Here is a 144,179-nt window from a genome sequence, read left to right on the forward strand (position 1 = left end):
GCATACTATACTGTAAGAGAAAACCACTGTGATATGACTGGTGAATTCAGTTGCATGAAGCTTTGGCATGACAAAACGATAAAATGACTGCAATCAACGGGAAGGACAAGAAAGATGTTAGACACCGAAGTACTGTTCATAGTGCAGCAGCTGTCAGTGATCACGTCAGGGAAATTGTGGAAGTCAGTAAGCCTTCTGCTGAGTTAACCTACAATAACAGTAATGGCATGTCCATCATGCTGATTCAACACAGATATTCTACACCGTGAAAGCAACAAAAAAAAATTGCGGAAACATTTCTACTGTCCCAATTGTCATATCGGGCTGTACGTTGGGGACGGTTTCAAAAAGCAGTGGACACTAGAGATTCTTTTCCTGTTGTATTTATGTTAATGTTTGGAATTAACATGTTTATGTTACAAATAACTTTCTTGTTTAGGAAAAATTAAACATTTTTAGCTTGTTTTTATGTGGGTAACAGAATGCTAACAGAAGGCTACACAGACAGCATAGAACTGGTGTAACAGGATACCTAATTAGAACTAGTTATTTTAAATGTACCAATATTTGTATCTGCATTGCTGTTGAAAATTGCCTTAATATAGTTGCTTTATAGCGCCCAGCATGCACAGCTGCTTTAAGCTCAGCACAAACAAACCAAAACTTTTAAGCTACACCTGTCCCAATTACTAAAGGAGGTGACATTTGCCCACAGTAGGTGCTCTTCTTACTTATACCTTAAACATATTATCATGGAAACTCCTATGTTCATTATTTTGATTCACCTACAGTATAGTTACTGTTAACAATATTGTTTAGTAGTGTTAGGTATATACTTTATAGTGCCTCACATGTACAGCCTAAAGTGCAAGTGGACAGCTGCCTCAGATGAAGAGGCATACTAGCTCTACATAAGCAGACCAAATGGTTGTCTTCAGACCTGAGCTATGCCTGTGATAATCACTGAAGCAGGTGCCTGCTAATTGCGCTGCTTTCTTTTGAAGGCGTCTCTTGTCCGCTGCCAACACCTGTGGGAATGTGGCAATCATCCACACCAGAGGCCTCATGCATAAATGGTGCATACACCCATTTCTGCTCAATTTTGAAAATGGGTGGCACCCAGCATTAATGCAGTGCTATTGTTTCTATGTGGTTTCCCTTTCTTTTTCAGATTTGCATCCATGACACAGGCTTTATCAAAATACACCATAATTGCAGATCATTTACTAATTTAAAGCACTTGTTTGATTACAATCTATAGCAATATAACAATACACAATATAGCCAAACTATTCCAACTACCATGGCTGCTTTAGCATTGTTAAAAGATATTGCAAATGGAAGAATTAGAAGAAAGTATGTATTTAGAGATCATACCAATTGGTTCTTCCATGATGATGACTGGCTTCTAAGTCGATTTCAATAAGCTATCTCATTGGCGCTGTGTGCTGAACTGGGCCCAGCTTTACAAAGGCATACTTTGAGGAACTGCGCTCTACCTGTTCCTTTGCAACCTTTTGTCCCAAAATCACAATCGGGTATTTCTCAGTCATAACCGAGTCACACCATGCCAGCTTTATGGGATGGTATTATCAGCTTGTCATCCAGAAAAGATTTCCTTACACTGTGGTTGAACAGGCAAGCAAAGTTCAATTTACAGTAACATCTGGTTTTCTAAATGTAATCTGAGCAGTTGACTGTATGCACATTTCTATAAAGGTGCCTTCAGACAATGACTTTACTTGATTCATTCATTCTGAGAAATAGTAGTGTTGGGAACAAACTTGAACACGGTGGTGTGTATGATGGCTGAATTCTCGGTAAGATAAGACATTTAATATTACCCTTTAGGTCAAATTTTTAAGATATCTGTATGATATAACCATATAACATGATTACTTGGTTGAAGACGTAGCTTTCACCCGCTTGCCAACCCACTGACTGAATAAGAGCGACAATATGATGACCTCCATTCTTGGGCTTGGGTGGTGGTAGAACATAATATAGAGGGCAGCTTAAAAGCCATTGGCACTGCCTTGATAAGACTGGGGGGTGCTGCTCTATGGTCCAGAGAAAGTGCGTTGCATGGTGCAAGCATGTAGTGTGCTGCATAATGTGGCACAATTGTGGCTTGCCCATACCTGAAGAGATGTGGTATGATGAACCTGACCCACCAAATGATCAGCCAAATTGGAAAGTGTTCCAGCTTCATTTGAATGTAATCAGCAGGATGTTAACAGTTAATCAGATACTGCATTAATTTTTTTTAACTAATTCATTTAAATTTGTAGTCAATATCACATAGTACAGCATTAAATATTATTTTTCCCCCCCACAACTTTTACAGCACTATTGCATTTTGTGACTCCTAGAACAGTGTCCGTCAGCACACAGCCAGACAGTCGCCTGACAGTTTTTGAGCTTACTTAACAGCACCATCACTGCCTGGACTTGTATGCATGGCCTGCGATCATCTTTTGTATATATTGTCTGAAACAGAACAGTATGTAATATTGTGTCTGGTGCCTGCTTGGTTGCCTTATTAAACATGTAAATTTACACAAGTATGGATAATGGTAAGCAAACAAAAACAGTCCCTAAACTAGTAAAATGCTGGTTATAAGTGTCTTGCCAATAATTGCTGCAGCTTGCTGCTCAAATTCACCGTCATCCTGTCTAACTCCTGCTAGCCCTTTAACTGTTTGCTCTCTTCTCAACCTGATGCTTTCTTCTTCTCACTGTAACAACTAGCCTTCTAAGTACCCATCCTGCCTTTTTCTCCAAGTCCCTACAAAATGTGTTCCCCTAAGACTCCACCCCAATACTGCTTCCAATCCCTACAGCCCATGCAGTGGCAAGACATGTCACAATATCTTTACCAATCATGGAAATCGTGGTGGGGGGTGACGGAGAAGGAAAAAATATTTTAAATGAAACATTAATAAACACAGTAAAAACAATGGTAGAAAAAGGAAGAAATATTTGAAGTCTGACAAGGTTAAATGTAATTTAAAACATTCTTATTAAAACATTTAAACATAAAATAAAGATGAGTCTTTTCAAGTCTGTGTGCAGAGCTACTTCAGAATGTTGTTCAGTATGCATAAGTATTGCCAATTTTTGGGTTCTTTTTGTTCCCTTCTTGGCTCTCCTTGAAGCTCTGTTTTTCTGCAGCATGCAATCTTCATTTTACATTGAATTAACAATGATTACAAACATAATAAGTGTTTGTCTTTCTCAGGCTATTTGCCCATTCAGATCCTAATTACCTCAGGTGTAATAAATCTAAAAGTATTTGTAACAGTCTGTTTAAGATTCAAAAGGAATAACCTAAAAGATACAAGGTTCAGGTCAGTAAAGATAAAGAATTTAAAATCAATTTACAGCATTGTGTGTTTAAAATGGGATTTAGAGATTAAGGAGACTCCGTTTAAATAAAGTCAAAAGGTCCAGGTGTCCTTTGTTGCTGGCAGGTTATTAAGGTTAGTTTATGTTTAGACTTGTATTTGCAGTTCAAGTTCTTGATTTATATATAGGGTGGTCCAGATCTAATTATGCAATTTTCATTACGCTATAACAACGTGCAACGCAGGATGTTGGAGGAATTTGGACCGCCTGCAGTGCATAGGAACACGATCTCCCAAATCAATGAAATGTTTGACCAGACTGGTAGCGTCAATCACCCGAAATTGTATTGTTTTCCTGCATTGCATTAAGAGTTGCATAATTGCATCTGGACCCCCCTGTACTGTAGAATTCATAGTTAAGTATTCAGAGTTTTGACCAAATAATTTTCATATGGTGTATTTTTATACCAAAGCAATGTCAGGATTTACCTGTGATATATCTACTGCTCTGATGTAAAACTGGCTTTAGATTAAGTGATTTCTCTATACCAATACAGTAAATAAATATAGCAAGATACGATACTGATCATGTTGAAATGGAAATACTTTAAGTGCAGATGTAGAACAGTATTTCATTAAACTCTATTAAAACAATTGTACTCTGCTTTAAATCATTTTTTGAGAACATCAGTTAACTGGACTGAAGAGATAACATTTTGCAAGTATATCATCAATAAATGCTCAATTTATTCACTAGAACTTACACATAATATAAGACATTGGATTAAGCAGGCAGCTTCTGGATCGAAAAAGAAAGTTTTTCTTGACCAAACAAAGCCAAATCCACTTAGATCCCTCCAATAAAACAAACAAACAAAAAAAAAAACCTAGATACCACAGAGAAAACAAAGGAGAGAGGAGAGGTTGGGAGCTTGCAGGGAAATCCAGGCTTATTTTAAATTAAATCAATAGCTCTTTATCAGCATTGCTTTGATTTCATCCCTGGTATCAATTATTCAGCACTGTACAGGGTGGAGGAAAAAGCCTGGAATGAAAAGGACAATGACAGACATGGATAGAGAGGAAGGGGTCCATAGATACTGCTTATGTATAGGGCCCAAAGTTCTGTGCTACACCCCTGCCCCAATACTCAGAAGTACAATTGACACATAGAAATTTACATCTTTCCATGCTGTAATAATTTTTAAAACTATAATAGTACAAAAACACTGAAACTTCACCAAACACAATATGGAGAAATGACTAGCACAGGACCTCCATTTAAGTGAGAGAAGCACAAAAACAGCAGAAGTTCAGTACATGTTAGCTTTGGAATGCAGAGCCATTAGGGTACGATACACAACTATGTATATACCACTATGAAGGAAATGAGAAAGCTGAAGTCTGTGCAGAAGAAAAGTATGCAATGCTTTCTCAGAGTGATAGAGAACTGGTGACCCAGATCTTGGCAAAAATGCAAGGTGGAACCAGCAAAGGACGTTTTAGCCTACCATCCCTCTGTCAAATATATTTCCACTCCTGACAACTGAAGTGACTCTGGTGCTTGGGAGTCCTCGCAGCCAGAGCAGATTTTAAGCTTGGTGTTGGGAGGAGAGTTGGCAGTGAAGCTTCTCCTAGTGCTAGCAAGGAGAGAGATGGTGAGAGAGCATACAATGGAAAAATGACTGCTATGGTACTTTTGATGGAAAGGCAGTTGAGCCACCCTATTAAGTTGGTAGCACTTATTTGCTTCCTGTGTGCTGTCACAGGTGCAGATGACATGTGCCAGGGGCCACCTCATCACAGCACACGTTTTTAGCACAAGTATGTAATGAAATACAATAATTGTATTATGATTAAAATGGGATATTGATCATGCACAAGTGATGCCTTAATGCACACATCCACTTCATTCTAGATAAAAAAGTGATAGTTATTTTGAACTGAGAGTTTCAAAAATAATGCTTATGCTTCCCTTAGGAAAGAACATAGATAAACATTCATTTTCAACTTCATATGTTTATTATGAAATACAAGAAAACTAGTTAATTACAAACCTTGACAATTACATGCATATTCTTTTCCCTCCCCACCCCCCAATTATAAATTACCTTTAGAAATTGAGAAATATTTTGATTAAAAAAATTAAAATAAGTTTTGCTGAACTTAATTTGCATAGACTTGCGGCACAGAGAGTTCTGGGAATCAGAAAGGAGCACATGCAATTTGAAGCCACAAAAAAAGCCCACAGTGTATGAAACTGGCATTCAGTTTCCTCATTTTCAGATGTCATATTGTATGTGCTCGGATTTTGACATTTGTAATATTTTGTTGTGTGCTAGAAATCAACATCTTAAATAAAGAAACGTATCCTCTAACAGGACAAATCAGTAATGAAGCAGAAGAAAAGCTAGTCCATCTGTGTCATGTATTACTCTTCAGCTAATGCTTGAACAGGGAATATTCTTCTACAGCATGAATCCAAATAGTCAAATACTAAAGATGTAGTTCTACGTTATAAGCAACTGAATTTAAATAACTGTGTCAATCAATGGATACATTTACTCTGGTTGGTTCATTGGTTTACACCCAAATGATCTATATAAAATAAAAGCCGATTTTTACTTAATCTTCTGTCCTTTGGATTTAGCCACCACCCTTGAAATTTCTGTATATAATAAATAAATACATACAACTGTCCAATCTTGTTGAATACAGGACATCTGATCTCTTAGTCATCCTTCAGTACATTGTGTTAATTTGACCTGTCTGGTTTCTGGCATGTATTAACCCTTTAAGCTATTTCTTTAAGACAAATGCTATGTTACCCTAAAATTATTTTTCCACATTTGATTTCTACAATTTAATTAAAGGGTTAGTTACATGTATAATGCAAAGTTGTCCCTGCACGTGTTTAGTTAAAGAGAAGCCAACTTTTACCTTGCAGGACAAATCTGAAACTGCCATGGTGTTTAGAGAAGGAGCAAAACTCAGTTAAAATAGCTTATTATATCAAATAAGTGGTCGAGAATGTATACATCTTCATACTTTAAACAAAAAAATAAAAACAAAAAACCAATTTGTTATTTGTATATTGTTCTGAGGATGAACAGTGTTGAAATAAAAATTGCTGGAAAATCCAAAACGAACAGCAAGCAAATTTTCAGTGTTACTCTAGTAAAAAAACAATTTAAGAATTCAAAAAGACCTGGACCCCTTCAAAACTTCTACACTGAATTTCATTTTCCTGATGTTCAAGAGTGCAAAAGTGCTACACATGGGGAAAAAGGAACATCAATTATAAATACAAGATGGGAGACGGTCATACAGAAAGCAGCATCTGAAAAGGAGTTAGGGGTATATGTTGATGCAACATTTTCATTGACTAAGCAATGCACAGAAGCAATTAAAAAGGCAAACAAAATATTAGGTTATATCATAAAGTCAACAGCTGTTATGCTCAAACTATATAATGCACTAGCAAGACCGCATCTTGAAAATGTGTGCAGTTCTGTTCACTATAGTACAAGAAAGATATAGCAATACTTGAAGCTGTAATGAGTAGAACAACCAAATGCACCCAGGACATAAGGACATGTCCTTCTGACAGACTCAGAGAATTAAATGGGATTAGTCTCTAGCAGAGGAGACTGCGTTGGGTTCCTAATCCATGTATTTAAAATCCTCAAAGACACTGATAAAGTAGATCCATAAACATTCTTTGTGCTTAATAGTCAAATTAAGGGAAAGCATATTTAAAACTAAACCTAGGAAGCACTTCTTAACATGAAGAATATTTGGACTCTGGAACAAAACTACCAAGACATGTAGTTCAAGCAGAAACCCTGCCAACCTTTAAGAAGAACCTGGATGAGATATCTGGACAGCATAGCTATCAGATAAACAAACAGACTTGATGGACTCAAAAGTCTCCTCTTGTTTGTCTGATTTTTTGTGTATTGTGAAGCATGTATTGTAATATATATTGTATGTGGATTAAATGTATTGTCTCAAGCTTAGTAAGGTTTTCCATTTGGAGGTGTTCCTAAAAAGGTGCCTTGTCTCAGATAGCATTATTTAAAGCTCTGTCCCTGGGTCCATGTCTTGTGCTTAATGGTGCTGGGATTGGATGGTATTCCCATGGAGCCTTATTTGACCTTGTGAACTCAAAAAGGTGATAGGTGGAAATGAAACCCAGAAGGTATTTTATACTAATTCTATTCCTTGGGTCGAAGATGACCTAAAATCTAATTTATATCCAGTTTCAATATCTCACAATTCTAACTATTTAATACAGTGTTTGAAAAAGAACATTTTGTTTACAAATTAAAAATAAAAAAATAAAGCAAAAAACATTTTCTATTAGAAAATACTCAAAGACAAAGCAAAAAGCATACAACAGCAGTGTCAACGTTACTTATTTATTCAATGTAAAATTGGGGAGTAATGGCCCAGTTTACTTGCTTACTAGGCCAATGTCACTAGACAATATTATTCAATCATGAAAACTTTAAAAACTGCAGTCTGTGTCACAGGCAGCCAAATGTATATAACTGGTAAAGTGATCAAAACAATTAAGAAGAAAAACAAATCTAGTAAGAGATTAAGTAATCATTCAGCATAAATTAGAGAGAGTATCAGAGATTAAACGGAGTTTCAATAGTGTGCTAGAATGAATTAGGAGGCATCAAAACAATAGCAGACAATATTAATTACCCCAATTTAAAAACTTTGAGTTTCTAATGAAAGACTAGTGGTCACATTTCAAAATTGAGCATTTACACCACAAGGTGCAATTTTTGCTTAAGCACGGAAAAACATACAGAGATGAGGAACATTTTTGCAAGGGGGTTATTGTCAATGTAGAATTCTCAGGGATCTTTGTTACTACTCATTTAAATGTGCACAAAATTAACCAAGTAAAAAATTAAACTAGCAAGTTGGTTAGGGTTCAGATAACACCACATTAGGGGCTTGATAGATAGCTCTGAATGTGCAAAATTTTATGAAGACCTATTCAGAATTCATGAATTCTGTATTTATGTATTTGACGAAGTTCAAACAGAAACAAATATTACATCCGATTACACTTCAAAGCTCACAGCATGAGAAACACCTTGGGCTTGTATTAGGCTTGACACAGCCCACATACAGGCCAAGTACAGATGACATTATGAAGGCCTGCATATTACACTCTTTGAGGCAGAAGAGGATTAATGCAGTTTAAGTAGCTGTCTAATACTGTGCATTATTTAAAAAGAAAGACAAAAACTGCTTTTTTTTGTTAGAACCAGGCGTCCCATCCAGGATGGGAACCTGCTTTATGCTCCGTGCTCCTGCAACAGACACAGGACCGCCTTGACCATTATTTTTGGCCAGAAGGCGCAGATAATGGATAGATAAAATATTACACACTAATATGATATAATGTGCAACATTGAACTAGAAATTTATTATCGTAATTAGCCGTTAATCATTGTGCTGTTTTGTTCATCTGTATGGCGGATACGTAGGAACTGCATAGAGGCGAAGATGTCATTTAGCTTTACAAGGCGAACTTAAGGTATCTGTCAAAGAATGAACAGAGCGGTATAAGATGAGGTCGACCTCAAAAAGAGCGGTGCTTAAAAGAATGATGCCCGTGTCCATGGATTGCATAAATAAGTAAAGAGAAAGAAGGATATTGATTTTAAAAGAAATTACGTTCACCCGATATAACTCGAAACTCTGGAAAACAGCAGCATATAATAAGCGCATTCAGTAACAGATAGTTAATTGTAATGTTGATTCTTTTTATGTTGTTTTATTATGATCATCATCACCAGCACCACTGCCTCCTCTTTTTACATAATTCCTTCAGAGCAACCGCAAAGCGCTTCACAAACAAATCAGGTCAGGAGAAATTAATAAATAAATAACTTGATCTGCGCGTTGCGGCTACACGCAAGTGAACGCAACAGAGTAGAGAAAAAAAAAAGAAATAGAACTGAAAACTGATGCATGAAATAGAATAAGATTAACATCGTGACAGATAAATCAGTTGATACAAATTGTCGTTTGATGATCGGGGATTGGTGTATTATGCATACATCAGAGCTCTCGCACCACGTGAGACGAATGTGAAATGTCAGAACCGGCATAAGCAGAAGCTGCGTCGATCCTACTCGTGTTATTATGGAGAAAGCTGAGCAGCGTTATGTGGCCTTCATGAACAAGAAAATTCCTTTATAACAATTTTTTTTTCTTTTAATTCACTTATTTTTATGTGTTCTTTCGATATGGCCTGGCCATGCATCAGTCGGGTCTGCTGTCTAGCTCGGTTCTGGAACCAATTCGACAAATCTGATTTATCCGTACCTTTGACCATACAGAACTACTCCGAAATTACAGACCAAGACGTTCGGCTTACTAAACTCATACCAACAGAGGATCCTTCCGATTACCGCGGACCGCCTGCTGACCAGGACTCGGGGACGAGGCGGTTGTGGAAGGGGAGGAAAGACACTAGTTTGAAAGCACGGGAGGATCACCAGTCCTCGGGCGAATCTTTTCAGAGCCTAACTCAGTACAAGCAGGATTTCAAAGCCTGGCCCGTCACGAAGAGGGAACATTTCCCATGGATCAGCAATGGCGGCAAAAAAGACGGACTCTCCCTCCCTCAGTTACAAAGTCCCGGTAGTCGGTACTCGCAGCTCGGGTCGCAGAGAGCTGAGAAAGTGAAGCAGAAAGCTGGCGGGAGAGAAGAGCAGGAGGCTGGCAAGACGAGCTCGTACAGGTAAGCCGCGCACGCAGAACGCCTGCGCGCAGCTCTTCAGCACAACCGCTAGACGCGGCGTTCGGCACGGGATTTTGTCTTTTAAGAGGTTTGGACTCAGTAGTTTATGCATTTTGAGATTTATGCACGCGATTTTCTTTTTATTTGTACGGTTATAATACAATAAATGTCGGCGTCCCATTTCAGACAAACTGTCGCGTGTAGACGGCAGCAGAATAGTAGTTTATGTAACGCGCGACTGGAAAATGAAAATGAACTTAAAATATCCTCAGTTTATTTTTTATCAAACTATTTCTTTTCACCGCCTGTTTACATAAAGCGTACAAAATAAACTGCATTGTAGAGAGACCTTTCTCCGAAGGCCTGTTGAATAGTTAGTTACCTTGTTTGTAATTATTCAGTGAGGTTTGCCACTTACTTGAACCCTCAAGGCAGAAGACTTATTTTCATGTTAAGGAAAGTAGAGTTGTTATTCACACGGCAAGAAATGTTTCTAATAAGAGGACACATTTAAGCTGCACAGACAACTACAGTACTTCCAACTTCAGTGGCATCACATGGTGAAAGAAGCCTGTGGTCCATTCAGCTGTCTGTATATGACTAAGCAACACTGTTCACCATTAGCCATGCGTGGCTTTAATTTGCACAACTGTTTTTCTTCTCCATCAATTTATAACTATTTAGCCTTGTGTAGCACTGTACTTAGTGCTTCTTCCTTACAGGTTCATCAATAGGGGATTTGAATCCCATGCCTGCTTAATGTCAGTGTGGAAATTGTTCATTTTTTTCTCCCCAGTGTTCCTCTTATATCTCAGAGACATGCATCTTTGGTGAATTGGAAGTTCTAATTTGGCCTGGTGTATTTGAATGGACCAGGCACTGGATGATTGGTCACCACTTGGTGATTTGACACTGCTTTGTTGGGCTTTGACCGCATGCATGAACTGAATCAAGAGACTTTGAGAAGTTAAGTGCTGCCTGCCTGTTCTATAATGTGATGGACAAACTATCAAATGCAAAGCATTTTTTTTTTTATTTGGTATACTTTATTAATCCATCCATTATCCAACCCGCTGAATCCGAACACAGGGTCACAGGGGTCTGCTGAAGCCAATCCCAGCCAACACAGGGCACAAGGCAGGGTGCCAACCCACCGCAGGACACACACAAAACACCAGGGCCAATTTAGAATCACCAATCCACCTAACCTGCATGTCTTTGGACTGTGGGAGGAAACGCAGACACGAGGAGAACATGCAAATTCCACGCAGGGAGGTCCCGGGAAGCGAACCCGGATCTCCTAACTGCGAGGCAGCAGCGCTACCACTGCGCCACTGTGCCGCCCTTTATTAATCCCCAAAGGAACATTGATGTGTCATGTGACCTTTGGGGGGTCAGAACACGGGGTCAGCCATTGTACAGCACCCCCCGGATCAATTTTTAGTTTAAGGGTCTCGCTCAATGGCCCAGTGGAGTAGGATCCCTTCTGACAGTAGCAAGATTTGAACCAGCAACCTTCCAGATACCAGTGCTAATCTTTAGCCACAGAGTCACCACCTTTGAATGAAATGACATAATGAAAAAGGTAAGAAGCATAATAATTACAATATTCATGGTTCATAAGATTAGAAGGAAATTGAGGAGAGAAAAACAAAACAAAAAATCAGTAGGGAAGAAAACAAACCTAAAAGTTCCAAATCAGAGGGAAGACTAGCTCTTCCAAGGGTCATATTGCATAACTGTTGAAACAAGTTTCCAATGTAGGATGTTCCTGGAGAATTAGGCATGCTCCATAAGCATGCTGTTAGTTCAGTATAATCAATTTCAGATCATAGCGCTGTTGAATCTTATGCAGCTGTTTACCTTTGTAATGCTGGTGCCAGTGTTTCTGGTGATGGTGGGAAAGTACAGTTGTAGCTGACTGGTAACATGTGGTTGAATCCTAAAGGGGTGTAAAAGTGTTAAGAATGCCTTTCACTGCATTATGCACTGGCACACTTTTAAAAAATCTCATCCGGTCCCCTGAACTGGAACAAAAACTTTCATGAAAGCCTTTCAGTGATGATTGCTGCTGCAGTATCTGTTTTGTTACGCAGGATGTATCTTTCCACCTGCTCCATGGAGATTCCAGTTTGTGTCCTTGATTGAACTTGGCAGTTGTGGCTGCGCTGCCAATGGTTACATCATATAGAACATATTGTTAATAGCCTCTATACAGAAATGGTCACAGCACTGGAAAAAAGGATTTTCAAGCACTCAATGCAAAAACTGGGCATCTGATGGTCTGCATAACAGACTGGATGAGCTTTTTATCTAAGAAAGAAAAGTTGTACATCTGGCTACCTATGCCTGTGGTAGTGCACAGTGTCTCAATTAACATAGGGAGTGATGAAAGTGCCTCTTGCGACAGCATATTCCTACTCACTTTCTAGTACAGTATCAGTTTGCTTTAATAAACTGGCAGAGTGCAGCAACACTCTCCTTTCTCCATTGTAACAGCACTTTTATTACCTTTGTGCACTAATGTAGGTCCATGACAAAGTGATCTCTTCATCAGCTATAGCTTGAACAGTGTCTGAACTCGCCTTACGTGTAAAACTCAGCTATGTCAATTTCAGCCTCAATTTCTGTTTTTTTATTTTTTTTCATACTGTCAGAGTATGTAAAACACAGCACCTCAGACAGACAAGCTTCTTTTCAGTTTGTGAGGTCCAAAACACCCACATTCCTTATTCCTCATCACTGCATTCTATGCATTGTAATTGCGAATGTGCATTCATTGGTTGTCAGCTGCCATGCATATAGAGCCCTTCCTTACAACTAAAGACAAAGTCAATCCTGACAGATTTTTATTGGAGTGAGTTGCATGCTAGTTGGAGTGAGTTACTGGGCCTGTCTCAGTATGTGGCAGTTTTCACAGGAATGTGGCACCGACTGCCTCTGAATCGTTAAGATTATGTAAATTAAGGCTATGGCTGAAAATTGCTGAAAAAGTTGCATAATGTGACACAGTCTTAAGGAATGGCATTTCGATCTTTCTTTGGATTTCACAACTCCATCATGATCATTTTTGGAGCCATCATGCTCAAAATAATGTGCGAAGACATGTGAGCAGAACACATGACAAGTTTACTGATCTATAACATGTGAACACAACATTAGCTATGAGAATGACTTTGTATTCCCATCATCCAACCCAGTTCTGATCTGTGAAGATGAGTGGATCAGCAAAAGTTGCACATATATGAAGATCATCACAGTGTCTTCATAAGCTGTGAAAATTCATCTTCACTGTTGTTCATAGATGAAAAAAGAATGTTAAATTATTTTCTTTGTATATCTAATTTTTCATGAAGTGATTGTTTGTAATATAGGGGAAGCCTCTAATTGATTCAGGAATTATTTGCCCTTTATGGGGATGGTGTTGAGTTTTCTGTTTTTTGATACTATTTTTATTTGCCAAGAGACTACGTGTAATCCATGCTCATTCTCTTGTAATAGCAAGTTACTGAAATGAACTATTAGATCTGGTGACAGCAAGTAGAAAAGGTAATTTTACCTGCAGTATATCAAAATCACTATTTTTAAAATAATACTTATATTTTTAAATTACTTTGGTAGTTTTGCTTTAATTGAGGTGGACAGTGTGGTGTATTAATTGGAAGTAAAAAAAATGATGCCTGAGATTCATGTAGCCACCTTTAAAACATTTTGCACTGGTGAGTTGCAGCATTTATCATAATCTCTCACAAGACATCTTGCCACCACTACTTTCTGTCTAATCCCAAGACCCTGCACTAGGTTGAATGTTTAATTTATTTTCTTTTTGTATACTGTATTAATCCCAAAGGGGAACCAAGCCACAGGAGATGCACAAACCAGTGTGTTTCTTTGTGTCGGTCCCAAGCCTGGATAAATGGGGAGGGTTATGTCAGGAAGGGCATCCGGTGTAAAATTTTGCCAGATCAACATGCAGACAACATAACAGATTTCCATACTGGATCGGTCGAGCCCAGGGTTAACAATGACCACCACCAGTACTGTTAGCCAACAGAGTGCTGGCAGAAATTGGGATACTGTTGGGTAGGAACTTTGAATGTTGGCAGTATGACTGGTAAGGGAAGAGAGTTAGCCGATATGATGGAGGGAAGGAAGGTTGATATATTGTGTGTTCAAGAGACTAAATGGAAGAGGAGTAAGGCCAGGTTGATTCAAATTGTTCTATCATGATGTGGATGGGAGGAGAAATGGAGTTGGGTTATTCTGAAAGAACAGTATGTCAAAGTGTTTTGGAAGTGAAAAGATTGTCAGATAGAGTAATGATTATGAAGCTGGAAATTAGAGGTGTGATGATGAATGTTGTTAGTGCTTATGCCCAACAGGTTGGATGTGCAATGAATGAGAAAGAAGATTTCTGGATTGAGTTGGATGAAGTAATGGGCAGTGTACACAAGGGACAGAAAGTGGTGAAGTGGAAATTTTGGTGAAGGGAACAAAGGAGATGAGGAGGTGATGGGTCGCTCTGGTGTCAAGGAGAGGAATGAAGAATATCAGATGATAGTGGATTTTGCCAAAAGGATGGGTATGGCTGTGGTGAATACGTATTTTAAGAAGAGGGAGGAACATAGGGTGACGTACAAGAGTGGAGGAAGATGCACACAGGTAGATTACATCCTATGAAGAAGAGTCAATCTGAAGGAGAGTAAAGATTGCAAAGTGGTGGCAGGGGAAACTGTAGTTAGACAGCAAAGGATTGTGGTCTGTAGGATGATGCTGGAGATCAAGAAGAAGAGGAGGAGAGTGAGGGCAGAGCCAAGGATCAAATGGTGGAAGTTGAAAAAGGAAGACTGCAAGGTTAAGTTTAGGGAGGAGATAAGACAGGCAATGGGTGGCAATGAAGAGTTACCAGACAGCTGGGCAACTACAGCAGAAGTAGTAAGGGTAACAGCTGGAAGGGTGCATGGTGTGACATCTGGACAGAGGAAGAAGGAAAAGGAAACCTGGTGGTGGAATGGGGAAGTACAGAAGAGTATACAGAGGAAGTGGATGGTGAATAAGAAGTGGGATAGTCAGAAGATGAAGAAAGTGAACAAAAGTATAAGAATATAAGGCGTAAGGTAAATAGAGAGGTGACGGAAGCTAAAGAAAAGGCATATGACGAGTTGTATAAGATGTTGGACACTAAGGAAAGAGAAAAGGAACTGTACTGACTAGCTAGATAGAGGAACTGAGCTGGGAAAGATGTGCAGCAGATTAGGGTCATAAAGGATAAAGATGGAAATAGGGTGTGTTGAGAAGATGGAAGGAGTACTTCGAGAGGCTGATGAATGAAGAGAATAAGAGAGAAAGAAGGTTGGATAATAGTGAATCATGAAGTGCAACAGATTAGCTAGGAGGAAGTAAGGACTGCTATGTAGAGGATTATTTTTAATAAATTTGCAAAAATCTCAAGTAAACTTTTTTCACGTTGTCATTATGGGGTGTTATGTGGAATTCTGAAGAAAAAAATTAATTTAATCCATTTTGGAATAAGGCTGAAACATAACAAAATGTGGAAAAAGTGAATACTTTCTAGATGCACTGTACCTGTGGAAGCATGGAGGTGTTTAGGAGAGATGGCAGTGGAGTTTTTAACCAGATTGTTTAATGGAATCTTGGAAAAGGAGAGGATGCCTGAGGAGTGGAGAAGAAGTGTACTGGTTCTGATTTTTAAGAATAAGGGGGATGTGAAGAGCTGTAGTAACTACAGGGGGATAAAGATGAGCCACCGTATGAAGTTATGGAAAAGAGTGGTGGAAGCTATAGTAGGTTACGAAGGGAGGTGATGATTATTGAGCAGCAGTATGGTTTCATGCCAAGAAAGAGCACCACAGATGCAATGTTTGCTTTGAGGGTGTTGATGGAGAAGTATCGGGAAGGCCAGAAAGAGTTGCATTGTGTGTTTGTGGATCTAGAGAAATATGACAGGGTTCCTAGAGAGGAGTTGTGGTAGTGTATGAGGAATGTTGTATGTGGCAGAGAAGTATGTAAGAGTTGTACAGGATATGTACAAGGGAAGTATGACAGTGGTAAGGTCTGCAGTAGGAGTGATGAATGCATTCAAGGTGGGGATGGGATTACATCAGGGATCAGCTCTGTGCCTTTTCTTATTTGCAATGGTGGTGGACAGGTTGACAGACGAGATTAGACGGGAGTCCCTGTGGACTATGATGTTTGCTGATGTCATTGTGATCTGTAGCGATAGTAGGGAGCAGGTTGAGGAGACCCAAGAGAGGTGGAGATATACTCTAGAGAGGAGAGGAATGAAGGTCAGTAGGAACAAGAGAGAATACATGTGTGTAAATGAGAGGGAGGTCAGTGGAATGGTTAGGATGCAAGGAGTAGAGTTGGCGAAGGTGGATGAGTTTAAATACATGGGATCAACAGTACAGAGTAATGGGGATTGTGGAAGAGAGCTGAAAAAGAGAGCAGGCAGGGTGAAATGGATGGAGAAGAGTGTCGGGAGTGATTTGTGACAGACGAATATCAGCTAGAGTGAAAGGGAAGGTCTACAGGATTGGTAGTTAGACCAGCTATATTATATGGGTTGGAGACGGTGGCACTGACTAGAAAGCTGGAGACAGAGTTGGAGGTAGCAGAGTTAAAGATGCTAAGATTTGCACTGGGTGTCATGAGGATGGATAGGATTAGAAATGAGCACATTAGAGGGTCAGCTCAAGTTGGACAGTTGGGAGACAAAGTCAGAGAGGCAAGATTGCGTTGGTTTGGACATGTGCAGAGGAGAGATGCTGAGTATATTGGGAAAAGGATGTTAAGGGTAGAGCTGCCAGGTAAGAGGAAAAGAGGAAGGCCTAAGAGAAGGTTTATTGATGTGGTGAGAGAAGATACGCAGGCGATGGGTGTAACAGAACAAGATGTAGAGGACAGGAATATATGGAACAAGATGATCTGCTGTGGCAACCCCTAACGGGATTAGCCGAAAGAAGATGAATCCCAAAGAGTAAATTGTCTTTTTCCATGGTATTTGGAGGCCATTACAGTGTTCTTCTTCACAAATGATTGGTTACTGTTATGGCATTTGTCATCAGACGGTGATTAAATTATTTCTGCAGTCTGTGTCCTCATGAAAGGCAAATGTAAGGATGGTGTTTAAAATATGGAAGGTTGCGTAAAGAGGTCCAGGTATTATGGGTTAAGGTGCATTTATACACAATGTCTACCATTTAAAAACTATGTTCGATATTCATAAACTCAGTATTCTTAGAATGAGTGGGGTCTGGGTATTTTTGCTCCTGCTTGATCAATCAATTCTAGTTGAAGCCCAGATTATGCCACTGATATAGTTAAGTGGGGTCTGAGTGCTGTAATATTGGCTGTAGCATATCACATAATGGCTTAGCCTGGGTAATCTTACACTGCTCTAATGCCAATTTGACACAGTTTTGTCAGAATAATGCTTCTCTCCTTTGTTCTCTCCTGTAGTATTCACAATGTAGGCATACAGTATCCTGACTAGAAAACTGTGTTCTGAGCAGGTGCCCTCTTATCTGAAGTTGACTTCATCTCATTTTAAGTCTTTACAGAAAAGTCCACCATGGAAGTTGATGCCAGTTTAACAACATCAAAGAACATCTTTTCTTAGTTCTTTAATATTACAATGATATGCAGATTAGATAACTATCTTGGTGAAACAAACTTAATTTTATGGTTTTGCACAGCTGTTTAAAGTGTGAGAAGCGGCACTGTGTATTATTGTTGTGAAAGAATATTCCTCACCATGCATAATGCTGCTGCTGGCTGGGCATGCTTAAAATAATGTAAATGCACAAAAGGATTTTAGTGCCCTCCTGTCTGGTTGTTAGAAAGTGTACCACATACAGTATAGCACCTGATCCATTGATTACTACCAAGAGAGGGACTTGTAGCTTTGGGTGCACATATTTAATTGCATAAACACAAATATCCCAGCAACCCTTGATATCTCATCTAATTAATAGCACTTAATTCCAAATAGTCTAGGCTCATTACCAGCTTGTTAGCACTACAATACATTTTGGCACTAGTATCATTCTGAAGCTATTCATTTGTTACAGCCTGAGTGCAAAACAATAAAGTATTTTAATTATTTGGTTTTTCAGATGGATGGTTGGAATGCTTTTGTATTTCAGGCTGTGGGCCTTGGCTTTGTGAAGTAATACCTCATTGACAGGAACATCTTATTACAGTGTGGCCTATGTTTCAGGATGCAAAAACATTTTAAGTATCAATTGATTAATCTTTAATATGTGTATTATTTGTGTCTACTGTCTGTTGTACTGACTTTGATTTTATTACAACTGCAATGTAAGGCCTGTAACTAATGTACTGTAACTACAATGCAGTGACTTTAACTTTCCAGCATGACGTTGGTAATACTAACATAAACTGAATTCAATCACATTCATATAAAGTTATGCTTCACAGGTAATCAGGTACAGTACTCTTTAGGATTACTTATCATTCATGTATACAGTATAGTATTTTTCTAGATCAGTGTACTAGTGAATTCACGTTAACCTAACACGAAAGAAGGATCTTTTCTTACAGGTACACCACTTCTGATGTAGTGGAGGCTACAGTGGCATTTTAAGCAGTGTTATTGCTTTACTAGAAAGTGGGTAAACATGATCAATCCATTTATTAGCTATGCATTTAAATTACATTTACATTTATTTATTTATTTTACCAATGCCTTTATCCTAAGTGACTTACAACATTTGAGATGCAATTGGTTACATTTCTTTCTCCAAATGGAGCACAGACAAGTAATATGTAATTGTTTCCAGTTTTACTTGTAGATTTCAAAACTCATTCACATTTTGCTATCACTTATATAAAGGTAAAACATTCAAAACAAAAAGACGTTTGAACTGCACCATCATTCCTTGCTTTTAGATTTACTTCTATTCAACCAGTGATTCCTTATCAAACCCATTTAACTCTTGTAAGTGTTATGAGGATAATTGCTTATTATTGTAGGCAAGGCATAAGCCAGGCAATCAAGGTGCACACTCATATAACCATATTCACTCACCCAGTAACAATTAAGTTCACTTAGAGTATGTTTATGATGTAACTACACTGCTCACAAAAATTAAAGGAACACTTTAAAGAAACACATTAGATACATCAGATTTCAATATGAAGTTGGATATCTATACAAATAACAACAGGGCAATGTCTTAGGACCAAAAGGTCTTTTAATGGAAATTAAAGTTTTCTGCCTACAGAGGGCTCAATTGTGTAGACACCCTAAAATCAGAGTGGAATGAAGATGTGGCAGGCTAGTCCATTTTTTCAAAAACTTAATTTCTGCTACTTAAAATGCTTTTCAGTATCTTGTGGGGCCCCCACGAGCTTGTATGCATGCTTGACAACGTCGGGGCATGCTCCTAACGAGACGACGGATGGTGTCTTGTGGTATTTCCTCCCAGATCTGTATGAGGGCATCCCTGAGCTGTTGTACAGTCTGAGGAGCAACCTGGCGGCGCCTAATGGACCGAAACATAATGTCCCACAGATGTTCTATTGGGTTTAAGTCAGGGGATCGTGAAGGCCATTCAATTGTTTCAATTCCTTCATCCTCCATGAGGCCGATCATTGTCGTGCATTAGAAGGAAACCAGGACCTACTGCACCAGCGTAGGGTCTGACAATGGGTCCAAGGATTTCATCCTGATACCTAATGGCAGTCAAGATGCCGTTGTCTAGCCTGTAGAGGTCTGTGAGTCGCTCCATGGATATGCCTCCAAGATCATCACTGACCCACCACCAAACCAGTCATGCTAAACAATGTTACAGGCAGCATAATATTCTCCACGGCTTCTCCTGACCCTTTCCGTCTTTCACATATACTCAGGGTGAACCTGCTCTCATCTGTGAAAAGCACAGGACGCCAGTGGTGGACCTGCCAATTCTGGTATTCTATGGCAAATGCCAATTGAGCTCCCCGGTGCTGCAGTGAGCACAGGGCGCAGTAGACATTTGGGCCCTCAGGCAACCCTCATGAAGTCTGTTTCTGATTGTTTGGTCAGAGACATTCACACCAGTGGCCTACTGGAGGTCATTTTGTAGGGCTCTGGCAGTGCTCATCCTGTTTCTCCTTGCCCAAAGGAGCAGATACTGGTCCTGCTAATGGGTTATGGACCTTCTATGGCCCTCTCCAGCTCTCCTAGAGTAACTGCTTGTCTCCTAGAATCTCCTTCATGCCCTTGAGACTGTGCAGGGAGACACAGCAAACCTTCTGGCAATGACACGTATTGATGTGCCATCCTGAAGAAGTTGGACTACCTGTGCAACCTCTGTAGGGTCCAGGTATCACCTCGTGCTACCAGTAGTGACACTGACTGTAGCCAAATGCAAAACTAGTGAAGAAACAGTCAGAAAAGATGAGGAGGGAAAAATGTCAGTGGCCTCCACCTGTTAAACCATTCCTGTTTTGGGGGTCATCTCATTGTTGCCCCTCTAGTGCATCTGTTGTTAATTTCATTAACACCACAGCAGCTGAAACTGATTAACAACCCCCTCTGCTACTTAACTGACCAGATTAATATCCCATAAGTTTCATTGATTTTATGCTATACTCTGATTAAAAAGTGTTCCTTTAATTCTTTTGAGCAGTATATAATGTCTGATGAAACAGCTATACAGGCATTATCCAGTTTACACACAGACAGTGATCAAGACTGGATTCAAATGTAGGACTATAGAGTTGTAAGGTACCAGTACTAACCACTCTTCCACCATGCTCCCCTTCAGATTTATTCCTTTAAATAAAGTGATGCAATTAAAAAAAAAAAAAAAAAATTCTTTATTTATGTTGCATCAGCAGTTAGGAAGTTACATTGGCATAAACTACATTTAAAATTATAATGTGAGATAGTTTTAACTAATGAGAAATTTCTTTTTTTTACATAATGATAATAAACTGTGTATTTTTACTACAAAATGATTGCCTATTAACCTATGGTGTTTGGTTAAAACTGATAAGTATGTGCTGGGTTGGAGGAATGCGTAGTGTTTGCCAAGTAACTCTGTAAAGAGTTCTGTTTCCAGAACTGCCAGCTACTGGTCATGGTGAAATACAGATAAAGCCTTATTTACAGTGTTAGTGCTAGAAGATAGATGAAGACAGAATCAAGCCTCTAATTGGCATATGAATCTCTTAACAATGTAGCATCATAATTCAGAGTCTCATTAGAACAATATATCTTTGGAGATGGCAGTGTATATCGATTGATTAAATGAGTTTCGTTGGACATCCATTAAAACATTAGCATTTAAATTCAGTAGCTTTACAATGAAGGGTTTATGACAGTTCATTTCTATTATTAACTCTAACAAATACAGTAAAATTTGGTTTTACTCAGGATAAATATTGTAAGCTGGTGCAGAATCTCAGTGAATTGAAAACTTAAATTTTCTTCTGTAAATTTAACATTATAAAATGCCAGGAAATTAGATGTTTAGCTTTTCCCTTTTCCTTATTTTACAGGCATGATTTCCAGCCATGGACAGGTGTCAAACCATCCAAATCATTTAAAAAGAAGTCTGCGATTGTGGCACCTACTTCTGATGGTCCAAAAGAGACCAGTTATAGAATGGCTTTTGGTGGAGATGTGTTCAAACAAATGAAGTTGCTGAATGTGGATGACAGTAATGAACTGGGAAATAAATATGAGCGTTCAGTGTGTCGCAGCAAGGAAGAAACTACGGTAAGAGAACACATCTTGACACTTGTTAGACATAACAATGTTACACTTAAAAAAAAATCTATTGAAAAATTATTTAATCACTTAAGCATAGTTAAAACATTGGCAAAACTGGGGTAAAACAACACTCTTATCTTTAGTTGCTTCAAAATTAGATCAGTATTTTTTTAATCATTAAAGTAGTCCATATAGCATGAACAATACAATGTTTAGTGTAATCTTTTTTTGGTTTTCTCTGTAGAAAGTAATAATACTTAATTTTCAGAATAATTACAAATTTTGAGGGGAAAAATTATAATAATAAGGGTCACACACATATATCCTTTTACAACTGGAAATTAAACTTCTTTAAGGCTTCTTTATTTTATATGGTAAACCATGAATATCATAAAAATCTGTGTCAAATATCCATGATTACTTTACTTCGGATTACATAGGCCACAGGAATGTTTTAAGATATTGTTTATTTTTTTATATATTTCTGTCATGAACACTATCTAAAGATGCCTACATGTGTTTTACTGACAGAGTACAAGCAGTTTTAATACTGTGAGACAGAGGCAAGCTTTTAAATTATTTAAAAGCCATAAAAGTAGTTTGAAATGTGGTAACTTCATCCTAAATGTTTTCTGCACGTTTACCTAAAAAGGCCAGATTATTGAAGGAGCAGGAAAGTGAATTTTAATACAACAATCTGCTTCAGTCCTACGGCTACAATAAAAACAGTATACAGTATAATTTTCAAATTTAAAACCCTGTGGATTATTGGGAGGTTTCTTGATTGTCCTTCATGGTCCAGTCTAATTTTTGTGCCAATTCGATATTTGCCTCAGATGCATCTCCTGTAGTAATGGGGACTACTGGCAGTTTCCAACTTGACGTTTAAAGGGGCATTCAGTTTAACTCTCCACTCAGTAGTGGCAATTTATTGTGCCTTAAACTCTGTTGGGCTCTCTTCCTGTATACTGCAACTTTTATGCCTCTTCTGTTTCTGGAAACCCTATTCTAACTTTTCGTCCCATCAGAAAATAAAGGGATGAAATTTTGTTTGGTACAGGAAAGTAAAGTAAAACATTTGGTATAAAAGAAAAATGCACATTTCCATGTGGAGAAAGAATGAAAGAATAATTTGGTACAAAACCAAAGGAAAGGAAATTTAAAACAATACATTACCATATTCTCTAAGAATACTTTTAGTTTTCAGTTTTTAAATGACTTTTAGCCACTTTTCACATAAATAAAAAGCACCAATTAAACATGTTTCATTTGGGCAAAGCGGTGCAGTGGTTAACACTCTTGTCTCACTAATAGGGTGTCCTGGGTTTGAATCATGTTCATAGTTATTATCTATGTGGAGGCTGCAGATTATTTCAGTATCTGCATAGGGTTTTCTCAGGCTATTCCATTTTTTCACCAGAATCTCCAGAGATCTTCACATTAGATTAATTGGCAACTCTAAACTGACCCCTATTGAGTGTGTGCTAAAGTTGGCTCTAAGAGGGACTGGTGGCCACCTATAGTGAGTTTCTGCCTTGTGCAAAGTGCACTGCAGTAGGCTTCAGCAACCCTGAATTAGACTAAACTGATTTGAAAATATTATGCTATAAATAGAAATACATGCAGGAATATTAAACATTCTCCAATTTGTGAGGGGTTAGAAAGTATTTTTAGGCTTTTCCTTCTTCTGATCTGTAACACTAAATTAATGACTGGGCGCTGATGCATTAACTAACACATAGTCATCTAAGGCTGGAGGTGATATTGTACAGTATGTGAATGAGCTTTGCGTCTGACTAATGTGCCTCTCATCTTGAGAAGTGTGGAGTTTTTCTTATAGCACATACAAGTTATATAATAGAAAGACAAAAATCTGTTAGATCCCTGCCAAGCAGCAGTTTGCTAACTGGAACAAATATGAGTTTTACCCTTGTAACCTGTGTGGCACACAGCTGGGGGTGGTACCCAGCCGGGACGCCCAGGAGGACCAGAGGAGGGCTTGCGCCTCCTCCAGACCATGAGGGGGCAACCACCCTGGTTGCTTTGGGGACCATGGGTAGAGAGCATTGAAGCTCAGCCCTGTGGATGCCTGTGATCACTGCCAGGGGGTGCTCCGATGCCTATGGAGCCCTGAGGGAAGATTGGGACACCCGGAGTGCTGGGTATGCAGCCGGCACTTCCGCCTCCCTTCATTCAAGGCCAGAGTCAGGAGGAGGAGGACAAAGCTTGCTGAGGAGGAGGAGGAGTGGTGGTGGAAGAGATAGGGGATAGTGCTTGGGTGTTTATTAGTGCTTGGGACTGTGTTGTGGCTGGAGGGATTACGGGGAAGATGTGCCCTCCAGCTGAAGAAAAATAAAAGAGTGTTGGTTTTACACGTGTCTCCCGTGTTCAATCTATGTCGGGTCGGGCGGAATATAGCTCCTTTCTTACATCTGCTATAACAGACATTTTGTTGTGTGCCATAATCAATGAGTAAATAGTCTATTGAAACAGTATATACTGATTAATTAGAATGTTTTGGGCCCTTTACAAAATGCTTTGTCATCTATATTTTTAACTAAATTAAGTACTTAAAGGAGACAGTATCTTAAAATGGCAGTGTTTGGCATAGCAAAGGCAATGTTTAAGTTAAGTTAGCTAGACTTATTATCCCAGAGAGAAATTTGTTTGCAGCAAGAAAGTAAAAAACATAAGGCGTGTTATACAGGTACTAGAAAACAGGCCAAGACACAAAAACTGTCAATCAGTGTTGTTATAAGTACACATACTCAAGATTAGCACACCAGAGTGGTAACCTGGATGCTGCCATCATCGTTGCTAGTGATTTCAACAAGGCTAGTCTCAAAAAGGCAATTCTGAACTTTTCTCAGAACATTACAAGCTCTATTGTGTTTAGACATAGCTCTAATAATGACATCAGTGTGTTTATACAAGATGTGACCTGTTACATTGGATCTCTCTGAAGTGCACAGTCTATCACGCTCGTACAATAGTCTAATCCTGAATGTCAGCAAGACTAAAGAGCTGATTGTGGATTTTTGGAGAAAATAGCACAGGCAATACAACCCCTCCAGTATTAGGAGCCATCCATCATCGAAAGTTTCTTGCAGAGAGTGGTATGGTTAGCTGAGCACATCGCTGGGTGTGTACACTCAAACTTTCAGGACATCTACACTAAGCAATGCTGGACCAGGGCAAAGAAAATTATCCATGACACATATTGTACTGTATGTATAATTTGTATGTGACAGGTAAAATTTGATTTGAGGAGGTATAATTACCTTAACACTAGAATTACCAGAGCCTACGAAAAAACTCGTAAATCCGTCCCACCTTAAATCGCTTCTTAAAATCGTTCACAGCTCTCCACCAGCGTCTTTTGTCATCTAAATGTGCTGATAAAAATCAGGCTGCAAGTAGCCAGCTATTCCATCCCCCCACCGACTTAGAACGTGCACAAACTTCTCCCAGCTCATGCCTTGATTGAGTATCTGGGAGTGAAGTGGAGTTTTAGAGTGGAAATAATAGATTGTTATTTGGAACACACGCATTTATGTGAAAACAGCCGTGTCAGATGGGGTTGTATGGATTGATTCTGAACGCGACTGAGAGAATGAAAAGTGAATTAAAAAAAAATAAAAAACAAAGCTAACCTTTACAAGGATCATAAATTACACCGGCTGTTACAGACTAAAATCAAATGTATGCTTTTATTCTAAAATAGTAAGAATAAGAGCAGTTTACTTCTCAAAACGGAGTGGTGCAGGATTTAACTCATGACCTTTTGGTTCCCAGTCAGTAGCTGATTCTATTGCGCCACGGAGGCAGTCATAATAAAGGGGTGTCAATGTCGCCTGTTAAGGCGGCTTTTTTTTTCTGCAGCTATATTTTTGAATAAAAGCGCAATTGTTGTGTTATATTTGTACCTTTTGTGAAAGTGCTTCTTTGATATTTGGACTTCAGGCTTCATATATTATACAGTAATCCCTCCTCGATCGCGGGGGTTGCGTTCCAGACCCCCCCGCGATAGATGAAAATCCGCGAAGTACAAACCATATGTTTGTATGGTTATTTTTGTATATTTTAAGCCCTTATAAACTCTCCCACACTGTTAACATTATTAGAGCCCTCTAGACATGAAATAACACCCTTTAGTCAAACGTTTAAACTGTGCTTCATTACAAGACAGAGATGGCAGTTCTTTCTCACAATTAAAAGAATGCAAACATATCTTATCTTCAAAGGAGCACCGTGAAGAGCAGATAATGTCAGAGAGCGCTAAGAAAAGCAAACAATCAAAAAATCAATACCTGCTTTTAAGTATACAGAAGCACCGATAAAGCGGCATTTTGTAGAGGAGCGTCCTATCTTCTAGGCAAACAGCCACTGTGTAAACAGCCCCCTCTGCTCACACCCCCTCCGTCAGGCAGAGAGAATGAGAGACAGAGAGAAGCAAACAAAACAAGCGCCACGCGGGAAGCATATCTTATAGCATTGAGGAGTTTTAGTTAATATATAATACATGCTCTAATTGGGTAGCTTCTAAGCCATCCGCCAATAGCGTCCCTTGTATGAAATCAACTGGGCAATCAAACTGAGGAAGCATGTAACCTAAATTAAAAGACCCATTGTCCAGAAAGCGAATCAGCGAAAAATCCGTGATATATATTTAGATGTGCTTACATTTAAAATCCATGATAGAGTGAAACCGCGAAAGTCAAAGCGCGATATAGCAAGGGATTACTGTATAGTTTATGTCTACATTTTGTCATCTACTAGTAGAATATAAAAAACGTTTCTGTTTTAACAATGTGTTTACACAGATTACAATAGAAACGGAACAGCCATGAAATGCGTGTGTTCCAAATAAGGATCTATTATTTCCACTCTAAAACTCCACTTCACTCCCAGAAAATCAATCAAGGCATGAGCTGGGAGAAGTTTGTGCACGTTCTAAGTCGATGGGGGGATGGAATAGCTGTCTGCTTGCAGCCTGATTTTTATCAGCACATTTAGATGACAAAAGACACTAGTGGAGAGCTGTGAACGATTTTAAGAAGCGATTTAAGGTGGAACGGATTTACGAGTTTTTTCGTAGGCTCTGGTAATTCTAGTGTTAAACAGTCCAAAAAATAATTAAAAATTCAGCAGCATCCCTACAAGTAACAAACAGAGAACAAAGTTCTTACATCTGTTTTCTGTTTAACCTTGGGAACATAAATCTGCAGTCTGAAGGCAATAGCTGAGACTTAGGAAAAAGGAATTGGCTACTGTTTGACAGATTTGAGTTGACCGTCTTTCTAACCTGTTTGTAATACAGCTCAGAGATCTGTTGTAAACCAATAATTGTACCTCTGATTTTTACAATGTTCTTAGCATAGTATATATTCCTAATGTTGAGTTGCCAAACCAACATATACTATACAAGAAAATGTAACCACAGATTCAAAAAAAGACATAAAAAAGTGTCATTATGGTTTTGTCCACATTTTTTTTATTTTATTAATTTTATTGCAATCCATACAAATCAATCAAGTTTTTACAAAAAGAAAAATTGAGTTAAGGACAAATCGATCCCCACCCTTGAGAGAGAGAGCAAGCCAAACGGCGTGAACTTTAAGGCTTGTAAACATACCATCCATCCATCCATCCATTCTCTTCCGCTTATCCGAGGTCGGGTCGCGGGGACAGCAACAAGCAGAGGCCCAGACTTCCCTCTCCCAGGCCACTTCTTCCAGCTCTTCCGGGAGAATCCCAGGCGTTCCCAGGCCAGCCGGGAGACATAGTCCCTCCAGCGTGTCCTGGGTCTTCCCCGGGGCCTCCTCCCGGTTGGGCGTGCCCGAACACCTCACCAGGGAGGCGTCCAGGAGGCATCCTGATCAGATGCCCGAGCCACCTCATCTGACTCGTCTCGATGTGGAGGAGCAGCGGCTCTACTCTGAGCCCCTCCCGGATGACTGAGCTTCTCACCCTATCTTTAAGGGAAAGCCCAGACACCCTGCGAAGGAAACTCATTTCAGCCGCTTGTATTCGCGATCTCGTTCTTTCGGTCACTACCCATAGCTCATGACCGTAGGTGAGGGTAGGAAGGTAGATCGACTGGTAAATTGAGAGCTTTGCCTTATGGCTCAGCTCCTTTTTCACCACGACAGACCGATGCAGAGCCCGCATCACTGCGGATGCCGCACCGATCCGCCTGTCGATCTCATGCTCCATTCTTCCCTCACTCGTGAACAAGACCCCGAGATACTTGAATTCCTCCACTTGGGGCAGGATCTCTCCCCCAACCCTGAGAGGGCACTCCACCCTTTTCCGGCTGAGGACCATGCTCTCGGATTTGGAGGTGCTGATTCTCATCCCAGCTGCTTCACACTCAGCTGCGAACCGATCCAGAGAGAGCTGAAGATCACGGCCTGATGAAGCAAACAGGACAACATCATCTGCAAAAGCAGTGACCCAATCCTGAGTCCACCAAACCGGACCCCTTCAACACCCTGGCTGCGCCTAGAAATTCTGTCCATAAAAGTTATGAACAGAATCGGTGACAAAGGGCAGCCCTGGCGGAGTCCAACTCTCACTGGAAACGGGCTCGACTTACTGCCGGCAATGCGGACCAAGCTCTGACACCGGTTGTACAGAGACCGAACAGCTCTTATCAGGGGTCTGGTACCCCATACTCCCGAGCACCCCACAGGATTCCCGAGGGACACGGTGAATGCCTTTTCCAAGTCCACAAAACACATGTAGACCGGTCGGGCAAACTCCCATGCACCCTCCAGAACTCTGCTAAGGGTGAAGAGCTGGTCCACTGTTCCGCGACCAGGACGAAAACCACACTGTTCCTCCTGAAACCGAGGTTCGACTATCCGACGGACCCTCCTCTCCAGAACCCCCGAATAGACTTTTCCAGGGAGGCTGAGGAGTGTGATCCCTCTATAGTTGGAACACACCCTCCGGTCCCCCTTTTTAAAGAGTAAACATTGTAAACATACCTAAATGAATAAATTCTCTGTGCTTTATGAGCTTATTTTAAAATATTACTGATTAGATCCTGCCATGTTTTGAAAAGAGTCTGTACGGATCCTCTAACTGAGTATTTGATTTTTACCAATTTCAAATAGTATAACACATCAGTTTCCCACTGGCTTAAAAGAGGAGAGTTTGGGTTCTTCCAGTTTATCAGAATAAGTCTGCGTGCCAAGAGTGTAGTGGATGCAATCACAATTTGTTTGTCTTTCTCCACTTTATACCCATCTGGAAGAACCCCAAACACAGCTGTTAATTGGTTGGGAGGGATTGTGAGACCAAGGCTGTCTGAAAGGTAATTAAAAATTTTTCTCCAGAATAATGTTAATTTGGTGCAGGCCCAGAACATGTGACCCAATGAGGCTGGGACTAGGTTGCAGTGATCACAGGTTGGATCATGCCCTGGAAACATTTTGGAGAGTTTTAGTCGAGACAGATGTGCTCAATATATAATTTTGACTTGTATAATTGTATGCTTTGCGCATATGGAGCTCAAGTGAATTCTCTGCATTGCTACTTTCCACTCCTTTTCTAATATATTAATTGAGAGATCTTTTTCCCAGTGTCCTCTTGGATCTTTGAAAGGGAGGGATTGTAAAATGATTTTATATATTGGAGAGATGGTGTCTAAGTCCTTGAGATTAAGCAATATTTTTTCCAGCATGGATGAGGGTACAAGATGAGGAAAATCTGGAAGGTTCTGTTTAACAAAGTTCCTGATTTGAAGATAGTGAAAGAAATGTGTAGCTGGAATGTTAAATTTGGAATGTAATTGTTCATAGGATGCAAAGATGTTGTCTGGTTTTGTCCACTTTAAAACAATTCAGTGTCTTTCCTTTCTTACAGATTTGTTCTTTATTAAGATCAAAGTTTACCTGTTAACAATGATTGTCCCTAGATATCCGTAGTGCTCTACCATGTCCATTGATTCCCATTTAATAAACGTTGAGATAGTGGGAGGAAGGAAGCACCTAAAATCTATAACCAAGTCCTTTGTCCCTTTATGCAACTGTATAAGAATAACACAATTAAACAAACTCATTAGCGATAGGTCCATGGCTGTTGTCATTATCTTGTAGAAGATCACAATGGCAGAGACATCTGCAAATATCAGAACATGTCTGACCTTGTGTGAACTCCTGCAGTTGTGTATAATATAAACAAAAGAGGAGACAGACCGTGATCTTGATGTGTCCGCATGGATGTGATAAGCCTATCAGAAAAATGGCCACCAACATTCACTCTTCGTGTTTAGTTAAAAAGTACAGAATCCACCCCACCATGTTAGTGTCTAAACAGAATTTATTAATCAGGTTGTCAACTAAAATGTGGGGCTGAATTATATTAAAAGTTGTCAAGAAATCTATAAGCAGCAATCTTGCATGTTTTTTGGTCCTTTGTAGTGCTCATATAGCAATTTCAGATCTGGTGCTGTGGCATCCTGCACATATACAAATGCTCCATATACAAATTGGTAGGGTTCAAGATAGGCCTGGTTTTATTAAAAATTTGTTTCATAATCAACATCCATTAATCCGTTAATCCATTTAGGTGTGTAGTTTTTGCTAATGGGAAGCCACTTGCTGTAAATACACAGACATCTCAAATATGGAGTGGAGGATCAGAGAGAGTTGTTCTGCACAGGAGTGAAGCAGATACCCACTTATTCTGTGTAGATCCAAGCTTTTTTTATATTATTGTTTATTTTATTTTATCATTCTGCTCAAAGAATGGCTAACTCCTAGCACCAATCCTGAGTTTGTTCTTTTGCTGTCTAGTTTTTGAAGCAAAATCCTATGTCTCAGGCTTTTTGGGACAGATTGAGCTTGTTGGGCACTGGCTTCCAATTGCTGCTCTCTAGTTTCTGCTGAATTATTTTGGTTTATGAGGCACTCCAGCCTTGTTTCTTGCTGGGCATTAGTATTGCATGATTGAAGTACATCTGCTATAACAATTGTTCCAAAATCTGCTGCTCATTGTATACAGTGCTCCTGGCCTCAGTCTCTGATGTAACTAGTTGTAAATTACTATTGACCTTGACTTCATGTTCACCACACTGAATTTCAACCTCTTATACAGCTTGCACTTCACTCCCCCTTCACTTCACAAGTCAGGTCTACTCCTGTGCTGTCTTTGCTTTGTGCTTGTGGTCAGTATCCTGCTGCTACAACAGCCTGTTTCCTTACCACCATGCTCCAATGCTAAAACTGGTATTTTCAGAGTTGTTGAGAGGTGCCTGGTTTTCTGCAGACATGACACTAATCTGTGTTTCATCAAATCAGAGAATTTTGTTTATAACAGTCCAAGAGGCTTCTGTCTGGCCATTCTATCATCATCGTCCAAAGCAGTGGTGTTTTTGCAGTGATGGTTGTTATTCTGAACGTTTTCCCCATCTCCTGACAGTTTCCCCTGGAGCTCAGCTAGAGTGACATTGTATTCTTGGTCACACCTCTAACCGTAGCCCTTCTCCCATGGTTGCTCAGTTTGGTCAGGTGGTCAGCTGTAGGAAGAGTCATCACTGTTCCAAACTACTTAAGTTTAAGAATTGTGAAGGCCACTGTGCTCTTGGAAACCTTCAGTGCTGCTGATTTTTTTTTTGTAGCCTTTCTCAAATCAATATATCAATTCAATCCTTTCTCTAAGCTCTAACTTCAACCTCATGGCTTGGTTTTGCTCTGATACACATTATCAACTATGGGAGCTTATATAGACAGACATGCAGAGACCACAGTTGGACTCCAAACAAGGTGTAGAAACATTAGCAATGATCGGCATATATATATATGTGTGTGTGTGTGTGAACGCACCCCAAGAAGACACAGACCCTTTAAAAAAAACCCTCTTAAAAATGCTGCTAGTCTATCTTCACATTGCTCCCTTACTTGCTGGGAGCAAGTGCGGTTTGCGGCTGCTTGTTGCGTAATAGGCTTTTCGCACGGTGCTTCGCATACTTAAAAGCTTAAACCGCACCTGTCCTTGTTGGTTGTTTGTCTCTCTCTCTCCCTCTCCCTCTCCTAAAGACACCCTGTGCTCCTGTTGGGGGTCCTGCTCCTGACACGCACCCCTATGAAGAGGAAGATATGTTCACATACTTTTAATTGAGAGATGGAAATATCATCTCTGTCTTGTCAAGGAGCACGTTTAAACTTTTGAAAGAGACATGTTCGTTTGAATAAAGTACCTGTCTCTACAATCTCCTATGTTTCTGTGCAAATATGTGAACCAGGCGTGACTATATATATATATATTGTGGAAGACTGCCGGCTTCCGAGGCCGGTCCGCACCCCCAGGCCGACAGGAGGAGCTCTCCCGACAGCGGGATCATGCCCCGAGGTCCAGCAGGGCCTTATGGACTCTGTGGTGTTTATACACAGCCCTGCTGGATACCTTGGGCGCCACCAGGAGTCGCTGTGGGGGGACTTATGGGCTCTGTTGTGCCTTATGACCCGGGAGTGCGTCCACGGTCACGTGACAGGAAGGTATGGCGTGCTCCCGGGTTGAAGTAATGGACTGATTGCCCTGACCCGGAAAGAATAAGGAACTGTGGACTGCTGGGACAGGAACACCTCCGGGTCAGGGGCTATAAAAGGACGCTGCCTCAGTCCAGACACTGAGCTGTGCTGGGTGGGAGAGGAGCAAAGTGTCTGGGCGAGGAGGAGAGGTCATTGTGTTTATTATTAGTGTGATAAAGAGATTTGTGAAGAGTGTGGAAGGTGCTTGGTGCACTGTGGAAAAGAATAAAAAGATTCTTGGACTATTACCTGGTCTCGGAGTGTGCCTGAGGGTTGAGGGTGCACTACTGCCCCTACTGCCACACTGGCGTGAGTCGGCAGGACTCTCTGGCCGTCTGTTGGCAGAGGACCTGCATAAAAAACAAAATTTGTGTGGGCAGACAACCCTCGGTCGAATCCCCATTTTTACACGGAGGTGCACAACACCACCGCTGCCAAGGAAGCGGCAACAGTGCGTGCTATCCCGCTCTACAGGGCCATGGGAAAGAAAACAGGAAAAAGAAGGTCAGTCCCAGCCGCCTGCAGGGCATGACGGACGCCGCGATGTCCTGGACCCTCCTGACGGGGCGAGGAAGACAAAGCGCTGATACGGGCCAAACAAGCCGGGCGCGAAGGACCCGGCACACGGACAAATCCGGCGCAGCGTACTCCTTAGGCGGTCGGGGTGCCGCATTCCGTTCGGGCGGCTGCAGGTAAACCGCCCGGCGTCCGTCTTTGTTGTTTTCCTGTTTTGCAGGCGTCCGCGGGAGGATTGCAGCGGCGTCTTGGATGGCGGCCTCATGCCTCGGCAAAATGGCGCGGCTCCCAGAAGGCAAGTCGCGGTGAAAGGCGGCTAGAGACAGCAGCGGTTGGTGACAACAGACTGGTCACCAGCGGGGTGTCGGGGCGGTGTGGAAACCGGAGTCCGCCGGCGAGGCGGTCGTCCCCTAGCGGGTCCGAGCCTCCTCGAAGGGAGGAAAGCGGCGGCGCCGCCCGAAAGAAAAACCACCGACAAAGAGGGGCGGGTTGTGGCTGGCGAGTCTGCAGCGGTAAAGGAGAAGGCAGATCGCAGCCGGCTTGTAGTAGCCAGCCGTCCCTCTGAGGACTCCAACTCCCAGGAGCCTTTGCGCGACCCAGCGGAACACGTGCCTGGAGGCGGCGTGCTCATTGGTTCCGGCGGAAGGTAAGCTCAGCGAGCGAAAATGCAGCCGGCCGTAGTAACTAACTGTTTGGACTTACGGGGTCTCGAGAAATACCTCGAGCCCCTGCACCGTTCTTGCAGGGTGTCGAAGAGCTAAAGGAGCGAGTGGAGGAACTAGGAGCGGCGGCTGCAGCACCTGTAAAGGCTGAAGGATTTCGTGCAGCGGCTGCGCTAGAAGCTCGGAGATGATCGATCGCGGGAGTACAGGTGAGTCCCTCCGTGTCGTAGAGAATAAGGGACACAGTGCGTCGGGCACGCTGAGAATGAGTAGCGTGCCAAAGCACTGTGTGCCCGACAAGAGACTGGGGCGCGATGACCGAATGGTGGGGACTGGAGCAAACAGCCGGGGCATGCGGCGTGGCGTGGCTTTCGGGCAATACGGCTCACCAGGACCCGACCGGTCTTAAGTCGCGGGTAGCGCCGGTGGTAGGAGTGCGGGGATCGCCGCTCGTGCGGTGCAGCTGAATAGTGCTGTTCATCGGTGCGGGGCGGTGCAAATAGCGCCGACTCCCAGTAAGCGGAAGGTAGCGGGTGTGCAGACAGCACAGAGGCTCTCCTCTTCCCATGGAGGGCCTCAGGCTGGCGCAAGCCCACATTAGCGGGAGATCCCCAAAAGGAATGGTGGGTCTCCCAACAGGATGGAAGGAAGGCTTGAGGGCGCCAGGCGCCATGATGACTTCCCTGGCAGGTGAAGGGCGGAGCGGCGCTGGCGGAGTTCGAGATGTTTTGGTCCCGCAGGGGAACAGCCAGGAGGACTCCGTCGGTGCTATAATTGCGGCGACGGGCCACGAGGCGCTATTGTCCCGGGGAGACAGGAAGTACACCGTCCCCCAAGGTTGCTCGAGGACAGGGACAAGCGCATTCAAGGCCGGATGGCGCGTCCTCCTGGAGGAGGGCGTCCCTCGGGGCGGGCGCTCCGCCCAGAAGTCGTCACTAAGGGGGAACTGTGGAAGACTGCGGCTTCGAGGCAGTCCGCACCCCAGGCCGACAGGAGGAGCTCTCCGACAGCGGGATCATGCCCGAGGTCCAGCAGGGCCTTATGGACTCTGTGGTGTTTATACACAGCCCTGCTGGATACCTTGGCGCCACCAGGAGTCGCTGTGGGGGACTTATGGGCTCTGTTGTGCCTTATGACCGGGAGTGCGTCGCGGTCGCGTGACAGGAAGGTATGGCGTGCTCGGGTTGAAGTAATGTCAGACTGATTGCCCTGACCGGAAGGAATAAGGAACTGTGGACTGCTGGGACAGGAACACCTCCGGTCAGGGGCTATAAAGGGCGCTGCCTCAGTCCAGACACTGAGCTGTGCTGGGTGGGAGAGGAGCAAAGTGTCTGGGCGAGGAGGAGAGGTTATTGTGTTTATTATGAGTGTGATAAAGAGATTTGTGAAGAGTGTGGAAGGTGCTTGGTGCACTGTGGAAAAAAATAAAAGATTCTTGGACTATTACCTGGTCTCGGAGTGTGCCTGAGGGTTCGAGGGTGCACTACTGCCCCTACTGCCACAAAATATATATATATATATATATATATATATATACTGTATATATATATACTGTATATATATATATATTGTGTATATATATATATATTGTGTGTATATATATATAAAAGCCTATTAAACGTCAAACTATGTTATTATTTTACACATTACAAAACAGAATAATTTAACTGAAAAAATTAACTTACAGTTACAGAATTGTCCGAAGTTAAATACAGTACGTACTGTACTTACAAAGTTCAGTCCTGTGGTGATTTAAAGACATTTTTGATTGTAGTCTGCTTTCCCAGCGAGTGCCGTTTCTTCACTGTCAAGTCTCGCCATCTTTGCAGCACCATCATGCCGACTCGTGTAGCTTCTTGTTGCTCATTGTAATTAATTGCAGTTTCTAGAGCCTTAACTCCATCACTCTGATAGTCAACATGCATACGAGCGTATACTGTTTACTACAGCATTGTGACTGCGTGTGTGTGTATGTGTGATTGTGTTTGTACTGTGACTTGCGAGTCCCCGTCTTGCACCCGAAAACTCGAAGCTGAGTCTCAGTACTTTTAGCAACACCAGCTTTATTAAGCTTGAAACAGAAACAGCGTGGTTATTTATTGTCCTGCACATTTATAATGTTCCTTGTTCCTTGTATCACCCATTGACGGCAGGCACTTATAGCATGTCTGCGATCTTTTCGGATTGGCTTTAATGGCGAACTGCTAAGGCGCTGGAAGACTGTGATTGCTTTGGGACGCTCTTCCATGTGTCGTCCTGTTGGATGGAATCCCATAAGAGTTTAGTAACTCACTCACACCAGCCATGATTCTTTTCAAAGGTAAAGTGCAGGTTAATTTGCTTTATGTATTTTTACATTATATTTTGTATTAATCATTTTTATATGAATTGTTTTGTGTTGTGGAACAAATCATCTGAGTTTCCACTATTTCTTATGGACACATTGATATACTGTATGAGTGCTTTGGACTGCAAGCACGTTTCCAGAACGAATTATGCTCGCAAACCGAGGTTCCACTGTAATTATCTGCGGTAGAGTCGGGAGCTTAGTTTTTTTATTTTTAACACTAGAATTACCAGAGCCTACGAAAAAACTCGTAATTCCGTCCCACCTTAAATCGCTTCTTAAATCCCTTCACACCTCTCCGCCAGCGTCCTTTGTCTTCTAAATGTGCTGATAAAGAGAAGCTAGGAGCAGCCGGCTATTCCACCCCCCACCAAATTAGAACGTGCACGAACTTCTCTCAGCTCATGCCTTGATTGAGTATCTGGGAGTGAAGTGGAGTTTTAGACTGGAAATAATAGATCGTTGTTTGGAACACACGCATTTCATGTCTGTTCCGTTTCTACAGTAATCTGTGTCAACACATTGTTAAAACAGAAACGTTTTTTTATATTCTATTCTGTATTCTGTTTCTTTTGTACTCCAGGGCACGCAGAGGAGAGAATAGTAAAGAGCAGTAAGTTCGGCGCTATATGCAATCATCAGACACTCCCCATCTGCCCGTTGTTTTGTTATACTTTTCAATACTTTTATACTGCTCAAGCGGGCATGCTCAAAAATACGTGTAATGCCACGAAAAGTGCACGCAGACACTTCATTTCGCAAACAAAACAAGTGCACTTTTATTCAAAACTACCTGTATAACCGAAGAAAAAAGAAAGCAAGTTACAGTAGGCGATTGATACGACAGCTTGCATGGTGCAATGCTAAGAAGTGCTGATTTTCATTCCGTGCTATATAAAATCATCACATTCAAATATTAACAGTTCCCACACACCCAAGGACCGTCCTTCCTACATTTACGACACGTGTACTTGTTGCCGTGTACACACCTCTCTGTGCTATGGTTTCTATTACACTGAATGAGCACCTGACACTGTACTTTCTTCCCTGGGGAAGGTCCGCATCAGAGAATTTCCAGTTCCTGCATAAATTCACACCGGATCTGACGCTGTTCGTTTTCAAATAATATTGCATTAGTGCGATTATATTTTCACATATATTGTCTCTTTCTTTCAGGTGTGTAATAGAAACCACAGCATAGAGAAGTGTGTACACTGCTTCTTACAGGAAAAGGCGATGGAAAAAGTGCACTTGAATAAAAGTGCACTTTTGTTATACTTTTACACCAATATATGTTCCTGTGTTTGAGCGACACGGGCAGATGGGGAGTGTCTGATGATTGCATATAGCGCCGAAGTTACTGGTCTTTACCATTCTTTCCTCTGCATGTCCTGGGTACAAAAGAAAAAGCATACAGCAACATGCGGGGACTGGCAGGAACACTCAATAAAACTGAATAAAAAGAAAAGCAAGTGACGGTGAGATACGAAGAAGGCAGCTTCGCCAGCGTTTGTGTGTCAGAACCGGGGGGGGGCGTTAGTATGCATCGTGGTACACTGCAGAGCTATAAGCGTCTTTAGTGAAAACAGCCGTGTCAGATGGGGTTGTATGGATTGATTCTGAACGCGACTGAGAGAATGAAAAGTGAATAATAAAAAAAAAAGCTAACCTTTACAAGGATCATAAATTGCACCGGCTGTTACAGACTGAAATCAAATGTATGCTTTTATTCTAAAACAGTAAGAATAAGAGCAGTTTACTTCTCAAAATGGAGGGGTGCAGGATCGAGCCCGTGACCCTTGATTCAAGCGGGGCTGAGTCTATTGAACCACGAGTCAGTTACAGTAAACTGGTGTCAATGTCGCATGTTAAAGGCGGCTTTTGTTTCTGCAGTTATATGTTTGAATAAAAGTGCAATTGTGTTATTCTTGTGAAAATGTTTCTTTGCTATTTGGACTTCAGGCTTCATACATTATATAGTTTATGCCTACATTTTGTCATCTACTACTAGAATATAAAAACGTTTCTGTTTTAACAATGTGTTGACACAGATTACTGTAGAAACGGAACAGACATGAAATGCGTGTGTTCCAAACAACGATCTATTATTTCCAGTCTAAAACTCCACTTCACTCCCAGATACTCAATCAAGGCATGAGCTGAGAGAAGTTCGTGCACGTTCTAAATTGGTGGGGGGATGGAATAGCTGGCTGCTCCTAGCTTCTCTTTATCAGTACATTTAGAGAACAAAGGACGCTGGCAGAGAGGTGTGAAGGGATTTAAGAAGCAGTTTAAGGTGGGACGGAATTACGAGTTTTTTCGTAGGCTCTGGTAATTCTAGTGTTAATAAATTTGCAAAAACCTTAAGTAAACTTTTTTCACATTGTAATTATGGGGTGTTGTGTGTAGATTTCTGAGGAAAAAAATTTATTTAATCCATTTTGGAATAAGGCTGTAATATAACAAAATGTGGAAAAAGTGATGCACTGTGAATACTTTCTGGATGCACTGCATGTGTGTGTGATGATGGCGAACAGGTTGAGACATTCCTGGAAACCATCTTGCACATATGAAGTATGTTTTGTGAATAATTTGTTTCCGCCACTCAAAGGTTAACATAATTTTGACTGACCTTATACAAAGTATATATATACACAGTCATATATGAAAAAGTTTGGGAATCCCTCTCAGCCTGCATAATAATTTACTCCACTTTCAACAAAAAAGATAACAGTGGTATGTCTTTCATTTCATAGAAACATCTGAGTACTGGGGTGTTTTCCGAACAAAGATTTTTAGTGAAGCAGTATTTAGTTGTAAGAAATAAAATCAAATGTGAAAAACTGGCTGAGCAAAAATGTGTGTACCCTTGTAATTTTGCTGATTTGAATGCATGTAACTGCTCAATAGTGATTACTTGCAACACCAAATTGGTTGGATTAGCTCGTTAAGCCTTGAACTTTATAGACAGGTGTGTCCAATCATGAGAAAAGGTATTTAAGGTGGTCAATTGCAAGTTATGCTTCCCTTTGACTCTTCTCTGCAGAGTGACAGCATGAGATCCTCAAAGCAACTCTAAAAAGATCTGAAAACAAAGATTGTTCAGCATCATGGTTTAGGGGAAGGCTACAAAAAGCTATCTTAGAGGTTTAAACTGTCAGTTTCAACTGTAAGGAATGTAATCAAAAAATGGAAGGCCATAGGCTGTTAAACCCAGGTGTGGCAGACCAAGAAAAATATAGGAGCGGCATATGCGCAGGATTGTGAGAATGGTTACAGACAACCCACAGATCACCTCCAAAGACCTGCAAGAACATCTTGCTGCAGATGGTGTATCTGTAACATCGTTCTACAATTCAGCACAATTTGCACAAAGAACATCTGTATGGCAGGGTGTTTTATCTTGGTAGAGTAATATATATATTGCTCTACTTTCCCCTATTGTATTATTAATATGTAGCCTTAGAATACCTAATCTCACAGACTTACCACTGTATATAACTTATCCCCACCTTCCCTTCTATATTTATAACCTCAGGCAATTAGATGTAGTAAAAAGACAAGCAGGAGTTAAGTTACACATTGTGGAAACCGTACCCCCAACACAGACAGACCGACACCAGGATGTATGAAACAGGCTCCTTTATTTACTACACCACAATGCCTTCTCTCATTAACTCTTTCCTTTCTTCTTCTTTCTCTTCTTCTTTCGCTCTTGCTCTTTCTCTCTTTTCTCTCTCTCTCTCTTTCTCTTTCTCTTTCTCTTTCTCTTGGACCTCCTCCTCCTCCTCACAAGCTTCGTCTCCTTCCTCCCAACTCTGGCTCTCCGTCTGGAAGGAGGCGGCTCCTTTTATCAGGACCCGGATGAGTCCCAGGTGCTCCCCTTGACGTCACTTCCTGGTGTGGCGGAAGTGTCAGGAAAGCCCCTGGAAGCACTCCGGGTCGTCTTAGAACTGTTTCCGGGAGCACTTCCTGGTGTGGCGGAAATGTTGCCATCCAGGACTCCCCAACTGACGGCGCCCTGGCGTGGCCACGTCCTCTCACGGGCATCCCAGCTCTGTCTCCGTGGCCCCAAATAGACCGGCGGCTGCCCTCGTGGCGAGGAGAAGTATTGTCCCCATTGGGGACTGTCCAGGCGTCTCGGCCGGGCAGTGTCCCCGTACATCTCTGACACTGCCCCCTCACCAGCTGAAGCCCATCCGGCAAAGCGGCCGTCCCCGAGGGTCAACAGTTTCCCATTTCGGGGTCCCGGCGTACCATCTTCCATGGTCCGGACCTGAAAAAGAAGACACAGGTGCGGAGATGTCGTCCCGACGCCGCTAATGGCATTTCTGCTCGGGGCATATGGACAACGCCTCCACAAATGCCCAGCTCCATGGCACCTGTAACACCGGCGCACCCCTTGTAATTCAGGTGTTCTCCGGGCCTGAAAACAGGCGGGAACGCCCGTGCCGGTATCCATTCAGGTTGGCTCGGGGCCGCCCTCCATTGCCTCGGAGAGATCTCTCTCGCCGCACACGAGCTCTTGCTCACTCTTTTCGCCCTGTCCGAGACCCTCCATTTTTCTCCGGGGCCTCCCGTTGCTCTGGGGTGCCGCAACAGCTTGGATCCCCTTATGAATTAAAGCGGGACCCCTTGCCGTTTGCACCCCTCTCGATCGGGCTCCGAGCACCGCCGCTTCTTGGCGCGGGTGGTCTGGGTGCCGACACGCCTACAAGCCGGCACCGCCCCGACTCTGCTTGTACTGCGGTCTCAGTACTCGTCCCCCGGTCTACTGTCGGAACCCTTGCTACTTGAATCCCTTCCGTTACATCCAGGTTCTTTTCGCTAAGGATTCCATAATCCTGTTCGGTACCGTGTCACTTACCTGTACCGGCGCATCAGACTTACTGGAGAATCCCACGTCGCGCGCGTTAACCACCCCATACGGCTCTCAGGGCGCGTCCGTAGTCTCCTCCAGCGTCTTGAGTACACTCGTCAGGTTCTGTAATACCTGCAAAGAGGCTGTACAGGACGAAAGACTTTCTCTAACTCCTGTACAGCCAATAACAAGTCACTTAAGCCAGCCGGCACTGAAGTCGACGTTTCTCTGACTCACCTGCCGGCTGGGAGCCATGGAGCTCTTGCGCATGCTCCGTTGGGTCTTGGTGTCCCAGGATTGGCGTTCGTTGGTCCCGCCTTCTTGTACTCACCGGCGGGGACACAACACACACCGTCCAATCCCGTACTTGTTTTGGGGAGGAACTTCCGGTCTTCCAACGCTCCCTCCACCCTATGAGCAGACGTCTTCGGGGAAGAGACTTCCGGGCAGCTTCCGCCCTGCAGCCATTCTGCAGTCGAGAACGGCTCCTCTGCCGTCTCCCGCCGTCGTCTCGTTGTCAGACCACGGGTCGGCATGCTTCGGCCACAGACGCGGATTCGGGCAGTCCCCTGCTAAAAAACATGACCAGGCGACCGCAGGGTAAGTCCCGCCAAGCGTATCACCCTCCGACGCGAGACTTACCTCCCGAATCCCGTCTTCTCGAATCCGCTGTCGCTGGGCGGCTTCTTCCGCCGCCCGCCGTCCGTGCAGCCGCAGCGGCGACGCCGGGTAGAGGCGTCGCTACCTTCAGGGCCCGGTTGCCCCTTTTCTTCCCCATAACAGAGACGCCCGTCTGGCGTGGTTTACAGAGGCGTCAGCGCAGGCTTGCGTGTCGCGGCGGTAGTGCGCCTTCGTCTGCTGTGCGGGGTTGGCTCCACAAAATATTTATAAAGACGGGGTCCCCCTTTTAGCAGGGGTTAGTCCCTGTTCGGGCGCCATTGTGGAAACCGTACCCCCAACACAGACAGACCGACACCAGGATGTATGAAACAGGCTCCTTTATTTACTACACCACAATGCCTTCTCTCATTAACTCTTTCCTTTCTTCTTCTTTCTCTTCTTCTTTCGCTCTTGCTCTTTCTCTCTTTTTCTCTCTCTCTCTTTCTCTTTCTCTTTCTCTTTCTCTTGGACCTCCTCCTCCTCCTCACAAGCTTCGTCTCCTTCCTCCCAACTCTGGCTCTCCGTCTGGAAGGAGGCGGCTCCTTTATCAGGACCGGATGAGTCCCAGGTGCTCCCCTTGACGTCACTTCCTGGTGTGGCGGAAGTGTCAGGAAAGCCCCTGGAAGCACTCCGGGTCGTCTTAGAACTGTTTCCGGGAGCACTTCCTGGTGTGGCGGAAATGTTGCCATCCAGGACTCCCCAACTGACCGGGCCCCCTGGCGGTGGCCACGTCCTCTCACGGGCATCCCAGCTCTGTCTCCGTGGCCCCCAAATAGACCCGGGCGGCTGCCCTCTCGTGGCCGAGGAGAAGTATTGTCCCCATTGGGGACTGTCCAGGCGTCCCGGCCGGGCAGTGTCCCCGTACATCTCTGACAACATAAAATAATGTACTGTATTACTGATAATATTCATAAATAATAACAAAATGCAAAGTACATTTGAATATTGGCAACCATACAACCTGATAAAATGGTGGTGTGTAATTCAGGTGGCACACAGACTTGCAGTTACTTAAAATGTCTCTAGTTAAGGCATCGTTGGTGCTCAGCTTTCAGCCACATGTCTGTTCAATATGGCTGCTGAGCTGTGCTCTTCATTGTGTTGTCTTCATCCTCACAGGTTAGCAAGAGAAATGCTTCTTCATAATATGTGGGTCAGAGAGAGAAAATGTGGTTGAGCAAGTACATTTATAGATGTTCTCTCCAATTCCTAGAACCAATAGGACATCATGGTACTTAAAGGCCTCTGAGACAAGCCAATTCCAAACAGCCATATCTCAGACCAATGAGAGAAATAGTACATTTAACACCTCAACCCCCCCAAGACCATATGTTAAGCTAACCTGGCTTTGTGTGGGAGATTAAACTGGTTTAAGACACATCCCCCCAAATCCTGTCATAAAATTACAAAGAGACAGTCGTAAAAAGGGGGATGGGGGAAGGCAAACATGAATACCTCTCACCACTTGGTTTGCCTAAATTATAAATAAAGACATACAAAACATTTATCAAGTTATATGTAAAATCTCACATCACAACACAGGGTGATGACAAAGAAGCCCTTTCTGCACTCACGCCACAAACAGAGCCACTTGTTGTATGCAAATGCTCATTTAGACAAGCCAGATTCATTTTAGAATAAAGTGCTTTGGACTGATGAGACAAAAATTGAGTTATTTGGTCATAACAAAAAGTGCTTTGCATGGTGGAAGAAGAACACTGCATTCCAAGAAAAACACCTGCTATCTACTGTCAAATTTGGTGGAGGTTCCATCATGCTGTGGGGCTGTGTTTCTAGTTCAGGGACTGGGACCCTTTTTAAGTTGAGGGTTGGGTGAATTTAACCCAATATCAACAAATTCTTCAGGATAATGTTCAAGCATCAGTCAAAAAGTTGAAGTTATGCAGGGGTTGGATATTCCAACAAGACAATGACCCAAAACACAGTTTGAAATCTACAAAGGCATTCATGCAGAGGGAGAAGTACAATGTTCTGGAATGGCCGTCATAGTCCCCTGAAATCTATGGAGTGATTTGAAGCAGGCTGTCCATGCTCAGCAGACATCAAATCAACTGAACTGGAGAGATTTTTGTATGGAAGAATGGTCAAAAATACCTCCATCCAGAATCCAGACACTCATCAAAGGCCATAGGAGGTGTCTAGAGGCTGTGATATTTGCAAAACGAAGCCCAACTAAGTATTGATGTAATATCTCTGTTTGGGTGCCCAAATTTATGCACCTGACTAATTTTGTTATGATGCATATTGCATATTTTCTGTTAATGCAATAAATTTAATGTCACTGCTGAAATAGTACTGTTTCCATAAGGCATGTCATATATTAAAAGGATGCTGCTACTTTGAAAGCTCAGCCAATGATAAACAAAAGTCCAAAAATTAAGAGGGGTTCCCAAACTTTTTCATATGACTGTGTGTGTGTATATATATATATATATATATATATATATATATATATATATATATATATATATATATATATACACACACATACATATTTATATACATATATAGTGGTAGATAGGGGGCGCTCTCGCTCCCTTGAACCCTTGTCCACGACTCCAGACACCAGGTAAAAGTCCTCAAGTTGACTTTATTAAATTGCCACAGTGTACAAAACACACTCTCCACCACTATACTCATAAATCACAATAATACACTAAGCCAATCCTCCAGCTCCCAGACGCGTTGCCACCCTTACACCCAGCTCAGCTCGCCGTCTGGGAGCTCTCACTGTCCTTTTATATCTCCTGACCATGAAGTGTTCCCAATCCCCAGTCCATGTGATTCTCAATCACTTCCGGGTCAGGTAAATGTTCTTTTCTTCAACCCAGAAGCCCGTCGCTCTTCCTATGACGAACTTCCTGGTCATAGGGCAAGAAAAAGTCCTCGGTCCTCCCTGCAGCTCCCTCTTGTGGCCCCCATGGCATCCAGTAGGGCTGTGCATAAAAACCACATTGTCCATGATGCCCTGCTGGTCTTCTGGGGACCTCCATGCTGCAAGGAGGGCTCCACCTGGCAGCTTGGGGGTATTGGCCGGGATAAACGGCCAGCCATCCTCCACAATATATATATATATATATATATATATGGTATTGTGCAAAAAATTTTATGCAGGTGTGAAAAAATGCTGTAAAATAAGAATGCTTTCACAAATGTAAGTTGTAATTGTTTATTTTTATCAATTTGCAAAATGCAAAGTGAGCTAACAGAAGAAAAATCTAAGTCCAGTCAATATTTGGTATGACTACCCTTTGCCTACAAACCAGCATCAGTTCTTACAGGTACACTTGAACAAAGTCAAGGATTTAGTAGGATCATAGTCGAGTGTATGAGAAACCAATTATACCAAACAAGTACCAATGATCATCATTTTCATTGTAGGTTGAGACACAGTCATTAACTGAAACAGAAACAGCTGTTAGCTTAAAACCAGGTGAGGAACAGCCAAATCGTGCTACCAAGGTGAGGTTGTGGAAAACAGTTTCATGTAACAGGTCATACGAACACAGCAACAAGACACAAGATAGTTATACTACATCATCAATTTAGTGTAGCAGATGAAAGATACATCATGCTTACTTCCCTTTGAAATCAGAAGATGTCCATCAGCTCAGAACTGGCAGGAACCTGTGGGACCCAGGTACACCCATATACTGTCTGGAGAAGTTTGACCAGAAGAGTTCTTTATGGAAGAATTGTGGCCAAAAAGCCTTACCTCTAATGTGGAAATAAGGCCAAGCGACTCAGCTATTCACGAAAACATAAGAACTGGGGTGCAGAAAAATGGCAGCAGGTGCTCTGGACTAATGTGTCAAAATTTGAAATATCTGACTGTAGCAGAAGGACTGGAGAGCGGTATAATAATGAATGTCTGCAGGCAACAGTGAAGCATGATGGAGGTTCCTTGCAAGTCTAGGATTGCATTTCTGCAAATTGAGATGAGGATTTGGTCAGGATTAATGGTATTCTCAATGCTGAATAGTACAAGCAGATACTTATCCATCATGCAGTACCATCAGGGAGGTGTCTGTTTGGCCCCAAATGTATTCTGCAGCAGGACAATGACCCCAAACACACAGCCAGTGTCATTAGGAACTATCTTCAGTGTAAAGAAGGAGTCCTGGAAGTGATGGTATGGCCCACACAGAGCCATGACCTCATCATCATGAATTGTGTCTGGGATTACATGAGGAGACAGAAAGATTTGAGGCAGCCTACATCCACAGAAGACCTGTCGTTAGTTCTCCAAGATGTTTGGAACTTCCTACCTGCTGAGTTCCTTCAAAAACTGTTTTCAGAACTGCAGAAATTTTTCTAGGTACCCTTGCACACAAAGGGTGGTCACACCAAACATTGATTTGATTTACATTTCTCTCCTGTTCATTCACTCTGCATTGTTAATTGATAAAAATAAATTATTAACACCTCTATTTGTGCAAGCATTCTTCGTTTACAACATTTTTTGCACACCTGCCTAAAACCTTTGCATATTATTGTGTGTGTGCGGGTGTGTGTGTGTGTGTGTGTGTGTGTAATATACAGGGTGTCAAAATTCTGTTAACATTTGAATGGTGGAAACAATTTATTCACAAAACATATATGCAGATCACGCAGCACGGCAGCAGCTAGCAGACAGCCAGCAGCTGATCCGTCCGCATCTCCTTAGCGTGTGTTCAGCCACCCACAACGTGACCGGCAGAGACACGAAGTGGCTAGCATGAAGCACACCCCCGGGGGTGTGTGTTATGTATATTTAGTGTGTGTGTGCGATTATATGTATATTTGTGTGTGTGTGTGTGTGTATATGTATATATATATATATATATATATATATATATATATATATATATATATATATATATATATACAGTATATATATATATATATATATATATATATATATTATATATATATATATATATATATATATATATATATATATATATATATATATATATATATATATATATATACAGTATATATATATATATATATACAGTATATATAATGTGTGTGTGTGTGTGTGGTGGAGCTAAATCTGAACATTCTGCAAAGCTCAAGTACAGTAATGGGTTTTTAATGGGTTTTTACAAATACTTTGTACAAATATTTTTGAATTTATTTGTCTTTGGAAAGTAAAAATAAAAGTGCAGTATTTGTGCTCTGCCAGCTTGTGCTGACGTGACTGGAAGGCAATAGGAGACTGGAGGGGACAGAGAGTACAGACTATAAAGGAGTAGTACAACCTGATTAAAATAAATCTAGTACAAAGCTACTCCACTGTCACTATTTTGTTTTGATTATTTTTTTTAACCTTAACTGGTTTGCTACGGTAGTTTTGTATAAGGTTATAGTACTTGTCTTTATTTTACTGTTGGACATGAAATATTTGGAGCGGTGTTTCTTTGACCGGAAGTGACAGCCTACATTAGCTGTGGTGGTGTAGTTAGTTACTTAGTTGGCTAGTTAAACTTCAAGCTTTGCTCACTGCTTAGTCAGCCTGCATGTCACATTGTTGCAGATAATCCAGGTATCACACTAGAGAACTAGAGTGCTATTTATAATTATTCTAGCAAAGTTGCTGTACAACTATTTCAACTTAGAAGATGCAGACACAGCAGAGCTTGTTTGACCAGGTGGTTTTCGTAAGTGTCTCAATGTTGTTGCATTTCGTTACCAACTAGATAGATAGATAATTTATTAATCCCAAGGGGAAATTTACACACTCCAGCAGCACCATACTGATAAAAACAATATTAAATTAAATATTGATAACAATGAAAGTATAACAGACAGACAGTAATTTTGTATAATATTAATGTTTACCCCCTGTGGCAGATGCCTGGGGCTATGACTCGGCCAGGACGCCCAGGAGGACTGGAGGGGGGCGTGCGCCCACCTCAGACCACGTGTGGGCAGCCACCCTGGTTGCTATGGGCACAAGCTCAACCCTGTAGGGGCCCGTGGTCACCGCCAGGGGGCACCGCAGTGCCTTGGAGACCCTGGACCTCAGCACTTCCGCCGCACCTAAACTTTTTTTGAATCATTTGTAGGGATAATCATTACACTTCTATTTTGTTGAATTTTGTCATATTAGGGCAGTCAGCAATGTAAGCTGGCTGGCAGACTGGCAAGTTAAATACAGAGGTACTTACTAGAGACTTATTGTGGTATTAGTGACTCTCAAAGATAACTTTATTTATTTATTTATTTATTTAAATACACAGGTAATCCCCAGGGTACGGACATCTGGCCTACGACTTACGAACTAGGCCGCAGCGCATGCGCTTCAGTAACTGCTGTCATCTTTGGCTTGGGGATGCTGCAAACTGTGGCTGGAGGGGGACAATTTCGCTGTTCACGCAGTGTAGTGTCCCTCGGCGGCTCCTGGCGGCAAGCGGTGACCCATGGTCCATAGTTACCAGGGCCACAGCTATTGCTCGTGTTCAGGACCGAGGCTTGATGGGGCAATTCACTGCCTCCCCACTACGCCGTCATAGCTACTGCTCCTGACTGGGTGCAGACTGGATGGAGTGGAGGGGGGCGTTTCACTGCCCGCTCACTACACACGGCTGCCCCGTTTGTTCTCGGTGGGTGGCTGGTAATGCTGTAAGCAGTGAACCGGTTGTGGCTGAAAGGAGGCCATTGAGGGTGAATGGGGTGGCGGGGGGTAGCATTGTAGTGTGCTTCAGGTGGCTGCCTGTTGAGTTGGGGTGGTGGTGAGCGATTAACTACCCGCCTTTGGCTGCACCGTCTTCGTTCTCGGTGGGCAGACGCTGCAGGCAGCATACTGTAGTGGAGGTAACTGTGTGGTGAACCGCCCCTCACTGCCCCCATTCATTCTCAATAGCAAGCCTGCTTGTACTGTTACGTACATAGCAGGAAGTTGTCTCTTGTCAGTACATCAGACGTGTTGACGACAGGTGCCTTCCTGCTGTGACAGTGTGTACAGTGCTGTGCAGAAGAGCTCATCTTAATCTGTTGTCTTCACCCTTCAACAATGTCTCTGAAACACAAATCTGATGCAAGTGCTGGTGATACAGTAAAGAAGAGAAAAACCATCACCATTGAAAATAAAGTAGAAATAATAAAAAGGTCATAGAGAGGTGAAACTCCATTATTCATTGGCAGAGCACTTCGTTACAGTCGGTCAACAATAGCTTTTATTAAAATAATGTACCTGTTCTGACTTGCATACAAATTCAGTTTAAGTACAAACCTACAGTTCCTATCTCATACGTAACCCAGGGAATGTCTGTGTATGTACATATGTATGTATGTATGTATGTATATATATATATATATACAGTATATATATATATATATATATATATATATATATATATATATATATGGTGAAAAGGTAAACAGCAAAACTGCAGGAGGTTTAAATTTAAAGTTTAGCAAAAGCTGAAAAAAAGGATATTTCAGAATATTACAAAAGGACCTTCTTCAGGAAACAACTAATAGGTTACAACCTGCAGATGTTCTACAGCAATTATAGTAACTTCAGCCTTGCAAGTTGAAGCAAACAATTTACACAGGTGTCCCAACTTCTCTTAAGTACTTAAAAAACCCTATGTCTGTGTTAACGCAGTGTTGGAACAGACTGTGTTACTACACCATCTGAAGTACTGCTTGGATTATATTACAATGTAGAAAGTTGTAAAAGTGGTAAAATAAACTATTGTCGAACTAGGAGTTTTACCAGTCCATTTCTAGAAGGTTCAGGGAAATAATGAACCTTGTTGACTTTTCACCTGGTAAAACCCAATAAATGCTTTCCCACAGAGGCACAGGAATGGAAAAAAAGGAAAGTAGTGCATAATAAAAAGAAAAATGGGCACTGTAACATGACAGCGATAAGCAAGAATAAAGTAAAAAATATCCAGATAAAAGAAATAGTATTTTATAAGCAGCCTTTGTAATTGCAAAGTTCATTAAATATACACATCACAGAAGCACACTGAATATTATTAATTGTATACTGCTGCGCACAAGTGAATTTCATTGGGGCTACTTAGGGTACTGTTTAAAAAGTAATTAATTAAAAATTTTTTGAATCATTTTTCATAATTTTTAGGTAGAAACAAACTTAAGAGTATTACTTTACCTTAAAAACACATTTTAAACTCAAGTAAAATGCAAACCCATTGTATTTTAGACTGATTGGGCATGTCTAGGATGAATCAGGGTGAGTATGGCTACACCCAGGCCCACCTCTGGTTACACTTCTACTCGTGTGGCTTCTTTTGCATAACTGTTTTAACATAGCTCATAAAATGTCAGATGTTTTACAGTCATCCTCAATAAGTAGGGCACAAGCTTTTTAAAGGACCTCAACTGTTATTTGTGAAATTTCACAATTGCAGGGGTCTTCTGCCCCCAACCCTCAAGAATGTGAAGAAGTGACCTATACATTCACAACTTTCCTGCTCGCACCCTGATAAATGTATTTCCCATGTTCTAAGGGATTCAGTTATTAAAACAGTAACCTAAATATTACAATTAGCAGCTTTAGTGGGTGTGTGTGTGTTTTTTTTGTGGTTTATATATCTATTATGGGGTTTTGACAGTTAAGGTATTTAAAAATACATGTATTTTTTACTTTGAAGGACCTGTAAGTTGAAAATATGTTGCATCTCTCCAGATGCCATTTTGTTTTGCCTTGGACACCACCATAATATGAATTTATTGCCACAATGCAGAGACTCATTGTTAGAGGCTATGGTTTTATGGGTTGTGATGTACTGATGTGACTGATCAAAGTCAGCACAGTTCACTCCCTGATATTCAGAATTACAGAAAACACCACAAAAAGTTTAGTGAATGATTTATTTGTTAGTGATTTCTCTGTATATGAACTTAGTGCTTCAAATTTTTGATTTAGAATTGTAATTATAGACTCAATGTTAATTAACTTTTTGGATTTGAACCTTGCTTTGAGTTATACTTGATTTTGTGGTCCTTATTCAAAAATATACTGCCAGTTCCAGAAAACTAAGTGAACACAATAAATTATAATCAAAAAGGTTATTTGTATGCCATTTTGTGTTATTGGTAATTTTTTTTCTTTGATATTAGGATTAAGTGTGAATTATTAAGGTGTTACTCTAAATTCTAAATTTGAATCTTAGGCATAGCAGAGTTCTTAAGTCTAACGTGGATAAAGATATTAACAAGTGTTTATATAAGGAATAAATTGCTTTTAGGTAGTGGGAATCACTAGAAATTCCTGGAATGTCTATGTTATTTCCTTTGTTTTTTATTCTTTCATTTATCATCTGCTATTTCCATGTGATATGTGTAAAAATAAAAATGACACTTTCACAATCTATCTATTTATTTGGCAGATGACTTTATCCAAGGATAGTCATAACCTTTGAGGTATAATTGGTTACATTTGCTTTTACAATTTAGACTAAGGCAGGACAAGTGACTTGTTTTTGGTCACGCTGTCAGTAACATGATTTGGATCCACAACCTTAGGGTTTGAAATCCAAATTCCAAAGCCTTAACCACTATGTCATACTGACCATTTAGTAAATGACTTTAGGGATTCATTATTTATGATGATCTTTCCAGCATCAGCTGGAGAGTTTCATCTCTCCATGCATTTACTGAAACCCCTCACTCAAACTTAACTATGTTATCAGATGCCACATTTTACTCCCAATGGAATCTGGAGGACAAAAGAATCCAACTGTGACCGTGGTGCCATGGTACATGCACTGGACCATTACAATTAACAGATAACCAAACTTGCAATTTTTTGTTTCATTCATGACACTTTTATCAAAGTAAGATAGTGTTTTAATTAAAATATAAATGTTTTTATGTGACTTCTTAAGAAATATTAGATGCCTTTCTCTGGAAAAATGTTAAAACAATATAAAATAAAATATACCTTCATGATTAAGTAGCTTGAATACAGTGCTATAGTATTAGAACTAGAAGAAAAAATATATTTTTTAAAATTACAATGATACAGTATGAATTGGACTTATTAGTGCTTAACTGCTGTACCTTAACTGAGGAAATGTGAACATTTACTTAACTTTCATGCATCTAATACATTTTTTTATGCTCAATAATTTTCGGTCATGCTGTGTTGAACGTAGGCCATTCAACAGGGTTGCGTGTAGGTGTGTTTAGCTGGAATTAACGGATAGTGACAGGTGCTTAAAAGAAATCTACTGAATAATATTACTATAGTTATTTTAAGGAAGCTATTGACATCCATTACTTCCTGAAAGTGTGGCAAATGCATATACATTATATCAGGTTTGTAAAGAAATAACTTTGACCTGAAAAATAACAAATATATCCTTTAATTATATTTCTGTTTTTATTTTTGATACATTTGCAAACATTTCTAAAACCCCGTTTTTCCTTTGCCGTTCTTGGATATTGAGTGTTGCTTGATGTGTGGAAAAATGAATTTAAATGAGTCTGCAACATAACGAAATGTGTAAATGGGGAAGGGGTGTGAGTACTTTCTGAATTCACTTTATATATCCTTTTCAGGAGGAAGCTGCGTATCAGCAGTATTCTGTGGCGACTTCACTCCCTTCTGTAGTGCTTTACAGTCCTGGGTTGAATGGGTGCCATACTAGTTACTGATATTATATGTCACTGTGAATATCTATTTTTACCGATTGCTTATAAAAAAACACATTTCTCCCTGTACAAAAGAAAACAAAAAATACACCACCTCAGTGACTACAGACCACTCCTATAGTGATGAAATACATGAATATGTTGAGAGAACAGTGATGATACACATTAAACACAATATTCCACCTCCACTCTGTATATCACCACAACAAGTTCTTAGATGAAGCCATGTCCCATGTACCTAACACAACTGTATAATAAAATAATGGCTATGCCAGAGTATTGTTCTTAATAATTGAACAACGTGATTACCAGAAATCCACCCATGTCTATCTGAAGGGGTTGCCATCTACTTAGAGCTCTGCACATTCAATGTTTGCCCTCAGCAAGCTCCTATCTGTTTCCACTTTGCACACTTTTTGTTGTTCTATAGCCCATGTATACTCAAAGATGTACCATCTAATGGTTGCTGAACCCTTTCAACTCTGATTTTTGAATTACATTATTAATCATGTGATCTTTATATGAATTAGGTCATGGATAATCCTCCTAAACGATCAAGGCTGCTATCAGTCACAGACATCCAGCTTTATTATCTATGCTTAGAAAACCACATGCTGCACTCTTCTGGTTGAGTTAATGCTGGTCATTAGTTTCTTTCATGTACTTTTGATGTGCCTGCTGTGTGCATAAGAGGACATTTTTTTAAAGAGAGCTCCTAAATACTCATCCAATATTGTAGTACTTATTTTATCTCACTGGGTATCTTTTATGTACTGTTTAGTGGAGGTATAGATTTCTAATGACCCCTGTTGAACACATTGGTTTCCACAAGCATTCTTATTTCCTCAAGTGTACTTCTCTCTATTCATTTTTGGGCTCTCATTATACAGCATCTGCCTAATAAGTGCCCATTTGTCCTGCTAGGCAGTTGGGGCTCAAGAAAATAGTTTGGATTGTCTCCCTTTTCAAAATTCTGACGTAATAATGAGTAGGATAGTTGGAGGAACAGCAGCAGAAACTGCTTAGCAACAGTTTAGTTTTGCTACTGAATGCATTTGCAGATACCCAGTTAGCTCATAACTCCGTATAAAACTGTATTTAGGAAAAATACAAGACATTAATTAATTTCCATTTCAGCAATCTATGAGACCAGTATGCTATATAGTAATTTTAATTGTAGCATACAAAAAAAAGCGCAAAACAAAATTGTTAATAAAGACAGAACATAATAAAACAGAGATAATAAAAACTTGCGCAAAAAGACAGTTTCCCCTTTGGGATTAATACAGTGTATCAAATCAAAAGTAAAATATATGTCAACCTACATTTCCCTGATTGATTCACTGACTGACTACCAATAAATTCTAGGAAGTTTGCAGCCAACCTAAGAAGAAAAGTTCTTCAATAATAGATCAATTCTCATAGCCCTAAGGCCTAGAGAAATGCAGCTTCACCAAAAAGTTCATTAATCACAAAAAGAAATTGGGGAAATCATTACATTACATTACATAATTAATACTGTATTTTGTAATCTAAACTTTTTAAATATATCTTAAGAATTCAGAACTGTCATCAAATGTCTCTCATGTTCCCACAAAATTACTGTATTTAGCTGGCAGTTTATACTTATCACTTAGATTCAAAAAACATTAGTATTCTATAAATGTATACTGTGTGCTTTGTTATACATTCCATAAAAAATGCATTGTCTTGCAGAATGCAAGCTCCAATTACATATAGTATTCTTATACATATTGTACCAAATTGCATATAGTATTCTTTTATATGTTGTAGCTGAGGAACCCCATTTCTACAGACAAGAATGAAAAAAAGTAATATCTTTAAAATTGTTTCTCTGTTGAAAATGATTCAATAAATATGAAGAAATCCAACAAGGAACAGACCCTGATAGGCCAACAATGTTAGACAACTATTACCTAATTTTCTAATCTTTGCTCTAAAGTCATGGCAGGGCTTAGAATATCATTATCAACACAAGTTAAAGCAGTTTTGCGTTGTGGTTGCAATTGTTTACACTTTCCTTGAAAATGTAGACAAAATAATATTTAAATTAGAAATGTATCCATAATTCTTAAACATTTGGATCTGCCCCCAATTAGCATAGGAACATTAGCATAAATAATCAATGAAATCAGAAAATGTTCAGTTAGTAGGTTGATATTACTCGTGAATATCACGGAAATGATACCCAAGTTTAACATGTGGACCTAATGTAGTATCTGCCAGGATTTCACTAGTGCCCAAAATCATTTTAATAATATCTGCTGGTATTATTTTAAATATATATATATATATATTTTTTAATTTGTCCTCCAAAATACTAATGTTTGAAGTGAACTAAATTTTGCTGTAAAATAGATTGTTTGAACCTTTATTGAGTGTCAAGTTTATTTTCTGATTTTTTTTTTTTTTTTAACTGTCAACAAACACATTTTTTTTCCAGTAAAATTGGGCTCCTCTTTTCATGATCAAAATAACCTGTGAAAAGCAGCATCTTTTACTGCTGCTCTTTAAGAAATTAAGATAATGAAAGCAGTAGGAGTATAGCCTGACAGATTAGTCACTTACTGGTAACATGCCCACAATGGAAGTTGCACACTGACAAATCATTATTTTCTACTTTTAAAAATTTCAATAAAAGAAAATAAAACTACATTTTGAACTGATACAAAATTTAGAAATGTTTTGTGATTTACTGGGATTGTTAACACCTATAGAATGAGAGCAGTGTATTAGGAAAATATACAAAACATACAAGATAAATCTAAAACAGTAAAACTAATCCATAATTGAAGTTGCACAGAAATTTTTTTTGTTTTATGATTCACAAGTTCACCATTGCTTTTTTATGAGATATGAAGTTTCAAAGTTAAACTTTCCTGGACAAATTTCCTAGAAGGTGAAATAAAATTGGTCCACTGGGAGTGGTGTTGTTTCATACAGACAGACAAACATGGCAATCATAATAGGTGTTTTTTGTACAACATTTGAAAGCACCTACTGTAAAATAAGAAGTTAAGTAGGCTGAAGATGGATTCATTCCATCAGTGATTTGTTTTTTCTATTTTGTAATTTATACTTTTGAAATTTTTTTTCCTTTCACCTTCATGAATTTTTTTCAGGTTGGAAAGAAAGTTTTGTAAACATATTGTAAATGTTCTTTGGCTTATTTCCATTAAATATAAGTACTTTATCATTAAATACTTAAAAATCATATAGGAGAAGGACCCTTACTTCTTACCTGCACAAGGTGAACTCTGTAACACCACAGTTACTCTATACATGAGTGCTATATAGGCAAATTCAAAGAATCTTGTATTATATTACAATATACTGAGAAATGTTTACCAAGTAAAGCTTTTTTGAAAATTTACTTTGGCATGTTGATCTTTGAATTTCATTAATTCTGATTTTACCCACTCCTTGTGCTCTGTATTCTACAGTCTGGTGAAGTAAGACCATCCACCAACCTCACTACCTCACTACCTGATTATGGCAGACTACTGGGAATGGTTGTTTACACATCTTCATTAGTGTATCCACAGGCTGTGGGGGGCCTGGAACATTGATTGGTGCGTTCACTTTTAAAGGCCTTTTGTTGCATCCCCTTGAGTGCACTGGGTTGTTTCCTCTTGATTTCTAGGGCGTTATGCTTGTGGACATCTGGATGAGACCAGTGCATTTTTAGTGTGCTTTTAGGTTTTAAAATATAATAAATTAAATAAAATAAGTAAAATCAACTTTGCCTCCAATATCTTGTATAACACTGCTGAATAAATTCAACACTGACTCAATTGGTTGCTATCTATATAAGGTACTTTTCCTAAGTAATTATATTTTAAATGTTATTATATAATTTTGCCTGTTTTCACTTGATTTCATAAGTGGGATACTTGCAACAGCTGTGATATGATAGATTCAATATTTGAGTGTTATAATATTTTTAAAACTGCTGTCTCACAAATACGGAGATTAAATCTTACCTGCCCAGGATACAGTCTGGCTATTCTTTCCAAGTCTGTGCGGGTTTTCCTTTTGTTTTCCAAATACATACAGAATGGTAGGCAGCTTTAATTTGGCCGTTAATAAGAGAGTGTGTTTGCATTAATAGGACCTGCAAAGGACTACTGCCCTGTCAAGAGTTAGTGTCTGCCTTGTGCCCAGTGCTAACAGGCTAGGCTGCAGCACTTTTGAGATGTTACAGTATATTTAGACAATATGAGTTAGTAAATTGATGGATGAGTTACACGTTTGCTTTGTTTTGATCATTCTAAAACAATGATTTCTCACTGATACATTAACAGCAAAATACTTTGAATACTGTTGATCAAAAATGTGCTACATGCAGACTCTTTGATTAGTATAAACCTCAAAAGTGGAGGGGTAGAGAGCAGACTACTGACTATTTTTACTTTTTACATTACCCAATAACCTTGGTTAACTGTCAACAAGAAGAAAATAAAGGAGATATAATGAAATGGAGAATGTTGGTCTCCTTATTTTATTACTAAATAAATGAGCACTTTTATTGTAAATAAACTACTTGAACCTGTAGTTTCAGGGTAACTGGCAGGCGAAGAGCCGTGCGGATTGCCTAACCTTTAAGGCATATATGCGAAAGTGTGAGAAAAAGGAACGACCGCTTCCCACAACAGTAACTGTAAGACAACAATACATGTTGTGTTGTGCACTTTTTTCCATGTTCCATGTTTGTTTACTTGTGTATGGAATGGTGTGAGACCTGACATGTTGGCTTTAACAGGCCTTGTGGTGTCTATTCCTGTCATCCTGTGACTTCACTGCCAAACCCACCCTTAGGCATCCCTGTGTTATTGCAAACCCCCTGTCGTGTGAGAATGACCTGGTAACCGGAATAATATATAGCTGCTTACAGTGCCTGTAAAAGATGCAAGATAGCCCAAGTGAAAAGGTTTTATTACAAGCATCCTGTATTTTTATGTATTTAATTATTGTTTCCACCCACAGTACAGTGTCTTGAGTGCACTGCTAACTTCAATATAATGGCATGTGATTCTTCTTTGATTTGTGTCTCCAGCCACACCTTTAACAGGAACCCTTTCTTTAAAACTCTGCACGGAATGACTGTACACAACTCTAAAAAGCATTCTGTGCGTGCTTGCATGTTTGGCTTTGTTTGGACTTCAAGTCCAAGAAGTACCTCCATAGTCAACGCAGTTTGAACAGACCTAGCAATACCAATATGAAAAGTGTATTTTATCAGCTGAAAAATGAAAAAAGAACAATTGATAGTGTAGGAGAATCATCTGAGTCTGCAGATAACATGCCCACAAGCACAAAACAATACAATGCATTCAATTGTCATTGTGAAAAATGCTATCTGACATTTCACCAATCAACACTACCTATCACTAAGGGCTGCACTACTGACCTTGTTAATCCTTAATGCTTGCATTGCATTTTGTATTGTGACAGTAACAGTTTCCTTTGTGTTTCTATTGTTAAAAGCAGTATTAGTCTTAAAACATATCAAAAAACAAACAGCAACATTAAATAATAAATTCTTTGAAAAAGTCATATTCTATGCTCTTTTCCTGGTGAGGATCACAAAGACCAGTAAGGGTAGTAAAAGCAGAACCTTTATCCAGTGGCGTAGCTAGGTGGGGGGCGATCTGCCCCGGGTGGCACATTTTTGGGGGCGGCATTATTGGCCACAAGGCTCAGTACAATTTGTGTATAAGCAACAGGGCTTGGAAAAATATCACTCATATATGAAAAAAGTCAAATTCCCTGATTTTTAACCACAAATGCTTGAAAAATAATGTTCAGACTGTCCTTCTGCATCGGACACAGCAGTTGAAATGTATGAGGCAATGACAAAAGTAAACATAAACGTTACACCGATAATAATTTATAGGAAGACAAACAACTAATTTACAATTTATAATTTCGTTTTGTTATTAATCGGAATGGGTTCTTGCTCTGCGCAGTAAACATCCCCACCTATTACTTTGGTTCTGGTTTTCGTACCGTAATTATATTAAACTAATAATTAGAACACGGCTTATCAGTGCGTCTATACTACATTCTTGTCTAGTTGATACTTGTAAATGTATATAAAAAATATTGCTGTTTCTTTATATATGAATAAATCTATGCAAAATGTATCTTAATTTTTCTCTATACGTCATTTTAATTTTCTATTTAAATAGTTTAACATATTCAGATATGTTGGAGGGCGGCAAATTGAAGCCCCGCCCCGAGCGCCACGAACTCGAGCTACTCCACTGCCTTTATCCCCAATAACTGCCTTTATCCCGAATACCTTTATTAAAATTTGGTACACTTTGGCCTTCTGTGCAGAGTATAGTGCTACATTTGCCATACTAGTTGTTTAAAGGCATGTAGAACAATTTCAAAACCTATTAAATATTAAGAACATATATTGTAAAAAGAAGTGCAAAAACATTGCATACAATTAAATTCAGGATGTTAGAAATTAACATTAAAAATAAAACTATCAAAAAAAAAAAAAATATTCATTTTACATAAAAATTTAGCACATTGGATGGTAAAATTAAGGCTGAAAGGTATGTAAAATTATCATTAAAAAGTGAGTGTGCAGAACACCAAAAAATGGGTGCATGGACATGCATTTCAAAATGGAAATTTCATCTTGAAAACAGAAATACAAGGAGTCCCTGGAATGTGAACAACAGCATAGTCAAGGATACCAAGACAATCAAATTGTCAATGATGAGAAACTAGCATTACACGTGGCCATGTGGGCTCCACTTCACAGCCACTGCCTTCCAATATTTCACTCTGTTGTGCATTCTTATGCACTTGCAAGTTGGTGGGGAAATGGAGATCACAATTGGCTTATACTGTAGGAATCACACTGGGGTCCATTTCACTTAGAATAACGTCCCAGCTATAGGATCTTGCAGGAAAAAAAAAATAAATTTGTTGTATTTTACAGATATTCTGATATTTATTTGTAAAATTTACAAGGAATAACCCGATGTTTTCACCACCTTGTGGCTCCAGCTGACTAGTTTAGAGTTCTGTGCCTGGTCATTGTCTAGATAAATTTTGCACATCTCCCATGCTTGCAAAAGGTTTGTTTAAGATGCTCTTTTTTTCAATACTACACCCTAAAAACATGAAGGACTGTTTACTTGGCATAGGGATTATAACTACAGGTGTGTGTACGCATGCATTCTGCAGGCACTGCAATCATGAAAGCATTCTGGTAAATGAATGGATAAAGTGCTCTTCTCATTAATCCCCAACAAAATGCTTCTAAGCCACCACATAAAACAACAATCAGTAAAAGAATATTCTGTCCAGATCATGCCATTCAAAAGGGCACTGTCAGTACCCACTGACCCACTCCTGAATAGTTCAAGCATTGCTAACAGCTTTGCCTTTTTAATAGGAAAGATACATTGCATTTTACCTGTAAATGTATTACTCTAAAGAATCATCTAAAAGCTAAAACAGTAAAATTCACTAGGAGTTGCTCATTCATACATATCATGATTACCAGGTGATTCATTAATGATGGATAAACAGTCATAAAAATCGTTATAAGTCAATTACTAACAATTAATGTAAGCAATAACACTGCATCCTCCCTCCCCTCGCCTAACACAACATATAGCCACCACCCACCAATCTCACCCAAAGCTCCTCCTAAAAGATCAAAAGCTATTGATGCTGATGCATACTGGGGGGGGTGGGGGACAACAGATACAAGGTGCCTAATGTCAGGGAAATGAGAGGGAAAAAGAGAGAGAAATAAAAAGTATTCACTGGAAAAATGATATAGATTTACATAATGCCCAGCCGAGTGTCACTTCTAAAAGTGGGAGCCAGATATGTTGATCTGCATTGCTAAAAATTCAAACTAGACTAGATTAAATAAACAAGATATACAGAAATTTACAAAGAGTGAATCAAGAGAATTCAAGTAAAATTAGTTTAGTAGCGATGGTACAAAGACAAAATAACCTCTATTGGATAAAGGTGAGGGTAAAAGTAGAGAGGTCCAGAAGAAAAATGAGGCAAAATGGGAATATTAATAGAAAGAACAGAAGACATGCAGAAGACCAAAAAGTAGAGACTGGTGGACAATCCCCAAAACAAATGAAGAAAAGTCCTACAAAAGTTTCAGAAATAAAAGAGACAAATGAAATCAGCTAACAAATGCATAAGATAAAAGTTTGTGAAGAACAAGGTATAGGTGATGCATAGATTTAAACCATACTGGCTGATAATTTGGATTTTTAGAGAATGTACAGATTTTAGTAAGTGTATGAATTCAAGAAACAGGGAAAAGATGAAAGATCACTCTACCAAACTTAATAAACAATGTAGGTCTACCTGACACCATATACTAAACTTGCAAATAAGGATGGAGTATATGTAGTAAGGATGGAGTACATGGAGCTTTAGGTATGGAGAAAACAAATACAGAAAGTTATCAAGGGGGTAGAAAAGGAGGGAAGGGGTTATTGGGACACTGCTTTAAATACCCAGCTGAGCTGAAGATGGAGAAAAAAGGAGGAACAGAAAGCCTAGGCCTCAGTAATTGGAACATTCTGAGTCTGGAGTTATCAGAAATGTCACTAGGTGTCGTATTACCTTGACTTGTCCAGAGTGGAAAAGAGATGGGTTTGCCTCCAGTGCAAAGAGCAGGATAATAGAAGATAGGAGTATAGCTTTGACAAACTGGAGAACAGCCAGTTGTCTCATCTTTTTGCAAATTCTGGCAAGCTTGTGAAATTTAGTAATGTGAAGTAGGGAGACGTGGCATTAATTTCAAGGAAGTGAAGGGAACATGTACAAGTGATCAGAAGGAGCATTCTTCTGATCAAAAATATAAGCATATAGAAGGTTTTAAAACAGGAGCCGTAGGCTGCAAAAGCGGTGACCAAGTAACTAAGTCAGGATTGCTAAGAGCAATATTAAGGGGCATAAGTGAAATATTAAAAAGTAACGAGGGGAGGTTATAGTCCTGTATGGCACCTTTTTAGATATGAAAGCTTTGAAAAGTTGGCAAGTTGGTGAGAATTAACACCACTGGGGAGGAAAAGAATGTTTTGATCAGCTTAATATAGCCGTTACCAAAACACAGAGTACAAAATCTTCCAAAGAAGATTTCAGTTCAAGCGGTTAAAAGCCTTCCCCATATCAATTGGCAGAAGGAGCTCTAGGTTGAGGCAGGGTGGGATAAATGTCTATAGTACATAGAAGGAGACAAATGGTATCTGCTTCCTTATGAGAACAGTTGGTCTGATCTAGGGGTGCTAAAAGTTTCTAGAAGTAATTTAGGAGGTGTCCCATCAGGCCCTGGGTGATTTTCCAGAGATTAAGAAATCTAAATCCTCAAGTTCTGACAATGTAATTGAGGAATCCAATGTGGTGGCTGAATCTGCGGAAAGACTAGAGTGAGACATGTTATCTATCTAGAAATAATAGTTTCTGAAGGGTAGGACTTTAGAGTTTTCAGAGGTCTAGTTTCTTACTAACCTTTGAAATCAGCATATTAGAGAATCTGCCAACATTCTCTAACCCATGTCATATATTTTAGGCCGCAAGTTTCATAGTGTTAAACAATGACAAAATTATTACAGTTTAGGATATTTTTTTCAAATCTGAACACATTCTGGACTAATAACCTGGATTCCTCAATGCACACAAAATCAACTCTCTTGCAACATAAGTAATCAAGGGGACTTGTATGTTTGACATTTACTCCAATTCCTTGGACATTCAAATAGGAAAGGTAAAGATTAGCAATGAACACAATGAAGAAAGACAAAAAAGATGTAGCAGAAGAAAATAAACAAGAAGATAGAAAGTATCAGGACATTTCTGCATTCACACAACTCCTCCCCCATTGGAACGACACATATCTGAAACAGGTTACAGTGCTCCCCTCCCAAACCCTGCCCCAAATCAACCAAGTGACAATTCATATTCCAGAACCCCCAATTGTGCTATGCCTGTGAGCACATACTTTAATCTCTAAAAGAGAACAGCTTAAAGTAGAACTACCGCAGGCAACTAGCCCACCCACTACAAATAAAGAGGAACATGCCAGTACCTTGGAAGTTAGACGGCCTCTAGAATTAACTTCATATTGTCAAAGATCATGTTTCCTGAAGTACAGTATGTGAAATATTCAGATGGAACATATATACTGTAGTTGCAAACGCATTTCACAAACTTTTCTCATCCATTGGTACGGCCTGCAGTTGCATTGAAGTTGGCTTTCATAGTACAGATTATAGAAGTCTTTTTGCCTACTGAAGATTTAACCTGGTGGTCAGAATAGTTGAAAAACTTTAATATTAATGGCTTTGGGTGGGATGAATTATAATAAGGCACCCAGATTCTAGGACACTTCTCCACTACAGGAACAAAATCACGCAAGGATGGAAATGAAAAAAAAAGACAAACTTATTTAGAAATTCAGTAGCATTTTTATTTATAGAAACTTCTTTAATTCCCAAGATTCAAACATTATTGCTGTGGTTTCATTCTTTCAGTTCCATAAGCTTAGAACTAGTGTGGTGCTTGGGTGTCACCCATTGCATGGCTGCACTCAGGTCCTAATCTGGGATCCTGAGTTGGTTTGTCATGTGGTCGGTGCAGCAATGTGCTGTATCAACGTGTGCTCCTAACCTCTCATCTTATAACCTTAGAACCTAATGGCCCCACCTAACTTTTCCCATTCACGTAATCTGCCTATTATGGTGACTGATAGTTTCTATCAGCGTTCTGCATTCCAAACACATATTCTGCTACTCAGTATTAACTTCTTTTATGTCATTTCGGAGAGTACAAAACTTAGTATGTGGCGAATAGTTGCTTGACCACAGTTTGCATCAAATTATCAAAGAGAGCATCCATATTTTGTCCACCAGCATACTGAGGCATGTCGCCTCTATATGCAAAGATTTCTTTATGGGACTGGAGACTTCAAAGTGAGACCTTCTCAATCTAAATGCCATCATCTGATACTAAAAAGTAAGTAAGAGTTTTTTTTTTAAATATAAGTAATATGGAGATGATGAGAATTATAAATTGAGGAAAAAGTGTGCCCCAGGAGCTGCCTCAACACACATTAATCAGCCACCAAAGGTTCCATTGTCTCCTGGTTGGTTTATTTTGTGTTGATCAATAGCTGCTGCATTTGTGCCACTATTTTTTATTTTCTATTCCAGTTACTTGGCATACTATAGACACAAACAGTATTAATGATCAAGCCAAACACAAAGCAACAGGGATACTAAGATGAATGCTGTGGTATTCATACCTGCATCACAGACAAACCTGGATAGGGCACCAGTCCACTGCAGGGTACACACACATATTAATAATACATTACATTTATATAGCGCTTTTCTCAGTACTCAAAGCACTATCCACACATGGAGGAACCAGGAGTCGAACCCACAATCTCTCGTTTGCAAATCAGCACCACTACCGCTGCGCCACCTGTGAGGACAATACCACCACCATCTCCAGGCCAATTAACCAACACCGCATTTCTTTGGCATGCCTGGAGGAAAAGAGTTACAGATGTAGTAAGAGTGTGCAAAATCTAACTTGGTGAGTTGGTGAGGTGATGAAAACATTGTGTGCCATAATGTAAGTTGTAACAGTAAATAATAGATCATAAAATGAATAATGAGAATTTACAACAAATTGCTCCATTTTTCCCTCTTTACTACTGAGCTGAGGCTCCATTTTTGAGCTATTTAATGCAGTAATTGTTTATGCTAATTTTATGCAATTTCTTATTTTGCACATCCACTTTTTAATGCTAAATCATGTACCCAATTTTATGCAAATATTATTTATGTTAATTTTATACACCATTTTATTATTTTGAACAGTGATTTTTAATTTTATGCAGTATTTTGTTTTTGCTAGCAATTTTTAATTGTACACATTGATAATTTTTTCACTGTCTTTTCTTTTTTGCATTAAGCGCTCCTGGGCCACTTTAGAAAAAAGGGTCAAAGTAATCAACTGCTATTGTTATGAAATAAAATTTGTTTCAGGAAACAAAGTTCAGTAATTGGTTGCCTGGGTTTTTTGAGAAGCATTTTGCTTCAATGACTAAAGCAAGAACTCGTTGATGGAAGATTCATTTTCTTTTCAGCACTGTCAACAGTATGAAAAACACAAATGATAATAATGAGTGAATTCAAAAGCTTATACACTTATACATGATGTTGGTATCCAAGTGTATTATATTATGCTGACAAATTCTTTACTTGAAGGCTAAACATATAAATCCGAATCTGCAGGTTTTCATTCCCACCAATTATTTATTTAATTGGACCCTTCCTTTAATGTGTTTTCTTGTGTTAATTCAGAAATTACAAACTGGTAATGCTGAATCATTACTACATGAAGCATGTATGTGTATTAGATGGGGATGAATTAATTCTTTTTTAATTCTGACATTTACTAGGCTGTTTTTTTTTAATGTTCAGGCAGTATAGCCTCTTTAGCATTGCGTTTACTTAAGGAAAAACAAGCCAAAAATGATTTTTATTAACATGAAAAAATTACGTATAACAGAAACACGGAAATACCAAGATGTCAGCATAAATACAGTAGAAAGGTAGGTCTAGTCACCACTGCTGTGCTGATTGTGGATTTAATACACATCTTTTGTGTGACATGATTTGAAACAACTTTACTTTGCAATCGGGACAGTGTAAGTGTGTTTCTTGTCGCACTTTTCTTTTTTTTTCTTCTGTTGCTTGTACTTGAGAAGGTAGAATGTCAGTGCCGGACCTGCATGATCAGTATGCCTGCTGTGTTATTGCAGGCTACCACAGTATAAAGAACGACTTTACACACGGCACAACAACACAAACATTGACAGTCGCTTCATTATGAACGGTGCTCTGAACTAGTGTGGTGCTGAGGTGTCACCTGTTGCATGGCTACACTCGGGTCCCAATCTGGGATCCTGAGTTGGTTCATCATGCGATGGGTGTGACAATGCGCTAACAGCGCGTGCTCCTAACCTCCTCTTAGGAGGCTAACATTTTGTCTGTTCTTGAACATGGATCACAATTATTTTGCCTTTTTTGTCAGGCAGCTACTGTTGCACCATAGTGAAGTTTCACACAACCACATTCACCAGGAATCTCACAGCGGATCAGTCATATGGTGTTTCACTTTCCATTTTAAGGTCTGATAACCTAGTTCACATTGTCATCACTATTACTCAATCCAAGGAATGGTTCAGTTTCAGTTCGTTCTAAATTTGCCTTAACTGGATTTTGTTTGCCATTGTGTTTTTCATTGAATGGTTTATCATATATGGGAGTTTTCTTGCATCAATGATTCAGGGGCTGCTGAACAAACAAAATAATGATTTCATAGCCTTCATAAGCCATATTACATTTCAAAATGTATAATGCCAGTTTAAAACTTAAGAACAGTTAAAACAAATTTAAGATATGATATTAAGGTAGGTGCTAAATATATAGTAAATGCTAAAATGGCTTTCCTGGCTATGTTAAGTGATTTAATTCATAAGGCATGGGGATTTAAAACCAAAGACCAGCCTGTTTCTGGTTTTGGTTGGATGGCCACTTTTTTCCCCAGTGAAGCACAGAACCTTTTGTCCAGTGACAAAGAGCACCCTTTTCCTTTTTTATATAATACAGGGTGGTCTGCAGGATCTCCCTTCCAGACAAGTGGGTCTCCATTCAGCACCTTTTTGCTAATAGGTGAACTCTAAGCCGATTTATTCTTCAGTAGGAGGCAAATTTTAGATCCTTGATACACACACCCCGAAGTTATCAAAGAAAAAGCAGAGAAAGTCATACTTTGAACCGTGTTTTGTTCTGCCTGCAGCACTCTTTGGACATTTTAATGATGAAAAAATGTTTTGAGTGATTAAGAGGCAAGTGCAATTAACAAATGATGGATCATAAAACTTTGTAGTAGAGCACAAGAAGCAAAGTCCTTCAATTACCAAACGTCAAGTAGTCCTACAAGTCCAACATAAGATGAAAGTTAGCAGTCTAACCAAATAGCAGCTGGGGAGCTATGCTTTCAAGAACTGCTCATCACATTCATCAAAGAACGGCTTAGATCTTTCTAACCTTGGGCACTCAATACTTTTCTGCCATTTTCAGTGAATTCAGTGTAACATCAAAGGTCCACAAAAAAAGTGGTCACTGGTGTGGGTTGTGAAGGTCCTCAACATATTTTATAGTACAGCATTTATTAGTATTGAAAAATAATTTAGTTTTCAGTCTTTATGAAAGCTAAATAAGCAACTTATTGTGGAAAGAGCAGGTTACTGTATGTATTTCATACAGGAACATATATTTAGCCCCCAGATTTTTATTTTTTTATTTTTTTTATTATGGAACATTAGAATTAGTGGTTGAATTGACAATCCTAAACATGTTCTTGGTCTGCCCTGTTTCTCTCCCTGTGATCTCTAACAATTGGCATCTTTAGCTCCTTGGTGATCTACAGAAGCAGCAGCTCTGCTCTGAGGTCCTCTGGGACTGTCAGGCTCTTTAGCTTGTCAGAGAGTGAACTCTTGTAGAGGAATCTTATTTTAGTAACCTGGACTCACAACCTTTTTCTTTCAGTGACTGCACAGTGTCTTGAGTTAAGATACTACAAGTGAGGAAATCATACAAAAAAACAAAAATGAATGGAAAACACAAGAAAAAAGAAAAGCTGAAAATGTGACTGATTTATATTAAATATTTGGAGGTGATACTGCCAGTAGAAGAAGCAAGAGATCCACAGTCACCATCTCTTCATAAGTAGCAGTGCATAACAATTGGAATCCTGGGAAATAGTGATTTACTTTGTATTTCATTTAACTAGGAGTAGTTAGTTATGCTGTGCTGCTAAAATAAAGCCAATAAGTATTTTCTTGTCTGGACATTTTTCACAACAAGCCTTGATTACTACATTTTCTCACTGCCAGTAGTAGCCGCATGTGTGACAATGCTAGCCCCTACAAACCCCCTATTCCCACATGGAATAGATGAGCTGATATATGAGGACGATTCACAGATGAGGCCAGAGGATAGTGGAAAAAGTGCTCAAGTGCTTTTATTAAAAGAAAAATCAAAACACAAGTAAAACCAACAAAAGTGTCAATTGTGCAGTGTTCTAAAAGTACATAAATAAATCCATAAAAATCCAGTAAAAAGTGGGGATAAAACAAAATCAATAAATAAATCCATTAAAATTAGAGGTTAAAAATGCAGACTAACTTCTTCCAATCTCAGTCCACCTCATTCTCTTTCTCCCCAGCTCACCCATTGCTTGCATAGCCGGCAGAGACTCAGCAGCCACGAGCTCCTTTCGGCCGACCTCGATCTTGGCTGAACCCAGGCATCACGGCCAGACCATCCAAGGTCGGCTCTCCTCCCTTCTTCCTTCGTGCTCCTTTCGCACTTTTGAAGCCTGGGGAGGGCATCTGCCTTCTTGCCACACTCCACTCGAACAGTCAGTGGGGCGAACTAGCCCCTAGAGTACCACAGCTAACGGTCCCCCCGTTTCCTTGTGCTGACCCATATATATACACTTGCGTCTCCATGGGCGCAGCGCCTTAATCACATGCTGCAGGAAGCCAATGTAGTAATTGAGAACGATCGCACCCACATGTACAGGTGTCACTTGCTCCAACTACCTCATTAACTCCCTGTGGTTTTGTAGTTGTGACCAAGGAGAGCAACACGGCTCAATGGATTTAAAACTTGGCGCTTTTTTTTGAAGCCGCAGACCCGCTATACCACAGCATGCACTGCTAAAACACAGTGGCATATCTTGACTGGCACAGGTCCCTCCACTGGCTCCCTGTAGCAGCATGCATCAAGTTCAAGTTCATTGATTCTTGTCTGCAGGACAGTCAATGGTTCAGCACCTACTTATGTGAAGGTCCTGTGCTCCTTCATACACAATCAGGTCTGCTAATGGATCTCATGTGGTGATACCACCTCCGTAAAGCATCAAATCTCAATCCAGACTCTAAGCACGTAAAGCTCTTATCTTTTGTGGTGAGCTCCCCACATTCATCCAGGCTGCTGACTTCCTCAATGTGTTTAAGAATAATTTGTAGATCTTCCTGTTTTGTGAACATGTAATGGTTTCTGATGCCATTCGTTTAGTAGTTAATATAAGGTTAATTAGTCTTGTGCTTTTAATTTGTTAAATGGCTGCTTAATATTAAGGTCTACAATGCTTTTCACTTGTTTTGGTCAATTTTTGTAACCTAGTCTTGTAACAGTCATTTCAAAAAGCGCTCAAACTTGCTAACCAAAATGGAATTGTTGATATCTCTAATAACAAATTCAGCTCGTAAAAATGTAGCTGTATGTTTCTTGGAATAATAACTTGCCCAAGACATTAAATGATACAACCATCCATCCATTTTCCAACCTGTTGAATCTGAACACAGGGTCACGGGGGTCTGCTGGAGCCAATCCCAGCCAACACAGGGGGCAAGGAACCAATCCCGGACAGGGTGCCAACCCATCACAGAATGATACAACCTCTTGCAAAAAAAATCTCAACTCTAGTCAAAATAGAAGTACAGACATCTCAAGTTGAGATCTTCACGGAAGTTAACAAAGATTGTCAGTTTCGTACTTCATAGCAGATAGCTGTAATTTGCTTCCTGCCTAGTTAGAAAACTACTCAATTATATTTAATATATCTAATGTACTAATGTCTCATCAAAATTAATTAGGATGGCATTAAATATTAAAATGGCTTTCCTAGCATGTGTATAGGAGAAACAGATAAAGCAGAAACGGCCACAGAAGACAAAACTGGCGAAGACATACAAGCAAACCTGCCGGTACTGCTGCAATCACGGTAATACTCAGAGAATAAAATAAATTGCAATTCAGAAAACATAAACAAAAACAATGAGATGATATATGCCAAAACAACATTTAAAGACCCTTACACTGAATGTTGCTGAATTGAGTGTAGCATTCCTTGCCGGTCCATGGCTTGAAAGTAAAAAAGCAGTCGTCCAGAAGGTCTGAAAATTACTTGACAGTTGGTGCATTTGCATGTGCTTTAATAAAATGGTTATGCATAGAAACATAATGTCTAAAATGCCATGTAAATCTTCATTCAAGTTAGAGAAACTGGCTTATTGGTCTATGAGTAACCTGATCAATGCAGGTGGACTTCTTTGCCCAGTTATTTGGTCATGCAGGATTGTGTAGTTTTCACAAGTCCATAATGCCAGCAGTCATGGGTAGAAGTGTCCACAGCATAAATTACATGAGGTAAATGCTTGAGCGATTGCTTTATTCCTTCTCCTGGCTGAAATATACTGTTTAAATATTTCAGAAACTGCTACATTTTTGTTAATGAGCTGAACATACAGTGCTGAGCTCAGGAACATAGTCTTAGGATTAGAGGTTGGGGAAATTTGCAATGTGTGTGTTATGTAGTCCAGTTACTTTTTAAAGTAACCTAATCCAATATTTAAGTTTATTGAATTAAAATATGTTATATTATTCTCCCAGAGGCAAGAAGCACACATACTGGTATGGGTTCAATCACACAACCAAGCAGAAAGGATTGTGCTGCGTGCAACCCAGCAACAGGAACATACTATTAAGTGTGCAAGTTTCATTTTAATCCAGCTGTTTGCTACACATACGTTACAATAATGTGATCGGGTGATGCAGCAGCTTGCGTTCATATCACAAAACATCTGTGCCTCAGGTCGAGGATGGAATGAGGGGATGGATATTATTTACTTCACAGGACTAAATGTAGTCATACAACACAAGAAAATTATCCAATTTTATTTTGGCTCTGGTCAGTTTCATTAAGGTTCGTATATGGGCTTTAATACTGGACAGTCAAAGATGCAGTTTCTCATATAAAGCAAGACAAACTAACGTACTGTTTATGTTTTACATTTTATAATAAGTAACCATATAAAATATTTGAATCCTTTTTTTAAAGCAGTGTAACTACATTCCTTTTAAAAGTAATGTTCCTCAACACTGCTCGGGCATTAACATATAGTAGCCTATTGGACTGTTCATCCATCCATCCATCCTCTTCCGCTTATCCGAGGTCGGGTCGCAGGGGCACCAGCTTAAGCAGAGAGGCCTAGACTTCCCTCTCCCCGGCCACTTCTTCCAGCTCTTCCGGGAGAATCCCAAGGCGTTCCCAGGCCAGCCGGAGACATAGTCCCTCCAGCGTGTCCTGGGTCTTCCCCGGGGCCTCCTCCCGGTTGGACGTGCCTGGAACACCTCACCAGGGAGGCGTCCAGGAGACATCCTGCTCAGATGCCGAGCCACCTCATCTGACTCCTCTCGATGCGGAGGAGCAGCGGCTCTACTCTGAGCCCCTCCCGGATGACTGAGCTTCTCACCCTATCTTTAAGGGAAAGCCCAGACACCCTGCGGAGGAAACTCATTTCAGCGCTTGTATTAGCGATCTCGTTCTTTGGTCACTACCCATAGCTCATGACCATAGGTGAGGGTAGGAGCGTAGATCGACTGGTAAATTGAGAGCTTTGCCTTACGGCTCAGCTCCTTCTTCACCACGACAGACCGATGCAGAGCCCGCATCACTGCGGATGCCGCACCGATCCGCCTGTCGATCTCACGCTCCATTCTTCCCTCACTCGTGAACAAGACCCCGAGATACTTGAACTCCTCCACTTGGGGCAGGATCTCTCCCCCAACCCTGAGAGGGCACTCCACCCTTTTCCGGCTGAGGACCATGCTCTCGGATTTGGAGGTGCTGATTCTCATCCCAGCCGCTTCACACTCAGCTGCGAACCGATCCAGAGAGAGCTGAAGATCACGGCCTGATGAAGCAAACAGGACAACATCATCTGCAAAAGCAGTGACCCAATCCTGAGTCCACCAAACGGACCCCTTCAACACCCTGGCTGCGCCTAGAAATTCTGTCCATAAAAGTTATGAACAGAATCGGTGACAAAGGGCAGCCCTGGCGGAGTCCAACTCTCACTGGAAGCGGGCTCGACTTACTGCGGCAATGCGGACCAAGCTCTGACACGGTTGTACAGAGACCGAACAGCTCTTATCAGGGGTCCGGTACCCCATACTCCCGAGCACCCCCACAGGATTCCCGAGGGACACGGTCGAATGCCTTTTCCAAGTCCACAAAACACATGTAGACCGGTCGGGCAAACTCCCATGCACCCTCCAGGACTCTGCTAAGGGTGAAGAGCTGGTCCACTGTTCCGACCAGGACTAAAACCACACTGTTCCTCCTGAATCCGAGGTTGACTATCCGACGGACCCTCCTCTCCAGAACCCCGAATAGACTTTTCCAGGGAGGCTGAGGAGTGTGATCCCTCTATAGTTGGAACACACCCTCCGGTCCCCCTTTTTAAAGAGGGGGACCACCACCCCGGTCTGCCAATCACAGAGGCACTGTCCCGATGTCCATGCGATGTTGCAGAGGCGTGTCAACCAAGACAGTCCTACAACATCCAGAGCCTTAAGGAACTCGGTATCTCATCCACCCGGGGCCCTGCCACCAAGGAGTTTTTTGACCACCTCGGTGACTTCAGTCCCAGAGATGGGAGAGCCCACCTCAGAGTCCCCAGGCTCTGCTTCCTCATTGGAAGGCATGTTAGTGGGATTGAGGAGGTCTTGAAGTACTCCTCCCACCGACCCACAGCGTCGAAGTGAGGTCAGCAGCGCACCATCCCCACCATATACGGTGTTGACACTGCACTGCTTCCCCTCCTGAGACGCGGACGGTGGACCAGAATCTCCTCGAAGCCGTCCAAAGTCGTTCTCCATGGCCTCTCCAAACTCCTCCCATGCCCGAGTTTTGCCTCAGCAACAACCGAAGCCGCTCCGCTTGGCCTGCGGTACCTATCAGCTGCCTCCAGAGACCCACAGGACAAAAAGTCCTATAGGACTCCTTCTTCAGCTTGACGGCATCCCTCACGCGGTGTCCACCAACGGGTTGGGGATTGCCGCCACGACAGGCACCGACCACCTTGCGGCCACAGCTCCGGTCAGCCGCCTCAACAATAGAGGCACGGAACATGGCCCATTGGACTCAATGTCCCCACCTCCCTCGGGGCGTGGTTGAAGTTCTGCGGAGGTGGGAGTTGAAGCTACTTCTGACAGGGGACTCTGCCAGCCGTTCCCAGCAGACCCTCACAACACGTTTGGGCCTACCAGGTCTGACCGCATCTTCCCCACCATCGAAGCCAACTCACCACCAGGTGGTGATCAGTTGACAGCTCGCCCCTCTCTTCACCCGAGTGTCCAAGACATATGGCGCAAGTCCGGCGACACGACCACAAAGTCGATCATCGACCTGAGGCCTAGGGTGTCCTGGTGCCAAGTGCACATATGAACACCCTTATGCTTGAACATGGTGTTCGTTATGGACAATCCATGGCGAGCACAGAAGTCCAATAACAAAACACCGCCGGGTTCAGATCGGGGCCATTCCTCCCAATCACGCCCTTCCAGGTCTCACTGTCATTGCCCACGTGAGCATTGAAGTCTCCCAGCAAAACGAGGGAATCCCAGAAGGTATGCCCTCTAGCAACCCCTCCAGAGACTCCAAAAGGGTGGATACTCCAAACTGCTGTTGGCGATACGCACAAACAACAGTCAGGACCCTTCCCCCCACCCGAAGGCGGAGGGAGGCCACCCTCTCGTCCACCGGGGGAAACCCCAATGCACAGGCTCCAGTGGGGGCAATAAGTATGCCCACACCTGCTCGGCGCTCTCACCGGGGCAACTCCAGAGTGGTAGAGAGTCCAGCCCCTCTCAAGGAGATTGGTTCCAGAGTCCAAGCTGTGCGCCGAGGTGAGTCCGACTATATCTAGCGGAACCTCTCGACCTCGCGCACTAGCTCAGGCTCCTTCCCCTTCAGAGAGGTGACATTCCACGTCCCAAGAGCCAGTTTCTGTTGCCGAGGATCAGACCGCCAAGGTCCCCGCCTTCGCCACCATCCAACTCACACTGCACCCAACCTCCTTGGCCCCTCCCATAGGTGGTGAGCCCATGGGGAGGAGGACCCACGTTACCTCTTCGGGCTGTGCCCGGCCGAGCCCCATGGGTGCAGGCCCGCCACCAGGCGCGCCATCGAGCCCCACCTCCAGGCCTGGCTCCAGAGGGGGCCCGTGACCCGTCCGGCAAGGGAAAACGTCGTCCAAGGTTTTTATTCTTCATTGGAGGTTTATTGAACCGCTCTTTGTCTCATCCCTCACCTAGGACCAGTTTGCCTTGGGTGGCCCTACCAGGGGCATAAAGCCCCGGACAACATAGCTCCTAGGATCATTGGGACACGCATACCCCTCCACCACGATAAGGTGACGGCTCAAGGAGGAGCCTATTGGACTGTTGTTGCCACTAAAATTACAAGTCAGATGAGGCATTTCAGAGGTTGCTTCAGATCCTCACTTGTTTGTGCCCTTTATATAGATGACTGCAAGAAAAATAACTTGGGTCAATGAATGTTAACAATGCGATCAAGGCACTCTTCCACTTTAGTGTCATATTGAGACCAAATGAAGTGTGAAAGGTTGCTTTGCATGACGGGGGTGCAACAAACGTAAGCAGGATTGACAGTAGACTTCAGAAAAAGCAAACTAAGAAGTACAATAAGGCACATCACGGCAGTCATGATCACAAGGCTCCGACAGTGACACTGCTATTTACAGGAATCCTGTCAATTAGCCAGGGTTTTATGAGCTGACAATAACCGGAAAAAAAAATGAAAATTAAACAGAGTGATTAAATGAATGGAAAATACAGCTGCCATGTTCACTTAACTGCAATGGGCTGGCAACCTGCCCGGTGTTTGTTTCCTGCCTTATGCCCTGTGTTGGCTGGGATTGGCTCCAACAGACCACCGTGACCCTATAGTTAGAATATAGCGGATTGGATGATGGACGGATGGATGTTCTCTTAATAATCTAGTTGCCATATATTGGCGTTTCCCTTTGCTGTGAAACCCTCCAAAATAAAAAATAAAATGTCAAAGAAGAGACATTCTAGAGGTGTACTAAGCAATAAAGCAGATCTTCTGTACATATAATTTTGCTGAAAACTGGTCAGCTTTTCAACTTTGTAGGGATTCTGCACACTACCTATGGCATATGGCATAACCTGAGGTCAGGTTCATTGACTAGAGGCGAATGCAGCAGCATGTGAGGCCTTGTCACATTCTGTCACATTCCACAAGTCTGACATCCCCAGTGACTCAGTCTGACCAGTCTGTGCTTCAAACAGGTTTGACTTTGTCTTTAGTTGTAGGGTGGGCTATGTGTGCCTCAGAGCTGACAACCAATGAATGCAGAAGAAGGCAGAAGCACAATTTGTAGACTACATTGAAAAAGAAAAAGGAGAAACTGGGGTTTAGAACCACACAAACACAAGGGAAGCCAGTCTGTCTGAGGTCTCATGTTTTATGTACCACAACAGAATAGGAAAAAGAAATAAAGGACTGAAATTGTGGATGAACTCACCATATCTACAAAGCTTTCACATAGCACTAGGGTGGTTGGGTCCCATGTCATTAGCTGCCAGAAAAAAAAGTCAAACTTGTGATACTCTGAAAATATGAAACTGTACTGGTAAGGTGTCATGGAGTTTTGTATTTTTAGGCATCAATATCGGCAGCTGCACTTGTCAAGTTTGAAAGACCAGATGTTGTGTAATGTGACACCAGTTTTAAGTGCTCTCTGTGCTCCAGCTGTTACCTTCTCCAGATGCTATCTAAGAGTGCAGACTTTTTAAGTGTGGAAGGTTACAGTGGGCCACAATTGAAATGCCCCAGGGTTGAACAGGTCAGTGGTTGTGCTGCTTCAAATGTCAGGGTGTGATAACACTTTTTACAACTTTAAGATCATATCATTTTGGTATAAATAACCAGTCAGTGTCTTCACTCTCTGCCCTTTTCTAGAAATCTTGTGAAACAAAGGACCCCTTGTCAGTGTTTCTCCAGCCAGAGTGCAAGAAATAATTTCTCACAGATGTATCTAGCAAAGAATGACACCCAACACAAGAAAGCATACTAACAAGAAAATGCCAGTGATAGTGATAATAATCAGAAATGTATATACACACACATATATATATATATATATATATATATATATATATATATATATATATATATATATATATACACACACATGCTTTACAGTAAATGAAAGAACAATAGTGCAAAAGCAGGTTATTTATAGGACTTGTAAGCTGATTAAATAAATGGACCACAGTGACCCACTGAATAGTGCTGACCTTCACTGCTGCCAGCAGCCAATCGCTGTGTTCATTTCGAAGGGAGGAGTGCCAAGCTGCTGGATTCCTATCCAGATGTCGTCGGGGTACTAAAGCTTGGTTTTTACTTTCTGAAAATTATCATTGGTTTCATTTGTGGATAACATTCTACTAGGGTCTGACAGCACCTACTGGACGTGTAACGACACTCCGCTGTAGACCCCCATTACCAAGTGAGTTTGTTGTATTGTATACAGTTGCAATGTGCCCTGACTTGACTGATGTGATTTGGTTTCATGTGTCTTGTTTTGTGTTTTTTTTCTTCTTCTTCTTTATTTTCTATATTTTCAAGGGACCCTTGGTGAAGACCAACCAGACCACTAACTCCTCGGCTGTGTTTCAAAGCGGATCACGCATGTACAACATATAGGCACTATATGGAATTGTATTCATGATTGTAAAGACAGACCTTGAATGCTGTATGTTTACTATAAACTTAAAAAAAAAAATACTATGCAAAATGACATGTTTAAAAAAAAATATCTTAATGTATCAACTTAATTTACTTGTTTTGAATTGTTTTAGAATTAAAAAAAAAAAATTCTGACTCTGATGTACTTAACAGCATTGAAATGCATGCATTACAATTAAATGGGTTACTTTTTTAATTTATTTGAGTTCAACAACAGAACTTTAGATTATTACTTTGTGTGTGTGTGTGTGTGTGTGTTGGACAACATTTTATTAAGCTGCATATCGTAGTTAAAATGTCCAACTTTTGTACAAGAAAATGGTTATATTAAAAAGAACAAATGCTTACAAGTTTAAGTAAAAAGGTTAGTTTCAAAGTATTGCAACTTCAGGTCTCTTACATTTTTATGAAAATAAACTCAAATCCTGTTAAGAGCAAGAATGCAGATTAATTTAAACCAAGGAAACACAAACAATGTAATTTTTACTTATTTTATCTCTTTGTGTTAAATAGAAAGAAGTGAAAAATAAATGAATTTCCTGTACATTTTGTTGTTTTTTGGTTTCTAATTAAACCGAATCAAAGAACACACTGTGGTAGGCAAGTCAAGCAGTTTTAGGCCAAGTAACCAACACAAATAAATATGAATCTTAAATGGCCTGCTCTCCTGCCTGCCAAAGATGACCTTCTAGCTTGACACAGCAAACACTCATCCAGTGTTCTTGACAGATTTAACATCCCTGCCTTCCTCTTTCCTGTGTGGTTTTCACATGGTCTCCTCGTGTCTCTCTGGGTTGCCCTCCTTCACCCAAAGGCTTTCAGGTCAAGTTAATTCAAAACACTGTGTGCACCCAACGGTGGAGTGGCATCCTGTCCAGGCTGGGTCCTTACCATGAGCTCCGTGCTGCGGCCCCTCTGACCCAGAACTGGTAAGTGGCTGACAATGGGATGGATGGATGGGTCTATTCTGCCTTCTTCTGCAGGATGAATTGTCTTCTCTGTGATGTTTTTTTTTTGCTCACTTTATAAACGGTACTGCTGGCTTTCCTAAATTTCATAGATGAAGATGGATCAAAACAGGCAATTTGTTTATGTCATACTATCTTTTCGGTTGAAAACCAGCCCAAGATACTTTCCAAGTATGGTGCAGTGCCTTTTAGCAGAGGCCATTACTGGGACTGATTCAGTAGCCACACAGTTTATAGGCCAATGCCTAATTTGCAGAACTACCAACCTCAAGACTGGCGACTTTTTAAAATCCCATCTCGTCAAATCCAGTTATGCACACAGAGAGCTAAGCCCAAGATGGGCAGATGTGCACATTGGCCGCTGAGTAAAGCCGCACAGGAGTACTAACAGTGCACGGTGGCACAGCCGCACACATTTCAAATGGCATGTTTGGGTTTATCAAGAGAACACACAAGGCTGCCTAAATCAATCTAATCTCTGTGCATGAATGTGTCAATCTGCATCATTACAAAATGAGCCTTTCTCTTTAATGCTCACATTTTGTGGACTAACCTTTGACCTAGAACAGAAAAAGCTGCCTTGGGAGAGGAAAAAATGGCCATAATCTCTGGAAATCTCGCTTGAATTAAACTCCATTTCAAAAACAGAAGCATAAAGAAACAGCTGGACTAAAAAACAGTTCATCACACACTCAAAACAATTAAAGCCCATTAGTAAAAACTATATGCAGGAAAATCGAATTAATGAAATAACTCAAAAAACAATAACAATTAGAATATTAATTAAAATGTAGCTCCCATGTCTGCAGTCTGATCTTGTACTGGAGATCATTAAAAGAGACCATCTTCCCCACAGTATGTGCTGGAAAGAAAAAAATACGTTGTTAGCACCGCTGGCAGTGCACTTGTCCAGCATGAGGAGCCTCTTCTGTGTGTGGGTTACTGTGTGAGACGGCGGTGTGCAGGAACAGCACCAACCCGTCATTTACAGCAAGACCACCATCATGTAGCAGATGTGCTCAAATCGAAAATTTCTCTGTCCAGTAAGTCATGCTGGAGGAGCACTTGTTCATCTGGGGCTAGTGAAGCACTCAGGTCAGCTTGTTTATGTATACAGTATACAGATTAGAAAACAAAATTAAAAAATAACACCTAAAATATTGCAGTGTGAAACTCTCAAATCTAATCAAAACAGTAAAGGAGTGGCCAACAAAGTTTAAATGGAAAATAAGTAAAGTAGAACCTTTGGGAATCTGATGCTCCACACAAAGTAACATTCAACGTGTCAAAGGCCAGATGGCCCTTATTTATGTATTCTGACGTAATTCATCAAAAAGAAGATTCGAATATTAGATAATGACAATGACGATAGTAAGCCTTCCAGCCCAATCAGCATATCACTTAAATCATTCAAGTCACGTCTGACCACTCTAGCTGTATGGTATTCAGTGTGTCGAGGATATCCTGTGTGAAGGAAAACATACCTTTAACACGTTTCCAACATGTCTCCTGTTAATCTTCTTTTGCTTAAACTGAAAAGGCTCAGCTCTTTTAATCTTTCCTCACAATTCATCCTCTGTATCCCTAGAATCACCGTAGTCGCTCTTCTCTGGACGTTTTCTAGAGCTGCTATGTCCTTTTTGTATCCTGGATATCAGAACTGCACACAGTACTCAAGATGAGGCCTCACCAGTGCATTATAAAACTTGAGCAGAACCTCCCTGGACTTGTACTCCACACATCAGGGCGCCATATACTGTAACCTAACATCATGTTAGCCTGAACACTGTTAACCTCAAAGTTAGTTCTGACATCACTTCATCTGTAAAAAAAGCTGTTGAAATACTTTGAGGATATTAAATATTGGATGGCACAGACCTTTGGCAGCAATGATTCATAATGATGTCAGAAACCTGGGCATCATCTCCGAGTCATCACTAAGTTTTGAAAAACAAATCTGCATGGCAGTAAAGTCCAGTTTTTACCAACTGAGGCAAATTTGTAAACTAAAATCCTTTCTATCACAGAAGGACTTGGAAACGGTCATTCATGCCTTTATTACATCTCGCCTAGATTATTGTAACTCCTTATATGTGGGTCTGCCAAAATCTGCTCTGTTGCGCCTTCAGCTGGTTCAGAACGCTGCAGCAAGATTTTTGATTGGGTTGAGAAAAAGGGATCACATCTCCGCCATTTTAGCCTCTCTCCACTGGCTACCGGTGAGGTGACACATTGATTTTAAAATCCTGTTGTTTGGTTCTAAAGCCTTGCATGGTCTCGCTCCAAAATGTATCTGTGACCTCCTTCACCCCTTTATGCCACCAAGAGCACTGAGGTCATCTGGATGACTGCTCATTGTAGTGCCAAGATCTCGGCTGAAGTCAAGGGGACACCGAGCTTTCTCAGTTGTTGCTCCTAGACTTTAGAATGACTTACCTCTGCACATCAGGTCTTCATCCTCAATCGAAGTTTTTAAAAGTCGGCTTAAGACCTACTTGTTTTCTTCTGTCTTTCATTGTGTATGATGGGATTGTGGTGGATGTTATAATTGGTTGTTTTATTAATCTGCTTTTGCATGATTGTTTGCATTGTGTTTATTTTAATGCTTTTTTGTACAGCACTTTGGCGCAACCTCTGTTGTTTTAAATGTGCTTTTATAAATAAATAAATAAATAAAAAAAAACACTGTCTGGAATTTGACAGTGAGGAGTCCACTACAACTTATTTGTCCTTCTCACATGACTTTCATACATGTGCTTGAGCTGCAAGTGCTGTCATGTAAGGAGCTCCAGGTGACGGTCAGTCCAGTGCTGGTTGCACATGTCAGGGGACCTCACAGGTAGTCAGTGCCAGAAGGTTCTTTTTATTTTCTGTCTTAAAGCAGTGTTATTTATTTCACTAGCAAAAATCTGGTGCCCTCTTAGCTGGCTTTTTAACAGAAGCTCTTTAAAACAATAAATAGACGAGTAAGTAAATAAATATTAACACACACACACTATGTTCCAAACACACACCATGAATGAGTAAACAGGAAGGAAATTCAAAAGAAAGAAAAATTTCTGACTTGGCGGTCCCAGTCCCAGTGAGGCATTACGCAGATGGACTGCTGTGGTACATCTTGACACACATAGCATTTCTTGACACACTTCTGCTGAATAATTTGTTAGCTTAGTGTTAGTGTGTCAGAGTTGTTCATAATGGCACTCAGTTTTGTTTTCATTCGCTCCTTCGCTACGACCTCCAGGAGATCCACAGTGCATCCCATAACTGAGCCTGCACTTTTAATTACCTTAGTGTGTGCCTTATAGGATAAGTTTGACATTTTTTAACGTTATTTCTTCATAATTGTGGTGTATATTTAATTGCCATACAAAACTGTGCTCTGAAGTAAAGTGTTACTTTTGAAATTTTTAAAATAAAAATATAATGGGAGTAAATGGATAGACAGGTCCGTAGGTGGATGAAAAAGCCTTAAAACCTTTCAAAAACGTACACTTTGAAGCAGCAAAGGTTTCAATTTAAGAAATGTGCCTTCTGCATTCATGAGGATTCCTTGCGAAAACAGCAGGACACTGGAAGTCATTTTTTCACAGATTCTTGGTCCTATTTTCTCGAGGTAAGGATACAGTTCTGGCTTGTTTGTGTTTTTGCAGCGGCCGTGGAGTTATGACAACACAACTGTGAGCCCCCGTACCCCCAGTTTCATTCTGTCTTGTTGTTTTTCATGGAGCACAAGGCGCGGTGCACACTTGGTAGCAGCAAAGAGCCAAGAGCCATTGGACTTCTGTTGTATTTTACACTTAACAATAAATCTGAAGTGAACCGATTACATTGCATTGTGTTTTAAACAAAAGCCTTAGATGTTTTAAAGACGCAGGCCATCTTTTCAATGCTGTGTCTTGCACATGCACAAGCAATACAAAAATTAAACCCTCAGAAATACACAGTGTGTGCAATAGAGTAGACTGAAGTGCTACAAACCCGCCATCGATTTGTTTCTTTTTAATTGCATGATGAGTTACTCCTTCTTATATGGTAATAAAAGAACTGAGAACAATTTCTTGGAGTGTGTATATTTACTTACCCTGATGCCAGCCAATTTGTAAATACATGCAAACTCCAAATGAACATGGACACTCCACTCCAGGATTGCACCATTGTTGAACAATGCACCAAGGCAGTGGGAGAGTGAAACCTTCTGAAATTCACCAAAGAATGTTGGCTTGTGCAGATCAGTAAGCTATTTGGGTACCCATCTTGCACAGACTGTACTGTATACCAGGGGCCTCATGTTTAAACAGTGCGTAGGCATAAAAATGTTGCCTAAGCCCGTTTCCACGCTGAAATCGCGATGTATAAAACCTAAACTTGGCATAAAGCCACGCACATTTCCACGGTAGCTCATACCTTGGCGTACCCAAGTCCTTTGCTCAGTTTTGCAAACTGGTGGTACCCAGCATCAAAGCAGTGCTACTGTTCCTATGTGGTTTCCCCTTCTTTTTTAGATCCACATCCCTGACGCTGCTTTATAAGTGCACTGAAATTAACCACATATTGTTTATTAGTTTAATGCATCTGATTGAAATTAACCAGTAACAATATAATGGTCCAGGGAATAGCCAAACTATTCTAAATACCATTGCTGCTTTAGCGTTGTTACTCTCATTGCATCTTCTTCTTTCAGCTGCTCCCGTTAGGAGTTGCCACAGCGGATCATCTTTTTCCATATTACTCTCACTGCACCACTCGGGAGTATTTATCCCACTGTATCTGAGTGGGGAATCACAGCTCTACAGCAGCTGACCAGAAAGAGAATTATCGATATACAGCATCAAGCACACGCTGCCTCAGCCATGCTGTCTATTTGAACTTCTCCCATACCGCGAACGCTTTAGAGCCTTTCCTGTATGGATCTCGCGGTTCAGAAACAGTTTCATCCCAAAAACTATAAACGCACTCAATAAGTCCATCAAGTGATCCTTGTACTTATAAGTATAATTACATCACTGTAAACTTGCACTACAGTTATATTGCACAACCTGAGCCACTTTATAAAGCGTGTATTTACGTATGATGACGATATCATTTTTAAGATGAAATGCAGCAAAATAAAACTTTAACTTAATTTGAATAATTTATGTTGTTAATAATTAAACATGTGAGGACACGGTGCTGCAGCGCTAGCGAGGATCTGACTCTCCTTTCAAGGATTGCTCCTGCCTATCGCTGTATTTTTGCTTGTGCTGGCACGACACTGGAAGGATAGATGGATAGGATAATTAAATGTACAACGAATATATTTCAATGTTCCTTAAAAGTTTTGAAGAATCAGCATTCTAAGCTTACAGATGGCTTGACATCTATTACAGAGCTGATTGTGTGACAATTGAGTATTTGGAGAAAGAAAAGTAAGGACAGAAATTGAGGGTTAGTACATTTGAAAGAGACAGTACTGTTGCAATAAATTATTTCATCGAAAGTCGCGCACGGCACAGCAAGCATCTTGTGTGAGACATGAACAATCACTGCGCCACCGTGTTCCCATGTTTAATAACATGCTTTAACTCCTATCATCATGAAAATGATATCACATATACATCTTAGCATTTTAATTATTCAGAGAGCTGTAATATCACGAATGTAATGGATTCTGTGTCCTGTCGGAGGAAGAGAAAGCTCGGAAGCACTTAGTGATTCACACACATAGAGCACATAGAAGATCAAATACAAAATAAAGCATTTAATGTGCTACTTTAGTTACGATGGGATTTGAGAAACTAGTAAATGATTTTAAGATGAAGTTTATGATGTTCTACTTTAATAACAAGATAAACTATGTGATTAAAATGGAAATTTTGAGATTAAAGTTGACATTTCGTGCTTTTTTCCCCCACTGTGTGCTGATTTATTTTTTCTCTGTATCCTAATAAGCTTTCATATGACACTCAGATGGTGGGCTACGACTCGCCTTTTCACAGTGACTCTGATATCTGACAACTACTTTTTTATTTCAGGCACTGTACGACTTTGTGAATTTGAGCTTTCAAGTTTCTCCGACACTCTATGTCACTCAATCAACTTCCTTTTGTTGATTATACCACCAAACAAATAGTACGTTTTTCCTTGCCTCCTCTTGGAATTCGCTGAAATACTTCTATTTCCCCCCATGCTTTTCACAGAACGCTGAGCTTAAGGGCTATTTATATTGATTTGCATATTCAAAGAGGGATAATTCTGGAAGGAGACGGGGCGGGACAGCAGGCGCATGCACGAGCATTATTTTTCACGCTGACTGAGATTTATGTAGCAGAAGAACGTGGAAGTTGGCGTACGCACAGATTTATGCATCTGGATTTTTTTTTTGTGGGTAAGCACATTTCCGCTTTTTTCCTTACGCCATGTTATAGTGTGAATTCTATGCACAGCGTTATGCATGAGGCCCCTGGTCATCATGTACTATTTCATGTAAAGGTCCATAGCTGATATCCAAATGTGCAGGAACAGCGGACAACATAATCCGTTGGTCTTTCTCTGATGAAGGCATTCACCATGTTGATGTGGGCATGTGTGTGTGATGTTGATGGGTGACCACTTTGAGCTTCATCAATTACACTTATTCTTAAAAGTTTCTATTCATTCATAAACTTTTTGTTGAGTTTTCACCGTTTTCAATTCCAAACTGAGCCAACAATCTGGTGAATTTCAGCAGATTTCACTCTCTCTGCCCAAAGCAACCTCAACAATGGTGCACTCCCGCTGCTGGGCATCCCTGTTCACTCGACCTTGCCTTCAACTGGACTAACAGCAGAGTGCTGCTCTTTGCTTAGGAAAAACCATTAGGAGAAAAATACTGACGTAAAAATTGACTTTTATCGAGCAGAAGATCAAGATCTTGTGCAACCCCAAATGGAAAAACAACCAAGCTGCTTCGATGAAGTGGAAGTCATTAAAATGCTGTAGGGCAGCACATGTCACATGCCTCTTCCAGTGCAGGCCATGCAACACTCAACAACAAAAAAAATTAAAAAAACAAAAGTAGAGTCGAGCTAGAAGGCTTCAACATCGGCCTAGAAGTTGCCAAAGTGCTCCACACATTGTCTTTTACACTAACAATAAAATGGCCTGCTGGGGTCTTATGAGAATCAGTCCTGAGGAAGCATGTATTAAACATGTAGGCTAAGTCTGCACATTACATTAAATTATACAGAGTATCGAATCTGTGACATCTGCCAAACTGTCTATACAGTCCTATGAAAAAGTTTGGAAATCCCTCTCAGCCTGCATAATAATTTACTTTCAACATTTCCTAGGAACATCTGAGTACTGGGGTGTATTCCAAACAAAGATTTTTAGTGAAGCAGTATTTAGTATGAAATTAAATGTGAAAAACTGGCTATGCAAAAATGTGGGTAATTTTGTTGATTTGAATGCATGTAACTGCTCAATACTGATTACTTGCAACACCAAATTGGTTGGATTAGCTCGTTAAGCCTTGAACTTCGTAGACAGGTGTGTTCAATCATGAGAAAAGGTATTTAACGTGGTCAATTGCAAGTTGTGCTTCCCTTTGACTCCCCTCTGAAGAGTGACAGCATGGGATCCTCAAAGCAACTCTCAAAAGATCTGAAAACAAAGATTGTTCAGTATCCTGGTTTAGGGCAGTGGTGCACAGATTTTATTGGCTAGCGAGATACTTTAAAAATGACAAGGTCAAAATGATCTACCTACATTAAAAATGCTATATATCTATATATACAGCGCATCCAGACAGTATTCACAGCGCATCACTTTTTCCACATTGTTATGTTACAGCCTTATTCCAAAATGGATTCAATTCATTTTTTTCCTCAGAATTCTACACACAACACCCCATAATGACAACATGAAAAAAGTTTACTTGAGGTTTTTGCAAATTTATTAAAAATAAAAAAATTGAGAAAGCACATGTACATAAGTATTCACAGCCTTTGCCATGAAGCTCAAAATTGAGCTCAGGTGCATCCTGTTTCCCCAGATCATCCTTGAGATGTTTCTGCAGCTTAATTGGAGTCCACCTGTGGTAAATTCAGTTGACTGGACATGATTTGGAAAGGCACACACCTGTCTATATAAAGGTCCCACAGTTGACAGTTCATGTCAGAGCACAAACCAAGCATGAAGTCAAAGGAATTGTCTGTAGACCTCCGAGACAGGATTGTCTCGAGGCACAAATATGTGGAAGGTTACAGAAAAATATCTACTGCTTTGAAGGTCCCAATGAGCACAGTGGCCTCCATCATCCGTAAGTGGAATAAGTTCAAAACCACCTGGACTCTTCCTAGCGCTGGCCGGCCATCTAAACTGAGCGATCGGGGGAGAAGGGCCTTAGTCAGGGAGGTGACCAAGAACCCAATGGTCACTCTGTCAGAGCTCCAGTGGTCCTCTGTGGAGAGAGGAGAACCTTCCAGAAGGACAACCATCTCTGCAGCAATCCACCAATCAGGCCTGTATGGTAGAGTGGCCAGATGGAAGCCACTCCTTAGTAAAAGGCACATGGCAGCCCGCCTGGAGTTTGCCAAAAGGCACCTAAAGAACTCTCAGACCATGAGAAACAAAATTCTCTGGTCTGATGAGGCAAAGATTGAACTCTTTGATGTGAATGCCAGGCATCACGTTTGGAGGAAACCAGGCACCGCTCATCACCAGGCCAATACCATCCCTACAGAGAAGCGTGGTGGTGACAGCATCTTGCTGTGGGGATGTTTTTCAGCGGCAGGAACTGGGAGAATAGTCAGGATAAAGGGAAAGATGACTGCAGCAATGTACAGAGACATCCTGGATGAAAACCTGCTCCAGAGCGCTCTTGACCTTAGACTGGGGCGACGGTTCATCTTTCAGCAGGACAATGACCCTAAGCACACAGCCAAGATATCAAAGGAGTGGCTTCAGGACAACTCTGTGAATGTGCTTGAGTGGCCCAGCCAGAGCCCAGAGTTGAATCCGATTGAACATCTCTGGAGAGATCTTAAAATGGCTGTGCACCGACGCTTCCCATCCAACCTGATGGAGCTTGAGAGGTGCTGCAAAGAGGAATGGGCGAAACTGGCCAAGGATAGGTGTGCCAAGCTTGTGGCATCATATTCAAAAGACTCGAGGCTGTAATTGCTGCCAAACGTGCATCGACAAAGCATTGAGTAAAGGCTGTGAATACTTATGTACATGTGATTTCTCAGTTTTTTTATTTTTAGTAAATTTGCAAAAACCTCAAGTAAACTTTTATCACATTGTCATTATGGGGTGTTGTGTGTAGAATTCTGAGGAAAAAAATGAATTTAATCCATTTTGGAATAAGGCTGTAACATAACAAAATGTGGAAAAAGTGATGCGCTGTGAATACTTTCCGGATGCACTGTATATATTTATCTATATATATCTACTGAGCATACTTTATACATAAAATATGTTCTCGTACCTTGCATAACTGTATAACCTTTATGGCGCAATAACAATTCAATACATTTATGGTCACTACAGTATTTGGATTTAATAATCTTCATGTGGGAAAAGGCTGACTCGCATAAATAAGTAGAGCCAAAAAATGCAGTCAAGGAGGTAGCACATTTTGTAGACGAGTTTTAGGTGAAACAGTGTTGCAATTTCTGATGCGAGTGAATCATCCTCAACATCTTCCCTAATTGGAGAGCACTTAAATGTAGCGATTGGCTCAAGTAAAAACGAGTTTTGAAACCGTCTGTCAAAGTCTGACAGACAATTCCCAATCTGCTCTGTGTAGCGTATGCTGTCAAGTTGCGCACACACCTTCCATTGCATCTCCAGCTCTGACGTGAAGTTTTGGATGTTCCCCAAATCAAGGCGCTAAAAAATGATGGCTGTCCGATTAACTGTGATTTTAGTTCCCTCTCCTTTTTCTTTCTCAGATTGTTTTTCAGAAGGACGTCAGTTTCGTAGTTTTTATGAACAGTTCGAAAGTGCCTTTCCACATTTTCCTTCTTTGGAATAGCAATGATAGATTGACAGATCAGACAAACGCACTTCGATTGTGACATTGTGAGAAAAAAAATCCTCTTCCAATTCATGTCCAGTCCATACCCTCCCCAAACAATTTTTTTTTTTTTAAATCCCTTCTTTATTCGATATAAATTGGAAGGCTAACTAGATCACAGCCTGAGTTTTGCAGTAGCTCGCGCATTTGATCGTGCGTGCAGGATGACCAGTGTGTTAGAAGAGAAGAGATCTCAGACTGGCCGCCCTGTATGTCACTCAAGTGGCAAATGCCATAGAGAGGATATATGATAGACTAACGTTTTGAATGCAACGCGATCTACCTGTACTACCTTTGCGATCTACCGGTTGATCGTGATCAATGCATTGGGCACCCCTGGTTTAGAGGAAAGCTACAAAAAGCTATCTCAGAGGTTTACACTGTCAGTTTCGACTGTAAGGAATGGAATCAGGAAATGGAAGGCCACAGGCACAGTTGCTGTTAAACCCAGGTCTGGCAGGCCAAGAAAAATACAGGAGCAGCATATGCGCAGGATTGTGAGAATGGTTACAGACAACCCACAGATCACCTCCAAAGACCTGCAAGAACATCTTGCTGCAGATGGTGTATCTGTACATCGTTCTACAATTCAGTGCAATTTGCACAAAGAACATCTGTATGGCAGGGTGATGAGAAAGAAGCCCTTTCTGCACTCACGCCACAAACAGAGCCACTTGTTGTATGCAAATGCTCATTTAGACAAGACAGATTCATTTTGGAACAAAGTGCTTTGGACTGATGAGACAAAAATTGAGTTATTTGGTCACAGCAAAAAGAGCTTTGGATGGTGGAAGAACAGTACATTCCAAGAAAAACACCTGCTACCTAGTGTCAAATTTGGTGGAGGTCCCATCATGCTGTGGGGCTGTGTGGATAGTTCAGGAATTAGGCCCTTGTTAAAGTTGAGGGTCGAATGAATTCAACCCAATATCAACAAATTCTTCAGGATAATGTTCAAGCATCAGTCACAAAGTTGAAGTTACGCAGTTGTTGGATTTTCCAACAAGACAATGACCCCAAACACAGTTTGAAATCTACAAAGGCATTCATGCAGAGGGAGAAGTACAATGTTCTGGAATGGCTGTCACAGTCCCCTAACTTGAATATCATCGAAAATCTATGGGGTGATTTGAAGCAGGCTGTCCATGCTCAGCATCTATCAAATTTAACTGAATTGGAGAGATTTTGTATAGAAGAATAGTCAAAAATACCTCCATCCAGAATCCAGACACTCATAAAAAGCTATAGGAGGCGTCTAGAGGCTGTTTTATTTGCAAAAGGAGGCTCAACTAAGTATTGATGTAATATCTCTGTTGGGGTGCCCAGATTTATGCACCTGTCTAATTTTGTTATGCTGCATATTGCATATTTTCTGTTAATGCAATAAACTTAATGTCACTGCTGAAATACTACTGTTTCCATAAGGCATGTCATATATTAAAAGGAAGTTGCTACTTTGAAAGCTCAGCCAATGATAAACAAAAATCCAAAGAATTAAGAGGGGTTCCCAAACTTTTTCATATGACTGTAGATGGACCAGTATAAAAATCACAACTGGTTACATTAAGTTTAATGTACTGTATGTTTTACATGTTAAAAGATAAAATATTAGATACACTTATCAAAGTACAAATTCCATTTTGGTCCGATTATTATCCAATAACAGTCAGTGGAAAGAAGCAATATGGAACACAGCATGAAATGCAAGTCACAAGGTTTAGCTTAAGACACACTAAGGCTATGAGACAAGTCTGAAGAATCTGAATGTTTTCAGCGTAAGAAAACTAAGAAGATAAAACATTTGACAAGTATTTAACACTGCAAAAGGAAGAAGAAAAGTAACGACTTGGCACAAGTTACCTATCAGTGCAAGCCAGTGGCACATGATGAAGGCTTCCCAATCCTGACCTGAAGTGATGCTTAATATACAGTGGGATGCAAAAGTTTGGGCAACCTTGTTAATAGTCATTATTTTCCTGTATAAATTGTTGGTTGTTATGATAAAAAATGTCAGTTAAATATATCATATAGGAGACACAAACAGTGATATTTGAGAAGTGAAATAAAATTTATTGGATTTACAGAAAGTTTGCAATAATTGTTCAAACAAAATCAGGCAGGTGCATAAATTTGGGCAACACAAAAAAGAAATGAAATCAATATTTAGTAGATCCGCCTTTTGCAGAAATTACAGCCTCTAAACGCTTTCTGTAGGTTCCAATGAGAGTCTGGATTGTGGTTGAAGGTATTTTGGACCATTCCTCTTTACAAAACATCTCTAGTTCATTCAGGTTTGATGGCTTCCGAGCATGGACAGCTCTCTTTAACTCACACCACAGATTTTCAATTATATTCAGGTCTGGGGACTGAGATGGCCATTCCAGAACGTTGTACTTGTTCCTCTGCATGAATGCCTTAGTGGATTTTGAGCAGTGTTTCGGGTTGTTGTCTTGTTGAAAGATCCAGCCCCGGCGCAGCTTCAGCTTTGTCACTGATTCCTGGACATTGGTCTCCAGAATCTGCTGATACTGAGTGGAATCCATGCGTCCCTCAACTTTGACAAGATTCCCAGTCCCTGCACTGGCCACACAGCCCCACAGCATGATGGAACCACCACCATATTTTACTGTAGGTAGCAGGTGTTTTCTTGGAATGCTGTGTTTTTTTCCTCCATGCATAACGCCCTTGTTATGCCCAAATAACTCAATTTTAGTTTCATCAGTCCACAGCACCTTATTCCAAAATGAAGCTGGCTTGTCCAAATGTGCTTGAGCATACCTCAAGCGGCTCTGTTTGTGCTATGGGCGGAGAAAAGGCTTCCTCTGCATCACTCTCGCATACAGCATCTCCTTGTGTAAAGTGCGCCGAATGGTTGAACGATGCACAGTGACTCCATCTGCTGCAAGATGATGTTGTAGGTCTTTGGTGCTGGTCTGTGGGTTGACTCTGACTGTTCTCACCATTCGTCGCTTCTGTCTATCCTAAATCTTTCTTGGTCTGCCACTTGAGCCTTAACTTGAACTGAGCCTGTGGTCTTCCATTTCCTCAATATGTTCCTAACTGTGGAAACAGACAGCTTAAATCTCTGGGACAGCTTTCTGTATCCTTCCCCTAAACCATGATGGTGAACAATCTTTGTCTTCAGGTCATTTGAGAGTTGTTTTGTGACCCCCATGTTGCTACTCTTCAGAGAAAATTAAAGGAGGAGGGAAACTTACAATTGACCCCCTTAAATACTCTTTCTCATTATAGGATTTACCTCTGTATGTAGGTCAGAGGTCACTGAGTTTATCAAGCCAATTTGAGTTCCAATAATTAGTTCTAAAAGTTTTGTAATCAATAAAATGACAACGGTGCCCAAATTTATGCACCTGCCTGATTTTGTTTGAACAATTATTGCACACTTTCTGTAAATCCAATAAACTTCATTTCACTTCTCAAATATCACTGTGTGTGTCTCCTATATGATATATTTAACTGACATTTTTTATCGTAACAACCAACGATTTATACAGGAAAATAATGACTATTAACAAGGTTGCCCAAACTTTTGCATCCCACTGTTAGATGTGCAAGAACTGACAAGTGATTTCGCATTGAATGTTCTCTCCTTTTGTTCCTAAGACATTACACAAGCACCAAACCTTCTGACAGTGACACTGTGAAGTGTAAAAATGACACAAGTCATACTCACTGTAAAAAACGTTTTAATGCAACAAGCATTACTGTCTCATTGAGATCATTTACTGTAACAAGTGAAGCATCAACTGGTTTGTACAATGCATTTGTAGTCATCCACACTCAACCATTTTACACACTTAAAAGTCAAGACAGGAATCCAAGAACAGGAAGATTCAGATTACCACTAAAAAAAACCTCTAGAAAATATACAATAAATTTGACAATGTCTTAAAAGTACAACGAACAAGGTCTCTCGACAAGTTCACAAGCACACATGATAAATTAATGCCTCTGACTGAAAAAATAATGACTGCAAAGATGGAAACTATTATACATTCTAAAATGTACCTTCTTGTATTTCAATAGGCTTATACATAACGCAGAAAAGTAATTTTATTGTCTGAAATGACAGTAATCAGTATTTAAAAAAAAAAAAAAAACAATAAACATTTTTTCGTGGTTCATTTCTACTGTCTGCTACTCAAAGTCTCACTTGTTGAGTCAGCCTCTTCTGCAAAACCCTCTGAATCGAAGGTGTAAAAGGCAGTAGCAGCCGACACACAAGAGAGATGCGCAAGAAGCTCTTCAGTTAGCATTCTAAGGACTGGATGGATGGAGAGATTCAGCCTACGTGGTCATGTTTAAGTAAAATTCCCATGTACTTGTTGGTGAGGAAGTCGCATCTTGCAATGCTGTTAATAGCCTGGTGAAGGTTCATTGCTGTAACTTCTTTTGGATTCCTAAAGAGAAAACAGATTAGAAGGTCTGGTCAACAATAGCTAGCTAGGAGCATCACTGAGGCCAGTGTACGTGAAAATGAACTTGCTTAAAAGTGTTTTAGAAAGCTCTCATTTTAAAAACTGTAGTGGCAGAGCTGCAAACACAGGAAACAAGGGCATCATTTGAAACTCTGAGAATCCCTGCCTTTCACCTGCTAGAGTTAGGTATCCCATGCTTGTCACTTTGTGGTCTCAGTACCACACTAAACTAGCGTATAACGTCTCCTGGGGCTTTAGTGCCAGCAATTTCTGTCTTGATACCATCCTTGCATCATGCCGAGTGTCTTCATACTCTGTATTGCCAATGGATCATTAGCCTTTTCATTTACCGAGGACTGCACAAATAAACTGAGAAATGGGGCCTGACATAAACCTGAATCTGCATCAACACTTTAAATGAAAATAAAAAAGTGTATTAGTGCACGGCACGGCACGCTGATGCCAGCTTGAGTGCTAATAACATGTGGACGTGCAAACAGCCAGGAATTTAGTGACAGGAAAATGACGATGACCATCCTCTTCAACTGTCACACTTTGGATGAAGCAAAGATGCATAAAGCACTTTGAGCATGGGATATGCGCTATATAAATAAAATGTATTGTTATTATAAAAAACAACTAAAAAGTAGAGTTTGCAATTTTTCCTACATGAAGACTGCACCCTGGTGGTACTCCATGAAGACAGATTACAACACAAGAGTGAGCTTACTTGTTCTGAGGTGACTTTTCATAGGCAACTGCTAATGCTTCTCTTAGAATCTCACTTGCAAACTGCTCAGTAGCCTGCAAGAGAAATACACATATACAAAGATTACAATTATATTACAAATATACAGTAAACAAAACTAAAATCATCATTTTCTAGATCATAAGAGTTATGCTTCATGCTGTATACCACTTCCAAAATATTAAACTGTGCCACCTTTTTCTGATCAAGACATTAAGTAGCCAGAAAAGTTATAATTCAACATAGTTCAAAAATAAATATTGAACATTAATGTCAGTTTGCTTTTGTAATGTTAAATTGTATGTGCCCAATGTTTAGCAGCACCAGCCAAAGTTCTAGGAAACAGCCCACAAAACTGAGTGATTAGGCTGCTTTCATGAATACAAATGTCTGTGCTGAGGTAAGTGACATGGCTCTTTCTAATGACACTTCATGATCAGTCTTTTAATCCACAATTTTAATATAAAACAGAACCAAGGACTTCTGAAATAGCTGCATAAGGAAGAAGGCATCAGATTAGAGGAGTTGTGCATATATGAATACAAATAATTGTTTGAAGCAAATATGTGTTTTTAACAGTTCAGAAGAAGAATTTGCCTTTCGATATCACCAGACAGCAGCACTGCAATCAATCAAAAGTCCCAGGAGGTAAACTTCAATTTATTCAGCTCTTTTACATGCCACACACTTAAACTATCGTTATTTATATGAAAGATCAGTTCTAATTATTTTTGTGAATGTTGTGATGTTTTGTAGTGGTAAAATAGGAGCAAAGTCTGTGGATGAAGGTTTTAGTTTTCTCGTTTGCTTACAACATAACCTTCACCTACAGTCTCAAGCTTTGAACGGCCCAGACTACAAGTACAAGCAGCAGATGTGAGGTTCCTCTGCAGGATACTTGGGCTAAATTCCCCTGATAGGATGAAGAGTTAAACTAGACTTTTTAAACTAGACTCCCAAGAGTTTAGAGTGGAATCCTCCTCAGAAACAGAGATACTGGGTAGAGCGACCTGAAGTGGTGTGAGCATGTAGTGCAGCACGGCCTGCTTCCCAGAGATCCAGATGGAGACTGATGACGCTGAGTTGCCTGGGAATTCCTGCACATTCCTCCAGAGGCATCGACAGACTACAGCTAGCGGCAATGGTGGGCTTCTGAAGGTAAGTGAAACCACTGTGGCACATCACCGGGCCTGGTAAAAGACTTTTCATAGCAGGGCAGTAGAAAGCCAGAGTAAATCACACACAGTGGGCAGATGGAAAGAAACAGGCCTTGATGGGATGCTAGTGTGGCACAGAAGTCATCCAGTGTCCAAGAAAAGTAAGCAGGACTATCTGTTTTTCCGCCACAACAAATGCAGAGTGATATCACTTGAATATCACATGAACATGACAATTCAATTCAGTGCTTTTGTTATGATTTAATTGGAACCTTAACAGCTCGGAGCAAGAAACAAATACAGTTGTGCTTGAAAGTTTGTGAACCCTTTAGAGTTTTCTATATTTCTGCATAAATATGACCTAAAACATCATCAGATTTTCACTCAAGTCCCAAAAGTAGATAAAGAGGAACCAGTTAAACAAATGAGACAAAAATATTATACTTGGTCATTTATTTATTGAGGAAAATGATCGAATATTACATATTTGTGAGTGGCAAAAGTATGTGAACCTCTAGGATTAGCAGTTAGTTTGAAGGTGAAATTAGAGTCGGGTGTTTTCAATCAATGGGATGACAATCAGGTGTGAGTGGGCACCCTGTGTTATTTAAAGAACAGGGATCTATCAAAGTCTGCTCTTCACAACACATGTCTGTGGAAGTGTATCATGGCATGAACAAAGCATATTTCTGAGGACCTTAGAAAAAGAGTTGTTGATGCTCATCAGGCTGGAAAAGGTTACAAAACCATCTCTAAAGAGTTTGGACTCCACCAATCCACAGTCAGACAGATTGTGTACAAATGGAGGAAATTCAAGACCATTGTTACCCTCCCCAGGAGTGGTCGACCAACAAAGATCACTCCAAGAGCAAGACGTGTAATAGTAAGCAAGGTCACAAAGGACCCCAGGGTAACTTCTAAGCAACTGAAGGCCTCTCTCACATTGGCTAATGTTCATGTTCATGAGTCCACCATCAGGAGAACATTGAACAATAATGGTGTGCATGGCAGGGTTGCAAGGAGAAAGCCACTGCTCTCCAAAAAAAACATTGCTGCTTTTGCTAAAGATCACATGGACAAACCAGAAGGCTATTGGAAGAATGTTTTATGAACGGATGAGACCAAAATAGAACTTTTTGGTTCAAATGAAAAGCGTTATGTTTGGAGAAAGGAAAACACTGCATTCCAGCATAAGAACCTTATCCCATCTGTGAAACATGGTGGTGGTAGTATCATGGTTTGGGCCTGTTTTGCTGCATCTGGGCCAGGACGGCTTGCCTTCATTGATGGAACAATGAATTCTGAATTATATCAGAGAATTCTAAAGGAAAATGTCAGGACATCTGTCCATGAACTGAATCTCAAGAGAAGGTGGGTCATGCAGCAAGACAACGGCCCTAAGCACACAAGTCATTCTACCAAAGAATGGTTAAAGATGAATAAAGTTAATGTTTTGGAATGGCCGAGTTAAAGTACTGACCGTAATCCAATTGAAATGTTGTGGAAGGACTTGAAGCGAGCAGTTAATGTGAGGAAACCCACCAACATCCCAGAGTTGAAGCTGTTCTGTACGGAGGAATGGGCTAAAATTCCTCCAAGCTGGTGTGCAGGAATGATCAAAAGTTACCGGAAATGTTTAGTTGCAGTTATTGGTGCAAATTGGGGGTCACAGCAGATACTGAAAGCAAAGGTTCACATACTTTTGCTAATCACAAATATGTAATATTCAATCATTTTCCTCAATAAATAAATGACCAAGTATAATATTTTTGTTTCATTTGTTTAACTGGTTTCTCTTTATCTACTTTTAGGACTTGAGTGAAAATCTGATGATGTTTTAGGTCATATTTATGCAGAAATATAGAAACTTCTAAGGGCCTTGCGTTCTGATTATGCACTGCCTTCACTACTGCCTTTTAACAACACACTTTCTCATAAGGTAAATCAGATTTTACAACCAACTGAAGATGTTGAAGGAAAGAAGAAACATCAAAACAATTCTGCACGATGCCATGTCACAGTCAATGCGGCCCATCTGTTGACGATTCGAGAAAGAACGGAGTAGAAATACAACAATTTCAGTTAAAATCTAGAACATTAAACACACTACTGCTATGACTGTGAACAAGGACTTCTGCTGAAGTCTGAAGAACTCTGATGTGTGTAAAGTATGCCTTTAATATGCTCCTAGTATGAATTTCAAAAATACAGATATTTGGTGCAGTTGGATTACTTATTTACATTATTATTAACTACTTTGTATTAACATTTCTGGCAGAAAACAACAGAGGATATACTGAAAAGTTCAAATTAAAATATTATTACTATATTATTTCAGCTGATGTCACATTACTTTAAAAAGAATATCCTTCATAAAATCATTTTCAGTATCACTTTTCTTTGAAGTGTGTCTTACCTTTAAAATCATATTTTCTACTGCAGGTCCATAAACATTTTTTTCTAGCTCTACTGGTTGGAATGTGATTCCAATCTGTTGGGAGCAAAATTTTTAAAAAGCTTAAAAAAACATTTTCTTAAAATGTAAATTTACAATTTATCATTTATCGTAGCTACTAAACAATGAACGGCCAATTATAACACATCTGAAAGAGCAAAAACAGAAATTTTCAGAATTTTGATTACATGGTACAGTGAATGACACCTTCAATTAGGTTTACAAAGAGACTAAAGTAATCAGAACTGCAATGCGGTCTCATGAAATAAGGGCCGTTCTAACAAGGTGATTTTATTTATCAACAGATGCTATTACTGCTGGCACACAAAATACAAATCAGAAACGAGCTAAAACATGAACAGTTTTCAAAGAGGTTTGGTCCACAGTATGCGCACTTTATTTTATGTACTTTGTATTTCTATAATAAACAATACCCTAACACGTGTTACAAATTTATAAAAGTGTGTGGGGCCAGTACACAACATGATAGTATGGGGTACACCAAATAATACTGCAATTATAATATTCTCAAAAAACCTTAAATATGGAAACTGACAAGTTCTTGTTTCAAAGGTCACTCTTAAAATAATAAAAAATCAAAAAAAAAAAAAACCAAAGAACAATATGTATAATTTAATAACCTGGGGGACGTGCTGTATTTTCTTCTCTAAAACCCCAACTCAGAAAAAGTTGGGACGTTATGGAAAATACAATAAAAACAGTAAGTGATAGTAAATGATCTTTAACCTGAAAACAACACCACAGCACATTATTTGACGTTACAACAAATGCATTTTATTATTTTAAATAAACACTTACTTTGATTTTGATAGTTGCAACATATTTAAAAAAAAGCCTTTGAACAGAAATGAATTTACCACTTTGTAATGTTTCCTTTCTTCCTCACAACACCCAATACATGTTTATGTACTGAAGACACCAATTTATTGAGTATTTCAGGTGTGATTTTGTCCCATTCTTCTTACAAACATATCTTAAGTTGTGCAACATTGTAGGTTCTTGATTGTTGCATTTTTTTGTGTTTCAAAATCCATCACACATTCTCAATTTTGGACAGGTCAGAACTGCAGGAAGGACAATCGAGCACCCGCACCCCCTACATATGCAGTCATGTCTTTCTAATCCAAGCAGAATATGGTTTTGCATTATCTTTCTGAAATAAGCAATGCTGTATATAAAAGAGATTTTGCCACGAAGGCTGATTCTTACGTACTTTTAGGAATTAATGGAACCTTCATAGAAATGCAAGTTAGCCTCTCCCAGAGCACTGGCATAACCCATACCCATTGTAGGTGGTAAGAGTGTGGATGGTCCTTTTCTGCTTTAGTCTGGAGAACTGTTTCTTCCAAAATAGACCTGAAATACTGATTCGTCCGACCGCAATATATGTATGTTACTGTGTGATGGCCCATGGCAGATATCTACAAGCCCAGATAAGTTGATGCCACTTCTAGACACTCTTTAACATATGGCTTCCGTTTTGCACTGCAAAGCTGTAATGGGCATTTCTGGATATAACTATGCAATGTGTTACCTGATATGGGTTTGTCAAAGTACTCCTAAGCTCATGTGGTTAAACCCCTTACTTATAAATGAAGTTCTTGATGCAGTGCCATCAGAGGGATACTAATCACCTTAGGCTTGTGCCTTTGCCCTTTATGCACAAAAGAAATCTCCAGATTCTTTGTCTCTTTTAATAATATTCAGCACTGCTAAGGGTGAAATACCCACATCTCTTTCAATCTGTCTTTGAGAAAAATAATTTTTAAACTTTTGAATGATTTTCTCATTCATTTGTAGAAAAATTGTTGATCTTTGGCCCATCTTTGCTCCTAAAGGACTAGGCCTTTCTTGAATGCCAATTTTATACCAAAGCATGGTTACAATCACCTGGGGCCTCATGTATAAACGGTGCGTATCCACAGAAATATTGCATACGAACGTTTCCAGATTCAAAACGTGATGTATAAAAACTAAACTTGGACTAAAGCCACGCACATTTCCACGGTACCTCATACCCTGTCGTACACAAGTTCTGCGTTCGGTTTTGCAGACTGGCGACACCCAGCATCAAAGCAGTGCTACTGTTCCTGTGTGGTTACCCTTTCTTTCTTAGATCCACATCCCTGACGCAGCTTTATAAATACACTGAAACTAACCACATATTGTTTATTAGTATAATGCATCTGATTGCAATTAACCTGTAACAATATAATGGTCCACAGAATGGCCAAACTATTCTAAATACCATAACTGCTTTAGCGTTGTTACTGTCACTGCACTTTCTTCTTTCAGCTGCTCCGTTTAGGGTTGCCACAGAAGATCATCTTTTTCCATATTACTCTCACTGCACCACTCAGAGTATTTGCAGTAATCCCTCGCTATATCGCGCTTCGACTTTCGCGGCTTCACTCTATCGCGGATTTTATATGAAAGCATAACTAAATATATAACACAGATTTTTTGCTGCTTCGAAGGTTCTGCGGACAATGTGTCTTTTTACTTCCTGTACATGCTTCCTCAGTTGGTTTGCCCAGTTGATTTCATATAAGGGACGCTATTGGCGGATGACTGAGAAGCTAACCAATCAGAGCACGCAGTTAAGTTCTCCTGACTGAGAAGCTAACCAATCAGAGCATGCAGTTAAGTTCCTGCCTTCTGAATGCAGTGTTAACCAGGAAGTCTCGTCTCGCTCATTCAGCATCAACGTGTTTCTCTGTGTAAAGAGTTGTGCTCTTTTGTGTTTATCTTTGTGCATAGTCAAGCCCTTCATTATGGCTCCAAAACGATCTGCTACTGCTTCAGGGGCCGTGCCCAAGCGCAAACGGAAGATGTTAACGATTGCCGAAAAGGTAAACGTTTTGGATTTGTTGAAGGCTACGATTCTTTTTATTTAAAAAGTAGGAAAGGAATATAAGATCCACGGCCGCAGTGGCCTTTTAACCAGGGTGCAAAAAGAGTTGTAAGTAAATGTAATAAGGCAGTAGTCTGGATGGAATCTGCTTTAGGGATTTGCATTGAAGACTGCCAGAAGAAGAACAACGACAGTGCTACACAATCCCCTGAAGAGGCTCCTTTGGAAGAACTGTAACGCTCTCCTTTGTTGTGCAGTAAAATTAAACTCATTGTTATCGGACAAGTCATCGTGTCATTGTTGGTGAGTAACCATAATTAATTTTCTACTTACAGTACTTAGTACATGTACGTACGTTTAGTGTCACTGACACACATTTACTGTATACTATTTTCCTTGCGTTGTACGTATTTATTGCTGGTGGCCTGTCTATCGTAATGGCTGTAACATATGTGATATCGGAGACACTCAATATCTTTAAAATAATATTTAGGTTTTACTGTATATAAACAGTGTGTTTATATACATAATTTCAATGAATCTTACCTAATATCTAAGAGAATACAAAGGGATTATGCTGTATAACTCTGTGAGGAATATTTATAAACAGTGTGGGAGAGTTTATAAGGGCTTAAAATATATAAAAATAACCATACAAACTTATGGTTTCTACTTCGCGGATTTTCACCTATCGTGGGGTCTGGAACGCAACCCCCGCTGATCGAGGAGGGATTACTGTATATCACTGTATCTGAGTGGGGAATCACAGCAGCAGCTGATCAGAAAGAGAATTATCGGGATACAGTATCAAGCACACGCTGCCTCAGCCACGGCAAAACGCTTCAGAGCCTTTCCTGTACGGACCTCGCAGTTCAGAAACAGTTTCATCCCAAGAACTGTAAACGCACTCCATCAGTCCATCAAGTGCTCCTTGTAGAACTGTTTGTACTTCTAAGTACAATCACCTCACTGTAAACTTGCACTACAGTTATAATATTGCACAACCTGCACTACTTTATAAAGCGCATATTTACATACTGTATGATGATATCATTTTTAAAATGAAATGCAGCAAAATATGCTGATTATATTATACAGATAAAACTTTTAACTTTATTTAAATAATCTATATTGTTAATAATTAAACATGTGAGGACACGGTGCTGCAGCGCTAGCTAGTTCATGGATTGATCCTACCTTGTGCTGTATTCTTGCTGGGCTGGCGTGACACTGGAAGGATAGATGGATAGAATAATTAAACATGTACTACGAAGATATTTCAATGTTCCTTAAAAGTTTTGAAGAATCGCCGTTGTAAGCTTACAGATGGTGTTCTGATCTCACTATTACGTGGTAATAGATATTCAGGCAGCTAAACTCCTCCCTTGATCAATAAGACGACCCGGAGACTGACTTGACACGAGGTGTACAAATCTCCAGTTTATTAATAAAGAGCAGGTGTGAAACTACAAGTAAAAAAAAAATAATATTCAGCATGCAAACATTTTGACAACAGATTTAAACTACACGTAGCAGTACAGAACGGTAACATTTTACAAATATAAACTTACCGGCTATGCTACCATAGGACTGAACAGTCAGGATGAACTTCACTCTATGTGTCCGTGGCAGATACATTACCCACATAGAGAATGCCCCCCTCTAAGGCGGCTCAGGAAGGACAAACATTACAGAGCATGCATACCTGAACACAACAACCACCCACAAATGGAAATGCTCAATAATTAGGCACTTTACCCTTCCCAACAAACATGACACTCCCCACCTGATATCGAAGATATCATCCTTAACTTAAGAACAAGTTCGGATATCTGGATATCTCGAAGTCTGGTCTCATTATCTCTACAAACTTTAACCTCTACTTTACGAACTCTACCATCCTCACTAGGAAACACTTTAGTCACCAGTCCAAGAGGCCAATCATTCCTTTTAGATTGACAATTCCACACTAGAACCACATCTCCAGATTTTAGGTTTGGCCTTCCAGATTGCCATTTACTGCGCGGCTGCAGAGTGGAGAGGTACTGTTTCCTCCATTTGTCCCAAAAGACATTAGCCAAACACTGCACTTGTCTCCAATGGCGCTTGTACAAGTCTTTCGTGTTGAAGTCACCAGGAGGAGCCTCAATCAGGCCAATCTTTTGGGTGAGCAATGTGGAAGGAGTTAGAGGCTGTGGATCTTCTGGGTCATCAGACATTAATGTCAAGGGTCTGGCATTCATAATAGCCATTACTTCAGCCATGAAAGTTACAAGAGAATCATGAGTTAGTCTTGCCGTCCCTGCTTGTAAAAATATGGAATCGAGTATTCTCCGGGCCATACCTATCATGCGCTCCCATACCCATCCTATGTGTGAAGAATGTGGAGGGTTAAATGTCCAGGTACAATCTTGCTCAGACAAGTATCTCTCAATGCAGTCAATGTCGAGGTTTGATGCAATTCTTAGCTCTTTACAAGCTCCAATAAAATTAGTCCCTCTATCAGAGCGGATTCTTTTAACTGGGCCCCTAACAGATATGAACCGATGGAAAGCATTGATGAAGCTTGAGGTGTCCATGGATTCAACCACCTCCATGTGGACAGCCCTGATACTCATACAAGTAAATATGACTGCTCAGCGTTTACTGTTCACCAGACCTCCTCTAGTGTGAAGTGAGGCAACAATCCAAGGACCAAACACATCGAGCCCTACATTTGAAAAGGGAGGTTCCATACTAAGCCGTTCAGAAGGTAAGTCAGCCATCTTCTGAGTCTGGAAAACTCCACAAAGTTTTTTGCAGATGACACATTTAAATATGGTGCCACTTATAACTCTTTTTGCACCTATGATCCATATACCAGCAACATGTAGAGCTCCTTCTGTAAATAGATGCCCTTGATGTTTAGTCTGCTCATGGTAATGATACACTAACAAAGGAGCAATGTGATGACTTTCAGGGATTAAAAGAGGGTTCTTTTCTTCAATAGTAAACTTGGCTTCCTTAATACGACCTCCAACTCTGAGCATTTCTTTCTCATCTATGAAAGGATCGAGTTTCCTTAGAGCACTGAATTTGGGAATGGCTTCTCCATTTCTGAGACACTGCAACTCTTTAGCATACATCTCTTGCTGCACAGTGCGGATGATAATATCCCTTGACTGTTTAAGCTCTTGTACTGTGTGTGCTATCTTACAGCAATGCCATCCCTTACAGCTGCTCTTACCTGCAGCAGAAGCTTTGAAGAGCTGAACTATATGAAGAAGGCTGGCAACAGCATGGACCAAGGATTTCCAAGTTGAGAATTTTTCAAAACAATGTGACCCAAGAGTCTGGATTGAGGTGGTGGTATTGAATACTGATACCTCGGGGCGGATTTCTATATCAGAGCCCGGGTCGACTAGCTCAAATGTTTCACATGTTGCGGTGTACTGCTCCACCTTTGCCAATGAAGCAGGTCCAGTAAGCCAAGCGACTAGCGGAGACTGTTGTTGTGGCATGGTCAGCTGGGTTTAAGTCAGTAGGTACATAATGCCACTGCTTCGGGTGTGTGGACTTCTGAATCCGTAAAACCCTATTATTAACATAAACATAGAATCTCTTTGTCTCATTGTGAATGTAGCCTAACACTACCTTGCTGTCTGCATAAAACTCAGTCTCTTCAAGTTCAACATCTATTTCTGATGAAATGAGCTCTGCCATTTCTAGTGCTAACACTGCAGCACAGAGCTCTAGTCTTGATACAGTGATTTCAGGACGTGCAGCTAACTTTGCTTTTCCCATAACAAACCCAATGTTACATTGTCCGTTAAGGTTTACGGTTTTAATGTAGGCTACAGCAGCTATTGAATTAATTGAAGCATCAGAGAAGACACAGAGTTTCCTAGTTTGTATTTCCTCTTGGGGTATAAAGTAATATGAACGTGGGACTTGGAGGTCTGACAGAGCTTTCAGAGAGTTTCTCCACCCCTCCCACAAGCTTTCTTTGTCTGGAGACAATGGACAGTCCCAATCACTTGACTCTGTAGTCAGTTCCCGGAGTATTGCTTTGCCTCGAATAGTGACTGGAGCAGCAAAACCTAGGGGGTCGTATAAACTATTGATGGTAGACCAAACACCTCGGCGAGTAAAGGGTTTCTCCTCGTTATTGACTTTAAATTCAAAGGTGTCAGTTTTTAAATTCCAGATCAGACCAAGACTGCGCTGTATTGGCAATGTGTCTGCTCCTAGGTCTAAATCCTTCAGGTTGCTTGCATACTCTCTAGATGGAAAGGCCTTAATAACATCCAAACTGTTAGAAGCAATCTTATGTAACCTAAGGTTTGAACATGAAAGCATGTCTTGTGTTCTTTTCAGCAAATTAACAGCAGCTTCAACAGATGGCAAGGACTTCAGTCCATCATCCATATAAAAATCTCTCTCTACAAATTGCTTGACGTCCTTTCCATATTGTGCTTCACCTTCCTGTGCACACCGATTGAGGCCATAAATTGCAATTGCAGGTGAATGACTGTTTTCAAATACATGTACTACCATTCGATATTCGATTATGCCTTCGGAGGGATCATTATCCTTGAACCAGAAGAACCTTAAGAAGTTCCAGTCTTCTTCAAATGAGTGTCTCCTTATAATTCCAAAAGCTAAACTTAAAAGAAGTGGTGAGGCGGCCTTCTGCTGTTATGCACCCAAAATCTGGAATAGCCTGCCAATAGGAATTCGCCAGGCAAATACAGTAGAGCACTTTAAAACACTGCTGAAAACACATTACTTTAACATGGCCTTTTTATAACTTCACTTTAACTTAATACTGATACTCTGTATGTTCAATTCTTCATAATAACTATTCATGGTGGCTCTAAAATCTGCACTGACCCCTACTCTCTTCTGTTTCTTTTTCCGGTTTCTTTGTGGTGGCGGCTGCCACCACCACCTACTCAAAGCATCATGATGCTCCAACATTGATGGACTAAAAGGCAAAAGTCTACGTGACCATCATCATCAGGTCCTTCGATGAAAATGCTAAATACAAAGAGGACTGTTTGATTTATGTTAGGTAGATTGCCCAGAGGGGACTGGGCGGTCTCTTGGTCTGGAACCCCTACATATTTTATTTTTTTCTCCAGCCTTTGGAGTTTTTTTTTGTTTTTTCTGTCCACCCTGGCCATCGGACCTTACTCTTATTCTATGTTAATTAATGTTGACTTATGTTTATCTTTTATTGTGTCTTCTATTTCTCTATTCATTTTGTAAAGCACTTTGAGCTACATTTTTTTGTATGAATATGTGCTATATAAATAAATGTTGATTGATTGATTGATTGATTCTCTGACAAGGAAACAATGGAACATTTGCTGAATATCGGCTATAAAGGCAATAGAAACTTTGCGAAATCGGATAAGCACCCGAGAAGTTTATTGTTCAAGTCTGGACCAGTAAGGAGCACATCATTTAAAGAAACCCCTCTGTATTTAGAGCTGGAGTCAAACACTACTCTAATTTTCTCCGGCTTCTTTGGGTGATACACCCCAAATATTGGAAGGTACCAACACTCTTCCTTTTCTTTAAGACTAGGTGCAATCTCTGCATGCTTATTTTCAAATATTTTCTCCATAAAGGAAAAGAAGTGCTCTTTCATCTCTGGTTTCTTTTGGAACGCACGTCTGAGAGAACAGAAACGATTTAAGGCTTCCTCCCTGTTTTTAGGGAGACATTGTCTCTGAGGTTTAAAAGGGAGTGAAGCCACCCAGCTGTTTGAGGCATCCTTAAACAGTCCTGCCTTCATGACTTTTAGGAAGGCTTTATCTTCAATAGAAAGGGCAATTTTGTTGTCCTCAGGAAAACTGTGCACCCCAAATGATTCTCCTCCCCATCACAGAGTGAGTCAACATTGTAAGGGCTCTGGAGCTGACTGGGTTGTTTGGTAGAATTGTAAGTTTCTTTTACAGAGAGACAATTAGGGCATGGCTGAAAAAGGGATGGACGACCATTTCCCAATGTATTTGTAAACAAAGTACTAACACTTGAAGGCTTGTGCACATCTCACAAGCAAACATCACCTACTATGACCCATCCTAGGTCCAATTTCTGGGCATAAGGAGAATTGTGTGAGCCATTTACTTGTTTTTTAACTTTATGAACCCTTATAATGTTTCTCCCAAGGAGCAATAGTATCTGAGCCTGCAGATCAAGTTCAGGGATCTAGGAAGCTAGATGTTTTAGATGTGCATGCTGAAGGGCTACCTCTGGTGTGGGAAATTGTGATCTGTTATCAGGAATCTGATTGCATTTAATCAACGTTGGCAGGGGCATGCAGAGCTGTACCTCTGCACAACTCTATAGCGGCACAGATGCAGTATCCGGTCCGTTCAATCCATTATAAAGCCTGCCAGGAAGTAGCCGTTTCACTGTTCTGATCTCACTATTACGTACGTGGTAATAGATATTCAGGCAGCTAAACTCCTCCCTTGATCAATAAGACGACCCGGAGACTGACTTGACACGAGGCGTACAAATCTCCTGTTTATTAATAAAGAGCAGGTGTGAAACTACAAGTAAAAAAATATAATATTCAGCATGCAAACATTTTGACAACAGATTTAAACTACACGTAGCAGTACAGAACGGTAACATTTTACAAATATAAACTTACCGGCTATGCTACCATAGGACTAAACAGTCAGGATGAACTTCACTCTATGTGTCCGTGGCAGATACATTACCCACATAGAGAATGCCCCCCTCTAAGGCGGCTCAGGAAGGACAAACATTACAGAGCATGCATACCTGAACACAACAACTACCCACAAATGGAAATGCTCAATAATTAGGCACTTTACCCTTCCCAAAAAACATGACAGATGGCTTAACGTCTATCACAGAGCTGATTGTGTGCCGATTGGGTATTTCGAGAAAGAAAAGTAAGGACAGCAATTGGAGGTTAGTACGTTTGAAAGAGACAGTACTGCTGCAATAATTTCATCGAAGGTCGTGCACAAACACTGCTCCACTGTGTTCCCAAGTTTAATAACATGCTTTCATTCCTATCATCATGAAAAAGATATCACGTATACATCTCAGTATTTGAATTATTTAGAGAGCTGTAATATTACGAATGTAATAGATTCTGTGTCCTGTCTGAGGAAGACAAAACCCGGAAGCACGTAGTGATTCACACACATAAAGCACATAGAAGATCAAATACAAAACAAAGCATTTAACATGCTACTTTAGTTACGATGGGATTGAAGTTTATGATGTTCTACTTTAATGACAAAATGAACTACGTGATTAATGTGGAAATTTCGAAATTAAAGTTGACATTTCATGCTTTTTTTCCCAACTGTGTGCCTATTTTTTTTTCTCTGTACTCTAATAAGCTTTCATATGACACTCAGACGGTGGGCTACGACTTGCCTTTACACAGCAACTTTGATATGTTACAGCACTGTGCGATTTTGTGCTTTCGAGTTTCTTCGACACGCTATGTCACTCAATCAACTTCCTTTTGCTGTTTATACCACTGTTTAAACCAACAAATAGTACGTTTTTCCTTGCCTTCACTTGGTATTCGCTGAAATTCGTATATTTTCCCCTGTGCTTTTGCCATTGGTTTTTCACAGAACGCTGAGCTTAAGGGCTATTTATTTTGATTTGCATATTCAAAGAGGCGTAATTCTGGGAAGAGTTTTGGCGGGACAGCAGGCGCATGCACAAGCATTACTTTTCACGCTGATCGGGATTTATACAGCGGAAGAACGTGGAAGTTTGCGTACACACAGATTTCTGCATCTGGATTTTTCTGTGCGTATGCTCATTCCCACATTTGTGCTTATTCCATGTTATAGTGCGAGTTCCGCGCACGGCGTTATAAATGAGGCCCCTGGTGAACATTATCTACTCACCTTATTATTTTCTATTTTTAACACATTATTGGCCCTAAAACTGACCCATTCTAACTTTTTTGGAATGTGTTGCAGGCCCTCAATGACAAGAATGTATGTGTATTTATGAAAAAATGAGGTTTACAAGACTAAACATTAAATATCTCATGTTTACACTGTTTGGGATAGATTTAAAATTAATTAAGTCAATTTTAATTTTAAAAATTAAGTCAAATTAATTTTGAAATTACTGCTTTCTCTTTTTGTTATTTCCATACCATCCCAACATATTTTAACGTTGGGGCTGTAGATGGAGGGATGGATGGACAGACAGATGGCTGGATGGATGTTCTAATCAGGTTTATTTAGGGCTGATGCTGATCACAAATGCCATGTTACTTGAACGGCCAATTCTGATAATGATTCCAATTTTTTTCTCTTTATTTCTTTGAAAAACTATTTACACTAAGCTCCTACATAACCAGATGCCTAGAAGCAATATGTTTGATATTACTCTGGTATTCTTAGAATTAAATTATTGACCTCAGGTGTTACCTGTTAATTTTTTTATTAACAAAATTAAATTCTGTAGTAGGCTTATTGTTCAGTGAAAATAAAAATACAAAATAAATAAAACATCCTTAAAATGTCATTTATGAACTAATATATTATATACAGAATATATTTATACATAATGCTTATGGCATTAAAGAAAATAAAATGCTTTGCATAATTACAGGCTGCCACATTGTTTAACTTCTTTTGTAATGAACACACAGAGGCTTGATCTGCAAGAGAAATAAAATCCTGCAGTAGCCTACTTCATTATATTCCTTGCTTTGTGTCCCAGTTAATACAAGTTATCGTCAATATACTAACAACCCAATTGTGCTTCATTTCACTCAGAATATGAAACCAATGTAGGAAGTACTTCAAGATAGAGAAGCTTTTATCTATGGCACCTCTGCACGATAACCACCCTTTACCACCCTCTCAAACTTACACGGTTTTTAATGTTTGGAAGACATACAGGATTAAATCAATTAGAGATCTGTACATAGATGATGTCTTTGCATCCTACGAACAATTATACTCCACATTTAGCTTCCCTTTAACACAATTTTTCCACTATTTCCAAACTAGAAATTTTGCTAAACAAAATCTGCCCAATTTTCCTCACCTCCCACCTACTTCTATTCTTTTCCTTGTAGCTGCTTTGTCCGGCGGTGCCTGGCATACTTAAAAGCCCACACAGCCCTATTGATTTTTGATTGTTTGCTTTTCTCACTCGCTCCCTCTCTCTGACATTCTCTGCTCCTGACGCGCATTTCTTTGAAGAGGAAGATATATTTGCATTCTTTTAATTGTGAGACGGAACCGTCATCTCTGTCTTGTCATGGAGCATAGTTTAAACATTTGACTAAAAAGGGTGTTATTTCATGTCTAGAGGGCTCTAATAATGTTAGAAAATGTATTCAGAAGGTTGCAAACATGTTTTCTATACTCTAACTGTGAAAATATTCGATTTATAAATAAAGAATCCTACTTCACGGAAATTAATTTATCGAGGCAGAGTCTGAGTCTGGAATGGTTTAACCGCGATAAATGAGGGTTGACTGTATCGGAGTACTTTTGGTACATAAGATTAACCCTAAGCATTATAACTGAGGCCAATTATCTTAGGAAATTTATCTAACTATGCTGTGTAACACAGCTGGTAATTACCAATATTTGAAAAATTGTTTTTAATTTTTTTTATAAATCCAAAGTAAAAAGAATGGTAATTTTATTCCTGAAATTCTTGGCTCAAAAAGCTTTATTAAATAGAAATGTAACTATTTTTACCTGTTCAGCAGACTCTCTTACATATTCCATAGAAGGCGAGAGTCCCATATAGAATTTGACTTCTTCATTTTCCTCTTCATTTTCCTGCTTGATCTCTGTGTTGGACAGTTCCTTTACTCCAGTAACATCCACAAACTCATCTTCAGGCTCCTGTTCAGTCTTCAAAAGCTTTTGCAAATTTTCCAACCTCTGACAAAGATCATCGGCAGTATCATATGTGGAAGGGAACTCTACAAAGAACAATGAACATGGAGATTATTAAAAGTGACAATTAAAAATTTAAAACTAGTTACACAATTTCACTTGATGAAAGTGACAGTCCTCTTATTTTGTACAGTAACATCTCTGACAGTTATATAGAACACTTTTATACTCCTTTCAAGAGATGGCTGTACAAGAGTTTATATGCAGTTCAGAATTTTCATTGTTATGATGAGAGGACATTGTGCTCAGTCTGTTGCCTCTCATTAGTTTTCATCAGAAAAGAAAGTCCAGACGGTAGAGAGCAAAAGATAGCAAAAAAAGCAAGCCAGGAACGGGTTATTTTGGAGAAATCATACGTTGTATATTCAGTCGTCTTTAATTTGTTCACTTGTGCAAAAAGTGGAAAATGTTACACATAATACCACAGATCCAACTGGAAACTTGTCAGTTGCACGACTAGCTTATTCAGTTAAAGACTTAATACAGTTCTGCAAAGTTAGAGCAATGATTTCATGGTTGTCCAATAAGAACATTGCTAAGCTTAAATATGCTAAGATTTTTGTCTTTAATTTTATACAATATGAGGTTGGTGGAATTATTCGAATATACTCATTATTGAGATTTTACTTTAACAATATCTGTGGCACTATGCCAACTGTAACATTTCCGTGGTGATAAAATATTTCTTTTCTCCCTCAGCCTCCAGTATCATCAGTACTGCTGAACTAACTTGGACTGACATTGTGAAATGGTAAAGTGTTTAATCTCAACTACACCAACACTTGTCATTCTGTACAGCTGAAGCTAATCAGTAACAGAATGAAACATAATAAAGAAAGTATTGCTGCAATAGCTAGAAAACGCTAAGGTATATGTAAAAATGCTTAAAAAGAGTAGGTTATTATGTACCAATATAGATTGTTAATGAATTATCTATTTTTTCCAAATCAATATCATACCAACAGTTAAAGGTTTCCTCAGTGCTAGAGCATATAGACATTTCCATATATCTTTTCCTTTGCTTACAAGTATAATAAAGCTGTGAAGTTTAATGGGAGATGTGCTCGATTGAAGTCCATTTATTCAACAGCTGCATTTAGTAAATATATTTTACACACAAATTAACACAAAGATAATTTTTATATGATAAAACAATTACAAAAAAAACTTCTGTATCAATAGGTTGAGCAAAATAAAAATAAGAAACCCACTTAGAGAAACAAAAAGCTAACTTGTATAGAACAGAATATATAGAAGATTTTTAAAGACAAAAAAAAAAAAAAGAACGAGAGTAGACTAGATAATACAGATAATACGATATAGGGAAAACAGCCATTAGTTACACATTCAAAAGTTATTCCATGGTTAGCGTTTCAGAGACAGAAATGATTTGTGAATGACAACACACCTCTGGGGGCAGCTCTCTTAAAGGTATGTAGTGAAAAGATGTGATATTTTCCACTGAAAAGGCTCCATCCACAAGGTTTGTCCCTAATAACCCACTGGCAATTTCCTCCAGTCTGTGCATTTTAAATATTCAGGATGACAGTGTCCCATTTCTACTCATGTATGTATTGGTATAATATATAAAAATAACTACTGAAGGACATGGAGACAGAAAAAGGAATAGAACAAAAGACTTGACACCGAGAGAAAACAGAAAGCTAAAATTGCAGTAATCAATTCAGAAGCTCAGTAGCAGAAGGTAAATGAAGCTTTAATGATTAGACCGCTGCAGGTGCTCAGCTTCATGCGTTTGTGAAGTGCTTCCGTCTGCTATGATATCTTTCCCTCATTTTGACAATTACATCACTATATACCATAAAATAGTAAATAGTGTTTAGAGAACTAGTGGGGGCTATGTATATTCTACATGTTAAAATGATTGTGGTTATATTCTAGCACAGCATGCTTGCATTTCCAATTAGGCAGTAATATTAACTTTCTTAAATTATACGTTTAGCTCTGCAGTTAGAAAGCAGATGCAGCCTCCTTTGTGGTTCTTGTGGAGTGATGTTACTAGTTACTAATGATGTTACTAGTTGCTAATGTTAGGCACATTTACCAGTTTGGGTGTTTTGAGTACCGACATCCACATATCCTGTGGTTTTCTTCTTTACCAGCTTTCTTAATTCTTCATTTCACCTTCTTTTGATGGGGTGTGACATACTGTCTACATCAAATGCATATTTTGCATTTCAAATTTTCACAAAAGTAGCTGCCAGCTCTTTCAACCTCATGTGAACTTCAACATCGTTCATCGTAACAGTGAACAACAGACAGCTCACACAGCACCTGCAACAACGTATTGCTCATTGTTACCGCTAGCCCATTGATGTTTTTGAATGCAACTGTATAATCTGATTTTATAGAAAGGTTTTTCCCCTTATAACAGGTTATGCTTATTTTTAACACATGCAATATAAAATTTTTATGTTTAATAGGGGTCCTTTAGGACAGGGCCTCTGAGGTTAAGTGAGTTGCGTTGTGTACCACCCGTACCTTGAAGAAAGGGAGGGATAACTGTAGGTGGGGGAGTTCAGGTCTAAACCGCCCCGAAATCTGAATAAAAGTTAAAGAATTGGAAGAAATTAGGCATAAAATTAATGAAAAAATGTGTGCATGTACATAAATTGATAAATTCTGCCCTGAAACTAAATCCTGCCTTTGGCCTGTATGTGACGCAGTTACCGAAGATGAAATGGTATCGGTTTGATACTTAGATCTAGTGACTACGATGCGATACAGCGGCAGTGCATGTATAACAACAAACGCAAGTGGTTTCTGTGAGGCAGAGTTACCGAAGACTAAATAGTGTCGGCGTTGTGCTTTCATCTAGTGACCAAAAGCTCAGTGAAGAAGTAGAAGTTGACTTCCACGAAACGGAATTATGGTAGCGTTAAATGAACTAAATACTGATTCGAATAATAGGTTTTATTTATTCAGATGACGAAATTTCACACCACACTAAATTTGGGAATCCACATATTATTGTATTTAAACAGTTTCATTGGTTTTTGCTCACAACAGGCTTGTCATAAAGGGTTTTGCACAGATAAATAAAATTTCAGGGACCGCAATGCGTACCACCTGAAAAGGCTCCGCATACCACAGTTTGGAAACCGCTGCTTTAGGAGACTTCTCAGCATTAGACATTTAATTGTAATCAGAAGCTTGCTCTCTGTCGGAGCAGGCTTACAATGGCACCATTGGTCTTTGCAGGTCAAAATCACTGCCTCTACTTCGAGTGATTTCTTCATGAGGTGTTAGATTGGTTTAGAAATATGACACTCAGTGAACCATCTAATTGTTCCCACCCACTTTTAAGCCCAATTCATTCATAGTTGTCTCTAATGGTGTATGGATCTGTGAGACTACTCCTTGGTACTCTAACAATAAATAAAATGTATACTTTTTCTGATATTATTATATGTTTAGTAACCTAAGTTTATAATTAAAAATCCATACATATTACCTGGTTCATTGTCAATCTGTGTCAAGATGTCTTCTATGGAATTTTCTTCATTGCCTTGAAGTTCAGTATCTGGTGGTGTATAGCCACGATGGCGGCACCACGTAACAATCTGTTTGGTTTTGAATGGAGTTATGCTGGCAAACTTCTGCGATTTCTGCAAAATCTCATGAAGAACTTTCTTAACTGCAATAGCTCGCTGCCACTGAAGGGGGAGACATAAGTGTATTTTTTTATTATCTGGCACTGACCATGTAATTACCGACAAAAACTAACTCACAGTTACTTCATGCTCATTTTTTATACGATAAAAAGAAACAAAAAAATCAAGGAAGTGATCTTGACATTTTCCAAAATGGCCATCATACCATGTAAATTAAACAGGTCCTTCTAGTAAATACAACTTTAAGAAGACATAGTTAATTTTATGCCCAACTGGGTGGGTTGCTTTATAGGATGTGGTTGGTTTTAAGAGCAAAGTTCATGCAATTACTGTATTTCACATGGAAGAAATAAAAACTTTTATAAAACTGGATTTAAAGACAGTCAAGTATTTTTTTAAGAAATTTAAATTCAGTGTCAGTGGAGCTTGGCACATTAGGTTTAAACTGATACAAAGCCAAATAATTGCACTTCATGATTATAGCAATAAAAATACTTTCAAATTTAAAACAAGTGATTTTCAATGTCTTGTATTGGCCATGAAATCTTTGCTTTTTCACAGCATCTATTTTCATTAAAGATTGCATAGCCAAATGATGTTTTGTCAGAAATTGCAATATTTCATAACCCATACTGTATACATTATACTACAGTATTTTTCAAAATAAACCAAATCTTTTTATTGAAATCTTTTAATATGGACTTTAAATTTTAAAAATGTGATTAACATCATTAACAAAACAACCCAGGATTTATTAGTTAATTTTTCTTTTAAATAAAACTCATGTTTTGAATATTTATAGTACTATAATGAACCAAAAACAACACTAAAGTGGAAAAAAAAAGCTTTGATAATTCAGAGAATCATTTCAGCAGTGAATTTCTCATGCTGTGTAAAAGGCAAATTACACCAAAAATGCAACATGTTTAAAGGAAATAAATATAAATGAATAATTATTGTCACTAGTTAGCTAAATATTCTGCATAGAAAATCTTGAAAATGTTAATGAAAAACAAAACAGCCTTTATTCTAGTGGCTGTATCTGGCCAGTACTTAGTGAAAGTGAGGTCAATAATTTGAGAATTAGTAGTAAATGCACATCCCTTATGCACTGTACACTGTATGTACAGTATGTAGGACAGAAAAGATAAGAGGTGACTCTTTATTCTACTGAGTAAATAAGGATTAATAAAAGCTGACAAAATGAGGACAGACAGAGCCGATAAAATGGACCGTTTAAAAGTAAAGATAGCATTTTAAACCAAATGTGCTGATCAACAAGGACTCAGTGCTAATGGTTTTAAAATGGGGTATTACTAAATCAGAGCCGTGTGTGTGTCAAAATCTGGATTTTCAGAAGGCATCACTTGGGAAGGCGATTATGGGGGTTTTGCAATAGTCTAGATACGAAAAAAATCCATATAAAGAAGTTGAAAAATGGTCTAAACAGGATGGAACATTGAATACATTTTTAAGGAGAAAATAAACAAGTATAACTTTTATGTTAACAATGAATTAATGATAACCCACAGATCATAAAAATATCAGATAAAAGGGAATTTTTGAGGAATTTCATACAGTAAAGGAATTTTAACTCTCTGGTGTGTGAGAAGATACTCAAGGAATTTTGCGATTGTGCCATGCTCTGACATTTCCATCAAATTTACACAGAAATTCCAAAATATTTTGTATGTTTATCCTAACTCAGCTCAACTACAATAATATGCAGTATGAGCATACACCCTATATACATTTCTCTCAGAACACACAAATTATAAACTGCAGTTCTGAAATTTTGCAGGAACTTTATAAAAAAAAGACACACCGGGCAACTGTGACAAATATGTTCATCAGGATCCTAAAATGTAAATGTTAAAACAGTTCAACTAATCACTCAGAAAAGCAATTACAGTATATGGTTAGAACCTTTTTTAATGGTTATTAAAGAAAAGATGGCAATAATAAGGTTAAAGGTCTTTCTGTGTTGAATATATTGTGACCACCTCAGGATAATAGCACACTTTTCTGCCTAAAACCCACAGAACAGCCCCTTTGTGCCATTCTTCAAAACAGCTTCAGTGGCTGTATCCAGCCACACAGTCAAGTAATACAGGCAGACTGGCTAAATATAAAACAGAATATGGTTTCATTATCACTGATCATCAAAGTACAGTATTAGTATTCCAAACTAAAGTGAAGGAGTTACCAGGTGCTGAATTTGCACTACTGCAGTACTATGAAATGAGAGCTTACCATAGCAAAAGCTGAAAATTAGAAAAACGTCTAGACAATACCTACACATAATCAATCTAAATTGGTATTTACCTCTTTAAATTGACATGAGACTTGTGCTTTGGGGTGCTTACATTGGTCAAGCTTCCACACGTTGTTCTTTGCAGACGCTGAATCCCAATTTGACTGTGCCAACCCCTACTTTACTAATCTGATTTCACACTTTGTCTTGTTAATCTGAAATTTGATGTGTTAGTGTAATGCTTTCACCACAAACATGCACACTTCTATGCAGCCTATTTGTTTCTGCCACCTGGCAACAAGACATGGCTGAAAGCACACAGTTTCTTTTATTTAGACTACCTCCCAGCAGATTAGAAAACCTGGTAAAAAAGGAAATTTATATTCAGTGTGGTATATTCATTTTATGGTAAAGTTTTTGTTTATTTGTTGCCAGTACGAAAAAGTTTTTCCTCAGCTGGATCACTTTGTTGTTCAAAATGAAACAACTTATCCTCACTGTCACAACCTCCTGGACTTGATGAGCTGTTTGTGTCCACATGACTGTAATACATACTTTTTACATTAGCACCCTTCTTTACATCCATAAACCTTGCTATCTTCCTAAAACAAAGGCTTACCTTAGTGCAAATGAATTACACCTCAGCCTGTGCAACCATCCATCCATCCATTATTCAACCAACTATATCCTAACTACAGGATCACAGGGGTCTGCTGGAGCCAATCTCAGCCAACACAGGGTGCAGGGCGGTCTGGAACGCAACCCCCGTGATCGAGGAGGGATTACTGTAATGTGCTTCTTTATCCAATTCACAGTTCATAAAAGGATCATATAATACTCTCACCAAAGCTACCCAAGTACTACAAGCTTTTCGTAGATATCCATAAACAAATATTATTATATGATTTATGAAATTGTAGCTAAATGGTAAAAAGCACAAATCTTTACACAGTTTGATAAGAAATAATCCACTGATACATAAATTATGGGGAATATACTTTTAAGTAATAGAGTAACCACAGCAATTTTGAAAGAATCATGAACATCAACATATGGGAAAGAAACATTAAACATATGGATAAGTATTGATGGAAAAAGACTCAGAATGAATTTCTAGAAAGTGGCAAAAATTTTTTTGATAAACAGAAATTTTCATATGAGACCACCTTATCTAAGCAACAATATCAATATAGGAAAAAGTGAAAACCTTTTAGGTTGGTGGGCATTTAAATTCATTAGTTAATGGATCATAGAAAGTAAATGTAGTTTAAATATCTTATTAGATAAACATGGCTTAATTATCTTATTAGATAAACATGGTCCATCTGGCCTTGTATCAACAGGCACACTTTGGGCCTCTTAGTATTCATTCAGCATCGTTTAAACGACACAGCCTACTTGAGTATTACTGCTGACCATGTCTATCCCTTTATGTCTGCAGTGTACCCATCTTCTGTTGGCTACTTCCAGCTCAAATCATCTTAAACTGGTTTCTTAAACACGACAATGAGTTCACTGTACTCAAATGGCCTCCACTGTCATCAGATCTCAATCCAACAGAGCACCTTTGGGATGTGGTGGAACAGGAGATTTGCATCATAGATGTGCAGCAGACAAATCAGCAGCAACTGCCTGATGCTATCATGTCAATATGGATCAATATCCTTGAGGAATATTTCCAGCACATTGTTGAATCTATGCCATGAAGAATTATGGCAGTTCTGAAGCCAAAAGGGGATCCAACCTGGTAATAGCATGGTGAACCTAAAAAAGTGGCTGGTGAGTGTATAGTGTATTCGCATAGCTCTACTTCAGTTCATCATTACCTTCCAGTTCTTTCATAAATGACCTTCATTTATTTAAGTATTCAGAAAAATCACAGAATAGATTAACTTTCTCATAAAATCAATTTGCAAGAGTAAAACACAAGGAAATGCCTACAGAGAATCAGGCACACTTTAGGTCAGAGGTTGCAAAAATTCAATGTTTAAACACAAGTGGTTTCTCTTTCCTACATTCAAAATAGTAAAGAAAACTTAAGCTTTCATTTTTTTTTCTTTATATGTTAGTTTAAAGAAAATACAAGTGTTAATAATTCTTCAATAAACCATGGATAAGTCTACACACCCTTGCCAAAATTGCAAATTTTGTGTAATATAAAAATGAAACCAAGATAAATCCTGTCTGAACTTATTCCACCTTTATTGCAAAACTGCAGTTTATACAAAGGTGAAAACAAATCAGAAACTTTTTAGTGAAACACAAATAGTAGTTATTTATTTTTTATTATACAAAATCTATCAATTTGGCAGATGTGTGTAGACTTTTTATATCCTCTGTACGTGTAAAGATATCTTTTCATCATATTTAACATTTCTATTTAAATTTGCGTTTTAAATGTGTTTGTAATTTTAAAGCACTGAAACTCCTAATTGGTGCTTAACAGATTATCTTGGCTAAATAAAGGCAAAATAAAAAATAATTGGACAAAATAAAATAACAAAAGTGAGCACTATATGCAAGGATAAAAGTATATATGTGACACACCTAGACAAGTAACATTTAACTGCTAATACATGTTTACTTACTTCTACTATCTGTGTTTTTACATTTTGCAATGGGAAAAAGAACTGTTTTCAAATACCATACTTGGGGATATTGTAAATAAGGTCAAAAACAGTATATAAAGGTTCTTTTGCATTTACAGATACAAGTTAATATAAGAAGTGTGGCAGATGGAAGGGATCCATGCCCAGCTGGAGGGCGACCGCCTTGGTCTGTATGGGGGCCACGGGAACGGTGCATGGAAGCTCAACCCTATAGGGGTCCGTGGTCACACCTGATGCGCCCAGAGGATCGTGGAGCCCTGGAGGCCAGCACTTCCGCCACACCAAGAAGTGCTGCCGGAAGTTCGTCAGAGAACACCTGGAGCACATCCGGATGATTATAAAAGAGGCCAGTCGGGAGGAAGAAGGCAACGTTCGGGACGAGAGGTGGAAAGGTGGCAAAAGCAGTCTGAAAGAGAAGTGAAAGGGACTGACACAAGGGTGTTTGGTGCAAGGCATTGTGTTGTGTGCAGAACTTTGTTGTAAATAAGCGTGTGTGTTTTGGGACTTCCTGTCTCTGGGCTGAACTACCACACAAGTAACTTTATTTTATAACTAAGACATAATAAAACAAAATATATGTACAGGAAGAAGGTAGTTTAATGTTTGCTTTCTGAAAATTTACTGAAGAAAGTTCAAGTACATGATGATATACTAAGTTATTTTATAACAAACCTCAGTAGCTCTTCTTTTTCCAATATTCCAGGAGTAATACTGTTCTAAAGACATGGCACAGAAAGGATTTGACTCATCTGCTAGAAAATAATAAAATAGTCAAAGTTCAGGAGATACAAGAAATGATACAGTACTGTGACCAAGAAATTGATTTACCAAAACACAATAAAATATTAATTTCATTTTAGAAAAATGTAGAAGTATATAGACTACTCAAAATTACCAGAGGTTTCTGCAGAACATTATGAAAGAATTTAAATGTATTTACTTCTATACATTTTAAAAGTTTACTTTCTTCTTCATATCCACCAATAATGCCACTTTGATCAGAATCACCCACAAATACACACATTGGAATAATTTGGACAAAAACAGGCCAATCAGCCCAACAAAATTCTAACCTACTTAATTCTTCCAAAATTAACATCGCATCTAGTTTTGAAAATCCCTAAAGTACTATTGTTTACCACACTACTCTTTAACTAATTCACTAATGTGAAAAAGGTCCTAATCTGTGCAACAATGACAGTGACAAAAATGTACTTTTACATTTTTATCATCCTTCACTCTAGATAATCAGAATACTCAAACAATTATATACAAAGGATTTTTCCAAACTGAAAATCTATTATCTTCCAAAAAAGTTTCCCTCAAAATGTGATTGTCATAATTATTACATCAAGATGCCATGTATAACAAATACAAAGTGTAAATGATTTCAAAGAAACCTCTACAGTACTAAATCAAGAACCTGTGACGGAATATTTGTACACAAAAGCAACATATTTTAAAATGCTACCGCACTGTAAATGCATCCAGGAACTGACAACTGGTTCACTGATGTCCATTTATAACTTAACTTTATAAAAACCAACAAACACTAAATATATCATTTATAAATATACACAGTGGCATGCGAAAGTATTCAATCCACTTGAAAGTCCTCAATTTTCTGCATGACAGAAAAACTGAACACATAATTCATTCAGCATTTGGAATGTGAACTCTTAGGGCTCATTTATACTTCACGTGACACGACGCATGCTGCAGCGGACGCTCCTGCTACGCAAGCGTTGTAGTGTTTATACTTGCGCGCGTTCTTTACGTAAATCTGGAGGAATCTACCAGGTGGCAGTGCGAGATATTATCGTGGTGAGAACATGTTCAGCTTCTCTGTGTTGTGAATTGCCTAGAACACCTATTAAATTCCGATAACACCTTACCGCAATATCTCTGAAAAGGATGTTTATTGATTAAATCCATAAATCCAGGGATGTACGTGTCCATTCCAGGAAGCATTGGGCACGAGTGAGAAACAGTCCCTTGATGAGGCCTCAGCTCATCGCAAGGTGAATACAAGCACACACATACACTAGCGTCATTTTAGCGGCACCAAATCCCCAAATCTGCATATCTTTGGAAGGAAACCGGAGCACAGTGTGGAATACCAGCAACATAACTCCCTGCGAGACAGCAGTGCTATCGCTCCGCCACCGTGACACCCCCATGTGTGTAATTATTCCCCCATGTGTGTATTTATTAACAGTATTCATTATTTAAACGAAATTATATGTAAAATGTAACATACACATTTTAATGCATTTCATCATGAAAGTGATATCAAGTATAAATCTAAAGATTCTAAATGTGCAGAGAGTTGGAATATCATACATTTAATTTGTTCTGTTTGGCGATCTATTGCTGCTTTCGCTGCTGAAGCAAAATGCCGACATACAGATGCATTCGTGGTGCTTTTATATTCAAGCGTCGCATATTCCCGATCGTAATGACACAATACATTTTAAAAGTCTCACATACCATCTTTTGTGCCATCTATTTTTTATTGTTTTACTTTACCTGCTGTCAGGTCCAAGAAGCTCGTAGCAATTAAAACTGGGATGGCGTTTGCGACCGTCTGTTTTAATGATAAAGTAAACTACAAGGTTAAAGTGGAAATTTCGAGATTAAAACCGAAATGTCAACTTTAATCACAAAGTACATGTTTTCACCGTGTCCTTTATTTTTTCTCAGTGGCTCAAATATAGCGCTATACATTATGTTGCTGTTGTTAAGTTGCAAAATTAAAAAGTAAAAAGACATATATAAATGACACGATACATTTTAAAAGTCTCACATACCATCTTTTGTGCCGTCTATTTTTTTTTTTGCAACTTCACATCGACTACATAATGTATAGCGCTGTATTTGAGCCATTCATCAAACAGCAAAGTGCGCACATCGATCCCCGAAGGATCTCCATAGAGGCTTGCTGTCACATGTAGATAGTAAACAGAGACTCTGACGTCACGTTCCGACTTTTAGCACACTGCGCCCCCCGACTTTTTGCTGGTACTGCAACTCGCGCACGCGTCGCATTAATTTCTGAGGACCTGCTCAGAGGACGCGTGAAATGAACGCTGGGAACGCGTGGCAGCCATGATGCGGGCGCGTACGCGTTCTGAGCGTGAAGTATAAATGAGCCCTTAGGCTGTAACAATACATTTCCAAAGTCAAAATTATCCATTTCTTGTAGATATTTAACTGAAGAAGAAACACTCAAAATTAAACATTAATACTTTGCCAAGAACTCTTTTGCTGCAGTAACAGCCTTAATTCTTTTGGTAAAAGTGTGTACTTGTTTTGCAAATTGTTCAGGAGTGATTTTTCCCCATTCTTCATAACAGAATTTATAGAGATCCTCTAGGTTGGTGGGAAGGCGCCTCTGGACTGCAGTTTTCAAATAGTGAGACAGATTCTTGATAGCTTTAAGATCAGGGCTTTGTCCTTGGATTTTTAGTAGCCTCTCTTGACATCTTGCTCTGATGTGTAGTTTTGAGATATGGCATGTTCTAGTAGAAGTCTGGATGCTATGATGAACCTTCCAATTTCTAATGATGGACCCAACAGTGCTTAATGGGACATTCAAGTTTTGTAGCCATTTCCTGCCTTATGCAATTCAATGAGTTTGTTTCTCACATCAGCAAAATGCTCCTTTGTCAAATGGTGCATTTTATATCCAGAGAGATATAAAGGACTCACAAGCAGTACTTAATTTTGATACATTTTGGTCAAAAGACTGTAATTTTTGATTACTTTGTCATTTGTGTAACCTGGAGCTTCCAAAGCACACAGAGGTTTAAATACTTATGCAAACACAAACGTTTGAGTTTTTCTTCTTCTCTTTTACATTTCTAATGTGTTTAGAAGATAATTAAATGAATACATTCTGCAATAGAAGGATTATTTTCAGCTATAAAGGAACTGAAAAATGTTGTTTAATATCACTATGGAGATAAAAAATGGTGAATGTGAAAGTAACTTAATGACTTCACAGTTCTGCAAAGTAGGTTAGCCACAAATACAAGTTTATGTACTTAAAGGAAAAAATGTGATATTACTTACTTTTTTCTTTAACTATTATTGGAAACTTTTCCACCACTGCTGATAAAAGCTGATGTATGTTATCCAAATGTTCAGTACTATACAATGTAATGAAAAGGGGAAACACAAATTATTATTTTAGAAACACAGTCCTAGATCACTGCAGTGAAAAAATCTCTACAGTCAACATAAGTAATAACAGTTTTTAGAAATGATAGATATTAGAGGATGTTTATACTGCTTATGGTTTACAAAGCTTAAATAATCTCGCTCCATCCTATATTTTGGAATGCCTGTCACCTTACACTCCCAATTGTACGTACCCTTAGATTTTCAAATGAGTGTCTGTTTATAATTCCAAGAGCTAAACTTAAAAGAAGTGGTAAGGCAGCCTTCTGCTGTTATGCACCGATAAAAATTCACCAGGCTAATACAGTGGAACATTTTAAAAAACTGCAAAAAAAACCCCATTATTTTAATATGGCTTTCTTATACAGTAGCTTAATTTTAGTGTAACCCTGATATTCTGTATATGCATTTAATTATCATTTTTTCATGGCTCTTCTATCTGTACTAACCCCTATTTTCTCTGCTGTCCTCTTTTCGGTTTTCTGTGGTGGCGATTTGCACCACCACCACCTGATCAAGGCACCATGCAGTCCTTACATTGATGGATCAAAGACCAGATTTCCACATGACCATCATCATCTAATTTCTTCCAAGTGAAGCCTGAAAACTATGAGAATTGATTTAGATCATTTATGTTAGGTAGAATGCCTAGAGGGGGCTGGGTGGCTTCATAGCCTCGGAATCCCTACAGATTTTGTTTTTTTCTCCAGCCCTCTATAGAGTTTTTTTTTCTGTTCTCCTGGCCATCAGACCTTACTTTATTCTATGTTACTTAGTATAGCCAAGTCTTATTTTTGTATTTTTCTTTATTTATCTTGTAAAGCACTTTGAGCTACATAATTTGCATGAAAATGTGCTATATAAATAAATGTTGTTATATTGTACATAGTCCTGTCCTGTTTAGAAAAGAAATTTACATTGTTATTCTACAATTGATTTTGTCTAGTGTGAGCAACAGCATAACATCTTGCTTTTAGGTCGATTGCTGGAATGAACTGATAATCAGCACAAACACATGATGATTAAAAATGAGTCATTTTAGGGTCGAGCACAAAGTGAATAAGCAGAGATTTATTTTAATACAGAGAGAGTTATTAATGCAAAAGTTCCATAAAAAAGTGGAGAATCCTGAAATTTTGTTTTCCTTCCAACAAAGGAAAAAATACTGGAACGCTTTTAAGGATGAAGTCAACTTTTCAATAATTATTTTATAAAGAAGAGTATGACAACTTGCTAGAAGCCAAGCCAAAAAAACAGAAATTATGAACACATCCGGGAACAAGATAAAGACAAAGGATAAAACAATAATGAATTTACTTAGTCTTACAACATTTGGAACACTGTAATTACCATAAGTAGATAATGAGACTAAATATAATTGAATCATACTGTATGTGATATAAAATATGGACTGTATTATGCTGCTTTGAATAAGGACATCTGTTAAGTAAATAATGATAATAAGAAGAAAATCCTTAAAAACCATTACAATGCAACATTTAGCAAATTTGCAAATTAAGAAAAGGCTCACATTGTCTTAATTTATATAAAAGGTTATGTTATGTTTTCCAGCTTCTAAAGGCAAAAATAAACAAAGGAAAAATAATAACTATGTTCAAGTAATTGCAACTGATTTTGTCCCAGTTTGAGCATTAAAGTTAGAATAATTCAGTTTGTCCAGCTCCACTTTCTGTTTGATTATATCACTTTGCAATGAACATCCATTTTTGTGAAGGGTCACGTTTTCATTTTTGACATTCATTTGAAGGCTACAGTTTTCACTTTTGAGAAATAATGTTTGAGTCTAATAAATGCTTAATGCTTTACAGATATTCAGCTATACATGTTTTAATATAAATATTTGAGGCCAATTTGATAGCCGTTGTGCTCATGTTTTTGTGCAGCTTCCTCCAGCTCCATGGGCATGGTACGCCCATACACTTCATGCTCCAATTTTAGCCATCTGCAGATTTCCTCATACCATACAAGTACAACGGGTTTTGATCCATTTAAATACACTTGTTATTCAGGAAGCTTTTCCATGGCACTCACATAAAATGTTTTGTTTTTAGAAGCTGACTTGATTATCTTCATTCTTTGTACATAACATCCTACGGAGACTGCCGCTCAGACTTGGGAACACATGGTAATCACATGCCTATGCCGGAAAAAGAATGGCATTTCTTTAAATCCAAAGTTTTATGGAGCAGAGCAGCCTTTGAAGGCCATTCAAGTGCAAGCTGAGGCACTGCTCTTAAGTACATGAAAACATTCTTTGCTGCTTTATTTTGATTGACTACTGCACATACCAAACCTAAGCAGGGTAATACTGACTAATTAGTATGCATGTAATCAAAACAAACTAAACTGTCAACATCTTAAAAAAATCTGTGCTCTGGATGGGACCTTGAATTTCATTGGTGTTCAATGAGAATGGATTCAATTTAACCATAACTATTACTATACTGTCTGCTATCTCCCATATGATGGCTGTTCAATTCTCCATTTTGATTAGCTCTATGGTGGCAATAATTTCTTAAGCAATTAAGGTTGAAGGCCAACCAGACCTTGGATTAGCTTCAAATCTTCAAGAGATGTCCTACCACGATGGAATTCTGAAGCTCAAATTTTAAATTATGGCATGTGAATGGAACTGGTTCCAGCATAAAAATTAATCCCCAAAGTAGTACTATACTCTAGAGATAGAAATTTAATATGTACGTCCTTTCATTCACTTAAAAAGGGTTGGTTGGTCTAAAACATATTTAAGTGTCCAAGCATTTGAGCAACTCAAACTTATGACTTAAAACTAATGTAGATCATGTAAGAACTCAATAAAACAATATTACTATTGAAAGATGCAGACAAAGAACCAGTAAACCACTAGAAAAAGCAAATATGATGACTCAAGATAATTTGATTAAGCCTTACTTAATTAAATCATGAACCATATCCGTGTCTTGTTCTACTTTCATACCACTGCTTTGAGGATCAGAAGAACCTATGCTGCTGCTCACTGCCATAGTCTCTGGCTCTGTCTTCACTGCAGCTTTTCCATGAAAAACAAAACAGAAACATGTGCACATTGAACACAACAAACATGTCTAGTAAATCTGTAAAATATTTAAAAGCAGTCATCCTGTGTAGGTTTTAGGCAAGGAGTTGCATCACGGAACTCTGATTTCTCATTGCCAACTAAAAACTCTTGGTTCTTGAAGAAAAATGTCAACAGAATAGCAAGGAAGCAATTATTGTATAGAATGCAAAGTTTACTCAAAAAGAATACTAATTTCCAATTGAAGAAAAAAGAAACTAGATATATTTTTGGTAATCTTTTGTTTTAGTATGTATTTTTTGGTTTGCTGTATACACGTACACAACCAGATGATCAATAAGATAATTAAAAATGGCAGAGTCCTCAGAACACCATAAATTCATAAGCAGTCACAAACAGCATTCAATACATACAAGTAAAAAACAGCATTGTTTTGACACATTTGATCCCTTCTTTTTGTTTTTTTCATTGAAGTACTGAAATGTTAACACAATTAAATAATACATTTTAGTGGTAGTAATTTCAATACATTATCCCCAAGTTAACTTGTCCACTGCTAGTCATATGCACACCAGCACCCCCAAGTTAAACCATCTTCAGTGAACTACTGGTAAAGACAGCGGGTGGCACCTGGACAGAATTAGCAGCAGCAGGAGAGCTGAGAATGGGCTGTCTGAATGTAGTGTACAAAAAGACCGTGACTTATCGTGTTGTAATAGTGACAGTTCTTCAGAAATGACTAGTAACAGTACTATATAGTAGATTTTAGTTAAATCCTGATGCTCTGCATATTCAATTAATTATCATTATTATTCATGGTGGCTCCAAAATCCATACTAACACCTACTTTTTCTGGTTTTCTGTGGTGGCAATCTGCGCCACCACCACCTAATCAAAGCACCGTGATGTCCTAACATTGATGGATTAAAGGCTAGAACTTCACATGACGTCAACACCAAATTCTTCCAAGTGAACTCTGAATACAATGAGGACTGATTGAGGTCATTTATGATAGGTTGAATGCCTAGAGGGTGCTGGGCAGTCTCGTTGCCTGGAACCCCTGCAGATTTTATTTTTTTCTCCAGCCATCTGAAGTTTTTTTTTTTTGTTTGGTTTTTCTGTCCTCCCTAGCCATTGGACTTTACTTTTATTCTATGTTAATTAGTGTTCCCTAATTGTACTTATGTTTTTTTTTTTTTACTTTTTTCTCTTTCTTCATCATGTAAAGCACTTTGAGCTACATTGTTTGTATGAAAATGTGCTATATAAATAAATGTTGTTGTTCCAGTGATAGTGATGATTTGGCACAAATGGTAAGTAAACACTGATGTCATTGCTGAATGTGACAACAGCACTGCCTATCTTTTAAAGCTGCTGTTTACTGATGTACAGAGTGCAAGAGGCATTTATTAGAGGCATCTAATGCTACATACACTAAAACAAAATTACAGGGTGCATGTATGGTTTGATGTGCATTACGACAAGCCACTAGGTTTATTTGCACTTACTTTATATCATAATTCAACAGACTGATGCTGAAAAGTACTAATCAACAAAACTTTTACTTAGAATGCCTTATGGACCATCCTGGATGTGGATCATGAGTGATAAATGTTTCAGCATACTTGTATTTAGTTGACTATTTACTTGTCAACTTGCACAGTAGTAAGAAAACTTTTTTTAAAAATAAGATCCTTCTCCATATAAAACATAAACAAATAAATATTGAAGTATTTTTTTATCATATATTTTACAATTCCAATAAAATGTATAACATTGTTACATTTAACAATATTTTCTTCTTATTCTAATGTATATTATTATTTATTTATTTTCATATTCTCTAATACAGTCTTAGGAGAGTGGTACCTAAGCATTTCACAACATATGATACTATGTTTATTAACTGTGTGTGACAAAATTTGATTTGAGTTGATTTGATTTAGTCAGATAACCATATCTTTGTATGCTGAAAAACAAAGAGTATACTACAGTCATGGCCGAAATTATTGGCACCCCTGGAATTTTCCCATAAAATGCACCTTTTCTCCCATAAAATTGTTGCAATTACAAATGTTTTGGTATACACGTTTATTTCTTTATGTGCATTGGAAAAACACAAAAAAAACTGAGAAAAAAAAGCCAAATCTGACATCATGTCACACAGAACTCCAAAAATGGGCCAGACAAAATTATTGGCACCTTTTCAGAATTGTGGGTAAATCGTTTTTTATTTCAAGCATATGATGCTCGTTTGAACTCACCTGTGGCAAGAAACAGGTGCTGGCAATATAGCAATCACATCTGAAGCCAGTTAAAATGGAGAAAAGTTGACTCAACCTTTTTGTTGTGTGTCTGAGTGTGCCACACTAAGCATGGAGAACAGAAAGAAGAGAAAAGAATTGTCTGAGGACTTGAGAACAAAAATTGTGGAAAAATATCAACAATCTCAAGACTACAATTCCATCTCCAGAGATCTTCACGTTCCTTTGTCCACTGTGCACAACATAATAAAGAAGTTCACAACACATGGCACTGTAGCTAATCTCCCTGGATGTGGACGGAAGAGAAAAATTGATAAAATACTGCAACGAAGGATAGTCTGAATGGTGGATAAACACTCCCAATCAACTTCAAAACATATTCAAGCTGTTCTACAGACTCAGGGTGCAACAGTGTCAGCTCAAACTATCCATTGACATCTGAACGAAATGAAACGCTATGGCAGGAGAGCCAGGAGGACCTCACTGCTGACATAGAAACATAAAAAAGCCAGACTGGAGTTTGCCAAAATGTACTTGAAGCCAAAATCCTTCTTGGCGAACGTCTTGTGGACAGATGAGACCAAGGTAGAGCTTTTTGGTAAAGCTCATCATTCTACTGTTTACAGAAAATGGAATAAGGCCTACAAAGAAAATAAACACAGTACCTACAGTCAAACATGGTGGAGGTTCTAAGATGTTTTTGGGATGTTTTGCTGCCTCTGTCGCTGGATGCCTTGACTGTGTGCAAGGCATCATAAAATCTTAAGACTACCAAAAGATATTGGGGTGCAATGTAGGGCCCAGTGTCAGAAAGCAGGGTCTGCGTCAGAGGTCATGGGTGTTCCAGCAGGACAATGACCCCAAATATACCTCTAAAAGCACAAAGAAATGGTTGAAGACAAATCGGTGGAGAGTTCTGAAGTGGCCAGCAATAAGTCTGAATCTAAATCCGATTGAACACTCATGGAGAGATCTCAAAATTGCTGTTGGGAGAAGGCGCCCTTCAAATCTGAGAGATCTTGAGCAGTTTGCAAAAGAAGAGTGGTCGGATATTCCAGTTGAGAGGTGTAACAAGCTTGTTGATGGTTATAGGAAGCGCTTGATTTCAGTTATTTTTTCCAAAGGGTGTGCAACCAAATATTAAGTTGAGGGTGCCAATAATTTTGCCCAGCCCAGTTTTGTGTGAAATGATGTTAGATTTGGCTTTTTTTCTTTGTTTTTTATGTTGTTCCAATGCACATAAAGGAAATAAACATGTGTATACCAAAACATTTGTAATTGCAACAATTTTTTGGGAGAAATGGTGCATTTTCTGGGAAAAATCCAGGGGTGCCGATAATTTCGGCCATTACTGTAAGTATATTGGTGGCTTGACCAAAGTGCCCAGAGTACAAAAATTGGTTAGAATCTACACCTACTAATGTGTTTTTAATTTTATTTTTAAAAATGCATTTTTTTATTTTTGTTTTAATTTGTTCTTAGTTTATTTGTTCATGAGTTTATTTTTTTAAATAATTCTGTTGAAGAATGGTTGAAAATCAATGTCTGACTTTCATTGGTTAAATTTCATAGAATTTTTATTTATTATTACTTTTGTCAGATTAAAGTTATTTCTGTGACCATTTTGAGTTTTTCTTTCATTGACTGAAGGGTACCAACAATTTTGTCCACGTGTGCCCACTCAGGCATAACACTTCTTCATCTGGCACTGCTGTGTTTGAAGGATGACATAAACTACTGCTGAAAAAAACTGCTTCATTTGAACATGTTTATTCCTGTTGGATTAGTCAGTGACTATGACTTTATACTGTAGGTTGTGTAATTCAACCAGATAAACCGGAAATAATTTTATTTTTTTAAACTAGCGAGCTAAACAATATTAAGCAAAGAGGGTATACCTGCACTGTTCCTTACAGTATTAAAATCTCATTTTGAAACTCTGGTGGTAGTGCACATTGAGTTTTGAGAAGGCTTGACTATAAATAAGCAATGGTTTTAACTAATACATCACCATATTAGGAGTTCCTTTTGTGCATGTACTGTAGTTATCCTACTGACAAGTTAATTTCATTAACAAATAGTGATGTGTTTTCCTTTTCCCAGCACAATTATTTGTTTTGTTAGATTTTGGAATAGCTTTTCAGTTTCAATATGGTCATTCAAGGCCTCACTAAAATTAATTTTAAAACTTAATCTAACATAACTTTTTAATTCTGATTTCAAACAGGCTACATTTAGGCACTGTTTTACTTATCAGGATGAATAATTCATTTTCTTTCTCTTAATAGCATGTGTTGGTATTTCATGAAAATTAAGAAACAAAAGCCATGATCAAGACAACCTCACATTCCTTTAGAAATGGTAGGTGTTCTTTTTCACAAATGATGATATTGGGTAGTGATAAAAATGCAACCCATCAGCAATGGCTAAATATATCATCAGGAAAAATAAATTCATTATGGATGGAAAGGTTTAGCAGTTAGTTGTTTGCCCTAAACTGGGTTAGAGATCACCACTTATTAGCCTGAACCTCATTTATAGCAGGCGCAATAGGGCTTGATCACTATTATGAACATTTAAACAGCATTAAAATGGACAATGAAAAAAAAAAATAGGTTAAACATTTGAAGATATTATATTTTGTTAGCAGAAATTATACATTTTCAATATGTTGGATGTAAGGGCTTATGAGGCAAAATAGGCCATTCTTAAAAACAGGTATTCCTTATGGCCAACATGGACCTACTCCTGTTTCTGTAGGAACAACATTAATGACTAAACATACCACATTTGGGATACCTCTGTTGCCACATACTAGCATTAACAAGCTCCTTTGACTTCCTGGCCTCCATGATATCCTCTCATCTACTTAAATGGCCCCATCCAAAATGTCAATACAATACAGCCCCCACCTAACCCTGACTGCACAGACCTGCATACAACAGTGCTCAGTTCTTGTTAGCATGGGTTTCTCTTTCTGTACATCTCTCTACCCCTGCACTTTACCATATTTTTTACACTTCTGTCCTACCAACCCCATGCTAAAATATAACAACAATCACATAATATCAGAAAGTAAAACAGTATAACAAGAATAATGGATTACAATAACATCAAATAATTAGCTGACACGGTTTAATCAGTGTGATACCAAACTCAAGATATGCTGTTAAATTTATTTCGATATTCTAAATAAGCAACATTTTATAATTTTATTAGTAATACTAACCTTGTCCAACTGATGATGCAGGTACACCCTGTGCTAAACCTGTAGGAACTGAAACAGCAGCAGTAGACTGGTCATTTCCAGCAATCGACAAATTTGATTTATTGCTTAATTGGGACTGCACCACTAAACAAAGACAAAAATATGCAAAATAAAAATTTTAAAGACATTTTCAGTAAGTATTACAGTATTGTAGATTTTAGAATGAGTAAATCTAATTGACTTATATAAATTTTGCCATTCAACAGGGGATACCCACAAAACTGTAATAAAAAGAGTAAAGAGTAAAAAGTAATGCAAATTTGTATTCTCCTCAGTATGCTCTGGCAATGTAAGTAAGCAAATAAAGAGGTATCCATGAAATACATGCTCTTTCAATTTTAATCTTAAAGGAAAAGATGATAGATATGATAAACAGTTACATCTATCTATGCATTACCATATCAATTTAACCTCCTTTGTGTTTTGGAGCCAGAGCAGATCACAGCAGCAAAGACAGGTACAAAATCTGGACAGGTAAACTCACATTACATTTAATTACAAGAGGGAAGCTCTGATGTTCAAACTAGAATTACCAAGAAGACTGATGGGGTCGTAAAGACACTTACATAGGAAAAAGTAGGATGCAATACAAAAATGTTCAAGAAACACTGGTACATAAAACTTTGCAATTGTTAGGGCACATCATGTCATCGTCACTTCTGCCCTAATCTATATGTGAGGGTGGTGTTCCATTCAGTACAAGTGTTTATAGTTGTTACACAGGCAGTCTGTTAATGCAAACAAAGTCACTTTGTCCCTCAATATCTTAAACAAGTACCCTGTAGTGACATTATTCATTTATTTTATTATCTCGCATAATGCAGTTCAGTTGGGGTGGCAGCAGAATGGGCTGCAGAGTAGAAACCAACCCTGTTAGGACAGCTAGCTCATCACTAGACTCATGCATGCATTTGCAGCAGCAAGCAACAATTTAAGAAAGTAACCAACCCTGGGAGGGGCATCACCACACTGCAGGGTACAAACACCCAAATAATAGCAGTTATACTTTTGACCAATAACATCACCCCACCACTGAAATGATTTATGCGGACTAACATGAATAATAGCACTACAAGATGCTTCACTGAAACAACGACAGACAAGATGACTTCACAAGCAGTTCACAGCAACAGACTGTATGTGTAGCAACTATTAACACTCATTAGTTGCAATAGAAGTGACAACAAAGAGAAGCACCCTAACAAATTTGTATATATGACATAATTAAGTAGCTCTAATGCACATGTTGCTGGTTTTAAATCTATCTTTATCTTGTACATATTAAATACTTTCATTTATGAGGAACAAGGTGGGGGCTATCTAAACACCATGTGTTCCACTGACTCCAGTTTCCATTTTGCTTTACTACCACCAGAGCCACCACTACCTTTGCTGATGGCAAGCAATGGCAAGGAGGTACACAGTTCAGTCTGGTGATAAGTGGGCTTAACTACTTTTTTATGTATTTCTTTTCTATATATACAGTGGTGTGAAAAACTATTTGCCCCCTTCCTGATTTCTTATTCTTTTGCATGTTTGTCACACAAAATGTTTCTGATCATCAAACACATTTAACCATTAGTCAAATATAACACAAGTAAACACAAAATGCAGTTTTTAAATGATGGTTGTTATTATATAGGGAGAAAAAAAATCCAAACCTACATGGCCCTGTGTGAAAAAGTAATTGCCCCCTTGTTAAAAATAACCCAACTGTGGTGTATCACACCTGAGTTCAATTTCCGTAGCCACCCCCAGGCCTGATTACTGCCACACCTGTTTCAATCAAGAAATCACTTAAATAGGTGCTGCCTGACACAGAGAAGTAGACCAAAAGCACCTCAAACGCTAGACATCATGCCAAGATCCAAAGAAATTCAGGAACAAATGAGAACAGAAGTAATTGAGATCTATCAGTCTGGTAAAGGTTATAAAGCCATTTCTAAAGCTTTGGGACTCCAGCGAACCACAGTGACAGCCATTATCCACAAATGGCAAAAACATGGAACAGTGGTGAAACTTCCCAGGAGTGGCCGGCCGACCAAAATTACCCCAAGAGCGCAGAGACGACTCATCCGAGAGGTCACAAAGACCCCAGGACAACGTCTAAAGAACTGCAGGCCTCACTTGCCTCAATTAAGGTCAGTGTTCACGACTCCACCATAAGAAAGAGACTGTGCAAAAACGGCCTGCATGGCAGATTTCCAAGACGCAAACCACTGTTAAGCAAAAGAACATTAGGGCTCGTCTCAATTTTGCTAAGAAACATCTCAATGATTGCCAAGACTTTTGGGAAAATACCCTGTGGACTGATGAGACAAAAGTTGAACTTTTTGGAAGGCAAATGTCCAGTTACATCTGGTATAAAAGGAACACAGCATTTCAGAAAAAGAACATCATACCAACAGTAAAATATGGTGGTGGTAGTGTGATGGTCTGGGGTTGTTTTGCTGCTTCAGGACCTGGAAGGCTTGCTGTGATAGATGGAACCATGAATTCTACTGTCTACCAAAAAATCCTGAAGGAGAATGTCCGGCCATCTGTTCGTCAACTCAAGCTGAAGCGATCTTGGGTGCTGCAACAGGACAATGACCCAAAACACACCAGCAAATCCACCTCTGAATGGCTGAAGAAAAACAAAATGAAGACTTTGGAGTGGCCTAGTCAAAGTCCTGACCTGAATCCAATTGAGATGCTATGGCATGACCTTAAAAAGGCGGTTCATGCTAGAAAACCCTCAAATAAAGCTGAATTACAACAATTCTGCAAAGTTGAGTGGGCCACAATTCCTCCAGAGCGCTGTAAAAGACTCATTGCAAGTTATCGCAAACGCTTGATTGCAGTTATTGCTGCTAAGGTTGGCCCAACCAGTTATTAGGTTCAGGGGGAAATTACTTTTTCACACAGGGCCATGTAGGTTTGGATTTTTTTTCTCCCTAAATAATAAAAACCATCATTTAAAAACTGCATTTTGTGTTTACTTGTGTTATATTTGACTAATGGTTAAATGAGTTTGATGATCAGAAACATTTTGTGTGACAAACATGCAAAAGAATAAGAAATCAGGAAGGGGGCAAATAGTTTTTCACACCACTGTACATTTTTATATTTCAAACTTTGGCTAATTTCAAGGCACTTCTCCAAAAATTAAAATAAAATAAAGACATAATAAGATCAAGAGAGACTGTCATTATTCATCACCCAATTCTCTTACGACTGGTTTATTCACAAATTCACAAATCAAATTCAGGGTGTGGGGGTCACAGCTAATTCTGATAATACCAGGAAGCAAAGAAGGAAACTGACCTGTACAAGGCACCAATCAATCTTAAGGCCCATTTAAAATGGGCCCAAGCTGGAATCATTATTTTATCTAAAGTCCCAATCATGCAATTTTCAGGTGTAGCCTTTATTTACATAATCTTAGTGAGTCAGGGCAATGATGTGCTCCCATGACAGTCAGTTGTGTCTTTTGACATCCTCTGTTTGCAACTTGCCCAAAAAAAGCAATCATGTTTGATTTGAGTGCGTTGTAGGAGAGGGCTTGTGTGTATGAGCGAGAACTGGCAACCAATGAGTGCACACCTGGAAATACAATGCATACAATTCAGTTGTGATGAAAGAATGAAACCAAGTGTTTTGAACTGAACAAAATGCACATAGGCTTGTCTGCCTGATGGCTTGTGTTTGTCGTACCAGAACAGTATGGAAAAAGGGAAATGAAAGGGCAAATATTGCAAATGAATTTGCCACTGTCAAGCAGCACAATGTGTCCTTGGCTTAACCTACACATTTTTGGGTATGTGGAGAAAAGCCCAGAGGAAAACCCAGCAGATGAAGGGAGAACATGAAAACTCTATCATGAAAATGTGTCATATTTGAACCAGGATGGCGAAACCTTGAAACAGCAGCACTAACATCTGTGTACTATGACCCTCTGTCATAGAAGAGGATGCCACAACATTTTGTATATCTTACAGAGCCTTTATCACATAAAAAGTAAATTTCACAAAGTATTCAGACCCCTTCACTTCCTGCACATTTTATCTTGTTTTATATTTAATTTTAAATGGATACATTTGCCATTTTTGTCATTAATCTATACTCAATAACGATCATAACAAAGTGAAGATGTGTCTACTCTATAGAAAGGTGTGCAACTTTATTAATCAAAACCTGAAATCTATCATTTATATAAGAATTAAAACACTTAATTTAGTACTTTGTGGAAACCCCTTTGACAGAAATTAGTTTTAAATCTTCTTGCCTTGTAAACCTGGGTTTAGGCAGATTATTCCATTCATCCTGGCAGATTTTCTCAAGCTCTATTAGATTGGACGGTAATCGTTTGAAAACTACCATCCTCAGGTGTCTCCACAGATACCATATATGGGGCTTAAGTCTTAGCTTTGGCTGGGTCACTAAAAGACAATCAGAGACCTGACCCAAAGCCACACCAGCATTGCCTTGGCTATATTGTTTGAGTCCATGTGATGCTGAAAGAAAACCGTGTCCTAGTCAGATGCCAAATGCTCTCCGGAGCAGGTATTCTATAAGGACCGCTCTGTATTTAGCTGCATTCCTCCTTCCCTTAATTCTGACCAGTCTTTCTGTCCCTGCTACCGAGAAGCAACTCCACGGCATGATGCTACCACCACCATGGTATATTACAGGAATGATATCAGGCTGGTGCCAGATACAGTGCTTGAAGTTCTACCCAAACAGTTCAATTTTTATTTCATCAGACCAAAAAATTGTTTCCTCATGTTCTCAGAGTCCTTTAAATGCCACTGGGCATACTCTTAGTGTGCTGTCATATGCCATGCATTCAAGAGTGTCTTTCATTTAGCCATTCTACCATGAGATTGCTGAGATTGTTGTCCTTCTGATAGGTTCTGCAATCTCAGCATAGAACGCCGAAGCTTTGTTAAAGTGACAGTTGGGTTCTTGTTCACCTCCAGACTAAGGCCATTGTTGCCTGGTTATTCAGTTTTGCCAGACAGCCAACACTAGGGGGAGTTCTAGTAGTTCCAGACTTCTTCCATTGCATAATTATTGAGGCCACTGTGCTCCTGGGATCACTCAAAACTTTAGAAATTGTCTAATTCTCTTTCTCTGATCTATGCCTCACTACAATTCTATTGCAGATGTCTACAGAGAGTTCCCAGGACTGCTTGGCTTGGCTTTTGTCCTGACATATAGTGTGAATTGTGAGACCTTGTATAACAAGCGTGTGCATTTCCAAACTATGTCCAATCAATTCGAATTGCCACAGGTGGACTCCAATATAGTTCAGACACATCTCCAAGATAATTAAAACAAAACAAAATTAATTAAAATGAACTAATTAATTAAGATGAATTAAAACAAGAAGTACCTGACCACAATCTGGTGTGTCACTGCAAATGGGTCAATATTTTTATATAAATGAAATATTTCAGTTTTTGGTATTTACTAAATTTGCAAACCTTTCTGAAAATATGTTTTCACTTTGTTATTACAGGTTATTTAGTGTAGACTGATGGGCAAAATAGCAAATTTATCCCTTAAAAATGAAATCTAAAATACAATAAAGGGTGCAGAAAGTGAAGGTGTCTGAATACTTTCTGAATCCAATGTATGGCCATTCTGAAAATTCCTGCAAATCATACTGTGCTTCAGCTTAAGAAATTTGGTGGGTTGACATTCTTAGGATTCTTGGCATGGCAGTATTTGCACAAGTGTATGGTTTTAACTGCCAAAATTCTTGAACATAAAATGAATGAATTTTTATAGCCACCTCTTCACTTTACGACTGTGTTTTCTAAATACTTTTGTATTACATATTAATGGCCATCTGTTCCATGTATAACTGCAGAAATATTGTTTTAATTGTTTATTTTAAAACTGTATGTATACATACATAATTTTAGACTGCTTATCCAAAACTCACAACTACTGGAGCTATCTTCTGTATACTGTAGATTTTTACATATTTAAAAATAATTGACTTATTGTGCTATGGTTTATATTCTGCAATTTTGTCAATCCAGACAGTGTTCTAAGCATTCTATATTCTACCTAAGAATGTATTCTTAAGATTATTAATTTTGCACTTTGCAAAGCACTCACATTTTTGTATGTATACTCTCGATATGTATTTTTGAATGCATTATCCTGACATAACTTAAGTTCTTGTGAGGTTTATTAAGGCCAGAGGCAAAATTACACCCTATCAGCCAGCATCCTATAAGGGAAACCTAAGTCAAAGGAAGCCACGTTAATGGAAACACAGTGGGGGAGAAAGGAAAATATGTTGTCCATCTCTAATGGCAGCACAGTACAGCTGTTAATCTTATTTAGACTCCTGCAGGATTACAGAACTACCTGTGAATACTACAGGGGACTCTGAGAGGATTACCCATAGAGTTTTAGGGCCAATCCTAGGCCTAGATGTGATATTCAGAAATGCTTTGAAGGTGCTGTCTAAAAAGACTTTCTGGCTTTCAGCCATCTCCAGTGGTATGTGGAAGAGCAGTTAGTTGTTGGCAAGTGCTCATCTGGTTTATAGATGAGCAACGAGTGTGGTTCTTGTAGGGGAATGTCCGTGAAGCAGCGGAAGAAGCAGGCATCAGTATGTGTTACACAGTATGCGTACAGTATGTGTTACACAATTTTGAGCAAAAAAACTGCAGATACGTCGTGTTGCTGCAAACTTTATGCTGCATATTTTGATAGATAAGCAAAAGCCTAACCTTGTCATAGTCAGTCAGGAATTGTTAGATCGTTCAAATGCTGATGAAAACTTTCAGAAATAAGTCATAAAAGGTGATGAAATGTGGATGTAAAGCACCAGCAAAATCTCTTTTGTTTCCGAAGTCGAAAATTACCCTGAAAAGTTGCCAAATTCAAGACCTATGTGACATTCCACAAAAACTAGTTTCAGGATGCATTTCAGAATTGGAAAAAACATTTGGAGCAATGTAAAAATAGAGGAGGTGAATTCTTTGAAGGAGGAAAAGTCTAAGACTAAGTTTTAAGCATATTAAACATTTATTTTTTATTTATTTTTTAAGTTTGATTTCTTTTTGAGGCAGACCCCACATTTTCAAGAGTAATTACTGGGCAAGAAGCTAGGAGCAAAAAAGTACATCTACATTCATTTACAAAGACAAGATATTCTCTGGGAGTTATTCCTTAGATTACCCATCAGCCTGATATTTTTCATATAATCTAAGATGGAGAAGGTGGACCTTCCAAGTCTAGGTACTGACAACTTGGTCCATCACATTTTGAAAATCGACAGAAACCCAACCAGAATCTAAGAAAACCAAAGGTTAGTGAGGCTCCTTTAGAAGGTGCTTTGAAGAACTTTTGGTTAGATTTGAGAGCTGTGATACACTTTTTCAAAGGATAAAACAATAGCATTAAAAAAGTAACAAATTATTAAACTTCTCAGTCATTAATACTGGGCTCCACCCAGAATCGGCCAAACACATACTACTAAACAAGATTTAGCTGGAATTTTGTGTTGTTAAAGCACTGCATTTTTCTGGAAGGGCAGAATATACTGCTTTTTTAGTCTCATTGACAGTTCTCTCTGTTGATCACTCCCCACAGGTACCATAATTACTTCTACCTTAAGATTTATTTTCAGGCAGCATGATTTCTTTATAGCCTTCTAGACTAACATATTTATTGGAAAGATTTACATGAAGTTCTTGTTTTGGGTTTCTCAAAGAACTTAATTTTTTTCAGTAGACGTTTGTTAGCTGTCTAAGAATTTATGCAGTACTTGGGTTGAACAGCAATGTTTTATCTACTTTTTTGACATTTCCATTATAGACAGCATCACACTGGGTGTCCTGTGCCCTGTCTGAGGACATTTTTTACTGATTCAGTAAGCTTTGACATTTGTTCTTGAACATTAGCTCATTGATGGACAAAGTCACTTATTCTTGATTCTTGAAATAGCTACAAACAGGTAATGCTAACTGACCCTGATTGACAGTGTACAAGGCATAAGGCCAAAAAATATGTAAATGACAACTGTACATAATTTAATTTCTCTTAAAATCTTTGCTTAGTTGGTATGTAAAAGGAGAAACTGAATTTTTATTTCCTCAGATGTACATACGTTCTACACATATAAGGATGTCTGTTACTAATCTCTTGCAGCAGTCAACAAAATCAGGTTTTGTTAAATTAACCTAATAGTAAGTTTTAAAAATCTGTTCCCACATTTTGTTTTTGTTCACTAAATATCTATGAATGTGTGTGGTTTGGTAACTGTGAATTGCATGACATGTGAACCACAACTCAATTTTCTATCACATGATTTAAAAGCTCAGTTTTGACAAAGATGGTTAGGTCTGTAAATTTTAACAAAGACAAATGCTTGTTTAAATGCAAACTCCACCACTGGCTTTTCTGTGACAACTGGGGACAATAACATCTTTCAAACCTTACATTTGGGTTCTACAGTTGGCTCAGACAGATCCAACTAAAATAAGTTTTCAAGCTCACAATTATTAATAATACTGCAGTAACAGATATATTAGAGGCAAAAGTGTATTGATGAAGAAATCTAATGCCATAATTATCGCATTTTATCTTCAAATAGTGATTTCTTTCCCCCTTGACAGCACTGTACTTAAACAGTACATTTTTTGAAACCGCTTACTACAATAATTATATTATATTTAGTCATAACAGTTGTAATTTAATACATTAATTTTATAAGCTGGATTGGTGAAGGTAGTGTTGTAGTTATAATTGAAGATTTTAAATAATATTAAGGGCAAAATGTATTATTAGATACAGAACTTTCAGTTTTATTTAGCATTGCATATGACGACACACAAAGGATCAAAACATAATAGCCCAAAAATACTTAAATATGTCAAATAATGAAGGCAAATGAAAAAGGGAATATTGTTCAATTAAAAATAATTGTAATGTAATTTGCCTTTTTCCCTACCAATGGTCTTCTTTTGGTATTTAAAGATGGAAGTTGAATTACCTGATGAAAGTGCCTGTAGAAAATTTTTAATCAATTACATTATGTGAACATTGAAATAATATGCTAATATTTGTTAGACTTTGACATGAGCAGTTTGCAAAATTCAATGTATCTTGTGAAGAGAAGACAGTATGAGTTATGCATAATAGCAAACATACTTTGTATTTAATTTGTTGACTTACCTTTATTGACTGGCATTAGAATTGTCTGTACTCCTCCAACAGCTGTACTGACTCCTAGCTGCTTCAACTGGTTGGCAGGGATTGTCAATACAGCCTGCTGTGCACTAGATAAAGTAGAATGAATCTTCAACATGCCTAATAACAGGAGAAAAATAAATATAGGATTTATAGAATCACAAAGGATAATATAAATTCACTCATAATATTTAACTGATTGCTATAGGCATTGCAAAAAGATTGAAGTTTAGAGAATTATTTTTTTAAGTTCTGCCTTTTAAAAGAGTTAGCAACAGTACAGTCCAAAACAGAATATGCCAAAGCACAAAACTGTGAAATACAGCATAATGAGTTGCATAATGAGTTCTTGAATCAGTTTTCTGTTCTCGAGTATATAAAGCTGATCCCTTGCCTCACAGGCTACATAAGTGTAAGTGTGTTGTAGTAGACAGTTACAGGAACTCGGAAGACACAAGGAGAGATAAAGAACTCAGAGTATTGTGGACTTGGAGTATCATGAACTCGAAGCTGAATTTAATATCAGGTTTGCACAGCTGTTAGTACTGCTGCCTAACAGCTCAGGTCACATTTTTGGCCACAATTTTGGTAGTTGTTTCCTTAGCTCTCAATTAAATGTGCATTACACCATTATATTCCACTCAAAACTAGTTCAGTTTATCTTTTCACATTCACTTCATTGCATTGCCAAAATTCCAGAACATTTCAGTGTTTTTGTCAAACTCGAGGCATAGTTAATTCAGCAAGGTTAACTCATCATTATTACTAACCAATCCAAATTCCCTTCACCTCCTAGTTAACCACAACTGACTTGGCAACAAACACCAGCTCCATCAGGGGACAGAGTGACATTATGCTTAACTGGCTGTGTAAACTGGGAATTTTTGTTAGACAATGTACCTCAGTAACAGTGCTCTCAGTTAATCAGGTGTATCCAAAGTACTATGTAACTTTGTGCTTTTTGTATACAATATTTGTAATTTTTTAACCAAAGACTAATATAATTGACAGGCAATGTGGTGTAGTGGTTAAGGCTTTGAACCTACGACTTCAAACCCAGAGGCTGTGGATTCAAATTCTGCTGATAATCTGTTTCCATGACCACTTCACTTTACCTTCCTGTGCTCCAACTGGAAAAACAAAAGAAATGTAAACCAGCTGTATCTCAAATGTTGCAAGTTGCTTTGGATAAAGAAGGTGACACAGCATAATGATGAGAAAAGGTAAGGTAGAACATACTGCCAATATGCATCTAAGAGTGGTGGAATTCAAAAGCAAAAAAAAAAAAAAATTAATAAGTACCGAACCACTAAGTTCTAATGCAAAGAATTTCAGACACATATTAAATGTAAACAAAGTCAGGTGTTGGTGCCCCCTTTCAAAATCCATAGATGCTAATGTATTTTACAATGTAGAGTATATTACAACAGAGTAACTGGGGGCATTTCTAGTATTTGCAGATATCAAGGTCTTAGCCCATTCTGTGATTGTTGAAGAAACACACACAACCATGCACCTGGGCCAATTTAGCCATGCCAAATCACCTAACGTGCATGTCCATGGACTGTGGGTGGAGATTCGAGCACCCACAGATAAACCACACAGACACAGAGAGACAACAAAATCTTTTCACAGGGAACACCTAGGATGTAAACCCCATTTTCCTTATTGCAACAATTCTGCACAAACCATGCCCTTTATTTATAGAATTAAAAAAGGCAAAAACACTTAAAAAATTTAAAACAATTAAATACATTTATTTTGGTTTACAAAAGTTTGGAATTTTCTGTTCAGACCCTACAACATACATGGGGATATCAAATATACTTTGTTCTGTAATTAACAGATGTGGGTGCAATGAGTCTGTCAGTGGAATTAACAGCATACTACAAATTTACCTGGCAGTTCTTTAAGTTCTTTAAACATTATAAACTGATGAAGACGTCAATAGAAAACATTTGTACTGGTCATTGCTATATAATTTCAAAGAATGCATTTCCCCTCAAGCAGAACAACAATATATATATATTTTTTAATTCATCCGTCTACTTCTGTATTAGTCTTCTGAACCTGGTAATTCACTACAGGGATGTGAGGAACAATTCTCTCTCAATGACATTAAGTTCAACTTGGATTAGATTCCAGACCCCAGAAAATTTGCTTTTTGTAGTTTACTTTAGAAAGCCATTTTTCAAGTGAAAGAAATACAAGTGCCATTGTTTTTAACAGTATATTTTGTTTAAATCTTCAAATAATATCATAAAGGCTTGAACTGAATCAAACATATTCAGTCCTCATTTCCCTAACTTCACTAACTTAATGTGAACACCTATGTTTACTTCCTGATAAAAAAAACATACCTATCATTTAATTTTTCTTAATTAACTGGATGAATAATATAGAGGCAAGCAGGACAGATACAGAATCTATTATAGCATTCATATGTTAGGGTTAACAAGTTTGTTGCCTATGGATTACGAGCAGGACTGTGGAGCCAGAGACAATTTTGGGTACCTGGAGTTGGGGTCAGAGTCGGCAAAAATGTACTGATGCCGACTCCTAATAAATTTAAATTGTTATGAAAAAAAAATACTGCAAGTTCAAATATTCCATTTCACAAACAATATTCATAACTAAGTACTTCTCTGATGTAAGAATAAAGTCCAGTGCATAGTTGTGTTACTACTAGTGTGAAGTTCAGATGAGCTATTATACAACCTGACCTTCACATATTGTAATCTGGATTATGGTACATTACAAAAAGTGTTTTCATTTTATTTCAGATATAATGTGTTTAACAAGTTCATTTCAGTTTAAACAAGTGTAATAATGTAGGTGTGTGATGTGGCCTGATGTGTGTTCAGGGATTCTTGTCTTTTGTTTAAACTGGCCAATACGGTAGAGAGTCAGCTTCCTAGCCAGCAGTTCTGTGGTTAAATGACGTGTATGTTGCCTTCCTTTAATCAACATGGAAAATACATTAGCATATTAAATACAGAGGAGTCAGAGTCAGAAGTACTGGAAACTAAGGAGTCAGAGTTGGAGTCGAAGGATTTATCTACCGACTCCACAGCCCTGCATACAAGACCACTCTTGATTCTGAGATAATATACCCAACTTTTATCACTTTGTCAGTCTGGTAGAAACTATACCTCTTGCACTTCATTATGCTGAAGAATGTCTTATGATGATGTAAGAACCATATTCCTTATAGCTGTGAGCAAATACATCAGACCTTTCTGACTTTATGTGCAAGTTTTGACTGAAATGTTCATTTAGTCTTCAACATAAAATTTTAAATTACATTTTTATTTTATTAATTTACATTAAAGTTATATATTATACCACAGAAGATCATTTTGTTGATAATAATACAATGAAGGTATAAAAAACAATGAAACAGAAAGAAATAATAAAAGTAGCACACTACAAGGAAAAGTAATCATTCTGATGACTGAAGATTTATAATCAATGTTAAATGTGTTATTTGACTAATAAAATAGTACAAAGCACTGGGGAAGGTATGGTTTATTTGAATGAAGTTAAAGGGTTAAGCCAAACAATAGTGAACTAATAGTGAACTAACATAAAAAAAACAAAAATATGCCTACCTGATAAAGTGGGAGCTGTTTTTCCACTCAAGCTGCTGCTACCCGATGTTAACGATGCTGCATTCCCCACTGCTGAGCTGTTAGTCTTTGTCACACTGACAACTGAAGGACTGGCTGTTCTAGCAACACTAGAAATTGATGGGCTGACTGCTTTAGCAACATTGACAACAGTATGGCTAACTGCTTTAGCAACACAAGCCACTGAAGGGCTAACAGTCTTGGAAATGGCAACCACTGAAGGGATGGTATTTTTGGCAACACTGACCAATGAAGGACTAACATTCTTGTTGACACTTGTTTGGTTTTGTGACACTACAACTGCCTGCTGGACAGTTGCCTTGCCTGTTTGGGAAGGAGCAGTCAATGCATTTGTGCTTGATCCTTCTGAAATCTGTGTAAGGAAAAAAAAGCACATCTTTGATTCTATTAATGACAGAGAGCCACATGTTTACATCTGTGACGTGCCTCTGAAAACTATGGATTAGCATTTATAGCAAATACACAAAACTCATCTTTATCTAACATACATGCATTGACATGGCTAAATGTACAGATGCATCTAATATATTTTTGTACTTATTTCAAAAATAAAATCCTTAGAGACTATGACCCTTTGAAAGGGTAATCTTATCAAAACTTGGCATCATTGAAATTATTAACCTTAGAACTAGACCACAAAAGTATCTTAATCTGAAATAGTATTTTGTGGGGCAATATAAAGCAAGAATAAGACTGATAGTCCTTCTTTGGAGAGCCTGTCTAGACTTAGCATTACTTCCTCTGTAGATTCCACTGCTTAAAGTATTTCTGAGCAAATAAAATTAGGTGGACCATTTAAACTCTTACCTAAGATTAACTAAGCAAAAGGCAACATTCACTGAATCACAATCTATTTTTAAGAGATTATCACCAAAATACAAACCACCTCTTAACAGCACAAAAAAATAAACTGATAAAGTATGTCTGCTTCAGATCCATACTCTCAACGCCATCTTTTATTTCAGATTTTAAAATTAACTTGCATGATTAGCACTTCATACTTTTCTGAAATGAAATTTAAGAGATTACAGAATAACAGATAGAATACAATTTTTCTTTTGGTGACATATTGTATACATATAAACATACCTGTGCATTACTAACTGTAGTACTAGTAGTAGAAACAGCAGATCCAACTGAGCTAGAGGCTGCAATCAAACCACCGGCAACCCTCAAGGTATTTGCTGGTTTTAAAAGCTGTGTGGCAACTGTCATGGTCTTCCCTGAATTGTCAGATAGCTTCACTGCAGATGTTTGTCCACTTGAAACAACCTTAGAAATGTAATAATTATTTAAATAAGAAAGTCAATTTACTTTGAACACTATGTTAGTAGGATTTATAATAATTCCAATTCATTCTTGTTTAACTTTAAGTGTACATGATTTTACTTTGACCCGTAACTTTGTATTTAAACTTTGCCATATACACTATGTTCTTTTAACAATATATTTTACAAAAAGTATTTTGGACAATTCAAAAGAATAACTGGTGTGTGAATAGTGAAAAAATTGTAAATTTACACTTTGTGTTTAAATAGTAAAGTTAGAAAAGTCAAAGTTAAAATTGCTATTTTTACTGATCACAGAAATAATCTGAATCTATA

At 39.1% G+C, this 144,179-nt stretch overlaps 3 protein-coding genes across 7 annotated transcripts in view; 1 reads left to right on the forward strand and 2 right to left on the reverse strand.

The window, feature by feature from the left end:
* The first annotated feature begins 9,263 nt into the window (after positions 1-9,263).
* Positions 9,264-76,393, forward strand: map6d1 (MAP6 domain containing 1). 2 transcript variants are annotated; one of them, XM_039761660.1, is made up of 4 exons: positions 9,264-10,122; positions 21,655-21,874; positions 56,670-56,774; positions 75,728-76,393. In XM_039761660.1, the coding sequence occupies exons 1-4, from the start codon at positions 9,611-9,613 to the stop codon at positions 75,803-75,805; spliced, it is 915 nt and encodes a 304-aa protein (XP_039617594.1). In that variant the 5' UTR covers positions 9,264-9,610; the 3' UTR covers positions 75,806-76,393. The 2 variants fall into 2 exon arrangements, with proteins under 2 accessions (XP_039617594.1, XP_039617600.1); XM_039761666.1 differs by lacking the exon at positions 56,670-56,774 and having other exon boundaries at positions 9,266-10,122.
* A 14,154-nt stretch (positions 76,394-90,547) lies between these two features.
* Positions 90,548-144,179, reverse strand: part of yeats2 (YEATS domain containing 2) — a 143,747-nt gene continuing 90,115 nt past the window's right edge. For 3 of the 4 annotated variants that reach the window (XM_039761706.1, XM_039761687.1, XM_039761680.1), the window contains 12 exons: positions 143,665-143,847; positions 142,537-142,927; positions 138,911-139,045; positions 129,689-129,811; positions 124,072-124,189; positions 121,033-121,109; positions 117,631-117,710; positions 111,936-112,137; positions 108,257-108,486; positions 95,618-95,692; positions 92,027-92,100; positions 90,548-91,278 (listed from right to left, as the gene is read on the reverse strand). In XM_039761706.1, the coding sequence (XP_039617640.1) occupies positions 91,161-91,278; positions 92,027-92,100; positions 95,618-95,692; positions 108,257-108,486; positions 111,936-112,137; positions 117,631-117,710; positions 121,033-121,109; positions 124,072-124,189; positions 129,689-129,811; positions 138,911-139,045; positions 142,537-142,927; positions 143,665-143,847 (1,806 nt within the window). In that variant the 3' untranslated portion in view covers positions 90,548-91,160. The remainder of the gene's footprint in view (positions 91,279-92,026; positions 92,101-95,617; positions 95,693-108,256; positions 108,487-111,935; positions 112,138-117,630; positions 117,711-121,032; positions 121,110-124,071; positions 124,190-129,688; positions 129,812-138,910; positions 139,046-142,536; positions 142,928-143,664; positions 143,848-144,179) is intronic. The other variant, XM_039761696.1, reaches the window with a different exon arrangement.
* LOC120534260 lies at positions 99,729-101,260 on the reverse strand. Its single transcript, XM_039761715.1, has 2 exons — positions 99,856-101,260; positions 99,729-99,761 (listed from the first exon to the last, which is right to left on the reverse strand). Exon 1 carries the CDS (start codon positions 101,147-101,149, stop codon positions 100,286-100,288), a length of 864 nt encoding a protein of 287 aa, XP_039617649.1. The 5' UTR covers positions 101,150-101,260; the 3' UTR covers positions 99,729-99,761; positions 99,856-100,285.

This window comes from Polypterus senegalus, chromosome 1 (assembly GCF_016835505.1).
Source record: "Polypterus senegalus isolate Bchr_013 chromosome 1, ASM1683550v1, whole genome shotgun sequence".
Lineage (NCBI taxonomy): Eukaryota > Metazoa > Chordata > Cladistia > Polypteriformes > Polypteridae > Polypterus > Polypterus senegalus.

Coding starts and splice junctions, on each gene's coding strand:
- LOC120534260 (XM_039761715.1), bottom strand. CDS start 101,149: ATGAGTATCAGGGCTGTCCACATGGAGGTGGTTGAATCCATGGACACC.
- map6d1 (XM_039761660.1), top strand. CDS start 9,611: ATGTGTTCTTTCGATATGGCCTGGCCATGCATCAGTCGGGTCTGCTGT. Junction 10,123..21,654: donor GGCAAGACGAGCTCGTACAG/GTAAGCCGCGCA, acceptor CTTATTTTACAG/GCATGATTTCCAGCCATGGA. Junction 56,775..75,727: donor CGCTTCCCACAACAGTAACT/GTAAGACAACAA, acceptor TATATTTTCAAG/GGACCCTTGGTGAAGACCAA.